Raw genomic sequence first — 121,896 nt, 5'->3', positions numbered from 1 at the left:
TGCACAGGACAACCCCAAGAGTCACACCATGGGCCTGAGAGCATTGTACAAATGCTTCCTGAATTCTGTCAGCCTGGGTGCTGACAACTTCCCCGGACAGCCTGTTCCAGTACCCAACCACCCTCTGAGGTTGGTTTTCTAATATTCAACCTCAACCTCCCCTGACTCGGCTTCATGCTGTTCCCTCTGGTCCTGTCACTGGTTACCAGAGTGAAGAGTTTAGTGCCTGCCCCCCCTCTTTCCCACAGGACGAACTTGTAACTGCAATGAGGTCTCCCCTCCCTCTCTTTTCCAGGCTGAACAAGCCAGGTGACCTCAGCCACTCCTCTATTTCCTCGGCTCAAGGCCCTTCACAATCTTCGTTTCCCTCCTTTGGACGCTCTTTTTAATATCTTTCTTATATTGTGGTGCCCAAAACTGCCCGCAGGGCTCGAGGTGAGGTCCCTTTCGGCGGCGCTGCTTTCCAGCCTCTCGTTCCCCAGTCTTTCCGTACATCTGGCAGCAGTTATTCACTACCCTTTTCCCCCTTATTTTCTATCAGAAAGCAGCGGGGGGGTGACTGCTGGGGGCTCTCCAGGGAGGTGCCACCCTCTGGGGCGCCCAGCGCTGCTCTCCGGCTCAGCCGCGCCGCTCCGCGCCGGGCCGGGCCGGCGGTGCCGCGGTGCTGCCGGGCAGGGCGGGTCCTGTGCCCGCTGTTACCGCCGCCCAAGGCGATGGGCGCGGCCGGAGCCGCCCCCGCGCGTCACGGCCCGGGCGGGCGGAGTGCAGCGGTGGAAGATGGCGGGCGCCGCCGGGCCGAGCTGAGCCGGGCTTTGGGCCGTCGCCTCCCTCCGTGTCAGACTCCGGCTGGGCCCGGGCAGCCGCCGTAGGGGCAGAGTGCCCCCGGCCGTGGGGTGAGTAGCGGCGGGAAGGCGGGGGGCGCGGGCCGGGCGCGGAAGGGCAGGGGAAGGGCACGGGGCCGTGGGGGAGGCGGCGCTCCCGCTGCCAAACAAAGGGCGCCGCGGGGCCGCTCCCGGCGGGGGCCTGGAGGAGCGCTGGGCTCGGGCGATTCATGGCCGCCGTGGCTTGAGGGCCCGGTACACTCACGCCCCGGTCCCCTCTGTGCAGGGCCGCGGGTCGGGAGCAGCGGCGCGCCCGCTCTGCTCTGTCTCGGGGCTCCTACGGCGGCGTGTGCGGGGCGGACCGGGCTCGGTGTGCGGGTGTCGGGGACAGCGCACCGTGGGTAAGGCGTTCCGCGGGTGCCGCGGGCATGGCCAGGAGTTCGTGTCACCCCTGTCCCAGGGGTGGAGGAGCCTCTTGTACCGAGCATGGCCAGGAGTTCGTGTCACCCCTGTCCCGGGTGTGGAGGAGCCTCTTGTACCGCGTTTCTCTCCTGTTGACTCGGAGAGGTAGATAAGGGTTCGACCCGTCAGGAAAGTTTTTGGCATCTAATTTCCGAGGTAAAGAGTAACAGAACGGTTGAGGTTGGGAGGGATCTCCCCAGGTCATCGGGTCTAACCCTTCTCCTCGAGTAGGGACAACAGGAGTGGATCACGCCAGGACTGTGCCCAGAGGTTGTTCGTGTGTCTCCGGGGACGGAGAATCTGCAGCCTTTCTGGGCAGTCTGTGCCAGTGCTGGGTCACCCTCACCGTAACAAATGCAGAGAAGGGCAGCGAAGCTGGTGAAAGGTCTGGAGCACGAGTCCTATGAGGAGCGGCCGAGGGAGTGCTGGGGGTGGTCAGCCTGGAAAAAAAAGAAGGCTCAGGAGTGGCCTTATCACTCTACAACTGCCTGGAGGAAGGTTGTAGCCAAGTAGGGATCAGGCGCTTCTCCCAGGTAACAAGCTATAGCACAAGAGGATGTAGCCTCAAGCTGTGCTGGGGGAGGTTTAGGTTGGATATTAGGAAGAATTTCTTCACAGAAAGAGTGGTTAGACAGTGGAATGGACTGCCCAGGGACGTGCTGAAATCACTGACCCTGGAGGTGCTTAAGGAAAGACCACTTCGTTGACATCGTGGTGTTTGATCATAGGTTGGACTAAATGATCTCTCAGGGATCTTTTCCAGCTTAATTGATTCTGTGTTTCAGTTTCTGCCCATTGCTTCAGATCCTGCCACAGGACATCACTGAAAGAGTAGCAAAATGTCTTAAGGGTAGTAGGGCTTTGCCACTTTTCTTATATGCTTAAAAATTGGTTGGAAAAGTGATTTCCTCTCTATAACTTTTGGTAAAGGATTAATGGGGGGAACAATACAGTAATATGTCTTTTGCTGGAAAAGTGTTTGAATCATTACCTGATTAATTACCTGATACTCCTTCCCCCATCAAATAGTAAGGAAATGGAAAGAAAAACAGAAGATCTTTTTCTGAGATAAGAGCATGTAAGAAAACCCATCCTTTTGTCTACTGGACAGGCATCTATTCTTTGTTCTGCCACAGTGTTTATTTAAAATAAATTGGTTATTAAGAAATTAAAATCTGCTTGAAATTCTGTGTGATAACAGCTTATGAAATGGTGCCGTATTAGTTTAAAGTTCTACATCACATCATTTACTTTTTTAAGTGGAAACACTCTAAAAGTTAGATTTTTGTCATATAACTTGTGTCTATGACTAACAAACCCTTGATTTTATCATACAGAGAAACGTGTTTGCCATATGAGACTGTGTAAGATGACATTGCAGACTTTCTTGTGCTTTTGTGTATTTTATACAGGTTTTGACAATTTATTTGTGTTGGTTGGTATAATTAAAAAAACCCCTTAATATTGGTAACTGTTTGCTTCTGTTTGTATTTGTTTCTGTTTGCTTTCTTTTATTTGATGTATTTAAAACCTGAAACAGTGATCTGTAGAACTGAGCATCTTGTATTTTGTTTTGGAATTGAACCTTGTCTTAGAATTCAGATGTTCTTAGCAATATGTTACTGTTCATTGACCATATTTAAATTTTGTCTTAAAGGAGGACGGATTTCTCTGATAAGTATAAATTCTGTTATCAGATACTTCACACTTTATTTTATCTGATTTTTTAACCAGGGTAGAACATAGGCATGTCTGATAGTTGCTATCAGCTGACAACCAGCCCTGTATTTTAAATACGGATTTACATCTTTCGAGTCTTTTGTATGTAATCCCCGGTTTCTTTCATTTTATTAAAACAAACAAAAAATCCGTCACTACAATATTTGGAAATGGCTGTTGCCTTTTGTGCATAAGGTAGAAAAGAAGGACTTGTGTATCTCCAGTTTCCCCTACTTCTTACTGTGTGCAGTTATAATGGTTACAATAGAGACCTCCTTTTGTGCAAATTTTTTTTTAGTTTTATTGGTTTTGGGTTTCAAAATAAGAATGTCTGTGTGCCTAGCTGTAGTTTACTTTTTGTGTCTTTTGATACTTTGGAGTTACACTATTTTGTTCTTTGTGATAAGGTAACAAAAAGTAAGGTAATTTAAAAAAATGCTTCTCACCTGGATAACAGAAATGTGGTTAAGAGAAGTAGAATAAATGTTCCCAGATAAATGAGGAAAAGCAGAAATGCAGCATAAGGTCATTAGTCACACTGGAATTTCAGACATTGGAGAAGAGGTGTGGGTGTAGACTACTTATGGAAACTTAGATTTGTTGTTTCTCTCTGACTCTGAATACCGTAAATTAATATTTTTAGAGACTCATTTCAGCTGTTCTCAAAATTTGTTCTTTAAACAGAATCCTGGTTGACTCAGTCCCAACAGAAAGAATATTTTAAAATATTTGCCACTTAATGTGATGCCTGACTTGTGATTTCTTTGTGTTTAGGAAGGGATTACAATGAGGTGTTGTAAAGGCTGGGCAATGCTTGTGTTAGCAGCATTCTGTGTGGTGTGAGTAAAGGTGATGTTTCAGCATGTTTTTCATTTCTTTATGCCATCATAAAGCATGAAAACGTGAGAATATGAAACTGACTTGTTAGGTTTTTATAATAAATTTAATGTGTACAATTCTTGTGTTTCACATTTTTTTAATTCTAATTTGAAAAGATGGCGTTTGCAGTTCTTAAGGGTGAAATGCTTTGCATTTACACATTTGAGTTGTACGTGCTCAGATTCCAGCAGCACAGTAATTATTTCCTTTTACAGTTAGCTGAAAGATCTGCCACAGTGGTGCATGTTGAGAAGATGGCCTTTGTGTCTGGAAAAGGAAGGAAGCATTAAAAAGTAGGCAACAGTTTTTTTATAGTATGATGAAAAGTAGGAATTTAATGTCATTACTATCTTGACTTTCTTTTTTTTGTTTTCGATAGGTATTCTCAGTAATGCTAGTGTTGTTGACCAGTTTTGATCCTTATTCAAAAAAGATCACTGTTTCCACAATAAAAAAAAATGGGGAAGAGCTATGTAAAAAACATGATAGTTTGAAAATTTAGTGAGTAATAATATTTGTTATATAGTTAGGAACTGATAAGAGGTTCTGAGAATACATAAAATACCTGCAGATTTCAGTTATCAGGACCTCTGCTGTCAATATTGGTTCTGTTGAGAGAAATAATATTTTTTTAAATTGACAAATTTTTGCCGTCTTTCCTAAACAGTGATAACGTTTGTCTGCATCAGCTCAGGATGTGAGAGTCCTACAAAAACAGGTTTAATCCCTGTGCAAACATTGCCTTCACCTGAGCATTTGTGGACTTTATAACTTTTCATAGTTCTTGGTGTGTTGTTAGTTTTATAAAATACCAGGGTTTGCTGCCCAAGGGCATTGTGAGATTTCCAAGCTTGAAAGTTTGGATTATGAATGAAGAGCAGGTTTGTGCACTGGAAATTGGCTCACTTAGGTGGGAGAGAAAAATAATAGCATTAATCCTTATTGGAAAGGGGTTTGGTTTCCAAGCAGAATCCTGGTTTGAACTGAAATTTTTGTTATAGATTGTGAAAATACTTCTGCTGTGTCAAAGAAAAAGTAAATGTGTTAATTGAGCAATTAAGGACCATTTATGTATAGGATGTTCTGGAATTATACTGGTTTTGCACTATATTTATGTAATTTGACAGGGATTAAGTTCTCATCTTTTAATTTGGTCAAGGGTAAGACTTAAGAGTTTTCTTTTTATTCCTGGGTTGTTTGAAAACTGAATATGTATTTCAGGAGCATTTTTCATCAGAGGGACCAGAATATAATTACTTAGAATGGAATTACAGTTAAAGACCATTCCTCAGAATCTTAGTTCAGTTTTTATCATTATTTAAAAGAAATCTGAAGCATAGGAGGAAATCACACTTCAGTGACCAGCACCCATATGGACTTGGAGTACAGTGCCTAATTTTTATAACATAATAACATATATTTTGTTTAAAAAAAAGGTGGACTGTGGCTGTGTTCAAGTGATGTTGACTTGCTGTCATGAGTGAAAGTATAATGAACAGACCCATTCAGGCTTGTTTCGGGCATGTTTTTTGTTTTTGGTGGGGAAAAAATAAAGCAAAGTTTCCAAAAATCTTAATACCACCCTTTTTTTATTTACCTTTGTTTCTGGAGTGGTGGGGAGTTTTTTGTTTGTTTGATGGTTGTTGTTGTCCCTAAACTGTGCCTTCCCAAAGCCCTTCAGTGATGTTAATCTTTTGGATGCTCTAAGAAACTTGCCTGAAAAAGGGCAAATAAAAGCATGAGGATATAAAGTGCATAATTATAATATTTGATTTTGTGATTCCTGTTTTTAGAAAATAGACTGTTATTAATTCTAAGAAAGGCATATTATGTGACAGTGAAGCATAGGGGATAAGACATACTAATATTCTTGGAGATGGTTCACTGGTACAAATCTTTTATCATTTTATAAAAGTAATATTAACATGGAGTTTCTAAACACATCGCTAGACATGTTTATTGGCATTAGGTGCTTTGCTGTTAGTCAGAGGTTTAAGTTGTCTCTAAGGATTCAGCTCTGCGTGAAGGCAGAAGCTGCACTGTTGCCAGCTGGAATTTCTGAAGCAGTATGCTTATCTACAGTGCAGCAGGGCTGCCTCTGCCCTCTATCTGCTCATAGGGATCATCAGGGGAAGAATCTTACTTTGAGCAAAAAGCAATTCTGAGTACTTTCTTCCTTTCACAGTAGCTGAGAATTAATTGGTGAAATTTTGATGGCAACTGCAGAGTATAATTCATTTGGTGAGACATTTTTAGTCATGTTTTGGAGATGTTCTTAATGCAGTTTTCAATGCATGGGTATTGAAGGTACAGCTACAGGAGAGAAGCTGGGAGACTGCACAGGAAAAGCAGAAAATGCCTGTGGTGGCAGTGGAGCTAGCAGCAAATCACATTTCATGGATTTCTGTTGTCATATATAAAAACTAATGGGAGGAATACAGGTGCGTGTGAATATCTAATGTCATTTTAGGTGACTGAGGATATCTGAGACACCTGCATAGGGCTGTAAGATGCTGCTGTTGGCTGTAAGGGAGGTGGGCTATTCTGGACTGGTAGCTGGATGCCAGGCAAGATGCTAACTTTCCTGGTATTTTTGTGTCTGAAATGGCAGTAGGAGCCTGTGTATCCACCCTGAGTCAGTAAAATCTCTGTTTCTTTTCAAACCTTTCATGTTTTTATGTGGTTTAGTGTTTTGGTTTGGTTTTTTTTGTTTGTTTTGCTTTGTTTTTAAGTTTGCAACCTCTTAGCTGGCTCTTCCTCCTACTGAAAAAAATGAAGACAAATATATAACACCACTGTTGTGCTGCTCACCCCCTTCAATGGTAATTTAACTGTACGGTAAACGTGACGGACCTTTTGTGTTCTTAGTTTATTTATAGCTTTCTTGTGGGACAGACTGGCAGCTTGGGCAGTGCCTATGAAAACTGCTGCTGGGCTTTACAGGCTGAATCTAGATTTTTTTTTTTTACTGGTTTTAGATGTAAGTTTTAAACAACATTTGTAGTTTCTTTTGTCACTAGACATTCACGTGCACCTGAATTGTATTTGCACATACCCAGAACTGCTGTCATCTTAACTGAGGTGTTAACTGGCACTGTTTTTTTGAACAAGGCATTTCTGTATGTGGGTCATGTGATGGCTGCAGTGCTGTAGGTGAGCTCAGGCTGTATCTAATAAACTGTGACAATGCTGTGTATGACTATATATACTCACCTGGTAAAGGAGAAAGGATGGTGTTATACTGTTACCGACTATGTCAGCAATTGAAAGTGGAACTGGATAATTTAAGTTTCTAAATCTAAACTAACTTCTTTGTGCTAAGCATGGTGAAGTTCCTGCTGTCTTCCTCTCATCTCTTTTTGTTCCACTTCAGTTGGAAGTGCAGAAAAATTCCCTGGCTGCTTTGATTTGAGAAGTAAGAACATTTTCCTGGGAAAGCCACTAGTGTTTGGCTTCTCCCTGGGAGAGAATAGCCGAAGCAGTAGGCTTTAGCTGATGCTAAACTGGAGCTTTTCCTCTGCTGTTGCAAGAGAAAGCCAGAGAGCATGATCATCTCAGCCACTGGTGAGGAGAAAGGTGTGTAGGGGTGGTGGAGTCTTGTACTTAACCCCATGACCTGTTTGGCATCTAGTGAAACTAAATTTAAGTGCAGCGAGTGACTCCGCTTCTGTCGCTGTGTATGTATAAATTTGGCACTGTAATACTACTGGTGCTCTGAACTTACTGGGCACAACTTTTTAGGAAGTCTGAAATGGTTGTTAGTGGTCTGCCTTAAGAAAGAAAAGCCTTTGCTGTCTTGCATATTAGAGGTTAAAAACATAATCAGTTAACAGAAGCCATGTTAAGTTTGACTAGCAAGTAACAATGTGCCATCACATGCAGACATGTCTGCATAAAGTTGGTGATAACTGATTTAGTAAATGGTGTTTCTCAGAGTTCCATATGGCTGCAATTTAGATAGAATCACTGTATTTTGTAATGCTGATTAGTCTCAATGCTCTGCTTATGCACATAAAGGATAAGGGTTATATTGTAAATAGTATATATAAAGTATGTAACATATACAGATATTCCTGTGATGCTGTATATACAGAAACTACTATGCATTCCTCAAAATATTTATTTAGACAACACATAACAGCTAAAAGAATTTCAGTAATTTTCTAAGAACTAGAAAGAGTTAAGACTTTTCATGGGAATGTAGTGCATTTTAATGCACATCTCCACAGTGTTTTGTTGAGGAGAATGGCAGGTGTTTGTACCCAACCAATAATTTATTAGCATATACAATTCATGCTTTCTAATGTCATAGCTGTTACTTATGCTTTGCTGTTTTTTTTCCTTTCCTGAAATACAGGTAAGCTTTGTTATCTAGAGGCATTTTAAATACTGTGCGAAGATGGCAAGTCTGATGAGTCAGAGTCTGTTGACCTACGTAGAAGAAGGAAATGTTCCTGCTCTGAAAGCACTTCTAGAGAAATGCAGGGATGTCGATGAGAGAAATGAGGTAAGATGATTTTTGAAAAGGTCAGTTTCACATTGCAGCTTGTTAGATACAGAATGAATAATTAGTGAGATCACACTGGTTATTTAATATATAAATTTCAGGGTTTTTTTTAAGTGATTGCTTATCTTTGCATAACCTGAACACTGTATTCAGTCTCTGCCAGCACCTCAAGCATCTTTCATAGTATTTGCTTTCTAGAATGTTCTTCTGAGCTGGAAAATGCAGCTCCATCCTTACTTTGTAAATGGAGTTTATACCTGTATTTCTGTGGCTAAGAATTGGTTCTTAGTTCACAGATGCAACTGCATGTGCCCTGTTTGTTTTGGGGTGGGACCTGGTATGATGATAATCCCTGCCTCACGTCCTGGTTTTCAATCAAGATACTTTGTTATAGAATCCAAATAAGAGCGTATATTGCAACGTACATGAGCGTGTGCTCATCTAGATGAAAAAATATGTATCTACAGGTTACCAGGAGTACACGGAAGTATTGATACACAGTAGGGAGTTTATATGAGAATTATTCAGAATCTTTTATTTTGATCAGTTTTTCAAATCTGCATAAGATGGAAAGGATATTTTTTTTGACAGAAGTCCAATGGTGTATATTACTCAAACTCAAAAAGCATCATGCAAATGTGAAAACAATGTACAGAATTCAGCCTTACTGTAGTTATTAGATCTGGTTTCAATTAAGATAGCTTTCTTTCCTTGTTGGTACATTCGTTCCATGCTTTGTATGCACATACACGGAGGTATTTGAGATGGGAGAATTTTTAAGTTTCAGAGCATACACATTAACCTCACCACCTGGCATGCAGCATATCTGAGAAGGGGAATGTCTGTTCCCTCTGCTGGCAATTCCTTTCAACAACATGGCTGAAATCAGACTGTTCATGTTGATTTTATCAAGTGTCACTGCCTTCACCTTCTTTTCTAAAGTTTTCTTCACTTATTGGTGGGACTAAATGTAGTCTTGGGTTTCATTAACTGCCTTTTTTGCAGAGATCATTTCCCTGATACCTGTTGTTTTCAGTCTTCTGATCTGTTGCATTGGAGAAAGTCATTTCTGCAGACAGACGTGTGTGGTTTACATCAGTTTTAAACCCCTTACGGGGACAGTCCATATGTATAATGATAGGAGTTTTGTTTAAATGCTAGCTCTTCCTTGGAATTCAGTGGCTTTGAGTGCAATTCAGTTTCCAGTTTTGGACCTGCCAAGTCATCTTTTCTTCTTGGATAAAAAGAAAATACCAAAAGGAGAGTGCCTTTGGAGATCTAAAAAGATTGCTGGCAAGCCAAGGTTTGCTAATGCCAGGACCTCCCAGGCTGCAGTGACTTGTCCAATGGTAGGATCACCCACATTGTTTCCAATCGTTTTTATCTTGACTGTGGCCAGTTGCCAGAAAAGCTAGGATGTCCCACTCAGTTTGTGTATGGATGGTTTTGTTCATTAACACCACCAGTTTCAGTTAAGGAGGGGAGGGCTCAGCCTCTCTGCCTTTTCCCTGCACATCATTCTGCTTGTGTGATTTCTTCTCTCTCATACCAGACACATGAATTAACAGCTAATGATAGATTCTTGCCTTGGGTGATAGACTTTGATCCTAACAGCCTCCGCTTTCCCTTGATGTTGCTTTCTTTCTGCTCTTGGTACTGAAGGAGCTTCTGCATGTTCAATTCTGAATCTTCTGTTCTCTCACAGACTGCAAGAGTGCTAATCTGTAAGGTGACACCACTAATTGATTTCCCTAAAAAGATACAGGTGTGCTCCTTTATAATTTGGTCATTCCAATACTTGGACTGAGTTGTGATGTACATATAGGCAGTACTTGATGTGCGTGTGAGAAATACGGGTATTTAGTTGTTGTGGAGTGTCTAGACTATTTGGCAACTTTCGAGAATTAATCTGGATATCACAGATGTGGTAATTATCTTTTGTTTCTGTGTTGGTGAAATCTTTGTGATGGCTGCAAAAACATTATAGCATTCTACTTATATTTGAGAGTCTTCTAACAAAAAGGGAAGGATGTTTTCAGTACCCCTATAGAAAATTTTACGTCTGTCTCAGAAAACCAAAGCCAGTCTGCAGCTGTCTGACACTTCTAACAGGAGGGAATAATTTTACCATCCACAGCCTCTTCTTTCCCAGACATACTTTTATTTGGATTGTGTTATCCTTTTGTGTTATCCGCTTGTGGAAGACAGTCAGACTGATAACAATAGTAACTGTTCTGAAGGAGGTGAGAAGACTGGTCAGGCTAAAACAGGGGGTTTTGTGTGTATTGGTAAAGTACTGCTTGGAAGGCATCCCTGGAGATTTATCTAGTCCTGTGTCCTGGGGTGAGTTGGTTGGAGCCAGCTGGAATTGCCTGTGTCTGGCGCAGGGCAGTCCCAGCTTCTCTTCACAAAGATTCAGTGCAGTTTCCTCTGGGTATCACAGCGAGACACCTGTACTCAGTACAGTAAGGTTCCTGTGTGCCCAGCCTGTCAGTGTCCCTGTGGATGGCAGCACAAGCCTCTGGTGCATCAGCCTCCAACTTAGTCCAGGCTGCAGAGGTGCTGCAGGCACACTCTGTCCCCTTGCCCCCGTCCTTAATGAAGGGCTTAAATAAGATCCCAGTATCGATTCCCTGCACTAGTGACTGGCCTCCAGCTGGACTTTGTACTGCTGATCCCAATGCTCTGAGCCCAGCACTGCAGCCAGTTTCAGTCCACCTCTCTGTCCATTTGTCTAGCCTGTACTTCATTAGTGTCTGTGGTTGTTGTGGGAGACAGTGTTGAAATCCTTACTAGATATGGCATAAACAACGTCTCGGCTCTTCATCCACTGACCGGTGATGTCATCACAGAAGGCAGAGTGGTCAGTCATGATTTCTGAAATCACTTGGCATGTGTATCCCCAACTTATTAGCTTGCATATCTTAAAGAGCAAAAGTTATGACTGTTTTCTCCTTCAAAGAGAGCTGTTCTTTTCTAAAAAGTAGTGTTTTATTTTGTCTTGATTTTTTGAGCATTTTAATTCATTTTTTTAATGACCAGACCTAAAAATTACTTCTTGTTAATACAGAATATACTTAGGATCCAAAAGCAACAGTGTCCTTTTGAATGTATACAATGTACAGTTATAACAACATAAACTTACATGAGAGCATAATTTTTCTTTGTGAAAAATTATATTATAGATGTAATTAGATGGGCAACAGCTGATGGGCCAGAAAGTGTTTTTGAAAGAATCCATGTATTTCTCTAATTTTGTGTGTGTAAAGAGCAGAAAGAGTCATCAAGTATTGTTATAAATTGTAGTATTAATTGTGTCAGTTATGAAGATTAGTGATACTACTGTATTGTGATTCTGCATTCATTTTTATTCTTTCCAGGGAAATTGCTGGTATATAGCTCCTAACATGTAGCTTTTGCGTTATTTAGAGGCTAGATAATCTGAGTTTTCTGGATGGTAGAGAGAAAAAACAGAAGCCAGGTTAGGGAAAAATTCTTTTAATTTATTAAACTTGTTGTAATTAATAAATTTACTGTAAAATTTAGCAAGTTTTACTTTTCATCATGCAGAGCAATTGTATCTCAGAAATTTGCTGACACGAAAGTAGTCTGATGGAAAGGTGACAGATTCTGACTTTTATAACACTTCTGAAGGCAAATAAACCAGGTTTTCTATCTTTCATCTTCCCTGAGATGAGACCGTCTGCTAAGAATCCATGTTGCAGAGGACAGGAGTGATGTCTGTATTTCTTATGCTGTCAGATGAAAGTGGGGTGTAGAAACTGACTATGTTTTCCAAGGCTTTAGCAGCTGTTCCTCTGAATCAGTGTGCATGTTTTAATGGCCATTGTGTTCCTAGGGTAGAGTTCTTTCTTTATTATTTTTTTAAATGTGACTGAGTTGCTCCAAGTTGTAAAGATGTAACACGTATTGGAGATGTGTTCAGCAAGCAAATCATTCAGAAAGGTAGCTATTTAACAATGTAACTTTTTTCTTTTCATAGTCCTTTTTAATGTCTGAAATGTTTGGGGTTTTTTGTGTTTGTTTTTTAATCTCCTGTGGGACAGGGTTTTATACCATGTTCTCTATTTTTATTGCAAGAATGCTGTGTGGTTTAAACAGCAGTCTTAATTACTACTTCTCACTGGCAGTTAGAAATGGAAACAACATTGCCCTGTAGGTTCTGGGTTTTTATTGTGTGGGTACGTGTGTCATTTTTATCACTTCCCAATGCATTTATTTTCCTGTCACTTGGATTTCAGAATGGCCAGACTCCACTTATGTTGGCTGCTGAGCAAGGCAATTTAGAAATTGTCCAGGAGCTTCTCAAGAAGGGAGCTAATTGCAACTTGGAAGATGCAGTAAGTATTAGTGCTTTATGGATGGTATGTAACAGTGGAGGAGCAAGAAATTACAAGGGGCAGGCAAAGAAAGGGAATTTAGGTTAGTGTTGAGCTCAGGAGGGAAAAAAGCAGGTGGGAAATGATGACATGTAAGAGAAATTTTATTCAAAATTGCTTAGCTTTTTTATTTCTCTGGATCCTCATGAGGAGTAGGGATATCCCTCAGACATTTTAAAACATTTTGATCTCTGCTGAATCTTGCTGCTGTTTCTTCTGGGAAATTAGGATAGAGAAATACAGCATCAAAGATGAAGTCCAAGTGGTTTTGCTCATCTCAGTGTTGTTGAGGTATGTCGGTGGGTTGAATTTTTGTTCATTTGTTTGGGGTTTTTTTCATTTGGTTTTGGTGTTTTTCCAGTAAATACATAGGGAGAATTTAGGTTAAAGATTTATTTCAGGTGAAAGCCAGAACAGTGGCAGAGAGGCATTTCAAATTTATGAATTGTCTTCGTGCCTCAGCAAAAGAGGTTGACTCCTGATGAAAGATGCCCAAAACAAGTGAATGGGACAGAGATATTGTTAGAAAGTTTTGAAAGGTCTGTATATTCCAGTGAAGAGTGATAAACAGGAAAAGGATATTGCTTGGGTTTGTTTTTTTTTTAACTTCTGCACTTAGTTTAAGTGTAGCAGTATGGACATTCAGCAAAGGTCTGCTATGGATCTGTCACCTAAAAAAACCAAAGCAACAAACCCCAACCAAGTCTCTATTGTTTTGAGACATTTTATTATAATTGCTATAAATACCACCGTTTCTATATTTCTAGGAGGGATAGCTACCTTATAAACTGTTGCTATATTTTATAAGTGTGTGGCATATAAAAAATCAGCCCACAGTTGGATGTGCTTTGAGCAGTGGGGGGAAAATAAGCATAATGCAAGGGAAAATATATCTTCCCGAAGTGATCAGAAATGTGAAAAGCTGTGGTCCAGATTACTCTGCATATCAGTCCCTTGGGTGCTGTCACACACTGTATGTGGAGAGCCACTGCCAGTGTTTTCTGTGGTCTTGGTTACCATGTTGTTCCCTCTCAGCAGTTTGCAGTGTCTTAAACTCATTCCCTAATCCTTTGGAGGTGCTGCTTTCTCCATGTATTTATTAGGATAACCTGCAGTGAACTGAGGAGTGGAAAGAGATAGATATTGGGTAGGAGAGCACTTAATTGGAGCTGAGATTTGGAGTAGTTGCTCTATATTTCCATGTGTGTAACTGGAACACTGTGAGTTTATTAGTACTTTTATTTTTTTAAAGGACAGCTATTTTAAGGGCTTCTGTATTTTCATATGTTGTGGATTAAGCATTTGAAAAACAAGGTTACTTGTATTGAAATACTGACTATTACTTTATAACATTTTTTCTTTTTTCCTAGGATAACTGGACAGCTCTTATTTCAGCAGCTAAAGAAGGACATGCAGCTATTGTAGCAGAGCTGCTCAATTACAATGTCAGTTTGGAGCATCGGGATTTGGTATGTGTTGTCCTAGAGTAAAAATAAAATAGAAAAACAGTTTTGTGAATTGTAGATTTTCAATTCCATAAAATTAAGGAAAGATCTTTCCTTTTTACATTTTGTACTCATTGTGACTGAAATGGAAAAGAATATATAGTTAGATATTGTTTTTTACACTTGTAAAATGATTGCTTTAGTGTTAATAAAGGCATCTGGTTTATAGGGCTGCTTTTGCCCCCCTTAACTTGCTTTGGAAAAAAGCTACACTGAAGAGCAGTTTGATTTTTTGGGTGTGTTTTGTGTGGGTGAGATTTTCTTGCAGGAAGAGGGTTGGTTTGGGGTTTTTTTGTTGGGGTTTTTTTTGGGTAGTAGTGGCTTTGTTTTTTTAAGTATTCTGGTAAAATAAAAGTTGTCTTTCCCAGAAGATACCTGTCCGTATTTACTTTTTCCCTGGGCAGCCGTGACTGTTCATACAGCAGTCCTTGTTTTCATTCATCTTGCCAAATTTTTAAGTGGAAAAGTGGACGCTTCAGTCCAGCCCATCTAAAGAGTTACAAAAGCTGCTGACACCATTCTAAGGTTAGATGGCTCTGAAGAGCTGTAAACTGTCTCCTCTGACAGAAGATGAAATTAGGTACCTGCAAGGACTAATTTTGTTCTGCTTAAGTTAGAGTGTGGAAAACCACTATGGGTGAGTTCAAGTGCTTCCTTTAATTTAAGTTCTGTTCTGTCTGAAGCCTGAAGCATCTTCACTTACCAAGATTTTTCATTTAACATTAAGCCGATTCACATGGCCCAAGTGCTTGATTTCTAGACCTCTGTCAGTCAGAGGGATCTTTCACATCTCCAAAAGTGTATTATAAAGAAATAAATAAAAATTGTGCTTACATTTATTGGAGGCATACTGTTATTTTAAAATTAAATTTGTTTACGTGACCTGTCAAATGCCTTAGGCAGTGAAACTTCATTGTCTCCTGGTTTACAAACTTAAATGAACAGACCAGTGTAGTTTGAAATTAATTGCTCTTATCTCTGTTACAGAAATCAAAAGTAAACTTTTCATATTAATTGAGTTGGATTCTAGACTTTGTTTTAAGATTGTGGTATGTTTCTTGGGCTTTTTTTTTACTCTAGTGGTTGAATTTGTGTGCATTTGAAATCTGAATTCAGTGTTCAGCCACATTAAGGACATGATGTTTTCCCAAGTTTTGCAGGAGCTTATTATTTATTCTACATAAATAGAATTACAACATTATGTGGTCAATCCTTATTATATTTTGGATTTGCAGAATAGTCTTAGGAGAAATACAAAATGAAATAAAAGTCGTTAGATTTCTAAGTGTTTTTCAGTTTTTACATTTCTTTGAATTGTGCTTGCCAGGGAGGATGGACTGCCCTGATGTGGGCATCATACAAAGGCCGTACTGAAGTGGCTAAACTGCTGCTTGAGAAAGGAGCAAATCCAAACATCACAGGAATGGTAAGGTTTAGTCTTGAACACCGCTGCCTCCCAAGTGTTTGAAGTCTTGAACTATACACTCATCTTACTATCTTGATTAAACATTGTGCATTTTTTGCAGTATGACATTAATCACTGTACTTTATAAAGGGCTTGCTTTAATAATCTGTGTGATTGCCACTGGCTTTATTATTAATTTTGAATTTTTTTAATTGAAGCAAATGGGTGTATGGCTCATACTAAGATTCAAATTATCAGGAGAGGAAATAATAGAAAAGATAACTAGTGTATCTAATGTTACTTGTATAACAACTGTCATTTCTCTGCATCTTTAGAAGTTAATGGAGTAACTAATGTGTGCAATTTAGAAACCATAATTTGCTTTAATTGTTTCATAATAGTTTAGAATATATGAACATATACCACTCATGTTGAAGAAGAAAAAAACCCTAAGATTTAGAGATTTAGTTTATTTTATAAGTGTTTTCTACAAAAGCATAGGCACTGAACAAATTGTTTATGCTGTCAGTTCTCTGGTGTTTGAGGCAGTGAACAATGAAGGAAGAACCCCAGTGGCCAGAAAAACCTTTGTGATGGTTGATTTTCTCTGGTTCGCATATTCAATGTCTGTGTGTATGGCACAACTCCTCTGCAGTCCTGATTGGTTAGGGATATTGCATAGCTGTCTGTTGCTTCCTTTCTGCCTTACAAATATTCCTATTAAGATGACAGTGTGAATTTACAAACCTTGTTTAAAGAGTTATGAATCAAAAACTGATTCAAAAGAGTGGACATCTTCCTAGATAGCATCTAGGCAATGTACTAGGTAAGAAGTACTGATAATGTAGTTGGATTTATTTCTGTATATTCATTCTTCTATGGATTTAACTTCTCTTGAGACTTGTTTTGTTGATGTAAAATAATTAAAATATGTAAGACAATAATTATTTATTTGTTTTTTAATTCTAAGCAATACAGTGTTTATCCAATTATTTGGGCAGCAGGACGGGGCCACTCAGATATAGTCCATCTCTTACTGCAGCATGGAGCTAAAGTGAACTGCTCTGACAAAGTAAGCTATACCTATATAACATTTAATTTCTGTGGTGTTTGTTAAATTTCTTTTAAAAGGAAATCTTTGAGTTCTTGATTAGAAAAGCACTTTCTGTTATATTTTGCCCATGAGATTAGAATTAGTGTGCTAGAGTAAGTTGTTATTCTTGAAAGAGATTTTTCCATAGTGTGCTCAAGATGTTGTGAACATATTTCTGTTTTCTGAGCTATTGGAGACCTTGCTATCCTAGGTTGTATGGAAAAAGAATTCTTACAGCTGCCATCTAGAAAAGAAAAGTTGAAGTGTCTTTTCAAATGCTTGTGTTAATTCACGAGACCAAATTATGTCTTTGTAAAAACTAAAGCAATAAAGTATGGGGTAAATGCTAGATTGTATGGGATACTAAATACAGAGAGCAGTATGATAAAATGTTGTGGATGTTTTTTCAGTATGGAACCACCCCACTGGTTTGGGCAGCAAGGAAAGGTCATCTGGAGTGTGTGAAATACCTGCTGCAGATGGGAGCTGATGTTGATCAAGAAGGAGCTGTAAGTAACTGTGCATTTTCCAGTGATAAGTACATCTGTGTATCCTGCTTTTTTTTTTTTTTAATACTAAAAATACCAAGAAATACATGAAACAAGATGAAATGTTGGTGTTGGAGTGTGCTTTCCAGCTATTTGCAGACTGCATGTGAGAGTTACTGAAATTTCTTTGTGCCTTTCAATAAAACTCAGATGTAGCTAGGGAGTTTTATTGACAGTGGACACACTGATATCTTAAGTGTAAATTTCAGTGTACATAAATAAATTCAGGTAATTGTTATCTGAAGGTTAACACTATCAAAATTCATTCAGTATCCAAGCCTGATACATCAAATAGCTTATTCCTCAGTGCTATTTGAAAAGTAAATCAAATACAAAGCATCTCTTGAAAATAATAATGGTGACTGAACCTTTTCAGAAATTGAATTTTTTTCAGAAGTTTCAGCTGCATAATGTTTTTAAGTAAAACAGATTACATTTAAATTGCTTGTCAAAAAAAATCCATTAAAAGTTAAGTGGAAAATTAGGAAAGCTTTTGGTATTCATATGATTATTTCTGAAGTTTTTCAAAAATTCTCTTTGTGAACAGTATTGGTAGACCTAGCTGCTCTGATAATACTATGACAAGAAAATTATTTTATCATATGTGTGGCATTCAGGAGATGGAATAAACTGATCTGAACTATACTTTTTTGCATTTGAAGTGTTCTCTCCTATTACTCTTAGTTTATGTCTTTGTTTTTAAAAAGCATGTTTTTTGGTGCACTTTAAAACACAAAACTGAAGTAGCATTTGAATGATTAAGAGCGTGATGTCAGTGAGTGGTCTCTTGTTATTTGAACTGCTGATATAATGATGGTTGCTATATCCACTGTACAATAAAATCTGTTGGTTTTATTTAAAGAATTCTATGACTGCACTTATTGTAGCAGTAAAGGGTGGCTATACTGACTCCGTAAAAGAAATACTGAAAAGGAACCCAAATGTAAACCTGACCGATAAAGATGGAAATACAGCTTTGATGATTGCCTCAAAGGAGGGACATACTGAAATTGTGCAGGATCTTCTTGATGCTGGAACTTACGTGAACATTCCTGATAGAGTAAGTCAATTTTCATCATAATTGTCATTTTATATATAGATAATATGTTTAAGTACCAGTGTATGTAGATCCGTAAATATGTGCTTTTTCTCGCTTTCTAATTTTTCTGCCATCTAGGGGTATTTTTATGTATTGCTATTTTACAAGTATGTTAAGTGGTAAATGTTGTGAAGGTAAAGGATAAACCACAGAAACTGCTCTTTTTCTTTGAGATTCTTGAATTGAGAACATAGGGCATTTTTCATACTGTAACACAAGACTAGTACTGAGCTAATCTGTAGGTTTGGGGCAGGGTTGTGCTGTTAAAACTGTAAACCATGGATTCTGCAAAAAAGAATATTTAATTCAGCATGTACCTTTATCTTTTACAATGTAACTTTTTACTAGAAAACTTGCATATGTGAGAGGAAGACTTCAGCTCTGGGTTAAGAGATGTAAATGTGGCGCTGTGTACCTGACCTAATGTAACATGCATTACTCAGTAGAGATGTGACATGAGCAGTGCCCAGAGTGTGAATCTGCTTGCTGGCAGCTCAGGATTTTATTTGGTTGCTTATACAGGTGCTTTGGACTGTCTGCAGTGCCCTCTTTATAGTCAGGTGTTTCTGACGTGTCAGAGACAGGTCAAGCACTGCAGCTTTGAGGCTATAGTTGGTTAGATACCTAAACATAGATGCCTCTATCAAGGTCAGTAACTTAGTTCTGAGTGGTAATAAGTTTTTGAGGCTGCATTCCAAATCCCTAAGTTGGGTTGCTTGGGACTGCAGAGAATAGAGGAAAACCTCCTAATATTTGCCTCTTAAATTTAAAAAGATTTTTGGATGCATTGTCCTGTATTTCAAGAGTCCGTGCATGTCTTAGATGGCAGTGTACTGAGCTACAGTGTTGCATGTAACAACAAATTTGACCTCAGGCACATATCAAAGCAAAACTTTAAAAATATTTAAGAAAATACATTGCAATCCTTCTTAGCACCTCTTCTGCCACAATGTTCTACAACAGTCTGCATTTCTGTGCTTTTAGGAAGGATAAACTACCGCTTTCAGCACAGCTGACTGCATTCCAAAAATACACCTAACAATGAGTACTCTTAGATTCAGATGCTAGAGTAGGTTTTGATAAAGAAAATTTCTTGGTTTGCAGCCAAGTATGTAATGACTGATTGATGGGACATTTCCTACTGCTGAGCTCTCTGAGCTCTACACCTGTGATTTTGCTATACTTCTATTTATTTTTCCTGTTTCATCATAGAAGGAGTACTAGGCAATTGCAGGAGTATAAGGTAATTTCTGAAATTCTGGCATGTACTTAAGTGTGTTAAAATCAGAAGCCTTGAGCACAACTGTAACTTTGTTTTATGTGTATACAACTCCATTTAACACACCAAAATATTTTTTTCTTTTGATCTGAGATGAAATCAGTCTTTTGCTTTTTTTAACAGCATAGTGTATGTAAGCAAGATAGCAGTCAAATCTGCACAAAGGCATAAATTTATTTGAAATTCTTGAAGAGCTTTTGTCAGCTGTGAAACGTCTCAAGGGGACACACAATATTCTTGTCTGATTGTAAGGAGTTTATAATTATGACTGGTCTTCCTATGAATATAAAACAAGTGGGGTTTTTTCATATTTATTATTAATTTATGCTGAGTTCTTGTAGAATAGTGGTTTAATCTAGACCTATTTCGGAGTGTTTGTTTTCCTGAACAATTCCATCTCTTTGAAAAAAAAAATTCAGAATTTTTTCTATTTTATACCCATTTTTTCAGAGATACAAAAAATAATTCTATCTTTTTTTTTTTTAATGGGTGGAGATTATTAATGTAAAATATGTATAGTGTATGTAATTCATTCTCTGTTGCACTTCTTTTTGCTAAATAATAATAATTCCTGTTCAATATTCTTTCACAATTTTTTTAGAGTGGAGATACAGTGTTGATTGGGGCTGTTAGAGGTGGTCACGTTGAAATTGTGAGAGCCCTGCTCCATAAATACGCTGATATAGATATCAGAGGTCAGGTAAGTAAATGTTAGACTTCTTCTTAAATAGGATGTGAATCTGAATGCCAAATGTTTATACTCTGTTCCTGCGCTTTAAAATTTGGTCTGTCTACTCTGTAGGAAACTCAGATTCCATCAAACAGTAAAATACATCATGTTGCTGGGCAGGTTTTAAGATATAAGATGCATGTAATTATGATGGCTTGTTAAACACAGTTTTTTCAGTTAATTTGTATAATTGTTGAAAAGCAAAAGTTGTAAACTGCATTTACTTCATCTGCACTACTGAACAGATTTAAAATAATGACATACTTTGAAGACAGTTAATACAATGATTTTAGTAATACTTTAAATATAATACCAATGAAATGTGATGCACCTGAGATTATATCTGTTGTCACAGTGGTTGTCACTGTGCTTGGTTGTTTCTTGTCTTCTTCACCAACTTTCTGTGTTGCTTTCTGTTAAACGTTGTTAGTGATTTCCATGTTTTCTATCTACCCCTTCTTTCTTTTCTGTCCTTCGATTAAGGTTTTATTTTTACTCTTCCAGTGGAAGCTCTCTTACTCAGCATGGTACTTGTTTTTATTGTCACATTCAACTTGCTTTCTTTTGCTTGAAGCTATTTAAATCACTCTGCTTTGTTGGCACACGTTCTCCCAAGTTTGAACACAAAGCTAATTAGGCAATGAGAGCTGCCAAGGGTCAATGCCTGCTCCTGGTGCAGAGCCTCTCCGAGAAGCCAACAAGTTCTTATTTTTAAGTGAAAGTAGCATTTGGATCTCTTCCTCTATCCTGCCACTGGCAACCCGTGTGTCTGAGCTTTCTTGCTGACATAGGCCTGAAAAGCTGAAGCTTTTCAACATCTTGATGTGACTGAGGCAATACAGAAACAGCAAGAGAATGCAACCTCTTAGGTAGCAGGGAAGCTTGTGACTTCTGGCAGTGTGAGGTTGCCTGACTAGCAATTTGCAGTGGTTGATCTGTAGAATACTTCTGTGGCCTTACAGGAGGCACAGCAGGAGTCAGTACCATCAGAGGAAGGTTCTAGCTCTGCACTTCAGATCATAGTTTAGGACCAGCAGTATCAAAACTGGAGATGAGCACTACTTCCCTGCTGGGAGTAACTTCCCTGCTGTCTGGCATTGCAGCACCTGCCTGCCAGCCAGACCTGTTCTGGGGAGATGTGTTGATTGCCCAAATTTGTGATCTTTCAGAAAGATTGCTGAGCCTTGTCCAGCCTTCCAGCAGCGGTGTTCCTTGCTGACCATTCATTCTTACTATCCGGCAGATACCTTCAGCAGATAAAACATGACTGTAGGGCTCTTGAAGAGTGAGTGCCCAGGCAGGTGAGGGCTCAGGTGGTGTTTTCCTTAGCCCTTCTGGGAGGGAGAAGGACCCAGCTGGGAGCACCTGGCAGACCTGTGCCTGGCTGTGTAGCTGATCTACAGCTCAGGCTGATGCCTTGGAAACCAGCTCACTGAAGGACAGAGAAGATGAAACCCAAGTGATTGGAGAGGAAAGAAATCTTAGTGACCAGGCCTGTTAAACTGCTGAGAAAAGCTTTAAACTCAGTTTGCTGTGAAGCCTAAGAGTGGAAGAGAAAGAGCTGCAAATGAAAGAAGCAAGCAAGGTAGAAGGTTGCAAGGGGCAATTTGACATTGCTGCTTAGAAGCAGGTGTGCGTTCAGAGGCTTTTCTTAAATGCCTCTACACAAATGTGCATCAAACAGAAAGAGTCATGGTGCAGTCACTAGGCTACAAAATGATTGCAGGTGTGAAGACTTTCTGGGATAGCACACATCAGTGGGGGGAAATAAGGATGACAGAAGCAGATTTGCAGCTATGAACCATCCCCCAGGTTTATTGATAAGATACCTGGCTGATCAGCATTCTGGTTTTTTGTGTTGACTTTCTTGTCCGTCTACTTTTACAGCTTTCCAGCTTACATGGCTTCTGAAAAAAAAAGTTGGTTTATTTCATTAGGTAATTTCTATACTTGAGTTAGAACTGAATACATACATGTAGTTTTGGAGGCTTTTTCAAGACAGGTTCAGTCTGCTTGGATTGCTAAAGCTGTTAATATATTTCACAAAGGTTTTCAAAATAGTTTATATTCCCTAGCCAGGTTTGCATCCTCCCCCCTAAATTCTACTGTTGTGCCAGTTAGATTTGCTGAGTTTTCCCTTTGCCTTGAGTTGTGCTAAAAATTGCTGTATTATATGCTGTTTTCAATATATAGTGGTTGTACTTTACATGCAGTTTTTGAAATTAATCCAGCTGAATGAAAACACTGTTAATGTTTAATACTCTTCTTTTTTAGGATAATAAAACTGCTTTATATTGGGCAGTTGAGAAAGGAAATGCTACAATGGTGAGGGATATCTTGCAATGCAATCCTGATACTGAGACGTGTACCAAGGTAACAATTAGAATTTTAATTGAATTGCTTTTTTTAATATCTGTTCTGAAATGAGGATTCTCAGCAATAGTAATGTTCCCTTGTTGATAAATATGATTTGCTATTAAATCCTTGGTAACAGGGAACATTTGGATTCTTTATCTCAGCATCTCTGACATGACCAGCAGTAAGGAGTAAAGAGCAGGTGCTACTGGAAAGTGAGGGAAGAGGTTTCTGATATGACTTCAGGCCTGTGCAGTAAGGAAAAAAAAAGAGGAAGTAGTTGGCACAGCACTGAAGTCTCTTTGAATATCTTGTATTATATCTGAATTTTGTCTTTCTCTATTTGACACTGTTACTGACAGAAGTGTGTTTTGTTCTTTGATTGCAATCAATCTAGAAAACTGTGTCTGGGATACTTTTTCACAAACATAGGTGCTAAAGTGTTGCTACTTGCACAGTAGCATGTTTAATTAAGATTATCTTAAAAGTTTTGGATTTAATTTGTTTCCCAAACTATTTTTTTCATGGTTTTGGGTATACAGAGATCGTTATATTCGTCCTACTATTTCATTTTAGGATGGAGAAACACCGCTTATAAAGGCAACCAAGATGAGAAATATTGAAATAGTAGAGCTTCTTCTGGATAAAGGAGCTAAGGTCTCTGCTGTAGACAAGGTAAAGAACATTGTTTGTTTACTTCAGTATATTTAATCATTTTAGTTTTGCAGCAGGATTTTTGCAGCTAATACAGAAAGAGAGTTTCCCATATGTTTAATAATTAAATAGACCATAATACTTATGTGCTTAGTCTCCCATATGTTTAATAATTAAATAGTTGAGAATACTTAAGTGTAAATTTGTTTCCACCATTAATATATTGTTGGGTTTTGTTTTGCTTTGTTTTGTATTAGGCTGCTCTTAGTAACTTGAAAAAAAAATCCAGGTGAGAAATAAAAACTTCATGGATAAGACAACTAATTCTTAATACACTTGAAGAAGAGTATAGAGAATGGTTGTTATTTGTCACTAATGTTAGTTTTTGATTATTAGACATTAAATTAAAGGATGCCAAGGACAAATAAACTGGTTATTGCTGTCTTCTTATGCATTACCTACTTAGACCGCAAATCTTTTAAATACAGGAACATTTATGTGATGCTTTTTTAATATCTTACTAATTTATTTAGGGCAAGTAAGTAATAATGTTGATTTGATGCAATAAGAAAGCTTTTACTGGGATGTTTTTTTGAGAAGTCTGAGCAGACATTGAAGCAATTCTAACAAGCAGTGTCTCTTGTTCCAAACAAATCTCTTGAGTTTGCCAGTAGACATTTGTTTTTACATCGAAACTACAGTTTCCATGAACTTTAAAATATTAATATAAACATTTAAGAAAGAAGGCAGTGTCTGAGGTTTAGCATTCTAAAACTGCTTTTTCACATGTCTTCTCTGAAACATTAGTAATGCTTTTTCAAGGGGAAAAATGCTTACTGTAAGGGACTGATGCTTTTGAGAATGCCTTAAGATTTATTTCAAGGAAATAATGCATGTGAAACTGTGCTGAACATATGGTCTGTCCATAATCCTAGGAATTCATGGTAGATATTACTAGTTTTCACTTAATTGCAGAAAGGAGATACTCCACTTCACATTGCTATTCGTGGAAGAAGCCGTAAACTTGCTGAATTACTCTTAAGAAATCCAAAAGATGGTCGATTGCTTTATAGACCCAACAAAACAGGAGAAACCCCTTACAATATTGACTGTAGCCACCAGAAGAGTATTTTGACACAGATATTTGGTGCCAGTAAGTATTTCTTTTTTTTAATCACTCATATACTGAGAATCCAGTTTATTCAGTTATGTATTGAAAACTGGCTACAGGTTTTTTAATGTTGCACCTAATGGGAAGGCTTAAAAATAATCAGTTGGCAAAAAAGCCCATCGCTCTAAAAGCCTGGCAAAGGTCAAATATACCATTTATTTTGGCTTTAGATGTTGGATACTATGTGACTTCTGTTGATCACTTAGTTTTTATTTGGATCTTGCTTGTGTAGGAATTACTTCCTTTGACTTCCTGTGGTTTGGGATGTTGAGTTTGTAGTAGGCTTTAATAGTTGTGATAATTATGTATCAATTATGTGGATGATTTAAAATTCCTTTGAACAGGAATGTGCAAATAATAAGAGCTGTTATATGGCATATACAAATATGGGTGAATGTGTTGTGACTTTATGTATGAAAATTGTCATACTGAAGAGCTTTCTTCGAGCAAAGTTGTGTAGCACAGTATTTGTGTTGCAGGACACCTGTCTCCCACGGAATCTGATGGTGACATGCTGGGGTATGATCTGTACAGCAGCGCTTTGGCTGATATTCTGAGTGAGCCAACCATGCAGCCACCCATCTGTGTAGGCTTGTATGCACAGTGGGGAAGTGGAAAATCTTTCCTGCTTAAGAAACTGGAAGGTAAAAACTTGATTTAGTCTTTTCAGTACTTCCAGTCTGTTTATGAAAAGCATCACATGGGAGTTACTAGTTTTCGTGAGGGTTGTTAGTCTATGTTATGTTGTATCTGGTCTCTGTTTCTATGACAAAAGGATTCAAATTTTACTGGTCAGTTCATCCATAGATTGCTTTGTTCATTTATACAGTGCCAAGACAGTCTTTAAGTGCTGCTGCCTATTTTCCTGTGAGTTTCCTGCAGCAGTGGATCTACCCTTTAGGTACTGGAGGAAGTCTGGCTGCCAAAATATGCCTTGCTGGGCCTGTTTGTGTGTCAGATCAGGTTCAGAACTCCTCTGGTGCAGTATTTATGTATTGTGCATCCTATGTGTCTTTTTAATGCTTAAGAACAATTTTCAGGCTGTTAATATTTTATTCTGTATAGTGTGTTTTCTTTGCATCTTTCCTTTCCTCTTTCCTCTTTCTTACTTTGAGTTTTCTGAACTTTCTGAAATGACAGAGGAAGGCAAATGCAGTATATGAAATAAGGCAGTATTTTTCCTGGTGGAAATAGGCATCTTATGTAGTTTTAGCATTTTCTTATAAAGGATGTTTTTCTGAGATGTTTCAGTATAATTCAAAATACTTCTACCAGTCTTGGTGTTTCTTACTTTCTGTGATTTCTGTATTTGCCAAAATGGGATTCTGAATTTGTTTTTTTCACCTCCTGTTCTATGTCATAAACAAAAAGCATATGTATTTTGACTGTGACATTTATTGCTGACGAGCTCTTACATTTCTAAAACACTTTCTCAGTGTTTTCTTCCTGTTCCTCTTTCCTGTTTTTATTCTGGATTGTGTATCTATTACTTCTTATTCCCTAGAACCTAAATAAGTTCCTTCAGGAACTCCTCTTTTAGTAGATAAGAATCAACAAACGGAAACTGCGGCCTTCACATTGTACTGTTATATCTGACTACTTGAGGAACACAGTCCATGTTTCAGTGATTGAGATTTTGGGGTTTGGGTGGGGTTTTTTGACAGATGTGGTGGATTTATTTTTCTTGGTGTCGTAAAACACATTTCACACTTTTGAAGGAGAATAGGAAAGGACATGACTTTTAATATACTTTCAAAAGTAGAAAATCTGCAGCAAACAGTGTGAATATTTTGCATTTAATGTTTTCATTCATTGCATAGATGAAAACTTAGGGTTTTGCACTAATGCTTGAAGAAGAATTTGAACATCATTTTCTTTTTTGGATCAATAATTGGGATAAGTTATACAGTCTGCTGAAAAAGTTTGGTTTTTTTTTTTCCAAAATTATCTGTTCTTGAGTGACTTCACATGTTAACTGGTCTTTATCTTTTTGTTTTAGATGAAATGAAGACCTTTGCAGGACAGCAGATTGAACCTCTGTTTCAGTTCTCCTGGCTTATTGTATTCCTCACACTTTTGCTCTGTGGAGGTTTGGGTTTATTGCTTGCTTTCACAGTGGATGCAAAGCTTGGAATAGCAGTGTCACTCAGCCTTTTAGCTGTTCTCTACATTTTCTTCAGTAAGTCTTATATGGAATTTGTGAAGGTTTTTATCTGTTTTTGGAATTAAGTATTGCTTTGTAGATATACTTTGCCATTCAGAAAAAATACTGAATGGTTTTGTAGACAATAAGACCTCTTTGGACCCTTTTCTTGTGTTTTGCATGTGATTTGTGAGAGGGCTTTCTTGAGAACAAAGAAGAATTTTGTTTATTAATTTCATTGTGTTACTTTTACCATTCTCAGTTTTAGCCTAACTGCTAAAAGTTCATTAACTTTTTTTACAGAACTCCATGCTTTATCTTTTCAAACTTCATGATTCTTTCAGTTGTGAATGTTGGCTAAAATAAAACCATAACATCCTTTTAATTTTTAATATTTTAGCTGTAATTTACTTTGGTGGCCGGAGAGAAGGGGAGAGGTGGAACTGGGCCTGGGTGTTAAGTACAAGGTTGGCAAGACATGTTGGATATTTAGAGTTGCTTCTCAAACTCATGTTTGTGAACCCACCAGAATTACCAGAGCAAACCACTAAAGCTTTACCTGTCAGGTTAGTTATTTACTTTATTTAATCTTGAATGAATTGGTCAGGCTCACTCTGATACTTCTCAAACTGTGCATATTAATGTGCACATTTAACTTCATATGAAAAATTGTTGAGACTTTTAAAGGGAAAACAGTAGCTTTAGAAGATCATAAGCTTTACAGTGTGAAAAAGATAGTTTTTCTTGAAAACACTACTACCTGCCAAAGTTGGTAAAAGTTAGTACTTTTCAGAATTAGAGATTTTGGCTATTGTACTAATGAAAATTCATACCAAACAAAATAAGAATTTTCTGGTATAGCTTATTGTGTGTTATGTACATTTAATGGTTGTTTCACTGATTACTTCTCTTAAGGCTTGGGGGTTTTTTTCCTCCCTGTTAGTAAAGCATCAGACTGCTCAAAGCTTCTGGTTTACCTGAGAACAAAAAAATTTATGCTGTGTGTTCTAAAATTTCATTTACTTCTATTGTTTAAAGACTTCTATTTTAGCCTCGTGGTGCTTTTATGTGTTCTTGTGTTTCTGAAATTTTTTTCATCTTCTATAAATATTTAAAAATAGATCAGAATGCAGTTTTAAAAAGTCTTGTCAATATTACGTTTTGGCATCATAAAGATATTTTCATGGTTTTTCTGTCTTCTGAGGTACTATTAGTGATGTGACCATTTTTATCTTTTTAAGAAGTCAAGTTTTAGAATAGGAAGTGGGGCAAAGAAGAGGTTGATAAATGGAGAAGAAGTAGTTACATTCCATGTAGATTTTTAAAAAAAATTAAATATTTAAATGTTTTACATTTTGTACCACTTAAAAAAACTTTTAACTACAGAGATGTGGCAAGACTTTGTTTTAGTTGCCAGAAAATATTTAAAGCTTTCTGAAGTGTACAAAATACTTGTTTTTTTCTCTTTCAGATTTTTGTTTACGGACTACAACAGACTGTCCAGTGTAGGTGGAGAGACTTCACTGGCTGAGATGATTGCTACCCTCTCTGATGCGTGTGAAAGGGAATTTGGTTTCCTAGCAACAAGGCTATTTCGAGTTTTCAAGACAGAAGATACACAAGGTTTTTTTTTTTACCTGAATGACATTTCTGATTATTCCATTTCAGTGCACTGTTACCAGGGCTTCTGTTTTTTGCATTATAAGCTCTTTTTAGAAATTGTTGTAGCTGTGCAGAAATTCATAGAGAAGGGGAAAGTCTTTGTTTGGAAGAGAAAAAAATGCCCCATTTTATTTGCTAATCTTGATTTTATTAATATAATAAAGGACTATCTCCGGTGTAGTATTCAGAAATGTCAGTGGAAATGTATATTTACATTACATCCTAATAGATCCAGCGTATTTCCATAGCAATTAAATCATTGTCTCTGAGTCAGATAAAAGGAGATGTATGTTTTTGTGTATTGCTAAGAGGGATTTGTTTAGTGTGTTAGATTTTAATTTAGAGCTTTTATGAGTGCCCACTACTTATTCTTGGAAATAATAAATATGTAGAACATGTTGGTCCAATCCTATGCATTGCTGTGATCAGTGCTAGTAAGATGGAATGAAATGTACCTGCTTGATCCAAACAGAACAAGCTTTTTTATTCTGTTTCATCTGTAGATTTCTAGTAAAATAAATACACAGAGTAGAGTATGATATCGTGAAAAAGGAGTTCTTGAGCTTAACTTCCAATTAATTGAGGACTTACTTAAACTTTAAGTTTAGTATGTGTCAGTTACTTCTCATTTCTTTTTGTCCACAAATTGAGGAATCTGTCACCTCTCATGAAGTGAAATATTTAGACTCTTCAGTCCTGCAGAGAGTGGAAAAAACATGCTGTGTTCAGCTGTGTGCTGAACACAACTTACTCTTCAATGTTCTTTTTCAAGTTCACTAAGTGTTCTTTATGAACGGGATGTGTGGAATTTTTCATCCTTTTTTTCCATGTTAGATTCTGCTGTCCCTCTCCTTAACCTCAGTGAAACAGCCTTCTTGATCCTGTAATTTCTCCTGAAGTTGTCTTGGGAATGGCAGTGTACTGCTGACTTCTTGTGATTATTTTCAGTAATCTTGTTTTCCCTTTCATTTGTAATCTTACATTCTCTTCTGATCCTTGGCTCTGTTGCCTTCCTATCCTCTGCCTAAATATCTAATTGATTTTTAAAATTTTATCTATTTGGTGATTTTGCACATTCTCTCCTTTTCTCGAGTTGTTTACAGGTCTAGGATCATAGGTTTATTATCTCTAGATGTTCACAGGCGTTCCATAGGGTTTATTTTTAGCTTTCTGTATCTTAATTTTTTTTTTTTATTATGTCTGTAAACTTGCAGACAAGCCTCTTTCGATTGTCATTTCACTGTTCATGATTCTTAAGTGTCTCTCTAATCCAGTTCTATCTCTTTCTAGTGAAAGGATGCTTATATTTCTAGTTACATCTGGAACGGAATTTAATTATATCTCAGCTGTTACCCTTTGTTTCTTGCCTCTCGCTTCTGTCATTAGGCACTTCTCTTGCTTTGTCCTGCAGCACAATCCTATGAGCCATGTATGTCAGCAATGTTAAAAGCTTTTGCAGCTCATATCTCAGTGTAGAGAATAATAAGGGCCCCATATAAACCTTGGATATTCTTTCTAATTAACATATTTAAAATTTGATTTTTTTTCCTCTAGTTGAAATACTGGTTTTTAACTGTCATAGTTTTACTTTAGATCATTGCTGTTCTCTTCCTTGTTATCAACAAATGTGTACAGAAGATACTAATCCTTTCGATGTACACCACTGGATGTGTACAGGTCCTAAAGGCAGAGATTGCTGCTTTGGAAAACGCTGTTTCTTTGGTCACTGATGTAGCTATGCTAAGCTCCAACTGCAGTATTTGCTTCTTTCTTATCAGTACACTTGAAGTCAGGAGCTCTGTACTCTCTTCCGGGGCCCTTGTGATCTGTCCAAACCATGTTTGCTGCAGTTCTCCTGTTCGTGTGTGTTTTAGCATGCAAGAAAGGATGGCCTCAGGTTGCAGCTTGCAATTTTGCTTTAGTTCTTCAAGGTACCATTACTAATAGCTTATGTAAGTACCAGGTTCCAGTTTAAAACTGAGTAGTTCCCGTACTGTTTTCCTACAATTTATTTACATAAATACACTTCGCAAAGAGATTCCACAAAAGGGGTGATAACACTGATACAAAATTGTAATTTCCATTCAGTATGGATTTCTTGAAATGATGGAAATAAGATTAAAGGAATATCTCTGCTTCATAGTTTCCAATAATTTTAGGAAATAATAGTTAATTTCTTTCCATTGGTTTGTGATTGGGTGGTAACACAGCAGTAAGCTTTTGTGCCAGTTAGTGTTTTATGAAAAGTATGCAAGTTAATAGATTTTTGCACTCTTCTGTCATTACATTGTACATTAATTCTAACAGCAATACTTGTTTCCTAGGTAAAAAGAAATGGAAGAAAACTTGCTGCCTCCCATCCTTTGTGATTTTCCTGTTCATCTTGTCTTGCGTTGTTTCTGCAATTGCCCTGTTGGCAATTTTTAATGTGGAATCAGCCAACATGACAGTGAATGTTATTCTCATAACGGTGACCTGTATTGTTGGTTTGGCCTTTTTCTTGAATTGCCGCACGTGGTGGCAGGTGATGGATTCAGTTTTGAATTCTCAGAGAAAACGTCTTCACAATGCTGCCTCCAAGCTTCACAAGTTGAAAAGCGAGGGGTTCATGAAGGTGAGCATTTATATGAATTGTCCCTTAAAAGGAATTAAACAAACCCCCAAACATGGAGCATTATCAAGTTGGGGCATCATTAATTTAACCAGGCCAAGTCGCACAACAGGAGAATGAGGCTTGGTGAGTTTCTACTGAAGGGAACACTTCTGTGCCAGTGGTAATTGTTCTTAGCGTATGAGACCTGTCTGCTTAATCAGGAATGTTCAATTTGGGGTTTCAATTTTCTGATTTTATTTTTGCTGGGAAGAAAGTACTTAGAAAACAATTCTCAATTACCAGTATTTAGTAAAAGCTTACTTTAGATAGTAAGATTAGGAAGAATAACTGAGAATCTTCTAAAGGTGAAAAAACAAGCCCAACTTTGTCTGTCAGCAAGACCTCTTTGCTAAGAAAGGAGAGAACATTCCAAACCAGTCCACATATTTAATGAAAAATGATAGAAAATACTATTGTTTTGCCAGCCTGTATCTATAAAATGATAAATATACTCTCAGGCTGTCATCAGATATCCTATATGCTCCTATTTGAAAGTAAAGTGTAACATTGTGATTGTTACCTTTGTAGAGTACAGCCAATATATTGTATAAAAATCTGTTGTACAAATATTTTTTCATAGAATCATAGAACAGTTTGAGTTGAAAGGGATCTTTTAAAGGTCAGCCAGTCCAATCTCCGTGCAATGAACAAGGACATCTCAAATTAGATAGGCTGCACAGAGCCCAGTCCAACATGACCGTAAATGTTTCCAAGGATGGACATCCACAACACCTCTGAGCAATCTGTGCCAGTGTTTTACCACCCTCATTTTAAACAAACTTCTTTCTTACATCTAATCTAAATTGACTGTCCTTTAGTTTTTAAAACCATTCCCCCTTCTCCTCTTGCAAAAGGCCCTGATAAAAAGTTTGTCTTCATGTTACTTATAGGCCTCTTTAGGCACTGAAAAGCTGCAATAAACATCTCCCCAGAATCTTGTTTTCTCCAGGTTGAACAATTCCAATTCTATCAGCCTTTCATCATAGCAGAGGTGCTTCATCCCTATGATCATCTTTGTGGTCTCCTCTGGACTTACTCCAATACATTGGTGTCATTCCTGTGCTGGAGACCCCAGAGCTGGATGCAGCAATGCAGGTGTGGTCTCACCAGGGCAGAGCAGAGGGGCAGAATCCCCTCCCTCACCTGCTGCCCTCACTGCTTTAGATGCAGCCCCAGGACATGTTTGACTTTCTGGGCTGCAAGGACACATTGCCAGGTCATGTCCAGCCTCTCATCCACTAGCACCCCCAAGTCCTTCTCAGCAGGGCTGCTGTGGATCTGTTCATTTCCCAGCCTGGATCAACACTAGGGATTCAATACACAGGTGCAGGGCCTTGCACTTGGCCTTGTTGAACCTCATGAGCCCACTTCTTGAGCTTGTCCAGGTCCCTCTGGATGGCATCCTGTCCCTCAGGTGTGTCAACTGCACCACTCAGCTTGGTGTCATCTGCAGACTTGCTGAGGATGCACTCGATCCCTTCATTCATGTCGTTAATGCAGATATTAAATAACACTGGTCCCAGTATGGACCCCTGAGGGACACCACTTGTCACTGATGTCCACTGGGACACTGAGCCACTGACCCTTTGTTATTTTTTGCATCTCTTGACAAGTTCAGCCCCAGATGTGCCTTAGCCTTTGTCATCACATCCCTTCACAACCAGATTGTGTCCCTATACTCTTCCTAGCATACTTGTGCTTGCTTCCATTGCCTGTGCATTTACTTCTTGGTCTTTAGTTTGAGTAGCAGGTCTCTACTCAATGTAGCCTGCTTTTAGTCTTCCTTGCCAATTTTCTTGTACCTGAGGATTGCAAGCTTTTGTGCTCCGTGGAAAGCATCCTTAAAAGATCTGCGTGCTCTGTTGTCCCTGGGGGCAGTTTTCCAGGGGGTCCTGTTGACTGTCTCTTTGGAGAGCTAAAAGTTCTCTTTCCTAAATTTCGGTGTCCTGACTTTACTCCCTACCTGACCCATATCTCTCAGGACTGCAAACTCCACCAGTGTGTGATCCGTGCAGCCCAGGCTGCCTCCAGTCTTGACATCCCCAATTAGCTCACTTGTGTTACTGACCATCAGGTCCAGTGTTGCTTCCCTTCTAGTAGGGCTTCTCTATTACCTAGCTGAAGAAGTTATCCTGCATGCATTCCAACAATCTCCTGGATTGCTGACAGCTCATGAGGCTGCATTTCCAGATATTGGGGGTCATCTAAGTTCCCCAGGAGGATAGAGAACCCATGAGCATGATGCCTCCTGTAGTTGGGACATGAAGACTTCATCAATAGGTTCTCCTTTATCAGGCCTGTTATAGACACAAACCTCAAGGTGTCATTTATTGGTCTGGTCCTTGACTTTTATGCAGTGACCTACCCAGTTTGTGGCTGCTTCTCAGAGACATCTCTTTGTGATCTCTCCATCTCTTGATGTAGAGGGCAACCTCTCCTCCCCTTTCTCCCCTCCTTCCTCTCCTGTCCCTTTTGAACAGTCTGTAGCCATCAATAGTTGCACTCCAGTCATAGGATTCATCCACCAAGTTTCTGGAATGGCAGCTAGGTCATAGCTTTCCAGCAGCATGGTGGCTTCCAGCTCCTCCTGAGTTGCCCGCTCTGTGTGCACTGGGTAGAGGCACCTCATCTGGGCTGTCAGCTGTGTCACCTTCTTAGAGGAACACCCTTTAATTCCTTTGAGGTATTTCAGTGGTGTTTCCCTGTTGGCTTCTGTTACCTCAGGAGCCCCCTGCTGATCTCCATGAGACTTCAAGCATGCTCCAGTGTGGCCACCACATCTCAGAGCCAGCAGCTGCTCACTAGCAGTGCATCCCTTTAACCTTGGTGTGCCATCCCACAGCTTGTTACGAGCATGCGTGATATTATCCCCCTCCCCTGTCATGTCTTGTTTAAAGCTCTGTTGGTTAACCCTGCTGGCTCCTGATCAAAGGCTCTCTTTGCCCTTTGAGAATCCCTGATGCCAACATGCCTGGTGCCATGATTTTGCATCACAGAGTACCTGATTGTGTCTTGGTGCTGTGTTTCTTGACAGTTGTTTGTTGAGTGGTATTTATCCGACATAACTTCAGCCTTTTAGGAGTTAGGTTCACCCTTTGCTGATGGAGAGAAGTAGGTGTTTCAGGAGAGTTGTCCATCTATTGTATGTCATCTGATTGTGCACATTCTAATGAATCTAGTGGTTAAGAGATCAGATTTTAATGTCTACCTGTTAGCTGCTGAAATTAGGGCAGGCAAATTCCACCTTTTTTTTTTTTTCTATGTTATGGGTGTTTGTTACATGTGTAACAATGTTGAAAAGCTTAACAAATCTTCACACTGCATATCTTGAATTGCAATGACTGAGCATTAGAGTAATAGCATAATGTGCTTGGCTGGAAGGCAGATAGAAAAATTTGCTGTAGTTTTTATTCAAAGCAATTTTTGAGGACTAGCTGAAGCTACTAATGCTCTTTTATTTATTTCTGAAATAACGTTTTACTGTGCATAAATATTATCTTAACATCATAATGGAATTTAAATAAGGATAGTTTGTTATATCAAAGTGGAATATGTGAAATAGGAAATTAGTATGTTGGAAGTGACATTTTAGGAGTTTTCACATTGAGTATTTGTGAGTTTATTCTTGTAATCTTGCTGTATTTTTGGGACAAATAGCAATTTGCAAAAGGAATGTATGTATTTTTATTAGTTTTAGGTATTATAGAGATGTCTTTTCCTTCTTTGTTTTCCTTTTTATAGGTTTTGAAGTGTGAAGTGGAACTGATGGCCAAAATGGCAAAAACCATTGACAGCTTCACTCAGAATCAGACAAGGCTTGTTGTAATTATTGATGGATTGGATGCTTGTGAACAGGACAAGGTTTTACAGATGCTTGATACTGTGAGTTGGATCGTTTAATGAAGCTAATGCTGATTATATGCATGATCTCTTGCACAGATGAGCTCAGATACATGTGGTTATTGTGTGTTTTCTGTAAAAAAAGGCTATGTTGTAGTGATTAATATTTGTGTACATTGGCATAACTATAATGCTAAGAGTGATGGGTTTTAGAAGTTGAAAATTAAATTGCACCTTAGTACTTTTGAAAAGGTTTGAAACAATCAGATATAGACTATGGAAAATAATTATTCTGTTGAAACAAACTGAAAATACTTGGAGAGTTTTCATATTTACCCTTGAAGTACTTAAGATGAAAAATACTTAAATGCTAAATATTTGGGGGGAACTGGGACTTTACTGCATGATACATCTGTGGTGATGATTTCCACTGTAAATTCTGCTGTTAAATTGTTGAGTATGCTTATTTCTAACTGTGGATAAGTTCCTAATGTTAGATATCTCATATAGAAGAAGCTAACATCTCTGTACACCTCTTGGCCTCTCAGGTTTATTCCTTGAACAGGAATGAATATGAAATGTTGAGCCAAGTGTTCAAATGATCTGCAGCTACAGTTAGTTATTGCTAACAAGGTGTACTGTCTTTTACAGGTGCGAGTCTTGTTTTCAAAAGGCCCGTTCATTGCAATTTTTGCAAGTGACCCACACATTATTATAAAGGCAATTAACCAGAACCTCAACAGTGTTCTACGTGATTCAAACATAAATGGCCATGATTACATGCGAAATATTGTCCATTTGCCTGTTTTTCTGAACAGCCGAGGGCTTAGTAATGCAAAAAAACTGATGGTAGCTTCAACAACCAATGGGGATATTCCTTATGCAGATAATGCAGGTAAGGTTATGCAGGATGGTGGTATGAGTGTTACAAAACCAATGATCCAAAATCTGGATCTGGTTTTGTAAGAAACTGTTTAAAAAATTGACAGATCATTAGTGTTATTTTTATAGGCCAGTCAAATGCATATGACTGGAGAAAATGCCTACCTTTGTTTTCCTTTCCATAGGATTGCATGAAGAGGTTGACAGGAGAGTTTCTCAGAACAGTCTTGGAGACATGACCAAGCTTGGTAGCAAAACTGCTCTCAACAGGCGGGTGAGAGAGATTTTTATTCTAAATAGAGTTACTGGTAAAACCTTTTTTTTCGTTTCTATTTTTTTTTTCTTTGACATTTTCAGTAACATGAACTTGGAAGACTTATCAAACCATTCTTACGAAACTTTTATAAGGGATCCACATAGGAAAAGTCCATTCTTAAATCGGTAGACTGATGCTCTGTAAAGAGGAAGAAGTTTGCTTGCTCATCAAAGTATTCCTTTCCACAAAAAATTAAATGCAGCTCTCTGTGAATTCTGAGATGATACAGCAAATCTGATAGGAGCTATGGTCTGTGTCTGTGTGTATATTTTGGGTTTTTTTGTGTAATCAGTTTGTTGCAGGATGTTGCAACAAGGGGCAGTAATTGAGTAAATCATAGAATTTCAGATGTTAAGTACTAGACTTGTACTGTATGTCTACCACATTTTTTTCCTGCTTTCTGTTCTTTCATCTTTGTGATTCATAGAATCACAAACTGGTTGAATAAAAGGTATCTAGAAAGTTGTGAAAAGCAACACAGAATCTGAAGATTCTGAGATTTTTGAGCTGCCATAGGTAGAGACTTTGGGAGTTTTGTAGCAGAGGAACCTGATGGTCACTTTAATTTTTTTGTGTAATTAGTAAATGGATGGTATTAAGTCTTTGGAGAGACAATTGGAAGTGATGATGGGAATGCTCAAGTAGTAACCTTTTCACGAAATACTTTGCTATGTCACTCTATTTTGCCCTCTCACAGTTGATGTGGAAGTAAAATGTGTAACTCTTACCACTGCTTGGCTTCTATGGATATAACGTTCAGCTGTTACACAGCTAAATCAGAATTAAATTCTTGTATGTTTGATATTTACTGTCAGCCTCACAGACTTATCCAGAGTGTCTAACTTTTAATCAAGTAAAACTGAAGTATTTGAAGTACATAAAAGCTTTTGATACTTACCAGTATTCCTTGGTTTTTGTATCATTATCAGGATACTTACCGAAGACGCCAGATGCAGAGGACCATTACACGCCAAATGTCTTTTGATTTGACCAAGCTGTTGGTTACAGAGGATTGGTTCAGTGATATCAGCCCTCAGACCATGAGGAGGTTGCTAAATATTGTTTCAGTGACGGGTAAGTGTGACATGATCATATGCAGTAAAAACAGTATTGTGCTTTGGCTGCTTGTAGTTACACTCAACTTTTTAGTGTATAAACTAAATCTAACAAGTCAGTCCATGTGTTGCTTTTGAAGATCCTTCTGAAGCAAACTCTTCTAGAATGTAAGAAAACATTATAGACTATTCTACACAGAATCTGAAAGATCCATAATATTTGTTGTTTCATTGACTTCAGTTGGGAGGCAAATGATTCTAGTCTACATTTTTAGGAAGTTTTGTGTTTTTTGATTTTGAAATGGGATAAGAAAATGGCATTTTTCAATTTCATAATACTGTAGTGGGAACAAAGATTGTTGTGATGACACAGGAAAAGGTGAGCTTTGAGGGAAAAACCAGGTATATATCCTGTTCATTTTTGCTATGAATATTTGGAGTCCTTGTACCCTAAATGGTGGTGTGGAACTAAAGAAAGCATTTTCTGACCTGTTTTTCTTCAGCAAAACACAGTCAAGACGTTGGTATCTCTAAGGCTTAAAAACTGGAAATAACTGGCACAGGGCTTACGGAGGTTTAATAAAATACTTTATCATGTAGTAGTAAGTGAATGGGGAGCGATTATGTTCTGTCTTTTCTGTTACAGACACTAGAAGGCACTGTGTAGCCCTACAGCTCCCCAGAACAAAGAAATTGACTTACTTTTCACACTGTATATAGTTAAGAGCATAAATCTGCAACAGACCTCAAATTGCAAGCTAATCTTATAAATAAGAGTGCTGTCTCTTAGCTTGTCAAACAAAATCACAAAGTAACAAAATCACAAAATGTTAGTTGTAAAATTAAGCTGAAAAAAACCTCGCCAGAGCACTTTTAGTGTAGTATAGTCTGTGGTTAGGCATGATTTCATGAACAGCTTTATGAGCAGAGCCTTCAGGCTGTAGGCTATGTGTCATTACAGATATTAATAAAGGAATTACAGAAAATTTGCTGGAACTTTAAATGCATAAATTGTAGCATCTTTTTCTGGTTGTTTGAAATAACTTTATTTGTAATTTATACCTTGCCTTATTAAGACAGTCCTTTTTATAGCTTTGAATTTTACTATATTGGCTGTTGAAGTTGGCAGTTGTATGCTTAACTTGTTTTGACCACATTTCATATGCCAGTTCATAGAAAATCTATCAAAGTATTAGCATGAAATTCTGTGTTTAGATAGAGAAATTAATTCTGTGTGAAATTCTTTATTGAATTTTGTTGAATTAAGTTAAGATTCACCAGTAGCAGGATGATAGTAATCAGTGTTTAACGTGGGGCTGAAGTTGACAGTTTTGGAGAGTCTCATATTTTGGCCAGTATATGGAAGGATTTTTATTAAATTGTAAAATGATATTTTTAGATGCAACTTGTGATGATTTTGAATTTACTGAACTAGAAATATAATAGCAGGAAGCTCACAGATCAGATGAAAGGACTTAACAAAGTAACATAGCTGTTACTTTAAAGGGGAAAAAAGGTATCTTTCAAAAGGGAGAAAAAATCCTCTCTGTTTTCTTCTCTCGTTCCTTGTTCTATTAGGTCGTTTATTGAGAGCTAATCAGATCACATTCAATTGGGACAGACTGGCAAGTTGGATCAATCTCACAGAGCAGTGGCCATACAGAACATCATGGCTCATCCTGCATCTTGAAGAGACTGAAGGTGTTCCGGATCACCTGACTTTAAAAACCATCTATGAGAGGTAGTCATTATACTGGTAATGGTGTGCACTTCAGTGATTAAAATAGTGTTTATTATTAATGATCATTGGAATAACATGGCTTTCAAACATCTATCAGATTGTAATCTAAGATTCCCACAACCTTACCCTCTTCTGCTAATTTTTGAAAACTTCCAAGTGAGTTTCATTGCTTTTGCGATGCACCATGTATGAATGAGTGCTTTGTATTTAAACCAAAGAGAACTATGCAGGAATTCTTTCACAGGCAGCTAGCTGTACTTTTGTCTCTTAATGTCATTTTCATCTTTACCTTGGCCAAGCTACAATTTGGATATTTTTTCCAATTCTTTGTTAATCTGAAATAAGCTCTGCAAAAACTGCACTTACTGATAAAAATCTCTGAAGGTTAGCAGGTGTCCTGTGGCATTGCCATGTGCTGCATGTAAGGGATGTGAAAAAGAGGCATGACTTTCTCCATTTCTGCTACAAGTTGCTGTCCAACAGAGCTGTCTAGGTTTTGCTACTGAGAAATTGCCCCGAGCTGCCAGTGAACATCTCTCTCCAAACCTCTGCTTGTGAGAAAGGATGTGTGGGTTGTGGCCTGATGACAGTGGGAGGAATGGAAGAGAGAGAATGTGACTGAGAGTGGGGCTTATAGAAGAAAAGCAGAATCTGAGAAAATCAGGGAGAAGAAAGGTAGGTTTGACTTGGATAAAATATAATTGAGATCAGATGAAAAGAACAGCTGAGGTAAAGAGAGAAGATTGTGGCTGATTGAACAAGTTACCGGAAAACCTAGAGACTTTGCAAGGTCCAGGGGGATGAACTTGGAGAGAAAATATTGGAAGTGTGCCCTGCACTGAAAGTCAAGGAATAGGAGATGAATTGTATGAGGGTCTGGGGTGGGCTGAGAATGATTGAAGTGTTGAGAATGGAATTAGGATTGATTGGGAAAGATGATTGAATGAGTTGTATTAGGAATGAAAAGTTGAAGTGCCGTTAAGATCTGAACACAGAAATTCCAGTAGGTAAAGGGCCAAGGGCAGATTGGGCGTGATGAGGCTGAGGATTGAAGACAGATGAAGAGGGCAAGTAGTAGGCTGAAGTGGCTTCAAGCTGGAAGATTGTTTTAGAAATACCAAACTTCACAGGTAAATTAAGTGCATGATTAGAAAACATTTTCCTCTAGAGTATGGACCTGGTTTCCAGGTTTTGCATTTCCTCTGTGAGTGTAATATACCTATGAAATCAAAGGTAAAGCACTGGGAACCCATCTTTCCACTGTGGGTTCACACAACTAGTGTCATAAATGTTTATGTGATCAGCTAAATACAGTAATTCAGAATCATCAGGAATTCTCTTTCCTGTCATGCTTTTCATTCAAACTTCTCTTTATTTAGATTTGCTCTCTGTCATGTTTCAGAATTTTTTTATTTTCAGTATTTATCCACCAAAGTCATTGCAGCTTTCTGATTATTGGCATCTACAGTAATAAATCACTTTGGAGTTTTTGAAGTCCAAAGCTGTCTTCAAGACATAACAAAGTTTGTCTTCTGATAAACCAGAGGGGATATTAGACACCTGATTTATTCTCATAAATGGGCATCAGTTAATTCCGGTATTAACTGATATTAAATCTGTAGTAAACCAGCATCAATAAAAGGAAATGACATTCGGAATTGAATGTGAAAAACTTCTTTGGGTTCTGGATTGTTTGTTGTTGGTACAAACACTTGAGCTGTTGATGCCCAGTGCCAGCTGGAGCGTGTCATGGTTTATTAGTTAAGGTGTGGAGGAGATTCATGACTGCTGCAGTGCTGTACCTCTTGCTATGCAGGTTGTTTGGAAGTGATACAGACACTTGAATAGACTGCTAGCTCATAACTGACAGTTACAAGGGTATAGGTAATTTTGGTATGTAAAACTAGAGTACATAATGTGAAGAAAGAGTGAAGAACCCTGTAGCATGTATTGGAAAAGGGAAGGTGATCATCATCTTTTAAGGAAATCTGTTTGTATTCTACCTGCAATGCCAGAAAAACAAGGAAAAGGAAAATACGACCAATATCCAGGATTTTCTCTTTAGCACAAAATACCAACAGGATTATTTGATATGAAAATGATAAAGCTAAAAGACTTAGTTTCTTTAGCTTCCTAGCAATTAAAAAAAAAAGTTTCCTAACAATCATGTTGCTGCTTGCTCAGAAGGAGAATGATGTCTCTCAGCAGCTTCTGTGTAAGGAACTAGATATGTAACTCTCCTGAAATACTGACAAAGCTGAGGTCTCATCTGTCTGGTGATTTGGGTGATCATCTTTACCATATACTGAGTATGAAAAGGTCTGTGGACTCTTCTCTGGGATTATTTAGAGCTCTAAAAATTCTGTTTTATCCAAAGCAATCCTTTTGGTGTCATTGCTATTCTTTTTATCTACAACTGTTTAAAGTAACTTGGCGTAAGTAACTGTTTCAGCATCATTTCAAAGTTAGTTCCTTGTTTAAAACTTCAGTGTCTGTTTTCTAAGTTTTATTAGTTTATAGAGCAGCTTTCCCATTTGGAGTTTCATAAATAGATACCAGATTTTGATAATTATGTAGCTTGTTCCTGTACTGAGTTTGTGTTACTTCCTCTGTTTTTTATTCTTCAAGGTTAGGTTTTTTTAAAATATCTTGATATTTTAGAGCAGAATCAAGAATATAGTTTTCCTAGTATTGAATAGTTTGTATCAAACTACTTTTTATTGTGACGCTGCAGTCTTAGGGGTGCTGCTTGGACATCTCCCTTCGCTGAAAGGAATCTTGTAGGTTCTTTGTTGAGTTTCGCACTTGATCACATCCTCTGTGTAAGGAGAATGCTTTGGTACTACAGTTGCTTTTCCAGGTTTTAAAATATCATGTGTGCAAAAACGGATCTGTTACAGCCCCCTTGGCTGAAGAGTTAGGGTGGATAATCGGGTCTGTGCGCTGAGGGTGTAACTGGGACAGTTAACCCCGTGTTGCCCTACAGCCGTGTCCCCCGGCGCGGGCTGTGCCCTACAGCCGTGTCCCCCGGCGCGGGCTGTGCCGTACAGCCGTGTCCCCCGGCGCGGGCTGTGCCCTACAGCCGTGTCCCCCGGCGCGGGCTGTGCCCTACAGCCGTGTCCCCCGGGGCGGGCTGTGCCCTACAGCCGTGTCCCCCGGCGCGGGCTGTGCCCTACAGCCGTGTCCCCCGGGGCGGGCTGTGCCCTACAGCCGTGTCCCCCGGGGCGGGCTGTGCCCTACAGCCGTGTCCCCCGGGGCGGGCTGTGCCCTACAGCCGTGTCCCCCGGCGCGGGCTGTGCCCTACAGCCGTGTCCCCCGGCGCGGGCTGTGCCCTACAGCCGTGTCCCCCGGGGCGGGCTGTGCCCTACAGCCGTGTCCCCCGGCGCGGGCTGTCCCCGGCCTGTCCCCAGCAGCGCTGGTGCCGCAGGGGCTGTGCAGCGCGGCGCGGTGCCGGCAGGTGGCGCTCCCTGCTCGGCAGAGCCGCGGGGAGCGCTGGCACCAGGGCCTTCGCTTTCGGTATTTCCGGGGGAAAGCGATACTTTCACAACATACAAAAAATACAGGACGATGAAAAGAATCGGGTAGTCAAGCACTAAGAAGAAAAAGAATAAATGTAGTCTTTAGCTAATTCCCCTCTTTGCAGGCACATTGATATGTGATTTCCATGATTATATGCTCTTTTGCCTCCATGAGGTTCCCATCTTGTAATGTCCAGAATTTAATTTTGCAAACTGCAGTAAAGGAGAGGGCCATTTTCTTTCACATTGCAGTGCTATCTGTTGGAGTTGAAAAGAATGCAATAACTAAAGTAAGACAACTAAAAACTGCTCCACAACTGCTTGTCAGAGTTTGCATGATGCTGGACTAGTCACCTCTATAGTACCTTTCACTTGGATAGTATTTGTGCCTCTGCGGGGAGGTGGTGTACAGCTTATGATTCTGTAGGCTGATACTGCTAAGTACTCAGTGTTCAGAGCTATATCTGGAGCTGCTGAGAGCTCTGCTTTCAGTTGGTGGAGTATTCCGAAAAAAATGGATATCTCAGTTTGGTAACTAAATAAGTATACCTATACATCTGTGCTTCAATTTGTCATTAAAAGTAAAGCTAACTAATATGTTCTTATTGTGAAGGCTTCTTGGGGAAAGTAAATTTGTCTTTTTCTATAGATACTGTGAAGAATATTGAAGACTATATTGATGAGTATGAAACCAGGTCTGTCAGAAGAAGTGTATCTTTCCTGTATCATACTATGCAGAGGTGAAAAACCTACTGAACATTATATTGGGAACTTTCTGCCAGGGTTTATAACAAAAAACCCAACAAACAAAAAAATCACCCTCACAAAAAAACAAACCAAAAGAACACAGAACCCCCAAAACAACAACCAAAACCAAAAAAACAAAATGCAAACAAAGAAAAAAGCCCAAAACAAAAAACCTAAACAAAACAATTAAAAACACAAAAAAACCCACAAAATCCCCCAACTCAAAACAGAGAAAGAAAAATCACAACACCCTAAAGAAAATTAGGCTTCAGTTTGTGACACAGGCACACCTCTGTGAAGAATCTTTATGAACTGGAGTCACTTAACATCTCTTATAGTAACAGGTAGAGGCACTATGCTCTGAATCTTTTGTAGAGGGGAACCAAGCCCATGCTTTGTAACTGTGGCAAATTTTGAAAAGAAAATGCTGAATCTGCTTTGTTGGCTTTCAGTCTATATTCTTGAGAAAAGTGTCTTTACTGTTTTTACTTCCTTAAACCAACCTGCTGTATCATCTTACTTCTGTCCTCTCATTTCAGCCTCTCTCTCTCTGCTGGTCTGGTTGGTCTTGCTTTCCACCTGGTGTATTTATTAGTACTAGTACTTACTCCTTCAGGTTATGTGTTGCCTTTTCTCATCATTGGGATTTTCATGTAGTTTCTCTCCTTACCAGGTTAAGATCTTAATTCTCATTTTGCCTCTTCTTCCCCTTTTGTGTTTAGGTTCTTCAGTGGTCAAGCTTACTATTGTCATTACCCATCTCTCCATCCTGGTCTAATTTAATTATCTTTACCATTTTATTTATAGCTGTGGTGTAGAGTTAATATTCCTCTACATTTATGTGTGCTACATTCTCTTTCATTACTGTAAAGAGTCTTCCTAATGTCAATTTTGTGTAATGCCAAAGTGGTTTGCAGAAGTTGCAAAAGGCAAATTTTTAAGGCTCTGAAGTGGAATAAAATATGTGGGCTTTCTGCAAATAAATTTCTAAGAGAATTAAGTTGTCAGATTAAAGCAAGTTTCTGTTGAATGTTTGCAACTGAGACTTTTCAGACTTGTAAATTAGCCAGCTATTGGAATGTGCTCTCTTGTGAAGGCAAATAGTGTCCATGACACCAGAATAAATGATAGTGTCAGATCTAAATAAATGGTATCTTGGGAAAAGTCACTGTGGCTTTTGTAGAAAAAAGATACATTTCAAGAAACTGAATTCTCAACAGTCAATGAACATAGGAAGAAGACAAGGAAATATTTTGAAATTTAAGACATTTTAAGCAAGATCTTCACCTAAGAATATCTAAATGTATTAAAATCTAAGATTATAACAGACACAATTGCCTCAGGAAAACAAAAGAAGGAAGTGAAAGATAGGAGTATGTGTCTCGTGAGAAACTTCCAGGTGAGGTTTCCAAAGATAATTCTTGTGGTATTTGACATACCTGTGAATGGTCTGACAGAGGGAGGAGATGCCATGTTGGGGGTATAACCAGGATTACTAGGTTCACAGAGGGTTGTGGAAGTAGCTATGAGTAAGTTGCAGATCAAAGTCATTGTGCATATAGGTTTCATACCTTACTGGGGAAAATAATCTAATCTGTAATCCTGCTAACACAGTAGTGGATGGTCAATCTGCACTGAGGAAAGGAATTAATAAATTATTGCTGATTTCTCTGAAAAATGTTCAGTGCCCCACCTCAGTCAGAAAATGAAACAGTATCTTTAGGAGTTCCTAACAAGTCCATGGAAGGGCAGAATGCATTGTGTTATACAAATACGTAATTTTTCTAAATTCTAAAGACTGAGTTTCTAATCATCACATTTCAAATTGGTTGTACCAAAGTAGCAAATATATTTAAGAGGCCGAGGAAAGCTGTAGTCTTACATCAAGCAGTGATGAGTCCCAGTTTTGCTGGATTACTTTCTCATCTCTTAAGCCCTCCTCATTTTTAAGACATTTGATTCATTTATTTCTTTTCCCCAAAAGTCTTATTTTTTTCATTTAGAGACTCTGAGTCTTGGTTGTCTTTGTTTCTTGTTATTTTCTACTTCTTAAGGCTAAAGATGTCAGGGATTTGATATTACCACCTTGTTGAACAAAAATCATGCTATTAAAGCTGATTGTATGAGAAGAAATGTCTTCTTGTTGAAGTCCCTTTCCTCATTAAATTGTCTTACTAAATAAGATAATCTGCTGAACACATTTTATGTCTTTGTATCCTTCTTATCACGGCAGAAATCAAAGTCTGCAGTACTTTGTCAATTGGAAGATGTTCCTAGAAATCACTAATTTTGTAACTCTCTTGCCTGTCCTTCTGGAGGCTTTTGTCCTGGAGGCATTAGGGAGAGTTTCTGTATCTATGAGCTAACCAGTTCTCTTCTGGATATGGCAGATTTACCAGTCTGCCACTTCTTAGACCTGTTAGTAGCTGGACTGTAAGATTTTTACAACTGAAAGTGAAACTTCAGGCATGCATGTGCATCTTGAGTTCAAGAATGTCTTGTATTGCGTTTCAGAAAATAACTGTAAACTTCTAAACACTTGAAAAACTGTGGATGGTCTGAATTTTTACTCCTGAAGTTCCTGTGAAATCAACGGTTCTGCTACTGTGAATGCACAGAATTGCTAAAGCAAGGCCTAGGTTACCTTGCACCTAGAACCTATTCAGTCAGTAATTGAAGCCCTTAAAAAGCCAAGTAGACACAAAAAAAATGTGGTTTGAGCATGCTTGCAGCAGGAGGAAAAAATGAGGTTCAACACAAAGCGCAGCAGCAAAGGCTACTTTAACTGGAAGATAAATGTGTCTAAATTAATTATACCAAGTGCTGGGCCAGGCTGTGTGAGAAGTTGCAGGAACCTTCTGGTGCTGATGTGTTGTCTAGGCAGGCAAGGCCACTGTAGAAAAGTTTCAGTTGGCCTTTAAAAGAAAATGGCAGGGAACATACTGCCAGAGCTACTACCTGTTACAGAAGGCTCTTTGGAAAGAAGAAAGTCAGTATGAAGTTGATGACAATCCATGAGAATTTCCTCGTGGTTATGTCTGGATACCAGACATAGGTAGAACATTCACCCAGGAATTAGGTAGATCTGTGATAAATATTGTCCTCTCTCTTACGGGGTTAGGATCTAAGTTCTGGATCTTTCTGAATATAATTCTAGCCATTACCTGCTGAAACTGTGAGAAATGTAAGGCTGGTGTATCTGAGGAGATAGTCCTAAGAGAGACCATGACTTATTGTCTCAGTGCCTAAAGATGATGGGGAGGGGAGGATGCTTGTCCCCATGACTGAATATATAATTTATTTAACACTACAGAATTCAGGTATTCATACAACCTTCTATTGAAGTGCTTCCTGTTGGCTGCTTTTGATGTTAATCTGCTTGTTAGGCTTGAAGGCATAAGGGTCAGCTTGAAGGCACAAGAGTCAGTCCTACCTGTCATTCTTTGCACAGACTTTGACCAAAGTGGGGTATTAAGACAGGGGCTTTGACCAAACTGGAATATTAAGACAGGACTTATCAATTTTTTATGAGGATATTTACAAATAGCTGATGGTTCCTGAATTTCTGATACTATTTTTATGTATTTATTAAAAATATTAGAACAGAAGAGCTTGGCTCAGGATAGAAGAAACTCTCATGAGCCATCTGTTCAGATTAGGATCTTCACCCTTACTTAATCTCCTTGAAAATATGCTTTTTGGAAAGCTGAAACTTTGGAAAGGAAGCTATGGCAATCAAGAATCCTAGCTCTTTGATTTTGAAAAAAGATATTTTCCAGGACAAGAAAATGGTTATACTTCCCTCAGAGTTGTAGGTAACCATTATTTAAAACTTAGCAACATGTAATTCATCCATCACTTGGGTTTAATTTAACCTCTGTGATAAAGTCTTTGTGCACATATGTGTGCATGCCTACCTATGATGGATGGCAAATTGGATGGCAGTACGACGTGCCGAGGCAGAATGCACCAAATTTAGAAGAAGAATAGCATAACAGCTTTCTTTATTTCAGCTTTTTTTTTTTTTTGGGGGGGGGGGGGGATAGGGAGGAAAGGGGGGTTGGGGGGGATCAAAGGAGCTAAAGGATCTAAGCAAAGTATAGCTCATTTATTACTTTTATTTTAATGCTTTTGCAACTCTTAACACCATTCCAGGGGATGAATTGTGGAATATACATGCTTTGTCTAATTTATTAATAGTAAAAAGAATTGTTGTTTCTTAATTTTTTCAGTTCTAGTCCAGTTTCAGCACTGGTATGTTATCTTGCTTGGGTTTTTTTCCGGTCTTTACTGAAGTTACTCCCTTTTTGAAATGAACCACAGAAACAGCTATCTCTAATAATGGTAACCAGAGAAGTACTTAATTTCAGGTTACTACACAACTCATCCTGTATTTTTCTTTTATTTTTTTCCTTTTTTCTTGAAATCAAATGGATAAAAATGAATTTAGTTGCAAGTGAAACAGCAGTTTGTTACTACAGCAGTTCGTTACTATAGATTTGTAGTTCTATCGCGTGGTTTCATTGGTGCCATGTTTTCCTGATAGGTTTGGATCTCTTGTGTGATACACCCATGGTAATCAAATTAAGAAATCACTTAGGTTAAAGCAGTTTTCTGTTTCATGTATGGTGGAATATTTCTCCTTCATTGTTTACTACTTCAATTTAAGAAAGTATATTTATAGAATACTAAAAATACCACCGAGATATAAATGATATGAAATTATTTTATTAAAGAATTTGATTTCATAAAAACATAGTATTCTGTAGCACTAGTAGTAAAATTTATTTTTCTCCATATAAAGGCTCATTTATTTTTATAGCAATTTGATGACACATCTGCTTGCTTTATTCAGCTGAAAAGAAAATGTTGGTTCTTGGTGTTTTGTAAAATTGCTTTGTTAAATTATTTTCAAAATCGTTCAACTTTTAACAAATGACATTTGATACTAACATTGAAAAGCAATTTCAGCTAATTAAGTAGATCCTTCTATAAACCATTGGAACATTAAGATGACAAACTGTTCATTCAGGATTATTTTAATTGGTACAATTATTGTAATTTTGTTGCAATTATGTGTTGAGCTAAAAGCTTTTGTTTAAATCATTTGAGGGGTTTTTTGTTAATATACATAAGTAAGAAGAAAAGAAGTAAAATAAAAACTGATGATAAGCATTATCTGTTTACTTTTTCATTACAGTGCTTTAGACAAGTATCTATTGAATTATTCTTTTAGAAAAGTATGTTACATGCTTTCAGCCAATCTGTAGAAATTTTAAATGTTAAAATTGAGCAAGATCATTGAAATGTAACTTTTCTGGAAGGTTATTATGTTAATTCCAGTTTTGACACTGTTTAAACACCTTTTAAGAAAAAGGGTGAAATGAACTTTTGAGGGATTTGTGAGTTGCTTAATGCCTATTGATGTATTAATTTAAGAAGTGTAGCTATTTAGTGATTATAGAAATTAAAAATGAAAAAGCTGTGGAAGGTGCCACATTCATCACTCTGATTATGGTGTTCTCTGCAATCATCTTTGCCCAGGCCAGGTTTAAATAAATCACATCCTTTAAGTAGACAATTTAGTATTCTTGTAGACCTCACAGTGAGGCATTACTTCTAAAATATTTAACCTTTTTATTTTTCCATTTCCTTTTATTGTCTCTTACTTAAAATGCAGGGCACATAAAGTTATTATGTTTCCTACTGGGCTAATAGTGTGGTCTCAGTGTTAAAAGGCAGTGTACCAGTTGAGTAGTAGGTGGTTGATGCCCACCTTTTTTTAAAATTCTTTTGCCTTTTGTAATTCAAATAACACTGCAAAGCTGTGAATGAATCCGGGCATTTGTAGCTGCTTCAACACTTTATTTTAATCATAAAGAATGCCAAAGTAGGGTGTGTTCTGGAGAGTTGTTTAAAAACCAGAACTTTTTAATATGGCTCAGTGTCAGTGCAGGGTACTGGGTGTGGAAGATTAGTTTAGTAAATATCAATCTTTTAAGGATCGGAATTTTTTTTTCTTTCTGAAATGATCAAAAGTGGGAGCACTGAGGAGAGGTGCTTTATCTGCTGGTACTTGAATAGAGTCAGTTTTGCAAAGCAAGCTTTCCTGAATACCTATGGTAATAGGAATTTTTAAATAGCTATTGCATCTGTTCAGTGAAGTCTCTTCTGCTTAATATGCGCTGAGGGGGCTTGAATTTTTGTCTACATAGATATATCAAACTATAGCTTTCTCTTTTTTGGTCTTTATTGAGATAAAGCATTTAGTTCCTTATGTTATAGTATTGAGTGTGTGATGACTTTTTATTCCTGTCTTTATACAAATGGGCTTATAAGCAAATGTTCTTTTTCAGTGTCCAAATGACCTGTTGCAATTTTCAGTTTGAGAGAATATTTGCAACACAGTTGCTGATAGTACTGCAAAGTTCCTGGATCAATTTGTGTGAGAGCTTTTAACGCTGTCACTATACTGACGAGACATAAGAGGAGTAGGATAAGTAACTAAAGAGCAAAGCATAGTATTAGTAGGATTTGATTATTCGGTATTAGAGATCAGATGTCTAATTAGCAGACTGTTAAGCATCAAAATTTCATATTGCATTCCATAGCGGCCGAGGTTTTCTAGTTTTGTGTTTCTCAGTATCAAATCTCTGGAAAAATTTTTTTCTCATTTTTAATGACAAATTATTTCATTATTTTAAGCAACATTTTTGACTTGTACTGTATTGAGAGGAAAAAATTAAAAAGCACATGATAGATAAAACATGATGCCTTCATGCTCGTGCCTTCTGTTGCTCTATTATTTAATAGCAATTAATTAAGTCATTTGCTTTTTATGGAGTGAAAAAGTTTAATGACTCTTGTCCATGCAGTTGCTTGCTCCTGTAAAACACACGAGGTAAAAAAAATTAGGTGTGCAAAGATAAATTTGAGGCATTTCTTTGTTTTCACCTTCAGGGAGAGAGGTTTGGAAAAAGCAGGGAGACCGGCCCTTCAGGGTATGAGGGCTTGTAAAGAAGTTAACCTTTCACCAGTCTGGGAACAGCAGGGCAGGCTGCTCCATGAGAGAGGAGCGGGGAGCTGAGGAGGACAGCAAGGCAGGCATGGCATTGTGAGCAAGGGGAGCAGTCCCACAGTAGCCAAACGGGAAGGTGGGAGCAGGTTCAGTGATGGTAACCAGGGACAGCAAACAGCCCAGTGGCCTCTAGCCACAAGGCACGGTTTAGGTCAAGGCAGGAAGTTAAGCCAGTGGTCAAGGTCAAGACCAAAGGTATATAAATGTAGCTCAGGGGAGGACCAAGGTTAAAGGCCTGAGCTTAAAAGCTGTTCTTAACTCAGGCAAGAGAGCCCTCCAGTGATGCTTCTCACAGCTCTTGTCACCACAGCCTGGTTACTCAGCTACTCTGCATCAGAGCCAGCCTTGAGCACAGGCCCCAAAACCCCTGCCTGGGGGGAAGAGGTGGGTAAATCCTGTTGGCATATTTCAGGGCCTGACATAACCAATGTCATAGGCCGTGTGGGCACCGCTAGTGCAGCCTCCAGTGCAGATGAAGGTGGTTGATTTTGGCTGTTGCCATTTTGCCACCACCTAGCAGGGCAGTGAAGTAGATGGTCAATAGGTGGGCTGCCATGTGTAGCCCAACAGCTTAGCACCTTTGTCTGAGCTATGCTGGCAGCATTCAGTGCTGGACACACTGTCAGACCATGGTGGTTATTTTCTAAGTCAGTCGTGGAAGTACAAGGTGAACATAATTAGAACAAATTTTAATCTAATTTACAGTCTCTTGAATGGAAGGTAAGATGATGTGCCTCTGTGTACTTGTACTAAGTTATCTGTATTTGGGGAAAAAGAGAAATAATTCATCATTGTTGGAATATAACTTATTCCACAATGAAAGCAGTTTTTAATTTCACCTGCTCATGGGAAAGAGATATGAAGAGTAGTGGAATGAATTTTTAACGTTTACTTCAATCAATGTAATGTTTTGTTTTAGCCTCATTCTTTCTAAATTCCAAGTAGTTTCTCCTGGAAGCAGACAGTCTGTAACACTGACACGTTTTAATGCTTCTGATTTTAAAAATAATTCTTTTGCCTCAGGAATCTAGCCTCAAAATGAGAATAGTGTGTTCACAGTGCTTTATTTTTAGATCTGCATGCTAATATTTTAGAGAAAGTAACTCCTAAAGTGCTTTACATGCTAACCTTTTATTTTTTTATCTGAGAAGTGCAGGCACGTATGGTTTTTGTGGCTCTTTGCCAAAAGATTATCATTTACATAAATATTTCTTTCAAAGGCGTAGTTTAAGACATTGAGCTCAGGAGGTTAGAATAGAGACTTCAATCTGCACACCAGCAGTGGGCTATTGGCTTCTGAACAGTAGCTTTGTTCATCGTATTCGGAACACTGTTCGCATTCAGACTTAAGTAGAGCTGGCATTAAAAATCAGCTAATTTGTTTCATGTGATTCATCAGCTGTGTGTTTTATTTAAATCTATGTCACATTCTCTTTTGGCTTTTTATTTTGTAGATTGAAGTGTTGAAGTAGGCCACTTTTTAACTCTTCAGTTCCTGACTTGAAAAGTGACTTAATTTTTGCTTTTTCGGTATTGAAGTCCTGACTCAAATACTTAAAGTAAATATATGTAACTAACATATATAACTAAAGTGTGCGTTAATGATCTTGGTTTTTTTCACCATCTGATGTTTGATTTAAAACAGACACATTTACAGTCAGTTTAGTTGTAGTTTTATATAAGGCAAAATAGAACAACCTAAGGTGGTAGCTAAACATTAGTGTGTAAAGTATGCACTTCTCAGATTCTGTGGAGTATACAAGCTTTTCTTTGATACTGCCAAAGTTCTTATGTTTTCTTTTGGCCCTTCACTTCTTGAGGTTAGGATTGCTTTCAGCTTCTATTAGATTTCTTTAAACTCTGCTGGAGAATGAAGTGTTCCCATTATTTGAAATTGTAACCTTTGAGTGTCCAGTTTGTCTTTTCACAGATTCATCACTTTTTATTCTCTTAAGGCTGGAGTCTCTGAAGCCTTACATACATTGAACTTCCCCAAAGTGGATAATCCAACTGCCATCTGGACAGTATCTCATAATGATTTGCAGAATTAGAACCTTTGTTAAAATAGGCTACACTTGCTTTTATGCTTTATATTTGTTACATTTTTCCTGTGCTATAAAGTAGCCTCTCACTATGAATGAAGTTATTCATAGATACCATTTATGACAGCATGGCATGGTGGTATCCTCCATCTGTTAGGTACACGGTCCATTCAGATGTTTTCTGGTAAAATTTATAGGAATTTGTTAATTCTACTCTTAGTGTATGGCAAGAACATCTTAAAAGATCAGATTGAAAGATTAGCACAGCTGAAATACATTTTTAATATAATGGAGTTGCACTTACTTCAAGCATGTAACATTGATTCTCAATTCTTTTATTTTTCTTAACATTAAATGCTGAGTATTTTGTGTAAATCTGCCACTTCTGTCTCTGGAATAATCCCATGGTACATAAAATTCTACTGTTTATGGAGGATCTAAAAATAAAGATAAAAAAAGATTGTTGCTTTTAAAAAGCAGAGAAATTGTGAACTAGGGTAAGATTATTCGGCTAATGGTAGACTTAGTTCATTAGTTCTATTAAAAATACAATTAAATTACAACCAGTTGGGGGTTTCTTTGAAGTGTTTTATGGTTTTTTCCTCTTCATAGATAGACACAATGTGAGTGAATTTATTTAATGTAAGAGATTCCTGGTGCACTGATGATTTACTGAGTGTGCATGAGAGTCTCCTTCCTCCCCTCCCTTCCCATCCATGCATCAGTGCACTCATTTCCCCCATGACAGCACTGGTAGTTGCCTTAGATCTTTTAATTGTCCAATAATCGGAGAAAACTCTTACACTTTCTTTTTTCTATGCTACCTTCTTGTTTTTAGCAAGTTACAGCAGCTCACAGAGCAGCCAACATATCTATGCTCTTGCTCTTTATCATGGAGCTGTAGTCTTGATATGTCTTTGAAAAGAGCCATTAAAAACCATAATTAATTTTATATTTATATAAAGTTTTTTATATTTTTCAGGTTTTTTCTATTTTTGCTTTATGTACAGTGAGGTTACTTCACTGGTATCCGTATGGAGTGCTGTCACAGTCACTTTATAGCCATTATTGTAACTGTATTCACCATTCTCAGTGCATTCTTTCACTGTTTATGTTTTTATTATGCTGGGTGTGAGAAATACTTTTTCATTTTAGTAATCTTTAATTTAGATTAACATTTGTCATTTGCTATGAGATACCAGTACTATGAGATGAAACATCAAATAAGATAGGTCTGTCTGACCAACAGTGTTAGCCTTCATCACTTGCTTTTCATAAACTTCCACAAGACTAACATTTGATCCTTCTACTTGTTCCTTTCTGAAACTTACCTTTATACTAGTGCTCACAAAACCCCCACTGTTGCTTGACAATAGCCATAATGCATGAACAGTCCCTTACACTGATCATGTCTCATGGTTTTGTTGTTTTCATTTGTTTGTGGCTTTTTCTTAGAAGGTGAATTGCTTGAAAGCAGGTGGTTGTTTTCCCACTTTTTGCAATGGATGCACAGTTAGGTTTTGATCAACTTCTAGGATGCCTGTTCCTGTTACAAAAAGTTAGTTTAAAATTGAGATTGTTTTTACCATGGAATTCTGTTCTGGCTATAGGAATTTGAATAGATATTTGGGGTTGAAGTTGACAAATGTTAACTTCCGCTTACTTTGGATTTGACATTACTGATGTATGGCTTCTTTGACATTTCTCTGAGGCATACCATTAGATCAGATTGTTCAGCAGTTTGAGGTTTTTTGCATATTAGAAAACGTTACATTGATCTTTCTGCAGACAGTGCAGCTCTTTATGTGTTCTTTTATGTTTCAGAAAGCAGGGAGAATGGGTGCAAGTGTACTAGTATTTCACCCTAGAATATCACTTTGTAAACTGAAGTCATACTCTAATAAATATGGTTTATGATGTATCTAATTTCACCCCCCAGAATTTCAAAGAATATTCCTACAACTAAAGACGTTGAACCTCTACTTGAAATTGATGCAGATATTCGGAACTTTGAAGTATTTTTATCCTCGCGAACACCTGTTCTTGTTGCACGTGATGTAAGAACATTTTTGCCTTGTACTGTGAACTTGGATCCCAAGCTACGAGAAATCATTGCAGGTAGGTATGCTTTCAAATAAATGGAAAATGACAAATCTATTCTTTACTTTAAGTGGAGCTACTTGGCATGTCACACAGAACACTCTTTTATTCAATATATCATACCTTCAGATTGTCTGATTTGACTTTGGTAAGAGGCCATTCAGTTTTGCTTAATAGTTTTGCTGTAACAGCCAGACCATACTAGACTAAAGCTTCTCTTTTGGAGGGGGGAGCCCACTGTTCTTGCTTTACAGAGTGCTTTAGGAGATGGAGGAAACCAATACAAGCAATGATATTTTAGTAGAAGAGATGCAAGTTGACTTCAGATCTTTGTTAACAATTTTGAAAATATATGTGTAGTGGTTTTGGTTCAAAATATTCATTACTTACTTATTTTCCTTCTGTGAGATAAGAATTAGGAGAAAGCAAAGCAGGCACAAACCTTAAACAGTTGCAGTACAATGAAAGAGTTTTATTACTAATAGAATTAAAAGTAAAGAGAAATAACAAGAAATTAAAGCAAATCCCCCCCCCCCTTTCCAGCACTTCTTTCCTTTTACCCAGCTCGCACAAAGGATAACAGAACATGGGATGTTAGTCAGTGTTGCAGTTCTTGAAAAGTCTCTCTTGTATGCTTAAGGAAAAAAGGGTTTTCTTCAGTTGCACGTGGTTCCCAAACTGCCACCAACAGCAGACCCACCCAGAAACAATCAGTCTGCTGTGGTGTAAAACATCTCTCCCATGAAAAATCTCACAGTTCCTTCACACTACAAAACATGGGCCATCACATGGGGTTATTAATCTTTTTAAGGATAAGTTATTTTGGCCTGCACACAAAGGTTTTCTTCACCACAAGTCTCTAAAAGCCTCACTGCTTCTATATAGCCTCGTATAGGCACTCTTCACAATCTTCACAGGCCACACGAGGATTCTCCATCCCCCCATGTACTTCAAATGGATTAGAGACAAACAGTTTGTGATATTACAGTTTCTTACCACGGCATGCAAGAAGTTTTTTTAAGCTACGCATGAGAATCGCGGCACCGCCCTTTTCTCTCCCGTTGCCATGTTCAGCTCCGTCTCACGGGACTCACTTTCTCTTTCTCTCTGACTCTGAAGCCGCCATGTTGAAGAGTGTCCTTGTTCAGGCTTTACGGTGGAGAAAGCCTCACTCCCTTTGTGCTGCTGGCTGCATGGTGTCTTCTTCAGCACAAAGTGTGCTGGCTGCAGAAAAGAGGCTACACCGGCTCCCGTTGGCTCCTCCGGCTCCACATGGAGAGGAGAAGGATCCGCCTGTCCCCAGAAGCCGCGCTGGATGGGTTTAGCTCTCAGCAGTCCACGGCTGGTTTTAGCTGCCTGCGGCTCTGGGACAGTTCCCCCCCCCCCAGTGACCCAGGGTCCGTGCCGCGGCGTTGGGAAAGGGGGGAAGGGTCAGTGGCCCCGGCCCGGCCCGGTGGGGCCTGGAGGCTTGGAGCCCCCCCACCTTCCAGCAGGCGAGCTCGGACAAAAGGCAATTCCCGCCTTTCCGTGTGGTTTAAATATGTAAATTGTGAGAAGCGTCATTAGTCTGAAAGACTGTCCATCAACTCAGGTTCAACCCACTACAATATGTAAAACCCTATAGAAATGAAGTCAGTGAAACAAAGTCTTCTCCAGGCTGAAGAACCCCAACTTTGTCAGCCTTTTCTCATAGGAGAGGTGCAGGGTATGCCCAGCCACTGCCCTGGAGAGATGTCTGCTGAGATAAGGAGATTGCACAATCTCCCAGCAGGACCCCCCTTGGGAAGGCAGCTACTCTTCAGTTACGGTGAGAAGACAGACTCAGAATCCTCTGGGAGGCCCTATGCAGATCCTTTGTAACCCATTGGCCTTTACCCTCTGACACCCACCCCCTGTATCCCTATAAAGCTATCCCCCCTGCCCCGGAGAGGGCAGAGAGTTGCTCATCCCTAGCTCCCCTTCGCCGGAGTACAGACCGATAAAGCTGCCTCGTGTGGAACAGCTGTACGGGCCTCTCGTCTCTCTGCCTGGTCTGGCCTGGAGGCTGCCCTGCAGAGCTGAGCTGAAATCACGAGCTGGCAATCACTAAAGAGCTGACAGCCTCTGCACAGGCCCTCCTAGCCAGCAGCTGAGGGAAGACACCGGGCCCCTGGGCGATCCTCCATGGGACCATCTCTCCTGACCGGTCACAGCTTCCTCGGTCAGAGCTACTGACCCCACACCAGCTGTCATAGAGAGGTGTTCCTTAGAGTCTTACGATGGCTTGGGTTGGAAGGGACCTTAAAGATCGTCTAGTTCCAACCCCCCATGCCACCTTTCACTAGACCAGGTTGCTCAGAACCCCTTCCAACCTGGCCTTGAACACTTCCAGTGTTGGGGCATCTGTAAGTTCTCTGGGCAACCTGCTCCAGTGCCTCACGACCCTCATGGTAAAGATTTTCTTCCTAACATCTAATCCAAACCTACTCTCAGTTTGAAGCTATTCCCCCTTGTCCTGTCTCTGTAAATATTTTCTCTCCACCTTTCTTGTAGGCTCTCTCCAGGTGCTGGAAGGCCACAGTTAGGTCACCCCAAAGCTGCCTCTTTTTCAGGCTGAAAAATCCTAGTTCTCTCAACCTTTCCTCACAGCAGAGGTGTTCCATCCCTCATTAATCATCTTTGTGGCCTCTTCTGGACTTGCTCCAATACATTTATGTCCTGCTTCTTCTGGGGATCCCAGAGCTGGATGCAGCACTGTGAGTGGGGTCTCAACAGAGGGGGGCAGAGGGGCAGAATCCCCTCCCTCACCTGCTGCCCACACTGCTTTGGATGCATCCCAGGACGTACTTGGCTTTCTGGGCTGCAAGGGCACATGGCCAGGTCATGTCCAGCCTCTCATCCACCAGTACCCCCAAGTCCTTCTCAGCAGGGCTGCTGTGGATCTGTTCATTGCCCAGCCTTGATTGTTACTGTGGGTTGACCCAACCCAGGTGATCTTGTTAAACCTCTTAATATTCTCATAGGTCCGCTTCTTGAGCTTGTTCAGGTCCCTCTGGATGGCATCCTGTCCCTCAGGTGTGTCAACTGCACCACTCAGCTTGGTGTCATCTGCAGACTTGCTGAGGATGCACTCGATCCCTTCATTCATGTCATTAATGCAGATATTAAATAACACTGGTCCCAGTATGGACCCCTGAGGGACACCACTTGTCACTGATGTCCATTGGGACTCGAGTTATTGACCACTAACTTCTGGATGCAATTGTCCACACCCAGTGTCTTATCTATATAACAGTCTACCCATCAAAAATATCTCCAATGTAGAGAGCAGGATACTGTGGGGGAGTATATGAAAAGCTTTGTTGAAGTCCAGATAAATGATATCTGTAGCCCTTCCCTTGTTCACTGATGCAGTCACTCCATCACAGAAGACCACAGGGTTGGTCAGGCAGGACTTCCCTGTGGTGGAGCTGTTGCTGGTTGTCTTGAATCACCTCTGTCCTCCATGTGCCTTAGCAAAACTTCTCAGAGGATGTGGTCCATGATCTTCAGAGGCACAGAGGTGAGGCTGACAGGCCACTAGTTCCTGGGGTCCTCCTTGCTACTGTTTTAAAGAATTTGCAATCTGTCCATCTCTTGATGTAGAGAGCAACCTCTCCTCCCCTCCTTCCTCTCCTGTCCCTTTTGAACAGTCTGTAGCCATCAATAGTTGCACTCCAGTCATAGGATTCATCCACCAAGTTTCTGGAATGGCAGCTAGGTCATAGCTTTCCAGCAGCATGGTGGCTTCCAGCTCCTCCTGAGTTGCCCGCTCTGTGTGCACTGGGTAGAGGCACCTCATCTGGGCTGTCAGCTGTGTCACCTTCTTAGAGGAACACCCTTTAATTCCTTTGAGGTATTTCAGTGGTGTTTCCCTGTTGGCTTCTGTTACCTCAGGATTTCCTGGGTGATCTCTATAAGACTTTCAGTGGAGAAATTCTTCCTGATGTCCAGCATGAATGTCCCCTAGCACAGGTACCTTTTGCCTGCTGGGGGGAGAATACAGGGTTCCCTGGATCTTGGCTTTTTTTCTGGTGGCTGTTCTGTCTCAGGGAGGTCAGAGCATGATTCCAGCAGTCTCTGTCCTCCAACTCTCTTGCTTCTTAATCTTTCTGCTTCTGTACTTAATGCTGCCACCAGCCTGGACCAGGGTTGTTTGCCTGGTCATGTTTCACACAGCTGTTGTCTCTACTGCCATTTGACACTGGTGCCAGGCCCCCCTGCAGCCTGAGACCTGGATGGGAGTTCTGTCTGGGTTGTCACATCCTTTCTGGCAAGTGCAGAGGACTATAGGTTTCTGCCTTGTGGATACCATATCTGATCTCCTTCTGAGGGGATGATGGCCACCAAGGGAGCTCACCTCTTGAGTAGGGTGACTGTACCCTTCCTGCACCCCTGGCTGCACAATTACCTTGTCACACTCCCTGGGCTGAGGCTTGTTTGGGATCTTGGTTTCTTTGGCAACTCCCAGGTCTCCTTAGCACCTTCTCTGAGAGCACTTACAGCCCCTGGTGGATCAGAAGAGGCCCCTGTTGTGCTGGGATTTGTCACTCTGCCATGGTACAGACCAGCCTTGGAGCAGCTTCTCTTGTAGGCTGTTAGGTTCCTTTATGCCACATTTTAAAAAAAAATCTATGTATTTAGAGACATGTAATATGCTACATAAATTTATGTGATAAATCATCCTTTCTTAAAGACTCCTGTGTAGATGTGATCATCAAGAGAAATCAACCAAATCCAGCTGAAATTTGACATTCTTCTTGATGTTCTACTTGATGAGCTCTGATTGGAGTTAAATACACAAAAATGTACTGTAATGAATTGGCAAACAAATTAAAACTTTTCCAGATATTTCAAGCAAAATCTTATTACCTATTTATTTTTCAGATGTTCGTGCTGCAAGAGATCAGATGAATATTGGAGGACTTCCTTATCCCACCTTGCCTTTACATGAGGCACCTGCTAGAGCAACATCTCTGTTCAGTCAGCCTTCCTCAGCTTGCTCTTCTACAACCTCTTTCAATGGGCCTTTCAATAGCGGAGTTTTGTCCCCACAACCTCACAGCAGTTACTATAGTGGTATGACAGGACCTCAGCATCCATTTTACAATCGGGTAAATAATCGAGATCCACTTAACATTCTTCTGATTTAGTCTGGTAATACTGCAGATGTCATTTATTAAATATTAAAATGCCCATGCAAGTTTTATTTAGGAGTGGAGAAAAGTCCAAAAGTTGACAAATTTCACAGTAGTGTTCAGTTGCTGTTGTCTGGGGAAGAAACTGGTAAATTTCATCAGAAAAACAAATTACAAAGGGGAAAAATAATTTTGAGACACTGCTCAATTGTAGGATATTGCAGGGCGCTTTTTTTCTCTTCTTTTTTTTTTTTTGGGGTAAACTGCTCAGTTGTTCACATGCTCACACACATTGGGAGGGCTCCCATCTTTTTTTGGTGACTTTTGGTATAACATACAGAAACCCAAGTGGGGAGCTACATTATAAGAATGTACGTCTGTCTTCCTTTTTGTCTCTTAAAGTGATTTTGGGATCTTTTCCCTAAGCTGGTGTTGTACTAGTTTAAAGGAATTAACATGAATTGCATAAAACATACATTTTTGAACTATTTGTGGGCCTCAGAAAACATAGTCCTGGGAATGGCTCATGTGAAAATTGAATGGAGTGCTTTACTGTATAGTCGAATAGAGTTTAAACTTTCTGGTTTTGTGGGATGTATTCAGTATTTTTAAACTTTATTTTTCACTTTTTTTTTTCTGCAGTACTATAATGAAAAAACCTCAGAGAGCTGATATAAGTCATAGCTTACTTCTATATACAGGAAAGAGCCTCAGCTTTAAATAGATTTGACTGTAGATAAGCATATAACCTAGGAAGGTGAAATGTAAATTGAGTTATTCCTAAATCAGTGTTTGTTAGCCAAGGCAAAAAAATGTATATGCAAGCCAGAACTTTTTAAGTTATCTATTCTAAAATTATTCTTGTATACCTTCAATACAGTGTCAGTATGCTGTTTTGTTGAAAATAATGGAAAATAACATGTATTTTGAAGTAGTTCAACACTGATAAATGCTTGACACATGAATATTTGTGCTGATACTAACTCAGCTTAGTCCAAGTAGGTGTTTCATTTGAAGCCCTGTTTTTGTGTCTGTTTTGCTCTGTTTTGTGTTACTGTACATGACAAGGTTTAAAGTCAGGGGTGATAAACTGTTGAAACCTGTATGGGGGTTTTTTGCTCCAATAAGCATCAGAGAAACAATTATTGGTGAGTCATAAGCTGTTCTTACAATGAGTTTATTTGTTCATTTGTGTTAAGGCTTACAAGCATGCTTACTTTTTTGCCTTCTGAAGACTAAAAAACTTCAGTTTTGGCCTTTCTCTCTGGAATTTTATACTGCCCTTCTAAAGTGTGATTGTTTTTAGTGTGTCACTTAATAAATATTGTCAGAGAACTGTATTCATTACTTTGGACTCATAAATGTACTGTCATGGACACCACATAATGAGACGCTTTTAGAAGTACAAAATTCATCCTGAAAAACTGTTTCCTTCAGCATTTTCAATCACATTTTATTTCTCAGGTTTTTGTAAAAATGGTGTTCACAAAAAAGAGTAGCAACTGAAGAATAGACTGTCCGCAGGAGAAGTTTCCAAGAGAAGTCTTGGATACTTGTATGACAAAACACAATGGATTCAAATACTTCTGTGGAAATGGCTGGATTTTATTCAAAAACACCCTAAATTCTGGGTATTCTGACCAGTAAATGGTTCCTGTCCTGTTGTCTTTAAGCATTCATTTATACTTAAGAACAAAACCTTTGCGCTGTTGGGGAAAACGCTGTTTGTTTTTAGGAAATGCTTTTTTTTTAAAAAATATGTATGTTTCTTCTTTTTTCTTTAGATACTCCTGTGTTATGGATCTGGAACTTCCAGTGATGTAATCTATTAATTATTGGTTTAAAACCCAGTTCTCCCTCTGGTTAGCTGTAAAGGGAAGATTATGGTCCCATTTAGAAGCTCTTCAATTTAGCACTCAGGCTCTCAGTATAGGGCTATGCTGGACATTTACTGTCTAATGGCCTAGCTAAAAGCTGAATTCAGGTTCAGCTTCTCAAAATTGCTGCTCTCATGGATCATTGGGGAGATGTTTCTTACAGGGAAGGTCGGAGCAGTAGGCAAGTCTAATTGGGATTTCCTGGGGGGGAACAAGAAATTATGGTATGTGAATACATTTTTTTTGACAAAAGAGGAGAAAATTCTTTGGTATCTTGAAAAAATGATGTTTTGCTACATCCATTGAGCTTTGTAGGCTCTCTGCGGACTCTACACTGGTTTATGCCCAATGTATATTTCTGTTGATCTCATGTTTTTATGATACCTGTATTGTACTTCAAATGAAGATGGAGTCTGTAAGGCCTAGCCTGTAATGGAGAATTAATCCCACAGTTGGGAAACAGTGGAGTAGCTGAAATGGGCTCAGGGGTTGATTAGAAATTATGAAAGAATTGTGGGATAATTGCCTTAGTGGACAGATTTTTTCCATTGCTTTGTAGTTTGATGTCATGCAACCAGCAAGCTCCCTATGTGTTTCAGAGAAAAGGCTCTGCAGTGAGAGCCGGGCACTTGAATGCAGTTTGATCGCAAAGCATTTCATGCTTGGGGGTTTTCCACACAGTTTAAGCTGTTAGTGGAAAACTGAGGCATTAAATTATTCTGTGGTATTTTCTGGAAATTAATCTCTCTTTTAAAAAAAAGTTCGTATTATTTCTAGAATGTGCCTTATGACAGTGGAATAGTTCTAATTCAGTGAACTTTTCTGCATCATTTTATACTAGCCAAATAATAGAAGGCAAAGGCTAGGTAACCAAGCTTTCCCTTTTAGACTAATGGTTACAATGCATGTTGTGTAACTTCGCTTGTTGGAAGAGCATATGAAATTTTTGTGGTAATTGTGTGAAAGTGTTCAGAGTCTACCTCTAGCAGCTAAGAATATGGAACCATTTTTATTTTCCATAAAGTGCTCGAAGTCTAGCATATGCTGTCTACATAAGTGATATACTCAGAAATTAAACTTGAATTTCTCAGTTCATTTAGAGCTTCTGAATACAGAAGTTTTTATGTCCTTATTGGCAAATCTAAAGTGAAATATTTCAACAATTTTACTTCTTCCTCGTGGATTCTCCCTTGAGTCATAGAATTATTTACTGTATACTGAATTTCGTGCAGTAGACTAATCAGAATCTTGTCATGTGCAGAAACACAAATCAGATAATAGTTCTCTTGTGAAATATCTGGATAATACAATTTTGAAAATGCTACATATAGAAACACCAGAAATCAGTAATACAGCCATTGTTTTGAGATTTCTTTTAGGTTATTATGGTGTTTTGTTGGTTTTTAGTTGTTGGGGTTTTTTTTTTATTTTGGGAGTTTTATTAAGAACTGGGTAATGAGTTGAAAGCAATGAGTACTGTAATTCTGCTTTTCCTAAAGTCTAAATTAACACTGTCCCTTAAACTGGTATTTGTATTGAATAACATGCATTAATGTATTTCCAACAAAACAAAGCTCAAATACTGCTGTTCATACATTTATAAAATCTAGCATTTGTGGAAGCCCTCAGGTTGGGTGCCACTGATATGGGAAGTTATAGTGATGCTGTTACATATCACACTTTTTGTTTATTTGGTACAGTTGTCTTGGCTATTATGAATGATTCAAAGTTTTACTGAGCATCTGATTTTGAATTTAGAAGGTCAGAGAGTGAAATTGTAAGAATTATCCTTAAATTATACTTTTCCCTTATTGAAAACAGATGTCAGAGTGTAGTTACCAAAACCATTCTGACTCTGTTCCTCCAGAAAACTGTACCAGAGCACCCATTGGCTCAGAGGAAAAAAGGGGTCAGTTCCTGAGGGATTTTGAAGAACTCACTCCAGAGCTTTTGATTGAATTCTGTTCAATGGTTCAATGCAAAAAGTAAAGAAAACTATTAGTAATTGCTCTTTTTTACTTTATGAAACTCAACTAGAGGATGTGTTTTGTTGTAATGATTTTTGTTTTATTATTACATTTTGATTTGTGTAATTGTTTGTCCCTTTTTTGTTACACTTTTTTTTTCCCATAGCCATTCTTTGCCCCATATCTTTACATGCCAAGGTATTACCCTGGCAGTTCTCATCTCATCTCACGTCCACCACTAAAAACGAGTTTGTCCAGAGATCAGAACAATGGCCTAGTAAGTATTTTGAAGGGTAATTCAAATACTAACCTAGACAATAAATATAGTGAGTAATGAAAATGAAGGTTATTAATGATGATTCTCTGTTAGACAAGTATAAGCTTTATATTATAAATATTTTAAGCAAAGGTGTTATTAACGTGTAATGTAAATGTATTTTGTTTTAACTTTAGAAATTCCTTACAGAGGAAAACCAATTCTAGCATCCATGTATAAAGGTTAGAGGAGAATGACCTGTGCTACTGGCAAAAAATATAGAAATAGAAATGCAAACTGTACTATAGTTCCAAAATAGATGTAGTGATATAAGAAAATAAGTGCTATTTGTAAATTTATGTTCAATTTTATTTTAATAATATGTCACAAATTCTTTGTATCTGGAGAAGATAGAATTGCATCCTTTAATGTTGTAAACAATGCTAGAAACTGAAAGGTCAAATTAAAATGTTAAAAGAAATATGTTAAATATTTAAGTAAAACAAAATACATTTTATCCTAAGAGTTTTTGCAAGTACATATAATTCAACTTTACCCATTAGAAGAGCAAAACAAGCAGACTTTTCTAGCTTCCTATAGAATAATACATTTCCTATTTAACAGTATTTATTTTACTGACACATGGCTGTTCAAATGGAATTATGAACTAAGGAAAGATAAAAAAGTAAAGCCTCACTTGTCAGTCACTTTAATTCTAGGGTATTGATACAATGAGCAAGGCTGTTAAAAGGGGGTTAAAGCTTTAATCACTTAAAGAAAACAAATGTGTTTCTATCAAATTATGTATTATTATGAGATCATTCTCATTCACTGTTTACTTCATAATTTTTGTTGAGCCCTTGATCATTTTACCCAAACCATAATATTTTGTTGTTGTTAGGATGTTATCAAGGAGGATGCTGATGAGGGGCTTCCTTCACCCACAGACCCCTCAATGGTAAATGAGTAGTCATGTGGTGTGGAAATTTTAGCATCTCATTGCTTTTTCAGCAGTAATGAGTCTGCATTAATCGTAACTGCAGTTCACTAACACTGCATCAGTGGCTTTGGTGGGCAAATAGAGTAGTTGAAAACTAATGTAGTTCGTGAATGAATTTAAGAGCTAATATTTCACTTGTAAGATGTACTTTATTTTCCCCTGTAGTTTTCTCCTTGCCTTTCTCAGTAGCTATGGTGAGCTTTCAGTAAAGTGTTGTGGTAGCTAAACAGTGTAGAATGACAGCTGGTCATTCAGTGTGTAAGTTTTAGAGGTAATTGTGTTTTTCTGCTTCTGTCAACTCTCTTGCCCGAACCCCTGCTTCTTTAGTTGGTGACATAAAGCTATTGCAGGTAACACTGTATGAGGCAACTTTGATAGAAATGGAAAAATAAAACATTGCAAGTCAAAAGCTTATTCTTGAGTCAGAATGTTAACAACTACCTTTTCCATGACTTGTTTTGTTTTATCCTAAGTATTCATACAAAGATGTCATCTTTATGGTATGTGTTTTAACTCTAATTATGGTAATCATGATTTATACCAAAACAAAGAGGTTAATGTGACTGTCATGATTCTCTTAATATTTGCTGCCAGTCATTGTTGACAACAGTAATAGTTCAATTGCATTTACTTTTTCTTTTAGTAAATCATTGCAAAAATGTCTTTCTACTGTTGTGCAATGAAAAAAAATCAAACCCCACACAGATTCTAAACTGTGTTTAACTGTACATAACTTTCACTAAGAAACCAGGTATGTGAAGTGCAATGGGAAAGATACATTAAAGTTCCCTCTCCCGTGTCATTTGCTACCTTGTGTGAAGGGATGACTTTGGAGTAATCATTCCTTTGGAGATGCTGATGCCGTCCTTGTGTTTGATTCCTTATCTCAGTATCCCATTCTTTTGCCAGACCTTTGAGATTTGTCAGTGCAAGTAGAATTAAGGACTTTCTCAAAAGTAGGAGCATGATGGCTGAAGAGTGTGTGTCCCTATGAGAGTGAGAAGGAACACAAGTGGAAAAATAGGATTTAGTCTTGGGGCAGAGTAGTGAATGAATTCCAGCAGCAGACCTGGAACTGGTTGCTCTTCTGCTTGCTGCTCTGAGTGTGTATGTTAAAGCACATTTAGGCTACAGCTTCAAACAGCAATTTAAAAGACTCCTGTAAGTTAAATAACCTCTTGCCCCTGAGTAAGAAAATACAGGAATTAAAACATTAAAAAGAAACTCTCTTTGAGATAATGATAATGGAGGATTTTGTTAGATCTGTTTTTTAATTTAATTTATTGTGAATCTCTGCAGTGCAGCATATCAGATCTTACACTTTTCTAAGACTTAGCAATATTTAACCTATGGTATAAATCTAAAACTTCGAATTTTTTTTTTAAGTCTCTTGGGAAGTTGACAAGAAGGTTGCTAGTCAGGATATGATATGTGATGTCTTATCAGGGTTTCATGTACTTTAACCCACTTCTTTTGTCAACTTTATTGTATTTTCTATGAAAGGAAACAATATTATATTTGTGTTATGTGCTGCAATTATCTGTAGATGATGGGTACAGTAATTTCATCCAGCTATTTAGGTAGCTCTTAATTGATGGGTTGTTGCTACTGTATAAATGATACAACTTATTAAATGGTTTGGTGCATGCAAAGTAATTAAATGAAGTAAAAAAACTGCACAAAGTAGTTAATGAACACCAAGATGTGTAATTGGTTTAGTGATTGAAAACAAAAAGAGCATGTAGAATCAAAATTGTCTTTCATGCTAAACTGGCAAGGAGCCAGAAATGTTTCAACTTCTGTGTAAAATAGAGAATAATCATTGTTTTGAATGTTTTGAGTCATAACAGGGTGAAAAAACAGGATTACTCAGGAGTATAATTTTTTTTCATACAGATCATCATTTTTGCTTATTGCATGAGTTGACAGAGCTGTGTGGAGGCTGTTATGTGATCTAGTTAAGGGTCTGCTGTTGTTGTCAGTCTGATGTTGGAGTGACCAAGTTCTGAAATTTCAGACCATCATCATTAGTGTCATAATATCTGTATAAGTCTAGGTTAGCTTCGTAGAAATCAGGAATTCATTGAGAATAGTCATCCTGTATCAAGAATTTTACTTCAGCCACCTTCTGTACTTAGATTGTGTTGCTGATGATAAAACTCGTCTATCTCAGACCATTGTTTACTGTTCTTTGCTGAATGGATCAAAACATAGATGTGGAACTGGTAAGTTGACCAAATGCCATCTATTTAGTTGTATCAGCATGAAGGTGTGTTGCAAATTCTAGGTTATCAGCTTGAATCACTAATGAAAATGGTCTTACGATGCTGGCCTTTGACATTTCTGCTGGTTTTACTGTACAAATGCTTATTTCTGAATAACTTAAAAAACTTCTAGAGGGCCCTTTTGAAGAGTTTGTCAGTGGGTTGCAGTGTTATCAGTCATGGGATGGTAATACTTACCTGTCATAAACTTGGTTTTGTGCTTTAGTTTGCATTGTTAATTTTGACTTCTTAGGAAGTAGTTTGTTCCAATATAATTACTTTGTTTAAATAATTTTTTCATACTGCACTGAATATATAATCCCTTAAGATGTAGTATGTGTGCTTTGAATGAGAACTAACGTGGCCTAGAGCACGTAGTAAAGATAAACATACAGTACTTCTTAAGAAACTGGAAGTGCTTTTCAAAAGTTTGAGCATGTATGAGAATGTATGGCATGGGAGTTTTCTTAGGGATTTTTCAGTGCTTTTGTGTAGCTTTTTTGTGCTTTGAATATTTGTGCTTATAAGAAATAACTTTTCTATTCTGTGGATGGTGCTGGTTTGTTTCTGGAGTTTTTTGGGGGCGGGGGGGTGAGGGGAGTTGGCAGATTTGATACATTTAGATAGAAGCTTCTTTAGGTAGAAGTTTGCAAAGTTATTAGAGGTATGTTAGTGGTATAATGTGATCTTGAAATGGCAGGAGAATGTTTCATCAAAAGGAGGATTTTCTGTCAGAAACAATATAAAACCTTATGCAAAACAAAATATAGCAAGTGGTTTTTTTGCAAATGCAATTCAAAATAGTCTGCTCTTGAAAATAGTATTTGTATAGCATATCCTAAATGTATATTTTGAAGACCTATTTTAAAAGTTTCATCACATTATGAAAATATCCTGTGTCTGTCCTAACCCTGATTTCCTCTGTTTATTTCAAAGCGTGTTCTCTGTATGTTCGCCATTTGTGATGTCACTTGAAGCTGTTGTTTCTTTTAATTGTGTTTTGTCCTTTTCTCAAAGCTGTGTAAGTCTGGGTTAGACAAAATCAGACAGGTACAGCCACTTTCTGTGAATTTTCATTCACTTGTTTCAGAGTCATTCCAGAAGCTATCATACTGGTGCTTCATGCTGGGCTGTCTGTAAACTAATGCTCATTACTAGCCTTGAGGTTTGTTTTGACAAGCTGCTTTTAGCTTTTGCATGGCAAATACTTTTCAGACTAATGTTCTGTAAGCATTTCTAACAAAACCACTAAGGCTGAAAAATGTGTCAGTTTAAGTACAGTTTTAATTCACTTACATGATGACAATATCCCTAAAGCTATTTCATTACTTATTCTTCAGAGAGTGCTTTTCATAAAGAATGATTTGGATTAATGTGCATCTATTTCAAACAGTTCACACTTTAAAAAAAATAGTCTAAATATTTCAGCTTTTATGTATCTTTTTTATACACTGAAAGCAATGTTTCTAAACTCAGTCTTAATGCATGCAGAAAGAATGGCTTGTCCTTGATTGTTAGAAAAATATTTTGATCTGTTGAATTAGAAGTGTTTAAAACTTTTCTTCATTTATTTCTGGATGTATCATAGATAATGTCTTTAATAGATTTTGAGAAAAAAGGCAATTGCTAACACATGTTGCTTAGGGATCATTTATTTTAGTAGTGCCACAATGTATTTGGCTATAACAGTTTCTTTTATTTTAATTGATAAGCCAAAAATAATTAAGATTTTAATTAACTTAGTATCTTGTCCTTGTTGATATATTATCTAACTCATGCCAATAGTAAATAGTGTGTTTATGAGGAAATAATGGATAAAGCTGGTATTCTGAAGAAAAACCCACAGTGATTTTTTAAAGAGGAAAATCAAGGATGTTCATTAAAAAGTATATGATAAATAGATTATGGGTGAAGCTTCATTCTGTCATTTTCATCATTTTAATGATTGGCTTATATCCTTGACATGACACAGATTTTAGTTGTGCTAAAAATCAGACTAAATTAAGAGCTGAAATTTGTCCTTTAGATGCCTATATGATAACTAATTAGGTATTGTAGGCACCTAATTAGGGAGACATTGCAGATTCTGAAAAGTAGCTGTCTTGTCCTCAAAAGGAATACCAAGCACTGGTTTAAGGGCCTAGACTGGAGTAGAATTAAAATGTTTAATTTTTATGCAATAATTTAGGGTAGATTGCCTTCCCAGAAAATGAGATATATCTTTTGTTTGTTTATTATCCAGTTTACATAACATTAAAAGAATTATGAATGGTTAGAGAAACAAAGATTAGTGCCCCAGCTATTTCCAGGCAAGTGTGTTCAAAAGGTTCAAATTCCCCACAACCCCCAGTAGTGTTCCTGAATGAAGCTGACAGTTACACAGTTTAAAGTCCATTTCAAGGACATCTGGCAGAAAACTTTGAGGTAATTACATGTAGTATCATCTAAACTTTGAAACTCAAGAGTGGCTTGGGTGGGGAGTGTGCCTAGCTCCCCAGATCAGGATATCTTTGATGACAGTAAGTCAGAAATAACTCTGAGGTAGTAGATAATGGGGTTTTGGATTGCTGTCTTGGAATGACTAGTTGAATAAATTCTTTGTAAATATCCTGGTTTAGATAATTCAGATAAGGTTAATGGCATTCTCTGGGATAACCCTTGGTTTTCATAAGCAATATATTGGGATCTGGTAATTTATATTAATTCTGAAAGATTAAACAATTTAGACATAATTAAATAAAAATGGGGGACAATATTGCAACTCTAAAACCAGCCTTCATTGGTGATTTGAGGAATATAATAAAACTTGATTAGCTGAACTCTGGATAGTCAAAATGCAATTTTACATCCCAGGGTTTATGCATGTGATGATGACCTCTGATGCTTTAGAAGCTCTTTTGCATCCTCCCAAAATGAGCTGTTTGGTGCACAGTCTACAATGCTGAATGCAAAACTTCCTGTTCAGAAAAAAGGGAGAATGCAACCTCCCTCACAGGTGGAGAGCATACAAATATTTTCTAACTGGTAGAACTGATTCTGATTTTGCTTTTAGGAATTTGGAATCACTGATGTTACTGTGCACAGGTTCCCATCCAGGGGGAACGTGGTTTTTTTTAAGAACCCACCTTAATATACTGTCTACCTGCAGATACATTTCTTTTAGTTTTCCACCCTTCCTTTGAAATTCCCAGAAGCTGGCAACATTAACAGGACAACATTTGTGTTACAGAGCTGAATTATAAATAATTTCTACCTCAATCATGCCTAAGTTTGAGATACATGAAGCATCCTCGTAGTATCTTGTAGAGCATTTGCAGTGCTGCTGTTTCTGTACTATGGTACACAGCCCCTTGGCTGATCTTGCATAAATAGAGCTGAAGGAACCTCTGGAAAATGAACAGATATTGTTAAAATTGCCCATTTAATCCAAGTAGTTGAGGAGTTATCTTTGTTTTGAGTATCTTTGAGTTTTAGGTCATCTTTGTCTGATAATAAAGCAGCAGTTTTTAAGACACAAAAATCTAGGTTGTATCTGCATTATTTGAGAAAAAACTCAAACATCCCAAAACCAAACTAACAACTAAAGTTAGGGGAAAACTTGTGAGTGAAACTGCATTGCAAATTGATTAACCCGTACTTAATATTTCTGATTTTTATGTTTCTTTTCTTAAAATTATGTAATTTGTCATAAAGGCAGGACTCAAGATGCTGGTTTTTTTCTCCTATAAATACATATAATGACTGTTCTCCAGTATATAGATATTCTGATAGTAATTAAAAATGCCTGTGCAATCTTATTCTCATCTCTTAATTTTAAAATGTAGTTGAGCACAGTTTGATTTGTATTAGTGTGTATTGTGAACTTCTGGGTGTACTGAGTATTTGAACAAGTCTTATGTGGACATTTTCTCACTTGCAGGGAGCAGGAGCAGGCACAGGGTCAGCTGCAGGAGTATCACATGTGTCTCTGAGCACAATGAGTGTGGAAGCTGTCTGTGAGAAGCTAAAGCAGATAGATGGTCTGGACCAGAGCATGCTACCTCAGTATTCTGCAACTATAAAAAAGGTATCAGCTGAGTTTCATTAATGTATTTAGTTTCTAAACATGGAAATACACAAGGAGTGGGACATATTTAGTTGCCTCTTTTCTTGAAAATGTGTATTTAAATACATCAAATCTTAAAGTAACATCCTGAGTTCTGTGCATGACAAGTTTGGAGGACATTTTAATACAACTATTTAATTTTCAGAGAAAATGTGCTCTGTTGGAAAGGACAAACAGTCAGAAATATAAATGCTGGTGAGACTGGTTATTCTGAGAAAAGCAAGAAAAATGTTTTCAAAATTGCCATGTGTAATAAATAAATAAAAAGTGTTGCAAATGTATTCTATATCTAGGTAGCAATATCCATTTCTTTTTTCTCTGTGAAAAATTGGCACATCTCTCCTGTTGTAAATAAGCGGTGAAGATGGTTCAATTTCTTTATCACAGTCCACATCTATTTGCTTTGGAAGAAGGTTACTGTATGTTTTTCTGCCTCTCCTCTTTTCTGTGAAAGATACATTAATGCAGAATTTTTTTTTTGCTGTTTAACTTTTTTTTCACTGTTCTGTGTGCTCTTTTTACAAAGAAAGAAGGGGAAAATATGAAGGTTGTCATTAGTCAGTGTTTTTGCTGAGCTCGCTTTGTCCTGGAACCTATCGTATCTTGAATAATACAGGAAGGATGTTGATTCAAGGATTAAGAGACAGGTTTATCATAGGAAGCTTCAGTGAAGTTACTTGAAACAAGATGTAGGATGTTAGATTGCAGGTCATTAAGTGAAGCTGCAAAAGATTTCAGTTGCTTCTGTTGCTCCAGAGTGCAAAAAGAATGTGCTCATCAGTTATCTCTAATGAGATTCCTCTTATTTATATTCTTGCTTTTCTTAGAAGGGATATCAAAGAAGAATGAAAATGGCTCAGCCTGGTCTTTTTCCTGGTTTGACTAAGACCATCTGCTGGGATATGGGAACAAAACCATTGAGACCTCTCAGTATAAGCAGTGGTCTCAACTCGGGTCTTCCGTTTTCTGGCAGCTCTCCTAAGACGGTGGTTCCTCTTTTACATTCTCTCCATACACTGATACAGGGTATAAAGGGAAATACTTCTCATTGTTATGTAATGAAAATGGTTCTGTGTTGAATTTGGTGCTTTTGGAAGTTAAGCACTATATAAACATTCTGAATGTAAGGACTCATCTTTCTAGAATATAGATGTTGTTTAAGCACTTCTGTGTTTATCTCTGATTGATGATGAACATTAGGACGAAGTCTAATCTTCTGTCCCTGCATATTTCTGATGATGGGAGGAATGTAAGCCTGTTTTATGCAGAGAGGGAACTTAATGGAGGTAGTACTTGATCTTAGATGCCTCAAGCCAGGGGTCAGACGCTGCCTGGGACTTCTTGGTCTGATTATCTTCAAATGCTTGGGTGTCATTTGTGTTCTGAGTTGGAGCAATTTAAGCAGATTAATATGGCTTATTGTTCCTGAAATTTTCCACCACTTATATGTTGTTTCCTTATGTCTGTTTATAGAATACAATCATATTGCCTTTCATATACACATTTTTAATGGGTTTAATATTTCCATTTTTTTCCATGACACACAGGTGTTTCTCGTTCATCAGCAACCGTCGCTAAATATACTTCTATAAAAACACATGGTTATTACATAGAAGTGGACTTAAGAGTGACTTTGGGAAATTTCACTAGTAGTCTGCATCCAGCTTTACCTCTTATCTTTTTAGTCTGTTACTGCCATGCCATGAGTCTTGTATCCATAATTTACATTATTTAGTTTTATTGTTTTAGGCAAATATAAATGGCCGTGTCTTGGCTCAGTGCAACATTGATGAACTGAAAAAAGAAATGAATATGAATTTTGGTGACTGGCACCTGTTCAGGAGCATGGTAAGAGTTTCTGTTCAGTGTTCAGGTCATCATAAATTAGTCTTTTACCATATGAATCTTTGTTTCTTTCTGGTTGCTTTCTTGTTGTCATCATCTTTAAGTTTGTAAATATTGTCTTAAGGCATGAATGCATCTGCTATTTTGTTACTTTGTCTTTTTGCCTTAAGCACTAATGAATAACTGGTTGCCTATGGATTTGCATCTTAATGGATTGTGAACTCTGAGGTTTTGCCTCCTTTTTTTGTGGGATCTGTTTTTTCCTATGTGGCTTCCCTTTCCAAATTTGCCTACTTTAATGACATGGTCAGAACTGAACTCTTTTTTGAAATCTCTGTCCTACTGTTGAAGTTAGTCAGGGAATTCAAAGTATGTGTAATAATAAGTTCAAGGAACTGGGCAGCCAGGCTGTGTTACAGTGAGGGTTGCGCATTGCAGAGAACTGAGTTTTCTCTTAAATATTTTTGGACTTGCCAGTTTTCTTTCTTGAAATAACAGTATGTCTCTCAGCTGTGTAAGGCAGTCTTGAAAACACTGAGAATTACATGATGAGATTTATTGTTAGATACAAAGTGTTTGGTTTTTCTTTAAGATTTGTAATTTATCACTTACTGGTTTTACAAGAATTTATGTATTTTTTTGGCATACGAGTTCTTTCAAGGGTCTGAGTAGTAACAAGAATAATTTGTAAATCAAAAGAATTATTAAATTATTTTTCTTTGTACTTTTCCATGGTCAAAACTACATACACATGTACACTTTTACAGCTGTGAATTCCTCATTCCCATTTTTAATGGAATTCTATTTATGTAATTACGTTTAAACTGTCTCTCTTTGTGTGTTAAGATACTTGAAATGAGAAATTCAGAAAATCAGGCTGCTCAGGAAGATCCTCGTGGAGCAACAGAGCACGTTACAGCTGCGAATCCTCACAGTGACCTTACTCGCCGTCCTGGCCATAACACCGAGCTGCCTCACACTGAGCTGACAGGTCTTGCAGGTCAAGCTCCCTACACACTGAACTTCAGCTTTGAAGAACTCAACACAATTGGTCTTGATGAAGCTCCTCCACGCCATAGTAACTTAAGTTGGCAGGTATTTAATAGAGAAATGTATTCTGCTTGCTTACAAGGAAAAGAGGTTTTTTCCGGTCTTGGATACAGACAGGTCAAGAAATAAGTCTCTGGGACAGTTCAGATGCTTTCAGTTCTCAGTCTTGGTAAAGCCTAGTTCTGCAGAGGTGTAAACTCTAACCGTACTCTGAGTTGAAGTCTTTAGTCTTTGCCATCTGAAAACGATTAATCTGTTCCAGTAATCACTCTTCATGACAAAGAAACTAAAGCTATCATGCTTTTCTCATCTAGCCTAGGGTGGTGTCCTCCAAGGCTTCTGTATTTTTGTAGTATTCATGCTTTGTGTATGAAATATTTTCACTATGTGCTAACCAGAGGTTAGCCCATTCAACAGATACATTTGTTAGGTTTTTGATAGTGGACAACTACAGTGCTCCATGACATCAGAACCTTGTCCTTACCATGCATAACCTATTCATAGGTTCCAGAATTGACATCCTTCTCTAACTGTGGTTTCTGCCATAGGCTGTGGTCAGTTTTATTCTGCATCTTATGAGACCACCTGAAGTGTTGGATTTTCATTTGTCTGTCTTTAAGAAATAAGACAAATCAGTTGGGGGCTAAATAGTGGTTAGAATTTAAAAAAAACCTGCCCAACTCAGTGGGGTGAACCCTTTTCATCTCTGAAAATAAATTAAAAAATCTTGAAGGTGAAACAAAATAAAAAGACACTCCAAATTCCTAACTATAGGTGATACTTTTAATAATCAACATTGTCCGTGAAAATGGGTTTGGGATATATATCCCAGAGATAGATTTCTATCTCATATACTTCTGAGTGTCTGCATGCATACTTGTGTATGTTTGTAGGATACTACTTACCCTTACTGCCCATTTCCACAGAGTATCAATGTATGTTTTTTCTAGACCAAAGTGGCATTACACACATTTATTGTATTTGAATAAACAGTGCTTCTCATGCCCATATAGTTATCTGAAGGTGAATCAAAGGAATGAGAAAGGTAGTTTGTCCTTAAGAAAATTCACCTGTTAGAATTTTTTTAGTCAATACTGATTAGTATTGCTGCTTCTTTGTTGTGGTGAATTGACCCTGGCAGGATGCCGGGTGCTCACCAAAGCTTCTTTATCACTGGCCTCCTCAACTGGGCAGGGGAGAGGAAATATAATGGAATGATTGTACGATGAGATAAGGGCAGGGAGAGATAACTCAACAGTGACCATCACTGGCAAAAGAGACTCCACTTGGGGAAATCAGTTTAATTTATTACCAGTCAAATCAGAGTAGGGTAATGAGAAATAAAACCAAATTCTAAAAGCAGACATGGGGGCAGAGAGAATTATATTTGTCAGAAAACTGATTTTTCTGAAATCAGATATATGCAATGGAATTTTGCCAGGGTATACTGAAGTATGTAGGGTAGGGGTCTTTTAAAAATGTTTTTGAGAGATGTTCAACATTTAGATGAATTCTTGCTGTCTTTCTAATATAAAATGCTAATTTTGTAAATGTGTGAAATGTATTAGAAAAGCCCATCTTGACATACAAATTAAGTTTTTATAATTATATACTCAAAAGAGTTAGCCTCAAATACACTGGAAAAAATGCTTGTTTTGTGGAAATTTTCCATTACGGAGACCAACAATAACAAAACTTTATAAATTTTTTGTGTGTGTGTATGATTGCATAGAAGTGATTATAATAAACATATTTTAATTAGAGCACTTACAATTTCACTTGCATAATCTTATTTGCAGCAATGAAAAGAATAATTTAAGTACATATTTAATGCTCTGAGTTATTTCGTTTAAGAAGATCGATAAAAGTAAAAATAAATAGTTCATTTAACTGTTACCTCTATTCTCTTCTTTTTTTTCCAGTCACAAACTCGTAGAACTCCAAGTCTTTCAAGTCTTAACTCTCAAGATTCTAGTATTGAAATATCAAAGCTTACTGACAAGGTGCAGGCAGAGTACAGAGATGCATACAGAGAGTATATTGCTCAAATGTCACAATTAGAAGGAGGTGCCAATTCTACCACAGTAAGTGGGAGGTCCTCCCCTCATAGCTCAAGTGCTTTCTATATGGGCCAGAGCACCTCGGGGGGCTCCTTGCACTCCAGTGCAGAACAGGAAAAAGGAAAAGATGGTGAACAAAAACAAGATGATGGAAGAAAGTCCTTTTTGCTGAAGAGGAATGATGTTGATTACAGTACTTCAGGTGTTTCTACTAACGATGCGTCTCCTTTGGATCCTATTACTGAAGAAGATGAAAAATCGGATCAGTCTGGTTCCAAGCTTCTCCCAGGAAAGAAGTCTTCGGAAAGAACAAGTATTTTCCAGGCTGCAGATTTAAAGCTTAAGGGAGTTACTCTCCGGTATCAGAAACTTCCCAGTGATGAAGATGAGTCAGGAACTGAAGAATCAGATAATACTCCACTTCTTAAGGAAGGTAAAGAGAAGAAAACAGATATCAAAATAGAGAAGCAGCCCAAATCTCCAGAACATGGTCCTGAACCTATTAGAACCTTCATCAAAGCAAAGGAGTATTTGACAGATGCCCTTTTGGATAAGAAAGATTCGTCTGACTCTGGTGTAAGATCCAGCGAAAGTTCTCCAAATCATTCCCTCCACAATGAAGGAGCAGATGATTCACAGCTTGAAAAGGCAAATCTCATTGAGCTTGAAGATGACAGTCACAGTGCAAAAAGAGGAATTCCACACAGCCTTAGTGGCCTTCAAGATCCAGCTGTGGTTCGCATGTCTATTTGCTCAGAAGACAAGAAAAGCCCTTCTGAAAGCAGCCTGATAGCAAGTAGCCCCGAAGAGAGCTGGCCAGCCTGCCAGAAAGTCTATAATTTGAACAGAACCCCTAGTACAGTCACCTTAAATAACAACAGTGCTCCAAGCAATCGAGCTAATCAAAATTTTGAAGAAATACAAGGTATCAGAGATCCAGCTCAAATTATCCTGCAGCCTGGCTCGGGTTCCAATTCAACTGCAGTTCAGAATGAGAACCTGAAGACCGTTGCTCACAAGCGAGGCCAGCGTTCGAGTTACACCAGGCTTTCCAAAGATTCGTCAGAGCTCCACACCGTTGCAGCCTCAGAGGGGGCTGGTTTTGGAGAAGAGAGAGAGAGTATCCTGTGAAAAGCAGCCAGGTTAAAAAGAGTATGCCCATGAATTGTAGCTTGGAATTCTTTGTCAGTCGGTGGTTACATTAAGCTCTGTAGTTCAAGCTTTTAATATTGTAAAAGAAGGCCTAGATTATTTTCAGTCATTTTCTCTGAAAGGAAGAGTAATTTTTACAAGAAGCTAACTACTTCAGACCTTCCCCACATATAAAAGCGGTAGTTGTCAGCATGGAAAATCAGTTCTTTGTTAAAACACTATGCAAAAATTTGGTCAGGGGCAGATTTTACAGAAGTATGGTTTAATTATGAAAAGTACAATGTGATTTTGCTTTTCTATTGGGATACTCTAAACATTCCATTAATTCTCCATACTTGCAAGTAAAGTTAATACTGTCCTTCCTTGCCATTTGATGTACAAGATGCCAGAACATTGAATATCACAACCTATGACCCTTACCAAACTTTGCATTAATTTGTGAATTAATGTGTGCAAGATAAATTACATATGTTGAAATTTGAGTGTTAAGGTACTTGTTCGGCTATATGTATGCTTTTGCTCTCAATAGTTACTGTTGAATTTGTGAACTTTGGATAGAGTGGTGATAAGGTTTGTAAGGAACATTGTCTTGATGTGTCACTGGAACTGGCAGTTATTTATAAGGTAATACCTTATCATTGACTTAGTGGATCCATTATTTATTATAGATATGCAATTTTGCAGTCACTAAATAGATGGTCTCAGTAGATGCCACTACATTAAAATATTGTAAGGATAAAGTATGAATATGGTGTTTGAATTTATGAAGCATTTGTGGCTGTGTGTGGTTTTTCCTTGGTACAGTGTTTATCATTTGGTTATGGAAAGATAAATAAGCAGTGTTTGCCATTTTAAAAGTAATGCATACTTTTTGGAATCTTGTCAAAGCTGTACTCCAGATTCTTTATTTCTGAAGTAAAGTGTTTGAAGATTTTTTTTTTATCATCTAAGTAATGTACCCGAATGATGTTATAGCAAGTACTTGTACTGACCAGTGAAATCTGCATGGTTTTGAGGAAGAATTGTTCAAGGTAGAGTCTGCTAGTAGAAAGAAAATAAAAAATAAATTGGCATGTTGGGCTTGTGTCCAAATTTCTTTTTAGTTGCAGTATTTTGTTTCTTCACTTGATAAAAATGTTAAATCCATGTTGTTATGGTTAAGGTACTTCACAGATTCAATTTTTTTAAATGCATTAAAACAATATAATTATTAATATAATACTAAATAAGCATCAAGTATAACAATATATTTGATAAATGAAATTGCCAAAGCAGATGTTTCTAGATGAAGTGCTGTGAGCTGCAGAGAGGTGGCCACCTCGAACTAGTCCAGAGCAGTATTCCTGATGTTTGTGGTAGTCACATGTGCTGGTAGCTCTGCACAGCTTTGCTTGTGTCCCAGTGCATCTCCAACCAGATGCTTCCCAAGGGACCTTGTGGTCTTGGCCTTTGTTTTCCAAATCAAGAGGATACATTTTTATGCCAGAGTCAACAGAAAAACTGTCTTTATCTGGGCTCTCTGTTTTTTCATTCCATGGATGTCTTATACTTACAGGGCTGGAGATGTGATCTGTCCATTTCTGGATTTGGTTGGTGTGTTATGTGGTTGAATTAAAATTTACTCATCAGAGTGTCACAGAAGTACTGGAAACTTGTGTGCACTATTAGATTAATAGTTCAGTCAAAAATCCTCCCAAAACGAAGTAAGAAGCCCCCAAAGCCTGTGTAGCTTAATGATAGTTTGCCAAATCTCTGGAACAGTTTATTGGGTTGAGTTCTTAATCTTAAAAATAAAGAGTACATTACTCTGCTTTCAGACATATTTGGGGTGTAAAAGCTTTTGACAGAAAGATACTTATAATCATTGTTCTGTTGGAGAAGACAAGTGTAGCCTTCTTCATTTACACATACAGTATTGACAAAAGATAACCGATTATTTTAAATCATTTTGTCTTAAGTCCTCCAAACAGATGAATGACAGATTTTCATATGGTTTTGAGGTATTTTTCTTCCTGAAAGTTTTATCCCTCCCTTCATAAAAATACCAACGTTGGGATGAAAGAGGTGGTTGAGTGGAAAACTTCTGTGTTTCTGTCTTGTGTTTGCTAATACCAATGTAATTGCTTACCATCACTAGGAAGCAATAGTACAAGCAAAGTGTGTGTGTAAGATGGCTCAGGACTTAATGCTGTTCTCCCTTTGGGTATGTTGATCCATGTCGCACGTGGGATGTGGGTACCTAAAGTCATTTCAGTTCCAAACAGGGGTTCAGTCAGTCCAGTTTCATGGACTGCTAACTGCATTATATAGTAATGCAGGGTGTACTTTATATCACCAAATTGACTTGTTATTTAATGCCTTCCTAGCAAAGTTCCTAGAATTGGCAAATATGATTGCTTCATAGCCAGTTTAAGAACAGCGTGCCATAAAAGTTGGCTTTTAACAGGACAGTAAATATAACTGACTCTCAGAATCTACTTGCATAAAAATAACTAGACAGAGTGAATTTTTCTTTTAATTTTTTTTATACAGGTGTTCATAAGCTAACAGAAGAAACTGTGGTAGTATAATAAAGGGAGAGAGGAGAAAACAAAGAAATGGAGTACTTGATACAACACAGTAGTAAGTGTCCTTTAGTATGTAACAGAAATATATGCTAGTTTAATGTTTAAATTTTTTTTCACATGTAGAATATAACAGAATAACATTTGCAAGAAATAAAAATACCCTGCAGTTTCCTAGCTGAAACTTGTTTTTTTCCTCTGCCACAGTTTCTATGGCTACTTGCTTGCATAGTTGCACAATTTTTCAAGTTAAGAAACCATAAACAATTTCCAGTGTTGAAATATTGAATGTTAGCTCTGTGACTTGTGGGAATCATAGAACCCAAGAGTTCCATGGAAAATTGAAATCAATGAAAAGTATAAAACAATAAGACAACTGCAAACATTTCTGGTACTCTCTACTTTGCAGAACTCTTGTAATGATAGTTTATGTATCCACTCTAATTTTAGATGGCTGAACATACAGGAACTTGAAACCATGACTACTTTGTCTAACTGAATCTTAAGAGCACAGTTTGGCTTGTCCTCCTGTTATGATGCCTGGATAAGTTTGCATGATAGGGTGAAAATAAATTGCTTCTGGAAGGAAAAAAATGAATGCAAGTAACATTCCAGGTTTTATGTGAGACTCTTGTGGCTATTTGCCAGCCTTTTCCAGGGTTGCAGTTTCTGAGGAAGTGAGAGAGGGAAATTCTTACATTTCACTTGTAAAACTTGCAACAAAATGATGGTCTGGTAAAATTCTTGAAGATCTGGAAAAAAGTTTCCAGTTTGTGCCTGTTTTGGTCGCTCTGGGATATCTGATCACCCTATGTGAGTTTGCCCACACAGCAGAAGAGGTATGGGATGTTGGTAAGTTTTCAGTCCCTAACTTTCTTAAGTTTTCTTTTCAAATACTGTTAAATTTTTTTGTTTCTTCCCTTTCTTTTATTTATAATCTTTGGGAAATTTTCCTGAGACACACTTACCAGGGGTTTATACAGAATGGTGAAAATAGGTGGTTTCTCTTGTGGTCTGAGGCTCAACTGTTCACTTCTGTCAATAGAATCCACAAAGCCTCTTTTTTACATGTGCAGCTCTCATGGGAAGTTTTCTGGTCCTCACTGTAAGAATATGGGAAGTTCTTTGCACAAGATAACACAAGCAGAGGAGCCATAGTTCAGCATGTTGCACCCTGTGGCCTTGATCATTTTGATCAGCTTTAAATCTGTTACAGATTTATTTAAGTTTCTAAACACATTACTAAGAAACTGCGAACGAAAAGTATTACCTGAGTATTTGAGGTCCCATAAATGAAAGCTACAGTGGTGGTAAAATAGAAGTGTTCATACCAAGTAGTGAATTTTCAGACACACGAGAGAAAAACATTGTAGTAATTGGTGTGAGATAGACTGCTTTTGGGATTTTGGTCTTTTCTGTGCTGTATAGGAGGACAACTTACTGCAAAATTCCAGTTAAGCAGAGAAGACTGGAAAGACTGTACTAAGCTTACATGCTATTTTCTGGCAGCCTTATGCTTTGTATTGTCGAGATTTCAGTTATCTTTCTTAAGGCCCATTTCATCAGATTAAGGGCAGGGTGGGGAAAAACTTTACTTAGAATCTTTCTCCATGGGAATACAGAACAGTTTCATAAGATTGACATATTCTCACAGGTTTCTGAATTTTAACAAACAGAAGAAAAAAAGAAGGGAAAATGGGTGCTCAAAAAATGTCATAGTATAAATAATATCACACTATGTTTCCAAACTTTGAATCTAACATATTTATTTTCATGTGTGGGTTTGATGTGATACGCTTAATATTTTGGTAAAGTTTTGGTTTAGAAATTTATGCCCTGTCTTCCATGAAGTAAGACTCGGAGCTACAGGATTCTTAGCAATGTTTTTGCAGTCAGAAGTGATTGTAGTTCTTTAAGAAAACTGATACTGATAACACCAAATGTTTGGGCTTTAAAAAGCATTAACAGGTGGTGTTTCCCCCAAATTGTTGTGATGGTGACAGTGGATAAACTTCTAAAGGAAATTCTATTGGCCAATTTCCTTCTCTTAGTTTGTCGTATCTTGGGGTCACCTTCTTCTGAAGGGGAAGGAAAAAAAAAACTGGGATATTTTAGAACAGTCTTTTGGAGGAAAGAAAAGACAGGTGAGAGATTGTGTGATATTTTATGTAGCAAAAGGTTATAATTGAGTGTTACAACCCACCCCCAGAAAGTCAGGGGTAACCCAGATTGTTGTTAATGGATGCCATAAATATATGTAGGGTTTATTGCAAAACAGTTTACTTGCAATGGAAAGCAGGTATGTAGCCATTTTGGTTCCTATTATCTATAGTAATATGACAATATACACTTAAAAATGTATAAGGAAGGGACAGGTGTAGAAAGTTCTCACTGCCAGAAGGTGTCCTTACAACACTTGGTCGTTGCAGTTATGTCTGTTGGTCAAAGTGGTGGTTGAAGACCATCAAGTGGTGGGAGAAGTCGCACAGAACCCCGTAAAATACCACATCTGTTGAGTTTTTATCAACTCAGGTTCAAGTGGGAACGCCCAGGTACCTGTCCTGGGGTGGGGAGTTTCACACTGGATGATGATTGTGGTTTAATGTTGTGGTTCACGAGACACTTCGGAAGCCTTTGGCAGCTTCTGAGACGTTAGAGCTGTCCATTACGTCAGCCCAGTCCAGTCCATACGGCCCATCAGCAGAGACGAAAACCTTCCGGCTGAGGGCGAATGTCCCAGTGCTTTCCCGGCAAGGCAGTTACCACAGCTGAGTTCACTTTAGTAAGGACAAATAGACAGCTCCCCCGAGCCTCAGGGTTTGCCTCTTTCCTTATCTTGTTCAACACCACCTGTACACTGTAGGGGCTCGCCCTCTGCCCCGGGCGGGTACTTAGCGCATCGCCAGCTTGCCCCTGAATGTTTGAGCTAACACCATTCCAGTCTCTCTCCAGGATCTCTTGTGGATACATTCTTCTCCCCAGAGCTGGGATGATTGGACAATAGCACCCCTTTCTCTTATCTCAAGTGCCCGTCACTTTCCAACCTCCAGGCAGTAGGCATACTCGGGGTGGGGTAGGCTGCGCTGGTTGCAGATGAACAGCTGCTGCTTTGCAGTTTGCTGCGAAGTCAGAAAGTGGGCAGAAGTCCTCCGATGATTTTTACAGTGCTTAAGCTATTAACCATTTCAGTCTCTCACAGAGAGTTGGTGTATATTTCTTTTAAAAATGAGATTCTAGCAACAGAGCATACTTTTTGTTGTGTGAATTCTTAGAGCTGCCATTACACAGGACAGTGTTCGGGGTTCTTTCATGTTTCAGGTCTGAGTACTGACATTGCATATCTTCATTGCTTCTTACAGAAATAACCTGGATTGCAGAATTATCTTTGTGAGTAAACCAGAGTGTCTGTATATCATTACTGGAGTACAGTAAGTCTATTGTTTATGAAGGAGAAGGGGAGGAAAGGAATGCTAGTGGTCCATTATAAGATTTTTCTTTGTGTCCAGGATTTCTCATGGTAGAAAACAAAAGGAAAAGTTTGAATAGTTTGTATATATCCCTGGAACCTAGAAATAAAAACAAAGGCATAAAATATTGACTGTGGGGAACAGTTAAACTAAAACGGAAATTTTGTGATGCCTTACTGCCTTGCCTCACTAATTAAACCACAGGGAAGCAATCAGCAGAGATTTAACTTTTTTGGTTTTGACTATTTCTTCTGAAATAATGTGATGGTTTGTGCTTGGCTAAAAGCAATCCATATTCTTGAATATGTTTACATATTGCAGTACCATCAAATCTCCCTCATTTGTTATAGTACTTTTGAGAGGCAGCAAAATTTTCCTAAGTTCATTTTGAACACCAAAAATCCTTTCCCACCTCAGAAGCAGTAGAATACAGGATTACATATGTTTTTTCGGAGAGTCCTGAGCTTTCATCTGCCAGTCAAAACTGGACTTTTGATGAGAGACCACCTTTATTTTATGTTCATTTAAACAGTAAGAGCTCCTGAAATCTAAACTGAAGATTCCTATTAACTTTTTTCATTACCCAGCTTTTTTTTTTTTTTTTTTTTAATCCTCTCTACATTCCCTATTTGACTATAAACTTTGCAGTCTGTTTATGGTCCTCTTCTTTTGGCAAAACCTTAAGATTGTAGCTTTGAATGTCTTGGGCATGTCAGTCATTTGGCACTGGGTATGTATTTGCTTTCCCTTATTGTTGGACATGCTCCAGTCTTGTCTTGCCCCCACTCCCTGTGTTCAGTGCACGAGAACATTGTGTACCTGGAACTGTTTCAGTTCTGCCTCAACACCTGACTGGTAGTTGGGGGCTTTGGTTGCTGACAGTGTGACTTGCCTTCCCCAACTTTTTCATGATAACCTCAGAACTGCTGTACACTGCAATTTTTTTCCACCTCAGCAATGGCAGAAAATGCTGTTGTACTGCAGTGGTGGTGGTGTTTTTTGCTTGGATGAGGATTTTTAATTGGTGGGGGTTTTTACCTGAGGAAGGTTTTACAGCCTAGGTAGGATCTAAGTTATACAATAAATTTTTTTCTCATTTCTCTCCATCTTCTTCCTCAGGTCATAGAAAATTCACAGGATATACATATCCACAGTCCACAAAGCTGGTTTTAAAATACATTTAATCTGATATCTTTATTGCAGATGGTATTGTGGACACGTCTGAAAAAACATGCACTAATTTATATCTGCCAATGGAAAAAACCTTCGAACTTTATTTAGCGGGGAGGGGAGGGGGGGAAATCTGCTTCTTTGTTTCCTTGCATCTATTCCTGGTAAATAATCAGGCAATGATTGCTCATAGGATAAGGACAGTTGTCGGCTCATCTGCGTTCTAAGTAGTCTGTTAAGATTCTAGAAGAACTTTATGGTTGCACTCAGGAAGAGTTAATTTTCCTCATGGTTGTCTAAGTTGGGCTTGATGATGCAGGTCTGAGTGGCACTGCAAATAGTGTTATATGCAGGACATTTTATCACTTACTTTCAAGTAATCTGAAGAATCTGAAAGGTTCTACGTTTGTTTTAAAGACTCAAGACTTGTCAACCTGTGGTGTTCAGGTATTTTTACTTGGAAAGATAAAAAGGAATCTTTTTTTTTTTCATTTTCTGTAAAAGGCAAATCATCAAACCATAAGCCTACTTAACCTCAGGACATATTTACACCTTTGGAATATAAAGGAGGGTTTAGAGGTTTTGTTGTTCCAGGATGCCTTCTGGTCTTAATTTTCAACATCATCTTTTCAGTAGCTTCTTTCAAGGTGTGACGAGGAACCATGAATAATTTCCTCTGTTTTCACCATCTGTGCTACCTTCTGCCTCTCTTCCATCTGATGACAGACTAGCTCAGCTTCATCAGATCTTTTTATATGCTAATATGAATCGGAGTCTTTAGTTTTGCTGTCCATGGCTACGATGTTCAGTAATTTTTACTTTTTATCCTCACATCAGATTTCAGATATCTTTGTACAGTAATTTCTTTAAGCACCTGGTGGTACTTTGCAAAACTGAGATCCATAGAACTAATTTATCTGCATAGACACTTTACTCTCAAGCAAAAAGTACAATGGTGATTCATCCTAGACTTGCAAGAGAAGGCATTTATGCTTAAAATTCAAATTCAGGAAAGTAGTCGCACTTCTGTAATTTTCCAGTATAGGAAGGGGACAGTTATTTTATTCTCGTCCTTGAAATTATTTGGACTTTCATAAAAAAATGCAGATTACTTTTGTTTGGACTAGTCTTTTAGCAGAGACCTCCCAGTGCTCATTTGAGATGGACCATGACTCTTTTGCTTGAGTAACTGGCTTCTAAAACATAAGATCAGTTGATTCAGGTTCTATCAACTACTTCATGGTTCTTCAATTTTTTTTCTAACTTTTTTTTTTTTTAGTTTCAGAGACAGTAGACAAAAAGAAAGAAAATTTAAATATACTTAACAATTATAGAAATAGCCTATATTTAAATAGCCCCTGGAGTTCAGAGGAGGGCAGAAACCTATCAGAGTTTTTTCTCTTCAGGAATCTTTTCAGGCTGTGAAAAGTTGGACAGAGTACTTAAACACTCATCCTCCTACTATGATGAGCTCCTTTCTAGTCTTTCTGGAAAAATAACCTTAGGTTTGTTTGGTTTTTTTTAATATCTGTCAGTAACAAATCTCAAAAAACATCTCTATCCAATCTCTGATCTGATGAAGAATTCTTTACCTATTCTAGTCCGTTCAACCTTCCTATTTCAATGTGAATACTGGGTGTCTGTCAGGGTTAGGGTGCTGATGTTCCCATGCTATGGGAGAGATCCTTATCAAGAGCATAAAGGGTTCTATGAGAGAATGCTCTGAAACGCCTTCTGTTTCTGCTCTCTTGGCTGAGTGTCCAGACTTTGGACTTTCTGATGGAGCTAAAGAAGCTCAACCATCCCATTTTCTGCTCCACATTCACTTGGCAACATTACCTTGGTGCACCAGCCTCACACATTCAGTGCTCTTAAGGGTTCTCTAGGTTGAATTAAATTGTTTCCTGTGTGGAAGACCAACGGGAACAAAGCAGGTAATGATCAGGACTAGGACTGCAGGACAGAACCTCAGTGGAATTTACAGCACTGCCGTTCACGATCGTGTCTTCAGATTGTAACATTGTTTGGGAGAGCAGGTGAAATCCATGCTAGGAACATCCTTGCTACTGTCACTTTTTTGGATAAAGCATCCATGAAGTCCTATAGCTTCCCCTCTGCCCAAGCAATTCTGTTTTAACTAGGGAATGTAATTTTATGTAGCCTCCCTTACCTAGGCCATTCTTTCATTACCAGGATGATAAGAGGGGGTTACTTTGTCTTCACAGAATCAAGTCCAGGACCATGTTAATAGCAAAGCAACACTATCTGTAAAGGCTGCTAAATAGGATGATGATTTATGACATGTCTATGGTGGAATCTGCCCAGAGTGGTGCAATTCATCAGAACTCTGGCAACCCTTGAGAGTCTCCACTGTAGATAGTTGTGAAGCTCTTCTCTGCTCAGAGCAGAGCCAACAGGCTTTGAACTGATATTCAGCAAGAATTGTGGCATCACACAGGAATCTGGGGGTTGCTGCTGAGCTCCTAAGATTGATCTGTCAGTCTTAGAATGAGGACTGTGACACCTCTTTCCAGGTCACTGAGAGTAATGCACGGAGATGTTTAAATATACATTTAAAAACGGAGAAAAAAAGTATTCATAGGTTGCACCCAAGGGCAAGTCTTTCTGAGAACCCTGGAGTTCTGTAGCAGAGCCAGGACTGAGATGACACAGCACCTGTATCTGAAGTATGTGTGAGGATGTGGTGTGAACACATGCCGTGGGTAGTGCAAAGGTTGAAAATTCCTAGCTGCCTGGGAACATGTGCAATTACAATATAAATATGTAAATGAACAACACTTCTAAGAAAGTAAATCACTGCTGAAGAAGAGAGATTTCAGGAAAAAAATAACTGAGGGTAGTCATTAAAATCTTCCAAGTTGATGCTATGTAGCACTGAAATGTATTCAATTCAGATATCTTAGAATTATTTGGATTTCAAAATTCTGAAGAAAATATCTTCAAAATTCATTCATGTTTAGCTATCATAAGATCTTTGTAATGCTTTCTGGAAAGAAAAAGGCAGAAACAGAAAAAATCCAAGATAAATTGACTCCATATAACTGGCTTGTATATTTTTCTTCTCTCCAATTATCTTAGGAAGCTAAATTATGCAGGGGAGTTCTGCCATACTATGAAATCAATAATTATTAAAGAAAGAAAACTACTGACATCAGAAATGGGAGGTTCTGAATACTTAGACCTGTCCAGCATACCAACAGTTTTTTGTCCAGATAGCAACTTAAGAATACTTATTTTTCTTTCAGTGACTGCCTCAAATCAGTATGGCCAAGGTGTGCTTCCTGTGGAAATTCTGGATCCAATCAAAACAATCTATAAACCATGATCAATTTTCTTGGAGAAATGGAGAGACAGCAGTATCGTGGAAATACAGCTACTAGAAGATAGGAGAGGACTATGTGGAATCATATTCAAGGCAAAAAGGGAGGGCCTGGGGAATTATCTTTACTTTGACATCTGGAAGAACTTAATTTATCAAGCTTTTGTTATTCATCAGGTGTTTAAAGTTCAATTTTGAAAGTTAATGTTAAGTTTTCAGGGATGACCCCTTATCAAATTGCTCCAATTTCCTCCTTTGTCTGAGTAACCAGCCTGTAGAAGATGGATACAGCAGATGTGATATGTTTTTTCATATTTATCATCGAAGCTTAAGCAAATCATGCAATGGAGTGAAAGCACTGCTGGAAAAGGTAAACCTGCAGTGATCATCAGTTATCTCATGTCAGAGTAGGGTCACACGGGGGTCTGTTTGGTCCATTCTTGTTCAGTACCTCAATAAGCAACCTTATTGGTAGAATCTCAGAGTTTGCTATTGTCTGAACATGCCTTATCTCAAAGGACAGAATTATTGATACACAGAAGATTGTAAATTAACATGATGCCACTCAGTAAAGGCAAGGATAAAATATTGCACTTACAAAAGTGAAATCAAATCCACAAATATAAAATTGATTATAAGCCACTGAAATACTGCAGAGGGCAATGAGGTTTTAGTGTGGCTACTAAACCAGTAGTAAGCTAAAAAGATAAGTGATACTGTGGAAGTGAGAGGGAAGAAAGGAAATGTCTGATGGGTGAATAAATAGGAGTGTTATCCAGTCCAGGAGAGGTATGTCCTTCTGCTGAAGGTCTACTGTGTCCAGACCTGAGCAAGTTTAATGAGCAATGGAGGAGAATGGCAAGAACATATAGAAAATATGACTTTACAGGTATGTAATTTTGAAAGAGTTGGATTCAGAGGAAGGTTGAATGGACATGATTTCTTCACGTGTAAAATACTGTTACAGAAAGATTATAAGCTACTCAGTGGAGCACAAAGTAATCAGCTTCTAATTTATGGTGGAAACCCCTCCCCAGTATTCTGAAAATAAAAGCTTTCTACTAAAAAAATATAAGTGATGCTAAGTTGTGGAATTTCATTCTCTGGGAGGGTTTGAGAGTAATGTAAGTGAATGAATCATAAGATGACCTCCTTCCACTCTGGTTTGCACTTTTGGGTTTTACATTGCAAAATGCTCAGAAATTTGTTTCAAACATCAGCCGTCACAGCACCGATGAGGCTCCCAAAAGAAAAACAGCATGTGCCAAACTGTGTGTGTTTCTGGGAAATTCACTGATGGAGTAGGCCTCGATGTAAATACCCATGAAAGAGAAAAATAGCCAAATTCCCCTTGGAGCAGGTCCATGAATAGAAGTTCAAATGCAAAAGGTCCCACTTTGTATTGCCTGGCTCTTTCTATTTCAAAGCTAGTTGGAGGCAAAGATAACAATAACCCCAGACTCTTACAGTTATATGGGATACAGTAGCTCTCAATTCAAATGGAGAAGCAAAGCAGTATATTTTGCATATCAGATTAATAGCTCCTTGTTCTTGCCCTTGATGGTCAGACTTCCAGTCACAAGTATGACTCTTGTGTTTTGCACAGTGACCTCATGCCCAGCCTATTACCATGTTGGGTGTTTGCATTCATGTTACAATGTTATTAACATTGATAATTAAATGTATGGATCTTGGAAGAATTCAAGTACTTGACATGAAATCATGTTACCTGATCTGCATTTAGGCCAAAGAAACTGCTTTTACTTCACACAGGGATCTGTGGCTGCCCAGTGTTTATGCTTTCTCCCTGGCTCTTTTTTACTTAGTGATATAAACAAAACTGGGACATGAACCTACGTTAATGCTTCCACCAGGATAAGGACCATTCTTTGGCCTATTGCAATGGAATCTCTCCTGCTGATATTGATTCTGATACTCTATAAAACATAATGCTGCTCTAGGAGGGCTTCTGGGCCATGTAACTCCCAAGTCATGACTGGCAATTGTTTGAGTTTGTGGCAGGTACAATTTCACATGATAAGTGACCAATTTTAATGCCCAAGATGCTCCCATTGATAGTACTACAAAGGTAGCCCAGTATGACACATGCTACTTCATGAGAATTCCTGAGAGGGAGAATGAAATTTCCCATTTTTACACGTGGATAGAAACACTAAGGAGTGAAATAACTTGCAGAGGTCGCATACAAAGTCTGTGGGAAATTTGGGCTAAGAACTACATCTTATAGCTCCCAGTTCAAAGTCTTAACCACAAGATCGTATTTCCCCCCACATCAGTGAAGCCCTGTTTCATCACCTTTAACAGCTGATAAATTACTGGTTTGAGCTGCTTAAATGCCAGAACTTTGAAGGGAAAGGTAAGAAGATTTTGTGGCTTTTAAGTGTTTTCATGGACACCTTAAATCATTCACCAACTGTATAGGAATCAAATGAAATGAACTTTCTTTCCTGACTTGTAATAAAGTGCTTAAGAAAGCTGTGGAAGTCATCAGTTGATGAAAAAAATGAAAAATACATTTCAGCAATAGTTCAGAGACTAAGAGATAGTAAACTAATACTTTTAAGACTTGAAATTGATTACATTTATAAGCTTTTTTTTTTTTCTCTCCAGGAAACAGAAGAATGTCTATAAACATTTCTTCAAAAAAATACTCAGTTGCTTATAGGCATCTCTCTCTGAAAGTCTTTTTGCAAGTGTGCTTCGAGACCTTTTTCTGTGATGATTACATCAAATTGCCACTCTGTTACCCTACATTTACCTTTAGGTCCCATGTTTCAATGTGACACTGTCTCCAAGATAGGGACAGATATCCAGTAATTGATTATGTCACGTAATAGTTCCAAGTATACCTTCGCTGAAGCCTTTAGGCATTTGTTTTTGGGTATGTCTATGCTGCAGTCTGCTGCCTTTAGGTCAGCTCATGCAGATGATGAGGATCGCTGAAAAAGCTGTTTAAAGCATTGTGAGCAGTCAGGTTGCAAAGATTTAGGTGTCAGTACAGCCTTATGTATCTTGCATGGCTGTCTCCTACACTGAAGTCTGTACTGGACAATCTTCTTTGGTGCTGGTGCCCAACTTGAGAGAATGAAAGTTTGGTTAGGTCTTGCTCACATACTGCAATCATGCTTCCCACTTGTGCTACAGAGGTATTTTTCAGGATTGGAAAAATGCTGGATCTTCACATCCACTCTCTCTAACCTTTGAGTTACTGCATGAATTAATGCCCTCAAAAATAGCACTTACAGAGCTGTTTTTCCTTTGTAAGCCTGAAGCTTGTATATCAAAAGAACCTGTTGTTATTGTTTCTTAGTGAATGACTTTCACTAGAAAATCTGATTAATAGAGAAATTTAAATCACAGAACTCTTGGTTTTAGCGTCAGTCCTCCTTTTCTCTGTCATTTATTGAACTCTGCTCACCATGTCTATTATTTTTGACATAGTCATAATCCTTTTTATCCTTTGCTGCATATAGTTCTGAAGGAGAAAACCCCACTTTTTATTCCTAATGTAAACAATATAAAAAAATTTTCCTCATTACATATTTGTTTACACATTTATTGGTGACCCCCTGAAATCATATGTGAGGTTATGCATGTTATAAATGCACAGGATTTAATCAGAAATAACACTGATAAACCCCAACATGGAATCTAAAAAAAAAATTCTCAAAGTTGACCTACTTTTTTGTTCTCCCTGCTTTAAGTGAATTACATGCTTCCTATGATAATATTTTGTTGTTACTGTATGCTTGGCAGGAATTGTGTTACTAAAGGTGATTCATTCATAATTTTCCTAACAACTGAACCTGCAAATGGAAGCCTTAAAGAAATACTTTTACAGCTAATTATCTTATTTTTCCCTAGAAAATGTTTAATTTAGTCTGTTATGAGAGGTATAGTTATCAAGGGCTAAAATCCTAGTTTATTTTCCATAGGTTATGCAGTGTGAATAATCTCTAAAATGGAAAAAAAAATCATTTATATTCCGATTGAGGCGCAAGGCCAGCTGGAACTAGCATTTTATATTTGTAAATACTGTGGAATTAGAAGAGGGATTCTTAGCTCTTTCTTAAAACTCTTCAGAGAGGCTGAAGAATAAATCTGTCCACCCCCTTCCTGAGTTCATGAGACAAGTAAGTTTTACATACTTTTATTCTAATAGCTCTGCTTTTTTCTCGTAGAATTTGTGACTGCATTCACTTTCTACATTGCAAATATACTTTCTTCTGTTCTGCCTCTTTCTTACATGGACTCTTCTTTTTTACCTCATTCATTGTGTTTTCCATGTTTTCATTACCTGTGATTCTTTGTGTAAAACCTACTTTTCTTCCATTTCCCTGGTGGAATAATTGTCTTCAGAATTTTCTTGTATGTGTGTGTACATTACATCACTTACTCTTTTTTTTCCTGCATATCCCTCTTGTCTCATTCTTCCACTTGTAGTCATACTTCCATTTTTTTGTGGCAGGGTGTTGTCACTTCATACTTTTCAGTGGAAGACCACTAAATCTGAAAGTACCTGCTTTGTTTTCTCACTTTGATGCCTGGCTTCTGAGTTTCTTCTTCTATTTGGAAAATTTTGGTTATTTTTAGGCTCATAACCAACAAATCTGCTTCCTTCCAGGACTGCCATAGTCCAGGAAGTTTCTGCCTTGGATATCTCTCCAGAAGTGTGTCCTTTCCCCTTACAAGTACTGTTCAGCCACATTCCTTTTATCTTTTTTGAAAATACTGCTTACCTCAAAGCCCTGTAAAATAGTAATAAAAGTAATAGTAAGTATTGAAAACTGTCAAAAAATAACATACCGTTCAATATAAGTGACACTCTGTGTCAGATCTTCAGATTAGGAGAATTGTTTTCATGCTGTCAATAAACTGCTAATTGCATGTTGGATGTGGTGTGTACATAACACACAGTTTTTATGTATATGTTTACTACAAGGGTCCAAACTTCTAAACTTTTTCAACTCTAAGCACAGCTTTTTCTTCTAAATTAAACTTTTAAACTTAGATAGGTGTATGAATTACAATAATTCAGTTAAAAAATTAAATCTCCAAGGAACTCTTAAAATTTTTGAATGACTGAGGAATCAGATTTACAGTGGAATTTAGAATTTAACTTTATAGATATTGTGATGTCTTGATACTTACAGGATGAGGTCCAACCAACACTTCTAGCTTTTCCTGTAAGAGTGGTAAGTGCAACAATGTGACAAAGGGAGCAAAATGAGAATTAGTAAAGATAGTAAAAAACATGTCCACATGTGTAACACCTTCATATCCACTGGGTGAAAATATCTATGTGCTGTAAACCAGCTTTTTAACAAGAGCTAGACTGAGTTTATAGATTTGGCATGTGATTTACTCAGCCTTCTAACTGTTGTATCTTCTGAAAAGTACTAATGGGAGATTTAATGCATTTGACACAAACTTTTTTAACTCAAAGTAGCAAACCCCTAGCAGTGGTACTGTGTTCTCATATACTTATGAGGAGAAATACAAAAGCACTAGGAAGATACTTTTCCAAGAAGTTGTGAATTGTAGCTATGTAGCTTGACCAGTCTTTCTGAAATAGCCTGCCCATCCCTTTATTCCTGTATATTAACTCATGTAGACACTGAATCTGAAATTAAAAAAATACTTACATGTTCATGTTCTTGGTCCAGTTTTTGTTAGTTTGGTTGGTTTTTTGTTTGTTTATTTTTTGTTTTGTTTACCCTTGTTCTTGGAACAAGTCTCTTCTACCCTTAATGAATGGAAAATAAGAATTTCTTGTAGTTGATCTCCTGCATAATGATGTCCATGAGAAACAGTTCCTCCCAGCTCCCCTGAAGTCTGTGTGTCTTTCTGATGCTGTGTGAGATTGTCTTTTGTAGAGACTAATATGTTACAGCTGGGTGTGAAGCTACTGGTCTGAACAAGGCAGAAATCTCAGCAGCAGCAGCAGCATCTGTCGTTGAGCACCAGTTCTTCTCTATTCTCTGATCTCTAAAGTGGTTTACAGTAGGCTGTTATCACATTCCTTCTTTTCAAGTACTGCACAGGTTTCTAAAAGGTCACAAAAAGCTTGTGGATGGGCAATGAGGTTTACAGAAAATATGGCTGAAGGACACTATTAGAGGTTTTCTAAGACACCAAATTTCCCTGGGGTGCTGGTATCAGACATAGCCGACCCAGCTCAGTTCTGTGGGGTGCCTGAGTGAGATGGTCCATCTGGGATGGAGGTTGGGCTCTCTACTCCAGGTGAAAGAAACTTGCACAAGACTGAAAACACAACTGAAACTTCAACCTCATTGCTTTTTTAAGGCCAGATATGCTACTTTGATCTTTTCCAGTCTAATATGCAGAAGATACTTAGTCTTATGTTACTTCTGTCCTCCCTTTTTCTTCCTCTCTCTCCCCCTTTGCCTCTCTCTCCCCCTTCAGAGCACTGCATCTTTTCTCAGAACAAGAGAAAAATAAGATGACAGGTGTCACTCCAGCAGGATATGCAAGTTCTGTATTGACAAACAGTTCATCAAAGTGAACCTCCACGCCAAAAATATGAGATGCTGAGAGTACATGGAGGAAGTACCACCCAAAGCTGATCTTGCACTCTTCCTTAAGTATCAGATACTGCAGCTGTTAGCAAGAGGTGGGCTCCAGTGAGGCAAATCTGCTGGTCCTGTGTCTGCTCAGATGCAAGATGGTAAGTATCCAAATAATTTGTTCTCTTACAAATGAAAGAGAAATTCAGCAGGTTTACAGTCCATTCTTAAGAAGAGAAGGAAAAAAAGCCCCACAAACAACTCTGTGTGAGCTTTTGAAGTTCTGCCATCAGTAGTAAAACTTAAGAGCTGTTCCAGGCAGTTAGTTTTAAGGAGAAATACCTGATCTATTCATAAAACTCTTAGTCGCATTTAGGGTGTAATTTGTGGTGATATTTACTAGAAATTATTAAAACTTACTCTTTTTGGCAAGTAATGCAGTTAGTTTAATTGTTTCAAATCTGGATAGGCCTTGTATCTTCACATAATGTCATTTTATCTATCCATTCATTCTGCTCTTGTGAAATAGCAAGTAAAGTGCTGTCTTCTAGGGCAGCTAACAGCAGTAAGTCCACTGCAGCACTTCCTGTGCAGTTCATTTTTCTCAGTTTGGCCCGAATTATAGTTCTTGCCCAGTGCAGTGACCACCCTTTAAAAATTTTTTTTTAAAGACAAGCAATCAGCTGAAATATAAATTCCTCCCAGTTACCATGAGTGACTCCAAAAGTAATTGCATTTGTTTGTTTCGCCCTTTGTTTAATCCTTCAATTTATTTTAGCTAGCGGCTCACACAACCGGTGGCTGTTGCAATATCAGCTTTGATTTATTGAAATAGTGTTTGCATTTGGCTCCTGCACTTTAGAATTATGATAACTTAATAGCTGTTCTAGAGAGGAATATGGTAATGTGGGTAAAACAAATTTGATTTCAAAGATCCAACATTTTCATTTATCTGTAGAATCGGAAAATACTGATCCCTTTGCAAAACAGTAGTTTTAAAGAGTACATTTGCGAAAACCTTTTTCTGAACAAATTCAATGCCACTGTTTTCTTTTGCCATGCAACAGTTGCATTCTGCTATCCCTCTTCTTTACAGCTTCCAGTAAAAGCTGTGTAAATCATTTATTGTAAGTAAGCAGGGGCAGTGGTAAAACCAGGAAGAGATGCTTACTCACAGCTAATTCTCATTAGCAAATTATAACTGTATCTCTTTCCCATATTGCATAAATTGATCCAGACTGCAAAGTGTTGTATAGAAGAATCCTTAACACGCACTAGACTGTTTAGAGAACATGTTTTTCTTTCCAGAGTCAAATACAACTTACTGCTGTCAAATGGTGCTTTTCCCATTGCGGTACGAGCAAAGTATTTGGTATTTCAAAGCAGATTTCTCTGTAGGGTTTTACAAACGGTGTCACTTCTTGGGAATGAAGTTGGCAGCTCAGCAGAGCTGAATTCGCTAAAGCGCCGTTTCCCCGGAGCACGCCGAGAAGGCGGCGCTGGGAGCGCGGTGCCGTGCGCGGCCGGCCCGGAGGGTGGCACTGGCCCTCCACGCACCGCCCAGCCCGCGCCGGGGGACGCGGCCCGAAGGTACGTCCTGCCCGTGCTTCGGGGCAGCGCTCTCGGTCATGTTTTTGTCAAAATATTGGCACTGGCTCTGCAAGTGGCTCCCGAATGGTTTCGGTGCGATAGACACAATGCTGTTTGCCCGGGGGTGAGTAAATAACCCCCAGCCTGCTCTCTGCGTTTCCCTTACCTGGAGATGGGCTGGAGGGATTCCTACCGCTCGTGGGTGTGAGCCCGTCGATTTCTGACTGGGATAAGATTGGGAGCAGGGCCATGGGTTATGAAGGGCGCTGCACAAGAAAAGCCAGGTTTGGAAACCTCTCTTCTAGACGAGACAATCCTCTTGTATCTCTGTTTCCCCCCACCCCCATGTGGAAGTGTCTATAGGTGCATTTGCCACTTTCTTGCATAGCCTACTCAAAAACATATTGCAGAGTTTAAATATGATTGCCACCAAAAGTATTTTGCTATCACATACTTGACTGCAGCTCCTCTTGATCTGTTGTGTTCAGCTACACATAAGCAGGACTATGGACAACAGCTGTGTATAGAGACAGTAAACAGGCCAGGGAAAGTGGTGAAAATGTCACACATTTTTCTGATGTGTTCTAGGGGGACAATGACAATGGTATAGAATAAAAAAATCCCACATCTTCAAGGAAACCTAAAGAATGAATGTTAAGGCTTTGGGCTCTCAGCTTTGACCTTGCTGTTTATCTCTGAATGACAAAATCTTAAGAACAAAACCAAAGAGTGAATCTCTAAGGGAGGACCTAGCCTAAGCCCCTAGTTCTGGTTGTAGAATTGCATTGTCAAGTTGAGGAATTAGTTAATTCTGAAAGAGGAAATTTTTTTCCTTTCTTAATTTCCATTTTTAAAAACATGTTTGTTTGTTTTCCTGCTCAGCTCCCCACGCCTTGTAAATTGTGAATTTCTCTTTTGGCTATGCATGATAAGAAAATGGGTTTCATTCTACGAGTGTGTTAATCATCCCGTAGCTTAAAAATATCGTAGTGTAAATGCTTTAGTTTCTAAAGGGGTTGATCTTAAAATAATTATAGTGATCTGACCGGTGCAGCTCTTTAATTTTATAAAATGAACTGTGGGTTTAAAGTGACTTACTGTTGTCTCACCCTAAAATGAGCAGCAGGGTGAAAAATTAGTTTTGATAGTGAAATTTGGTGGCGATTGCATTGGATTGTTACTGGTTTGGAACTACAAACATCTCAATACTCTGATTACAATGCCGAATGTGCTGCTATTAAGAGCTGGGTAAAATACACAAGAAAAAGAGTATTTTAGGGACTGAGGCGTGCCGATTTGCGGCAATGAAGTATTTCACTACTGGGCTGTCAGGGTTAAACGTTGATTGCACGAAGCTGGAACGAGCCCTGCGCTCCGGGCGCTGAGACAGTAGCGAGGTTTGGCCACAGGAGGCACAGCCGGTGTGCGCTGCACGGAGCTTTCCCTAATCCCTGCGGGGCTGGGCATGGGGCGATGCAAGATCAGCTCTGAGCCGCGTCCTTCTCTCCCCACCCCCCCCGGCCCGTCCCAGCTTTTGATAACCCTTCTTGTCTTCTGATTGCATTGATCCTCTGAGAGGGCGCGCTTCTGCTTGGGCAGGGCAGCGTCAGTATTTAAGAGATCAGAGCTGGCTTTCTCCCAGCCTACGTGAATGGATTTGGTGTCAAGGGCAAGGAAAGGCAGCTGCTGCTGCCCCAGAGCACCACCCACCCACCTGTTCGCTGGGGAAAGTGTTACTGGCCCCAGGTGAGGCTCCTGCCTTTCACACTAAGAGTCCCCAGAGCACAGAAACCCTGAACACGCTCCCTCAGGCCCAAAGCGCAGTGCCTGACAGAGAGCTGTACTTACCCCAAGCAGCAGGGAAGTTTCTTTCGTTCAGATTATAAGTGACTCTCTTCAATTCCTATGTAGGACCCACAATTTAACTTCCCATTTCGGGGAAGTTTATGCGTGTGCTTAAATTAGAATGTCATCTGATAAGGCACAGTTCCCACATCCACTGTCTTATGACAACTAAACATATTTAATGAACAGTGAGTCCATAGGGTACAGTAAGTGTCCCTGGAATAATAAGGGATATTGCATCGCTTCTGAGGGCAAAAGAGAAAGAATAAACCGTTTCTGGCTTTCAGGAATTTAGACTCCTATTTCAAACTTAATTTAATTCTTATGGAGAGAGTCCCTGTAGGAGCAGCCAAAGTTTAATCAGTAACACAACAGCGATTTAGCTCAATTCTCAGTATCTTAGTCATATGGAGAAGCTGCTGCAACTGATTAGAAAGCTCATTTCATTGAAATATTGCATGGAAGCATGAAAATTCCAGTGAGGAAAGGCAACAGTCACTTCATCATTCTAGATCCCATGTTAACGCATCACCAACTCTCACATTCAAAGCCTTTTTGGAGAAACTTAGTAGTTGGGGGACTAATAACCACCCACAACCCTTAATTCTGAGTGATTATTTTAAGCACAAATTAACAGATCTGGGCCATTACTACCCCGAATTGAATCATTCAGAGGGGTGAGAGGGAATAAAAAAGGCAGTACTCCATGGGAATGCCTCAGGATTAACTGCTTTTGTACATTTCCAAGCACTTTTGTCAATAGCATCCCCTGTGTAATAAATTCCTTTTCTAGTTCCTTTCACACTGTTTACAGGCAGAGCACTTAAAAGTTTGCAATATACACTCAAATAAGATTTTCCAAGTTACAAGAATTATTCACTTCAGGTAATTTTATTCTTTATAGTCTCTACATATTTGAATTTTTACTTGATGAATTCGTAACAGAATGTATAAGTATTAAAAAAACAAACAACAAAACCACAACACAAATCAAAGCCAGCAAACAATTGGTCCCCAAAGAATAAAGCAAGCAATCAGTTCAATAAACACACTTGATTTATTTTGTATAAAAAGGGTTAAGTTTACAACTAAACTTTTATAAAAAGTTTAGCATGATTAGGTACATCATTACACTTTTTGCAGAAATGTATATTTCTGCCACTATACAAGAAAACTCTAATTAAAGAGTTCACAAGGTTTCACTCATATATATATTTATATATAAATATATACACAGCATTCAGTCCTAGGTTTGTGTCAAAAAGGTAATTTCTGACCACAGACTTTCCTAAAAAACTGAACACTGGATCCTTCTGGTACTCACGCTCCACCTTTGGAAAAAAAGGCAAAGTCTGCTTTAAAATGGGCAACTCCTTGTGAGATTTTTGTTTCGCTCCCCACGTTGGGAATAGTATATAAAGGAAGCCTTCCAGCTAGGGAAAGGGTATTTAAGAGTCTCTTCATAAATAACTAGGTTCAGTCCAAGTTGAAAAATGGGGTGGGGATAAAGATCAATCTTGATTTTTTTCTTCTTTATTAATTTTAAAGGTCCTTTTACTTGAACGTGGATTTCCCCCTCCAGATATACAGCTGAAAAATAAATTCAGCACCTCAAAAAAAAAAAAAAAATCCTGTAGACATTTTCTTGTGCAAAAAAAAAAAAAAAATCTCATCAGTGGAACACCTGCAAGAGATTGAAAAGAAGCATATTTAGGAGAATGCTAACAGGGCAGAGATCCGGACAGACTGGCGCCAGAGAGGAAGCCACAGTTTGAACATTTAACCAAACACTCAGAGATTGGGCAAACCCTGGCGTCCAGATGCAACACATACACGCTCACACACTCGCTCTCAAGAGCACAAATTGAACATAAAAATAACATACACTCCAGGGAAAGGCTAGAAAGAGGATTCTCAGTCCAATCTTTATTTAGATCTCTGTAAACGCAATGTTCAGAGGCGCCAGCCTGCCTCTCAGAGCAATTATTTGATTAAAAGCAGTCACTTATTTAACTGATAGCGCAGACAATCCCACATCACAGAATTCAAGGAATTGTGCCAAGATTCCCAACTTAATCAGTCACTTTGGCCCAGGAAGTTAAGACTCCAAGAACAGATAAGAATTTGCATTAAGCAGCGAGCAGGATCAGAGCAGCCTGTGCTGCTGGGTGAACCTCAGCAACACACACACACACACTTAGGACCTCAAGGCTCAGTTATTAGTCTCATTTCTTACTGATTACAAAGGCATCTCCTAATCAACTTTTAGGACCTATTTTTAGCACTTGCCATCACGCCTCCCATTCCCTGGGGAGGCAGTTTTCACCCGAAGTTTAGGAATAAGGCGCACAGCACTCACCGTTAGATTTAGCCACAAAGTGCTTTGCTTTCGCTTGACATGAGCTCTGAGGGGAACTCGGACGCCTGCGAGAGAACAAGAGCAGGGTAAGGGCGAGGTGGCCGAGCACCCAGGGAGGCGGGATCGGATTGTCCCGGTCCAGCCCCGCCGCGGGAGAGGGAGCGCGCCGCGGGTGCTGTCACCTCGCCACCCGCGCTGGGGACACGGCGAACGCCACCCGAGCCAGGTCAGCGGCGAGCCGGGGCGCGGGGGAGGCACCTACCTGTAGCGAGAGGATGCTGATGTCTGTGTTGAGGGTGGTCAGAGGAGTTCTGGAGGAAGGGTTCTGCCCGGGTCTCTGGTGGTGCAGGCTGACGATGCTGGGGTGCGAGTCCAAGGCGATCTGCAGGTCCAGGATGTAGTCGATGACGTGCTGCAAGATTTCCATCTTGCTCACTTTCTTGTTCTGCGGGATGCTAGGCACCAGCTCCTTCAGCTTGGAGTAGCAGTCGTTCATGTTGTACAGCAGGCTCATGGGGTCATCCACGGGGGTCTTGCTCCGAGAGATGCCCAGGTTGTGCTCCGAGAGGCCGGTTTTCCTGACGGACCGCACAGGGCTGAAGGCTTTCATGCTGGCTGGCAGGCGGGCGGGCGGAGAGCGCGATTCCGGGGGGAGGACGGGCTGAAGCCTGCGGAGCGCTGCGGTGCCGCTCTGGCGCTGCCGGAGCTCGCACTGAGGGCCGGCGTCGCGCGGCCGCTCTTATATGGCGGCCGCCGCCGGGCCCGGCCCGCGCTCGCTGCCATTGGCGGTCGCCCGCACGTCCATCACCGCGGGGCGCCCTCACTGGTGGGGCCTTCCGCCCGGGCAGCCAATAGCAACGGGGGGCGTGGCCGCGCGCACAGCTGAGGGAGTAAATAGTGCGCGGGTGCGCGGGCCCGCGCGGGGCCTGGGGCGGCAGCGGCGCGCTCCCGCGCGGCCCTCGGACATCCCTCTGTCCCCCCTGCCCCGCCCTGCCCCGATCTCTGCGTGGGCTCGCAGGGCTGTGCGGGGCTGGCCGCGCCAGGTGCGCGTTGCGGGATGCGCAGGTCCCGCTGCAGCGAGGGATGGCGAGGGCTGAGCCTTCCCCAGGTCACCGTGAATTGGAGCATCCCGGCGATGCTTGCATGTCCCCACTTAACACACGGCAGCGAAAGTCAGTGGCCGAGTTTGCAGCCAGAGCTATAGGCTGCGGGTGTAAGCAGGAATTAAATAAATCAAGATTAAAGATAAAACAAGCCTATAAACCCCACTGCAACTTACTGTCCTGATGAGAACGGAGCACTGAGCACCCAGACAGCCAGGCAGGCGTCACTCCTAGCGCCCTGCTTCCTGAGAACAGGGTTACTTCAGATGATGCTATTAATTGGAGATCATTAAGCAAATGTGCATATTGGAAGTGCATTTACATGTATTACCCTTGAAAGGCTGCTCATCTGCGCCCTATCAGTGCTCGTGACACAGTACTGCCATTAATTATGCAAAGATTGTTTCTGGTGACAAATGCAAATGCTTACTACACGCTGTACTTTTAGCAGCTTTGGTTGCAGCCAATGAAACATCTTCCAGAAACATTCCAGAGGAAAAAGTTTTCGGGGTTTTTCTGTTTTGTTTTGTTGAGCTGGAGAAGTGAATGATTTTTTTCTTAAGTTTAGTTCCATTGTATTTTCTCATATTTTGCTTATACTACCGGCTGTATCACAAACGGACAGAGATTCCACCTCCCATTGCACACACTACCTGAGGAAAGTTCAACTTACGAAAGCGGGAGCGTATATACACAACTAATATAAATGAAATTCTGCACAAATCGCAGCAATTCTGTAAAACCACATGGATGCTTAAAGCGCGTTAGTGTTCATGGCAAACAAAACCGTAGTAAACGCACACATCCATAAAATCAGTGAGGATTGTGCTGCCAATCATAACTATTAAAAGCAGACAAATATGGGATTTATCTGCGCTGTTGTTGCATAGCTACACGAAGGGGGTCGGGGCTCTGAGGGAGGAACATTACGGACACTTGAAGACAAAGGTACGAAGAGCCGCATCAGTGTTTTTTCCAGTTAGCGTGGCATTCCTGAGCTGGTGGTTGGCTATTCTTTTAACAGGGCACTTTGGTGACTGTCACACCAGGGTGTTTGCCCCGCGGCTGTTCTCCGGGGTGGACTGGAGGCGGTGCCGAGGCTGACAGGAACACAAATCAACGCGTTTTGAAACGCGAAGGGTGAAAGTGAATCTCGACATTCAATCTGATAGGAAGACAAGTACATTGTTCAAGTGCAGTTACAGAGAGTAAATAATAATAAAAAACACCCTGCCAATTAACGACTTGCTTAAAATCCCCACTTAGAGGGACTTCAACCTTTACACCGCTAAGATACCAATTAGTGGTGGTACTTGATCTGCGGCCACAGGTTTTGGTCCTGCAACATACTTGCATTTCTGTCTAATGAAGGCACTAGTGGAAGAAATGTTGAGTGGTTTTGGTGTAATAATAGCCAACGTAAATATGTTCATGCTTCTCCCATCACTGTTTGTCGTTCTTGGACAGCACAGCAGCACGGCAGAACCGGCCGGCCGGGCGCTGCAGAGGACCCTGTATTATTGCTTTCGCTTTTCCACACCAAGGGCTTAGCACGCTTTTTGGAACACCGGGGAGTTGTGTGGAGGGGCTAACCTGGCTATTTTCCCTGTCATCAAATGACTGTCATGTGCGCTTTCTGCACGCGAAGTAGAGCCCGCGAGCAGCCAGGCTCCGCTTCCCCCAGGCGAGCGGCTGATAACATTTCATTCGCTCAATTCTGCTGCTTTAGCACTGAAAGCTTTGGCAGAGGCTCGCCAGCTTTGGGAGTTCCTGCGCTCTGACACGGGTCCCACGAGCGGTGCCACAGCCGTGGCGGTCCCGCTGCCCGGCGCGCCGGGGGGGCTGTGGGGCAGGGGGGGGAGCCCGAAACCAGCGGGGCTGCGAGCTGCTCCTCGGGGGCTTTTCCCAGGACCCGTCCCAGGCAGCTCCGGGTGCCTCGGGAGCCGCGCGTCCGCCTCTTAGTTTTCAGCCGAGACTTTTACGGCCGGTTCCCAGCCCCGAAACGCCGCCGCCGCAAACATCTGGTAGGAATCGCCGCCACTCCAACCTACGCACAAGGCGCCGCTTTCGCCTCCGCGCCCCCCGGATCACAAACCCGGAGCTGCGCTCCGCGGGCGCGCGGGTCCCTCCCCCCCCCCCTCGCCCGGCGCCAGCCCGCGGCGGCTCCGGGTGCGCGGAGCGGCGACGGGAACGCGGCCGCCCCGGGGGCGCCGTCCCCCCCGCGCCCCCGCGCCCCGCCCCGCGCCCGGGGCCGGCCCGGACTGCGCGGCGCCAGCCCCGTGACATCAGCCCCTCGCCGCCGCCCCCCCCGCCCGCGCCGCCCGGGCCCGGCGGCGCCGCTCAGGCGGCTGCCATGGCGACCGGGGCTGCGCCCGCGGCGGCAGCCCGGCCCCGCTTCCCCCTCCCGGGCGCACCTGCAGCGGGGGCCGCCGCCGGACGCCCCGCCATGCCGCGGGGGGGGGGGGGGAACGAGGGAATGTGGGAAGGCGGGGAGGGGGGGGCGCCCGCAGAAAGGAGAGAGGAAAGAGTGAAACGGGCAAAATTGCGATGGACGAGGGGGGGGGAAAGGTCCCGGCGCCGCTCGCCCCCCAGCGCGGCTGCTCCCCGGGGCCGGGTTGCCGCGACCCGGGCAGGAAGGAGCGGGCCGGGCTTCCCAGACTGCGATGTGGGGTAGAAGGTGGGGGCTTCGGTCCTGCCGCCCCACCTCGCCCACCCCCCACCCCCAAAAAAAAAAAGTATTTTCTACGAGGAAAAGTCACGGTTTTTTTGAAGGCTGCCTGTTCTTTCGCCTCTGAAGGTCTTTCTAGCCCAGCCCCAGGGTCACACAGTCACCCCCCGGCCTGGCTCTCCCCGGTGCGTGTGCGGGGCGGGGGGCTGAGGGAAGAACCTGCGAGGCTGCGCTACCGCCTCCCTTGGGGACCGGCGAGTTCTTCCGCGGCCCTGTCCCCTGGCTCTAATGAAATCTATCTAAAACATCCAGTAATAATGTAAATAGCTTTAATTGCGGCGTATTTAAGCCATCAAACCAAACTAAAAAAAAAAAAAAAAAAATCTGTTAAAATTGGCCAGGTTCCAAGTCATTGACACCATCCAGCCTGTCCAAGCAGGGCGTCCAAGTACGTTTTGATACAGCAGTTTTCAATGTAGCAGGTAAAATCTCGCTAAACCCGGTCGCTTTTAACTACCCGCTCCCTTTTGTTTGCCTCACGTTTCCAATTCATTCAAAGAAAAGTTGTAGAAGTTTGGGGGTTGGCTTTTTTTTTTTCTTTTTTCTTTTGAGCGGGAGGAAGAGTAATGCATGCAAAATATTTAGTTACAACTTCTGCGAAAGGCACCGATCTGTAACAGCATTTTCTACTTTCACAAAGGATTTTCCTGTTACTTTTGTTCCGGTCAGAAAATTAAAAAAAAAAAAAAAAAAGGCGAACGAAGAAGAAGAAGAAGAAGAAAAAAAAAAACTTGGGGGAGAGATAAGGTCTGGAAAACAATCTGGAATTGCCAGGCTGTTGGTGGGAGCTCTGCGGGGCTGGCGTCAGGAAGTCTGCGCCGCCTTCTATTACTGTTGATCCAGCTTTGTGCAGCTGCACTCAGTACAATTAGCTTGTAGAAACAATCCTGCTGTAGGCAGCCTCTTCCCTTCAAAGTGCTTTTCTATACTGATCCCCTCACATCATGATGCTGGAAATCAAGTCACAAGCCGACCACTGTTTGGCCAACATCATCTGTGGGAATTCATTAACCTCCATCCCAGAGATGCAACAAGAGATTGTTTGTCCAGAACTAAACTTACAGCTTAATATGATGTAGCCCATACAGGAAAAAAACCTGTGTCCCCATTTTTTTCTTTTCTTTTCTTATTTTTTCTTTTTTTTTTTTCTTTTCTTTTTTTTTTTTTTTGTCCATAACAAGAAACACATTGTGCAGCTTTTTCTTCTTCTTCGTTTTTTTCTTTTTCTTTTTTTTTTTTTTTTTTTCTTCAGGGGGTGGGGAATGTAGCTGAAATCAGGCATGAGCCGGCTCCTGCTAAAACTTTGCCATCAAACTGTTTTTTGGTTCATCGGGCTGCAGTTTCCATAGAAGCAACTTATCCCCGCGATCATCTTGTCGGGTGCACTTCGCAAGCTCATTTCCTGTCTGAGCTTGCTCCGCTGCTCTCGGATGCTGCAGCTGACACATTTCCTCCCCGTGCACTTTGCACCCACCTCATCCTTGCCCAGATGCTCGGGGCTGATTGTGCCTAAAAGGGGGTTTCAGCACACTCCGCAGCTGCCTTGGGGGAAGGGACTTCTTTTAATTTTTTTTTTTTTTTAATTTTCTTTCTACTTTTCCCTGCTTCCCACTCCTCGCCCTGCCGGCAGCAGCCCTTCCCACTCCTCGCCCTGCCGGCAGCAGCCCTCCCCGTGCCCCCGTCCCCAGCGCTGCAGACCCGGCTGGCAGGGGTGCGGCTGCGGCCACTGTCCCCCGCCTCGCGCGTGCCGTGCGTGTGCTGCCGTGTGCCACCGCAGTCGGTGTCCCCCGGCCCCGGCCCGGCGGAGCGGGGCTGCCGCGCGTGGGACAGCGCTGCCGTGCCCCCCCGGCTGCGGAGCGGGGCCCTGGCGCACCCCGTCTGCGTGGGCAGCCCCGGCGCGGCAGCAGCAGGGTGACATCTCCCTGCTCCCGCGGCGGTCTGCGAACAGCTGTGCTGTTGGGAGCAGCAGTCCTGCTTCCCGGCACCCCCGTGCTGCCCCTGGCAGGGCTCTCCGCGTCCCGCCCTGCCGGCAGCTGCTCTTGGGCAGTGGGGCTGGCACCACAGCTCCCTCGCCGCCAGGTCCTTCCCTGGGCACGAGAATGCCCTGCCCACCGTTCTCACCCAGCCCGCTCCGAACCCCTCCGGGGTTCTGCTTCAAGGAACATATGGATACACCGTCCCTGAGTTTCGTTTCCAAACCGTGTTCTTTCCTGGGCCGTAGTTGCAAATGCCACAGATTCACCAAATTTTAGGATATCTTTTCCTCTCTTCTCATTGTGCTTTTGAATAATGTTGCTTTTTCACAGTATCATTCCCTTCATCCCCGCTTTTAAGCATCCCTCATCTGCTGCTGTTAATCCCAAGGTGTGTGTTGTTGGATGCTTTAGAAGTATTGTGGCAAAACATAAATGTTTTTTTCATTCTTTTGAGACATCTCCACTTTGGCTAGAAGTGTTGGACTATAGGATGGGCAGGCCTTTGTTCGGATTCTGTTTTGACATGTGTATCATTTTATGATTGTATTCCTAAACTGCTGTTGTGCAGTAAAATGCCTTTTACTCAGACTGTATTTTCCAGCACCACCCTGCAAAGAGGGCTGTTTCCATGCGAATTGCATGGTTTTGCTGCAACATTTATATCAAATCCAAATTCAAATGCTTTAGTTCTAATGTTTACTTCAGTTTTGTAGGATTTCTCATTTTTGTAAGTAGGACCAGTGCCCTGAAGGCTTTGCTACATAAACTGCTACCTGCAAAGGGCTGTTGCTTACCTGATTCTACTTGAAGAAAATTGCCATGAAATCTTTCTGAGAGCAGCATATCTCTGGCATAGTAAGTGCTACTGGTATTAGGTGTATTAGATCCATATATTAACTCTGAGGTTTTTACTCAAATCCAAATAAATTTCTTTTTTAAAAATCGTTAATTATTTTATTAATGCAACATCTATGTTTTAATTAAGTTACATATCATCTTCTAGAAGTGCTTACAGTGAACCAGTTAGGTGGCTCTCTTAACTTAGCATGGTTGTGGTAAAATCCAGGATCAAGCAAGTTCACTTATTAGTGCGTGGCTTGTGTAGCAGATGGTTTTCATCTAGTGTAGCTTTTCTAGTGATACATTTAAATTAATGTAGGTCTAAAGTGTTGCAGATTTTGCACTCCTCACCAATTCTCTGGAAAATCTATTCAGGATAGGAAAGGGAGAGCGACCAGGCAGGAGATTACTAACAACAGTACCCCACATGCAATAAGGAATAAACCAAGGAGTAAAAAAATGAGCTTATTCTTTTGTTAATTATCTGGCTGGCTGGTCCAGCTCCCCTCAGTCTCCCACTTTGGCCCAATTTTGATCATTAGGTACAGGCCTGTGGGAATAAGATTGCAAAACGCTTGGCTTAATTTCACTAAAAAAAGGATATAATGGGAATTGGCTTGGTGGGAGAAGATTTTGCAAATCTGTTCCAGGTATGGTTTTAAGCACACACATCCCACTCAACCCCCCAAATTGTAAAATTATGATAATTTCAAGTATAAGTGTGTTTATGTAGTATGCTCTGTGTGTTTTGTTTTTGCTCAATAATAATATTTCATGTACATAGAGAAGAAATTGAGTCTGTACTGAAACTGGCATCTAATTGTTGGTCAGTCTGGCCTTCCTGTTGTCTTCGGGAAGAATACCTCAGTTCCACGGTGAAAAGATTTGTAATGTTAAGCAGGCAGTACTAATTTAACTTTACCAAAGCTATTGTTATACAGGACCCACATAATTCTCAGTCTTTTTTAACTAATGTACAGAAAAAAAATTGTATGGTCAGGAAAGCCTAATTCCACTCAGGGTTTGGGTACTGGAAGTGCAGTTTAGCAAAATATGTGTACCACATCTCAAATGCACGTGCGCCCTCACGAGTCCTGTTGAACCATGTGAGTTCCAGTGAAGTTTCCCAGGCTGTTAAAACTTTGCTTCTTTATAGGCCCAGAATGAGCATTATCTAGGTTAAGCTGACTTTCTTAGTGACTGTCGCCTGCACAAACCCCCCTGAGAATCACAAAATAGCTATGTGTCTGAATCTCTGGAGAGGCCTGGTCCAGGAGGTGTGCTCAAGATCATGGTTAAATGCACACTGACAGCATGGAGCTTAGCACAAGGCGCAGCAGCTGGAGCTGCCGGAAAGTTCAGGGGCAAAGAAGGAAAAGAACTGCTGCTTTCTCATAAGCAATTTTTCTCATGAGACCACTTGTCCTGGAAGTGAGGGATGCAGATTCAATGTCCTCCTCATCAGAGGTGATATAAACTCCCTCCTGCTTGCAAAGCAACCCTAATGACCAGAGATAAGGCTAAGGTGGAGGACACCCACCCATCCTGTTCAAGTTTGCCACAGTAAAGAAACAGATGCAAATTTCAGAGGGCCAGAGGGATTATAAACAAGAGGGAGCCTAACAGTGTAGCTCAGGGGTAAAGGCATCTCCTGGATGGCAAGAAGCCCAAAGTCTGGGCCTGCTGGCCTGGCAGACTCACCCATTCTTGAGGGTGAGGTTCATCTCACCTTATCTTAGCTATTTAGAGGTTTATGTCTCATCTCTCTATAGTCAGTGGGAAGAGAGAACAAGAGACACCTGCAGAGAGTGATTCATTCTGGGCCCATCTGACACCTCTCTCAGGATGGAGTGAATCTCCTCGCTGGGGGTCATTGCTCACCATCAGTTCTCAGCAGAAGCCAGACAACCAATTTCAGCCAGAAGCCTGACTTATAGATGCCAAGTGAGGCGGATTCCACTGTGGATGACTAATTTTCCTGATTCATCATACCTGAATTTAGTCTTTAAAATTTGGGTATGTAGTCAAAGTTAGTTGAGTTCTGTCCCTGTATCATGATCATTCCTTCCATTGGAAGTCTGGACATGGATAGTGGAATATCTTGGGATGAAGTATTGCTGCGCCTGTAGAGCCTAAAGACCAAGTGGCCATGTGTGTTCCTAGTCTGCGCTTGTGAATCCTGGTGCCTGCCAGGTGTTGGAAATGTAAGTGTCAAACTATTGCATGTCATTTTGTGAACTTCTTTTGTAGATGGTCTAGGTGACTAGAGGCACTATATGCTGCTTTTAAGGGAGGAGCTAGCTGTGTAAAATATGCATAAAAATTGTTTGATGATATTACGAGGCTACAGTTGGGATTTTTGGAAAGCTGAAAGGCTCTGTATTTAAATCAAAAAAAGTAAAGTACTATGGAAAATGGACTAAGTGTATACTGCATTTTATGCGCTTGCGTACCCAGAAAAATCTGTCTCTAACTTCTAAAACTGGAGGTTGGATGCCTTTAAAAATACCACCTTTAATACTAGCCCTGAAGAGATGAGCCTGCAATTTTCAGTTTGAAAAAGCTATAGTTTTTTTCATTTTTGATAATGTGGAATAGTGCTGTGGTGTACTGCAGGATGAATCCCAACTATGTACTTCATTGTTTCATCAGAGATCAGCAAAAGGTCACCCAGCCTTCTTATCAGATTACTGGAGTGCAAGTATTTTCTGTGCTGGTCTGAGTTTGGTGCACATATATTCTTTGCAAATGGATGATTTCAGGGAAAGACAAGCTATGTGTTTTTATAATTTAATATTTGTTAAAAATCACCAAAGGCTTATTGTCCAGTCATTTTGCAAATTTTAGATTGTAGAAACAATTGTGAAAATAAATGTCTGGTTTGGCAAAATTAGAGTAACATGTTCTCTTGATAGTTTTTTAGCTACAAATACAGTTGGAGATGATGCCACCATGTTGTTCATGTCAATCACTACAATGTTGAATGCCTTCAACTATTCCAAAACATGGTTGAGAAACCCTTCTATTTCTTTTATCAAAATATGAAGGATATGTTTTTAAATTTGGCAACATAAAAGTAATTTGGAATGGACTAAAATTAAATTATTTAAGGCCTCGAGCTATTGTTTACAGCAGAGACAAGAGATCTGAAAATATGAAAAGGATGCAAAAACTTGTTTAAATATTTTGAGCCAGAACAAACAGCTCATTTAGACCTACCTAGCAGAGGATCTCTGGATTGTTCTCCATTGAACAATCAGAGTTTGGACTTTTAACAGTTTCTTTTTTTCCTGCCTTATCACTCTGCTTGTTTTTACTTCATTAGCGATAGTTTTGTGTTCCTTATTCCCTTTCACAGGTCTCTTGGTTCCGGAGATGGGATCCACCTCATTTGATTTATGGCAGTGTCTGGTTGATGTCTACATCTAAGCCTGTCTTTAAAGACTCAGTTTACAGACAATTGAGAAAATCGTTGCTTCTTATCGATGACTTATTTCTACCTAATACAGAAGTCTAAAAGCCTAACTCTACCCTTGATACTCTTGATTTCTGAGTCCAGCTGTCCTTAGCTCAGACAGTATGTGGTTTAACTAGACACCCTGGCCTTGATGTGGATGTCCCATGTCAGGGTTGATTCTTAGACTTTCTTGATAATTCTCCACTTTTGTTTTTTTTTGGTATGTGTGTGACTTGACATGTTTGACAGCATTGAGAAGAATGAGCAGTGGCTATTAGATTTTGACCAAGAAGCTTTTCTGGCTATGGTCTGGTGGAGTGCTAGGGTTTTACAGTCCACAATGTGTAACCTCTAGGCTAGATGCTCATAGTTGTAAGTTTTTGTGCATTTCTGCCTGTTAGCTGTGCAACATTCACTAGCAGGGCTGCGTTTTCCTCTGTGGTGTAGATGGGACTTACATAGTGAGGGAGGTTGCTTTCTGTGAAAGACTTACCTCAGTTGTAGAAGGTACACAAAGAAGGAAGATGCTCCTTAAAACAGCTGAATTATGTTGTGGAGGCCTTAATCCATGTCTCTGCCACAAAATTTTTTTTTAATGTGAGATAATGGACAAGTCATTTAGAGCAGACCTGTGTCAGGAGACTGTTTATATCACCTGGGAAGTCAATAGGAATTGTCCTTAAAGATCTAAAATGAGATGAAAACACCACTCTGAAGTAACAGGTCCTGTCGATCACAAGTTTAGCAGCCAGAACTAGAGTTAGTAGCCAGTTTATTTTCTGACCAGATGCTTCACACATTACCATTGGTTTAAAGATAACAGCTTTTTTTTTTTTTTTCTTGAAAAGGGAATATCCCTTTTGAGGGTAGGACACAATATTTTCTAATAAATGTGGGAAAAGATTCTGGAGTGGCAGAAGTAATAATTGTAATAAGGGGCATTCCAGTGTCCTTTTCAGGGCCTATAGAGAGATTCTACCTCCTGCTCTCCAGCTGGGAAATTGTAAGATGGTGCAGTGGCAGTAGGGTGACTGCCAGAGACCAGAGAAAGCACCAGTCACAGCTGGATGAGGACTTGGAGCAGGAACAAGGAAGTCTAAGGATTAAAGGGGAATAGGGGAGAGGGAGAATTCAAGTTTCAGATCTCTTCATCAATTTGGATTTCTTTCATTTGAAATGTCAGGCTAAAATAAGAAACACTATCCAGAAAGTGAATGCTCCTGAAGAAGTTTCTTGTATTTCTGTCTCCTGTTAGGACAACCTGTGAAGTAAACTGTGGTGATTTTAGCCCTAACTAAATCAATTTCTTAGGTTATAGGAGACATAGGTTCTGGGTTGATCCAGTGAGGTGCTTACAATCCTCAGATAAGAAACGCTCTAGAAGTGGTCATTTGGGACATTCACTGGTGCAATGGAAATTCTAAATTACAGTCTAAACTGGGAAGAATGGGATATGAAGCCTTGGTTTTTGATAGGCCTTGTAAACATCAGACCACTTCTTTGAGAATTTCCTGAGAAAATGTTCAGGAGTATAATCTTGGTTTTCTTCTGAAGTGTGATTGTATTTCTTTTTACATGAGCTTCTGCTTTGTTTTCAGAAGTGTTTTTATATATTCTATTAAGGAAAAAAAAACATAATGGGAAAGTTTTTGGTAATTTTTTTATTGACTGGGTGTTTTTTGCTGTAATGCAGATGCTCCTTTTTTAAACCTGGTAAAGGCATAGCTTTTGAGGACATGATACTCTCTGCTCTGTACTGAGAGCAGCAACACACCTTGCAGAATTGTTTTAAGGAGCAGTCTGGAGTGTGCCAATTTCTCTCTTTTCTGCTATTTTGGTAGTGTTTTGTGGAGTGAAGCACATGTATATAAGCTGCAAATGTACATTCCTGTATAGAATAAGCAGGCTGTCTGTGTGAATCAGCTGTTATGGGGGTGGCTGTGGGTAAGACATGAAACAGGCAGTGGAAACTCCTTTGATGGAGACTCAGTAGTCTTCATGCTTTACACATATGGGGCCTGATGCAAATCCAGTGAGACCCAGGAGGGCTCTCCCTGTCAGTTCATGGCTTTAGATCCAGCTTCAGGTGTGTTTGTGAATGTGTATGTGGGATGTGGCTGGTTTTTGGCTAGTGTAACAGGTGCCTGTGAGAGCGGAGAGGGAATTTGTTTTACTGCTCTGGGTTGGCAAGTGAATTTTATCTAAAGCTTGTCACTTGCACATAGCCAGCCTGCTCACGTTCTAAATAGATTCTGCCCTCAGATTGTAAAGAACAAGATAATAACATTATGTTATGTACTTGAGAGCTAAATTATTTTAAAAGTCTGAAATTAGCAGATGAGGAGGAATTTATTTGCCAAATACATTTCAGAAGCAGCTTGGGAAACCTGTCAGAGCCCATCTTTGACTGCTTAACTAGTGGCTGTTCAACTTAATAGCTCTGAAGAGTGCTTACAGTATGAGGGAGACCAAAACAAAATCCCAGAATGCGTGAGATTTTATTCCAAACAACAAAAACGGCCATCAATTCTCAAACCAGATAGTTAAAGAGGAAAACCTGCATCTACAACCACTGACCTTACCTAACATCCCCTGTGCTCCAGGCAAAAAAACCCCTTGCTCTTTTTTTGGACTCTTTATCCATTCTTTCCAGCTCTATTAACTTATTGCATAGCTGAACATGACCTTTGCTCTGGTAGCGATGCCGGCCTTTACCCTGTGTTCGGCCTTTACCACGTGTTCGGCCTTTTACCGCACAGATATCTTCAAATTTTCCTGTGTCCTAGCCTCCATGTGTGGGACGAAGGTCTGGAAAATTCTTTCCAGCCACTCTCCTTCAAATCACTCCTTAAGATGCACTTTCCCCCCCACATGTCTGTGGGGCTTTGCTGACAGTAGCTGGGAAGAGTGGAAGTTAAATTGTTTTCTCAGCAGCTTGTGTGAAAACATGCTCACATTATTTGTATTGTGGATCTGCTGTCAACCCCTTTCCTGCTGGGGATGACAAGGCCATGATGCCATTTCAGTAATCATCAGCTGTCATTGGAACCTGACATAGACAGGAGCAGCTCTTGGCTCTGATGGTTGTTACCTTCCCTCTCCTTTACTCCCAACTGTCCCAGTTTGCTTTTAGCCACCGTGCTGCTTCCATCCTTCCTGGCTCTTGCACATCTGTGAATTCAGGTCCTGTGCCTGGCTGAGGGACTGATGCGGAGTCCACCCTTGCAGGCTTTATTAGCACATCTTGGCTTTAAGCATCAAACATCTGTTTTGGGGAGGTGATGGAGCCACAGATCTTAACCCTTCAGAGTGGCAGAAAAGCTTCTCTCTTTGTTGTTATTACTTGCCCAACTCCATATGGAAGGGGAAAGCATCCTAGCTAATCAGAGCTTCAGACAGGCAATTCTTCAAATTGTTTTAGGTTTTTTAATTAATATTGTGGGCTCCAGCATCATGTGGTGGAGAGCCAGTGTCAGTCATCTGACAGTAGCCTTCACCATCTATCAGTAATGAGGGAATTCCTCTGCGTAAGCCCCGGAAGCTCCTGTAATGGGTGAGATTGCTGTTTGCAAAGCATCCTGCAACATTCAGCCTTGCAGGTCTGCTGATTTTTAAATTATATAAACAAAACCGTGTAAAATCTGTGTAGCCCAGAGGTAGTGACTGTTTATACTGTCCAGATCACAGATGCTGAGCATGAATGCACGAACAGTCCTTTTGTATGGTGTTTGACACTTTCTGTGGCTGTCTGCACTGTTTTTTAATATACAGAATCCCTGATTCTCCACTGCCTTGCACCCTGTCTATTCATTCTCACCCCTGTGAAGTGAGGGTAAAACACTATCAAAACAAAATGGTACCATTTTGCATGTTTTCCACTCAGTTTGTTCAGGTGTAAATAACGACAGAAAGAACGGGGCAGAGCAGAACCTGACCCACAGTCTGTCTCTCAGTGCATCAGGGGTCTTGAAGTGGGGGGATGACAGAACAAACACAAGCTGTTACCTTGCCATTTTTGCTAATGTTTTAAAACCAGGCAGCTTGTGAGGATGACAGCTGCAAAAGTCAGGCAGTACTTCGTTCCTGTAGTCCTCACGTGACGTATTCCCCTAGAGCAATAGAAGTGTTACCTGTGGTGTGGATGGGTGCTAATGATAGCTGGTTTGGGAGCAGGGTTGTCAGTGAGAGTCATCTTTCTGAGTTGTTCAGCTGCTCCACTTAGTACTGGAGAAAAAAAAATCCTTTGTACTTTGTGCTGTTGGCTGCATTACCTTGGCTTTTATAATTGGTTGTAATGGAAAGTGAGCTCTTCAAGCTGTGGCGAGCCTGCTGCTTTGTCTCCTGGGCCCTGGACATGAACAACACTCAAGCTTTTTTAACTTTAAAATTTTTTTTTGTCATTGTATGGACAGAAGACTACTCATCCTAACTGACTTTCTGTCATCTTCTAATACTGCCTTTACACAGCTCTGCAAGTAAACACCCAAGCCTTCTTCCAAAAAAGAGTATCTCTTTTCCCTTCCCTTTTTTTTCTTTGCACAAATCCCAGCTCTGACACCTTCCTTGCTTTCCTGAACAACAAATTAGACCATCCTAGACCATTCTGTTTTTACCAGGGCACAGAATTTAAGTATATTTATGATTTGTTCATAAGATATCGCTATCACCTCTTGTGATTTAATGTCCTTCAACATTAATGCAGGAAAAAATAATGTTGTATTGCACAAAAAAAAATCCACCCTCCCTTAAAAAAATACCCAAATAGTCAAAAAATGTTTGTAGATAAATACTGGCAAGATCTGAATTGAACAACTGTTGCATGGGCTGTTGTAGTAGGTAGGAATAATGAGCAGAAGTTTGTCTCTTTGAAGCCAGAACAGTAAATATTTTTGCTTACCATCAATTGAAATCTCAGCCTTACCATTGTATTAGCATTTCCACTCATTTTTAGAAACAGAGTGAATTTTCATGACTCATTTGAGTGCTCTGTAACTATTTGTATGCAAATGCGGCTCAAACTTTCTCACAGTCACATGCTTCAACCTCCTGTTGGAGTTCATGCACAAATGGGAGTGGTGGTGTTCCTTTTCCTTACAAACCTTACCTTTCCTAAACAGTCTTATGCCTTTCTCACACTTTTGATAGCATTTGAAGAAACACTTGTTCCTATAACTTCAGAGTTGCTTTAAAATTGAAAGACTCAAAAAGAGAAATAAAAATCCACTCTGTATTGAAAGCATTTTGTTAAAATGTTGTGTTCTCACATTTAAATATGAGAGGTTAGGAAAGGAGCGCAGGTTTTCGTCTAACTTTCAGAAAAAATATGCAAGTCCTGGCCTGAGAACAAGCATGAGAAAATTCAGCTGAAAGGTAATGTATCCATCAATGTATGCAGAGGCTTAGAATGAAATTGCCATCTCAGCCATAGCTAGAACAAACACAGCTGATGAATAGATGTATATTGACTAAAATAAATAAAAAGTGTAATGCCAGATGTGGACAATGCAGAATGCAGAAAAGCAATAAACTGAGTAAACATCAAATTAAGGACTAGCCTTAATTGTGAGGAGTCAATTCCAACGAGAAACAGAACTGGGGAGCTTTTTTGCCCCAAACCAGTTGAGGTACGTTTACAACTAGAAGAGAAGCTGCCTGATCTGTCACTGCTTTCCCATTTGAGGCTCATCATCAGCAGCCTGCTGCATATAACATACAGTTCAAAGGCTGCTTTTATTTCTGGGTATCTGTGACAAAGTTGTAGGCTTTCCCTGTAGCCCAGCAAATTTGGTTTGCAGTTTTTATCTGCTTTTCAGAATGCACCTTTCTGTTCTCCATAAACATGTCTCAGACCTTCTGAAGCAGCATCCCTTGCACTGCAAGCACACGGGGTGTCTCTTGTCAGTGTTAGGAAGCAAGTTTTTATGTTTCTGTCTCTTACAAAGTCCAAACTACTAAAATGGAGTCTTCCAGAGTTGCTTACTTGTTCAGGAGCAAGATTTTTGGAATTCAGATGAGACACTCCACAGAATCACAGAATGGGTCAGGTTGGAAGGGACCACAGTGGTTCATTCATTCCAACCTCCCTGCTCCTGCAGGGTCATCCTAGAGCACATTGGACAGAGTCCAGACAGTTCTTGAATATCTCCAGTGAAGGAGACCCCACAGCCTCTCTGGGCAACCTGTTCTGGTCACTTGCACAGAAAGGAAGTTCTTCTTCATGTTCAGGTGGAACAGCTGTTTCTGCCCATTGCCTTCTTGTTGGCACCACTGAGGAGAGCCTGCTTTCATCTTCTTGGCATCTCAAATGACACCAGTTGTAGTCAGTGAACATCTAATCAGTAAGCTCAGTCTCCAGGGAGTGTTGAACCAGAGTCCCAAACTATGTCTGCCTCTGAGTCAGTTGCATGGCTCAGCAGTCACTAACCATTAACTTAAAAATTGACACCAACAGATAAACACTGAAACTGTTTCTTTTATCCCAGGAGCTAATTTCCACCCTACATAATTGATTTTTTTGCTGTACTGTGCCTTTGTGGAGTGGCCTGAGCACCCAGCACGGGGACAAAGGCCCCACTGCATACCAAACTGTGCCCCTACTCCAGTGCTGTGTAACACCCTGCAGGTTCTTAGATGCTTTGCTTATTGAAATATTTTGTCTCTTTTTCTGTTTCTGGTGTTGCTGCCATTAGTAAGCAGCCCTCCACAGGTACCTGGGCTCTGCTATGGCTGCAGTTAACGTGGCTAAATAAGTTACATGCAAGTGAATTCAAATGTCTTGTTGACACACCTCTGAACTCAATGATCAGTTGGTGACCACCTAAAGTTTCTAAATTGACTTGAAATAAAGCAAGTTACAAAAGCTGTAAACAAACTGTAAAGAAAAGAAAGTAGGAACTTGGTACTTGGTTTGGCTGCAAGTTCCAGACTGATGCATAACCTGCCAACGTGAAGTTCACTGCAGGATCTGGTCTTATGAAGGATGCACTCCCTCTTTTCTTAATGCCAGCATCATTAGTAGTGCAGGTATACAGATCTCTTAAATTAATAGTGCAACAGATTGTTCATGCTGCACTTAACAAGCAGTTCAATATAACAGCCATGAGCTGAAATATTTGCAAGTTTGTGAACTTCAAAGACAACTTTGCTTCTTTTTAAAGAGTCTTACAAGCAACTAAGCACATTTTTCCCCACCTTGTCTTAAAAGAAATTACAGAAGAATATATACAGCAGGCCTGAAATTCCTGCCAGTCCTTCATCTTGATTTTCTTGGCATATTGGTAAGGAATCTGGATACTGAAATTTACGGTTAATGAGTACCTTATTTTATGGATGTGTTCTTTTTCTGTGCCCTAATGCTTATCTGAACTGTTCATGTTCTTATGGAGGGCCAAAAAAGACACCTAGAAGATAAATGCTGAAGTAACCAGTGAAACATCTTACTACTTTGGTGTTTAATTTTTAGTTTGGAAAGTATGGGTGGTCTTCAGTTGAACTAAATTTCTTTATTGAATTATGTATCTGTGGATTATAATCCTATTTGCAGTTTTCATTTCAAGGGTCTTCTGTAGCTTGTGATGGATTAAACATAGAGGCAGCAATTATTAGGGAGCTGTTGGTCAATGCTAACAAAAGTGGCATGTAGTGGTTTGATTTGACACAATGTGGATGAAGTATACCTAAACACAAACACCAAGTGGAAAGCAAAAATGTAGAGAAGTGGCAAGGATAGCAGCAATTCCAGAATGGAGGAGATGAGGAGAAAGCTGAAAATACTTGCCCAGAAATGAAAAAAAGCCCCAAGCCCCACCAACAGTAGGTAGGAAGGATAGAAAATAATGAGATAAAAATTAGAAATGTTGTGCACTTACCATTGATTTCCCAGAATCCCTAAGTGACTGTTGTTGGAAGCTGAACTAAAACCAAGGGAGGTGAAAAGTCAAAGGACCCTTTGAGGGGAGAGTAAAAGAACATGTTTGCCCTTTGAAAGAAAAAGGCAAAGATTTCTGCTGGTTTTATCAGAACAGAGTTGAATGCTGTGAGCTATGGAGGAAAAAAAATCAGTGTTTTTATCATGCTGTGGTCCTAAACTTACACATGTGATTAATATGATGTTTTATGTTCTGTAAATTGGGTGTTTATACTTAGGAAAATTTTGAGGACTGAAAACCCTGAAATGTCTTGCCTCATTCCTTCACTGGAAACAGCAGCATCTTCTCTTTCATATTCTGGGCTTTTTCTAGCTGGGAAAATCTGTAGTCTCCTCAGATGACCGGTCCCTACATCCACTGGCTGTGCATTTATTTCTTATTCCTCAGCTTGAGAAGCAGATCCTTGCTCACCTGTGCTACTTTCTGGCCTACCTTGCTTGATTTCCTGCACACTGGGATTGAGATCTTTTGTACTATTAGAAAAATGCCAGTTCTGTTTAGCCCCTCTGTCCTTAAGGCCAGTTACCCAGGGGAGCTCATTCACCAACTCCTTTAACCGCTGAAAGTTCACTCTTGCAAACTTCAGGGTCTTGACTTTGCTGCTCACCAGGCTAGAGTGTGGTCACCACAGCCCAGGCTGCCTCCAATCTTAATTCCTTTTGTGAGCTCATCCACACTGGTGAGTACCAGGTCCAGTAATGTCTCACCTCTGGTTGCCTTGTCTAAAACCTGGACCAGGAAGTTGTCGTCTACACACTCCAGGAGTCTCCTGCATTGCTTGCAGCCAGCTGTATTGCTTTCCCAGCAGATGTCCAGGTGTTTGAAATCACCCATCAGGATGAGAACTTGCAAGTATGATGGTTCCCATATGTGAAGCAAAACAGCCTCATCAACAGGCTCCCCCTGATTAGGTGGTCTAGAGTAGACCACCATCACCGAGTGTCCTTTGTTGGTCCTGTCCTTGATTTTTACTCACAGGCTTTCAACCAGTTCATGGATGTTACTCAGGGGCAGCTCTTCACAATCTATCCCCTCCTTCCCCGGCTGTCTCTTCTGAAAGGGCTTGTGGCCCTCAGTTGCCATGCTTCAGTCATACATGACAACTTGTCTCACCATGTTTCTGTGATAGCAATTGGTTGTAGTTTTCTAATTGCACCATAGTTTCCAACTCATCCTGCTTGTTACCCATGCTGCGTGCATTGGTGTAACTGGGCTGTTGACCTCTTCATCTTTTGTTGACCTCCTCATTTTTTGGGAGGAGCCCTCTCCAGTTCCTTTAGGATGATTTGCAGGTGTTTCCCTGCTATAGGGCTGTTGTTTCCTGGTTCCTTACTGACATCAGGTAGGGCATTCCCTTCCGCTCTGAATCTAGTTTAAAGCCCTGGCTAATAAGTCCCACCAGCTTGCTCCCCAAAACACTTGTACCCCACTTGTGCAGGTGTGCCCCATCTGCTGGCGATGTGCCCAGTCAAGGGCACCTCCCGGATAATAGAACCCAAAGCTCTGAGCATGGCACCAGTCTTACGACCAGTCCTTCACCCTATCCACTTGTTTCACTCTGCCTGGGTCCCAGTGCCCTACTGGGAGGATAAAAGAGAACACTACCTGTGCCCCAGATCCTTTCAATGTCTTTCAGAGGGACATGAAGTCCCTTCTGATGTTTTGGAATCTGTCACAGCTTCAGTTGATCATACATGAAAGAGTAGGAGCAGATGATAGTCCTCAGCTTTTGCCGGACTTGGGGGCCTCTTTGTGACATCCCAAATGCAGGCCCCTGGGTTGGCAACAAACCTCTGTGTTAAGGCAACCTCTCTTCTGAGTGTCTAGCAAAGCTGTTCTTCGTGTTGGAGATTTTTTTCCAGCTCCTTAGTGTAATTGGAATTAAGTGATTATCTTGCTGCATCAAATCCCTGAGTAGATGTGAAGTAGATGCTGTTTTACTCAGGGGGGGATGTACTGAACAAGGCTGTAAAGGATTCTGCCTTTCGTTACAAATTCCTGTGGTTCTTATTCCAACAAAAATTATGTTTTCATTTGCTTTCATTTATTACAAATCTAATAAATGTAATTGAGGAGCAAAGGGAATTTTTTTCCTGTTTTGTGTAGTGTCACTAAATCAAACAGCCTGTACCCATACAGAAGTTACAGTGGAAATCACTGTTACAGGCATGCAAGAAGGAGCTAGAATACAGGTTTTCACCTGCAAGTCTTGGTTGAGGAGACAGATTTACCTCTTTAGTTCCTCCTTATCTTCTGGCAATTAGAGCAATCGAGAGCAGGGCTGAGCAGCTACAACCAAGGAATGAGCACCATTCTGACCAGGTGCCAGTGTCCCATTTCAAACCAGCTGTCTTGTCCCTCCATCACCATTACCTTTGGCATACATCTCCACTGGTTTATAGGTAAGTGGCAGACAAGGAGATACTACATCAAAATTTCAGAATATTTGGTGTAGTCATTTTGCAAACACATTGTGTGAGCTGTTCAGAGAGGTGGTTGGCTGTATATTGGATTAAAAGACTTTCAAGCACAATTGCATTGCTCTTCATAGTAGCCTCTAGGAAGAAGCATGTAGGGGAGATGCACAATACCTAATAGATAAGCAATCCCTTTGCAAATATCGTGGAAGCAATTGCAACACAATGCCATACATCCATGCCCCAGGCTACTTTGAAACTTTGTGGATAAAGAGGTCTAAAATGCACTGAATAGTTAAAAAGCTTTTTCCAAGAAAGGATGAGATCAGTTGTCAGTAGGTGTCCAAACACAGAGAATGGCCAACTTCTTTAGCATTTGTCCTCAGAGACAGAGCAAGTGCATCTTCCTCACCAGCACTGGGGATTTGTGACCCCTCCCCCTGCCCTCCACTACTCTCCAAGGGGCCAGTCAACATCTCAGCTCTCTGCTATGCAGGATAGCTTGGCTTTAACCAGCTTGGAAACTCTGCTGCCTGGAAAGGAGGAGACGCACTGTGCTGTGGAGATGGCGTGTGTGATTTCTTGAGGATAGTGGTAACATTTCATAACTGCCTGGTGCCAAAGGGCAGCAGAAAACCTTGGTAGAAACCATCCTTTTGGTGTGCGAAGCTGCCACAGCAGAATTTACTAACCAGGACTTGAAACTCGCCTGGGCTTTGCTCTCAGTTCCACATTTTTCCTGCAGCAGTTGCTGCATCAAGGCTCAGTATCACTTCACAAGATAGAGTCCTGTCCAAATTCAGAGGGACCAGAGAGGCCTGTAGGTAGAGTGGTATTTGTCTTTGCTCTATATGCCCTGCATGAGCAGTTAGCATTGTGTTAGGTGCTAGAAAGTTTAGTTAAATTGAAAGCCAAAGCATGAAAAAATGGAGTGGGATGACTGACTCAGCAGCTGGTTTTCATGCATAGGTAAAACAAATTTATTGTGTAAAGGGTATTCTTTTGCATAATCTACTATAGAAGTTCCATATGTTTTTCTTGTGCAGTGTTTCTTTGCAGATGTTAATTATTCTTCATTTCTTTCTATTTTTATACAAGCAGCAAGTTATTTTTCCCCAATTGCCAGAAGTATTTTAAGGATGTTGTTCATGTTCATCAAGTGCTTCTTTACTTTTCATGGGGCTGTTGAATTTATCCCAGGTCAGGCTTGGGTGCATCCTGGGTAATGTTTCTGAGTAACTGTGCTGGTGGAGCTGTCACTGTGCCTTACAGCTCTCTAGCCCTGTGGGATTAAAAGTATAGAAGGAATATCTTCAGACTTTGTATTCTTAAACATGATAGACTTAAAGATGTCAGGATTAAAGACACGTTTGCTTGGCTAATCCCACTAATAATGAGTTAATTCATCCATAAAGGAGCATATGTGTT

At 39.7% G+C, this 121,896-nt stretch overlaps 2 protein-coding genes across 6 annotated transcripts; one reads left to right on the top strand and one right to left on the bottom strand.

Moving 5' to 3' along the window:
- The first annotated feature begins 758 nt into the window (after nucleotides 1-758).
- KIDINS220 (kinase D interacting substrate 220) lies at nucleotides 759-78,231 on the top strand. 5 transcript variants are annotated; one of them, XM_069011550.1, is made up of 31 exons: nucleotides 759-893; nucleotides 4,097-4,174; nucleotides 8,239-8,388; nucleotides 12,651-12,749; nucleotides 14,159-14,257; nucleotides 15,621-15,719; nucleotides 16,669-16,770; nucleotides 17,202-17,300; nucleotides 18,202-18,399; nucleotides 20,319-20,417; nucleotides 22,722-22,820; nucleotides 23,379-23,477; nucleotides 24,432-24,609; nucleotides 25,107-25,271; nucleotides 26,627-26,806; nucleotides 27,171-27,336; nucleotides 28,242-28,393; nucleotides 30,757-31,046; nucleotides 34,827-34,967; nucleotides 35,577-35,820; nucleotides 35,993-36,081; nucleotides 37,053-37,197; nucleotides 38,757-38,919; nucleotides 54,244-54,422; nucleotides 59,310-59,536; nucleotides 63,571-63,681; nucleotides 64,562-64,618; nucleotides 70,844-70,990; nucleotides 72,779-72,877; nucleotides 73,721-73,969; nucleotides 75,847-78,231. In XM_069011550.1, the coding sequence occupies exons 3-31, from the start codon at nucleotides 8,281-8,283 to the stop codon at nucleotides 77,113-77,115; spliced, it is 5,352 nt and encodes a 1,783-aa protein (XP_068867651.1). In that variant the 5' UTR covers nucleotides 759-893; nucleotides 4,097-4,174; nucleotides 8,239-8,280; the 3' UTR covers nucleotides 77,116-78,231. The 5 variants fall into 5 exon arrangements, with proteins under 5 accessions (XP_068867651.1, XP_068867650.1, XP_068867653.1 ...); XM_069011549.1 differs by lacking the exon at nucleotides 4,097-4,174; XM_069011551.1 differs by lacking the exons at nucleotides 759-893; nucleotides 4,097-4,174 and adding an exon at nucleotides 7,440-7,457.
- Nucleotides 78,232-98,698: 20,467 nt separating this feature from the next.
- Nucleotides 98,699-100,720, bottom strand: ID2 (inhibitor of DNA binding 2). Its single transcript, XM_069011546.1, has 3 exons — nucleotides 100,282-100,720; nucleotides 100,020-100,084; nucleotides 98,699-99,344 (listed from the first exon to the last, which is right to left on the bottom strand). Exons 1-2 carry the CDS (start codon nucleotides 100,627-100,629, stop codon nucleotides 100,028-100,030), a joined length of 405 nt encoding a protein of 134 aa, XP_068867647.1. The 5' UTR covers nucleotides 100,630-100,720; the 3' UTR covers nucleotides 98,699-99,344; nucleotides 100,020-100,027.
- Nucleotides 100,721-121,896: the final 21,176 nt, after the last annotated feature.

This window comes from Aphelocoma coerulescens, chromosome 3, assembly GCF_041296385.1.
Source record: "Aphelocoma coerulescens isolate FSJ_1873_10779 chromosome 3, UR_Acoe_1.0, whole genome shotgun sequence".
NCBI lineage: Eukaryota > Metazoa > Chordata > Aves > Passeriformes > Corvidae > Aphelocoma > Aphelocoma coerulescens.
This window is presented reverse-complemented; position numbering and strand designations above follow the sequence as displayed.

What these genes read in the sequence shown, in the direction of transcription:
- ID2 (XM_069011546.1), bottom strand. Translation starts at nt 100,629, where the DNA reads ATGAAAGCCTTCAGCCCTGTGCGGTCCGTCAGGAAAACCGGCCTCTCG. An exon ending in TCAGCATCCTCTCGCTACAG is followed by an intron (nt 100,085 to 100,281) that starts GTAGGTGCCTCC and finishes GTTCTCTCGCAG; the next exon opens with GCGTCCGAGTTCCCCTCAGA.
- KIDINS220 (XM_069011549.1), top strand. Translation starts at nt 8,281, where the DNA reads ATGGCAAGTCTGATGAGTCAGAGTCTGTTGACCTACGTAGAAGAAGGA. An exon ending in AAACTGCTCTCAACAGGCGG is followed by an intron (nt 36,082 to 37,052) that starts GTGAGAGAGATT and finishes TATCATTATCAG; the next exon opens with GATACTTACCGAAGACGCCA. An exon ending in GCTACGAGAAATCATTGCAG is followed by an intron (nt 54,423 to 59,309) that starts GTAGGTATGCTT and finishes TTTATTTTTCAG; the next exon opens with ATGTTCGTGCTGCAAGAGAT.